This window comes from Oncorhynchus kisutch, linkage group LG30, assembly GCF_002021735.2.
Source record: "Oncorhynchus kisutch isolate 150728-3 linkage group LG30, Okis_V2, whole genome shotgun sequence".
Lineage (NCBI taxonomy): Eukaryota > Metazoa > Chordata > Actinopteri > Salmoniformes > Salmonidae > Oncorhynchus > Oncorhynchus kisutch.
Window position 1 is genome coordinate 28,019,791 of NC_034203.2, and position 144,179 is coordinate 28,163,969.

General features: G+C 42.4%; 4 protein-coding genes across 19 annotated transcripts in view; 1 reads left to right on the forward strand and 3 right to left on the reverse strand.

Annotated features, from left to right (window-relative positions):
* The window catches only part of sntg1 (syntrophin, gamma 1), a 38,506-nt gene extending 33,365 nt beyond the window's left edge, over positions 1-5,141 (forward strand). Inside the window, exons 14-19 of the mRNA XM_031810064.1 lie at positions 119-235; positions 1,128-1,199; positions 2,075-2,227; positions 2,591-2,683; positions 4,142-4,252; positions 4,436-5,141. Of these exons, the coding sequence (XP_031665924.1) occupies positions 119-235; positions 1,128-1,199; positions 2,075-2,227; positions 2,591-2,683; positions 4,142-4,252; positions 4,436-4,621 (732 nt within the window). The 3' untranslated portion in view covers positions 4,622-5,141. The remainder of the gene's footprint in view (positions 1-118; positions 236-1,127; positions 1,200-2,074; positions 2,228-2,590; positions 2,684-4,141; positions 4,253-4,435) is intronic.
* Positions 5,142-12,832: 7,691 nt separating this feature from the next.
* On the reverse strand, positions 12,833-32,709 carry LOC109875072 (protein-L-isoaspartate O-methyltransferase domain-containing protein 1-like). 9 transcript variants are annotated; one of them, XM_031810246.1, is made up of 11 exons: positions 32,310-32,709; positions 29,599-29,696; positions 28,977-29,061; positions 28,031-28,346; positions 27,596-27,762; positions 27,242-27,344; positions 25,327-25,419; positions 24,395-25,034; positions 18,810-18,981; positions 14,110-14,233; positions 12,833-13,631 (listed from the first exon to the last, which is right to left on the reverse strand). In XM_031810246.1, exons 9-11 carry the CDS (start codon positions 18,861-18,863, stop codon positions 13,222-13,224), a joined length of 588 nt encoding a protein of 195 aa, XP_031666106.1. In that variant the 5' UTR covers positions 18,864-18,981; positions 24,395-25,034; positions 25,327-25,419; positions 27,242-27,344; positions 27,596-27,762; positions 28,031-28,346; positions 28,977-29,061; positions 29,599-29,696; positions 32,310-32,709; the 3' UTR covers positions 12,833-13,221. The 9 variants fall into 9 exon arrangements, with proteins under 9 accessions (XP_031666106.1, XP_031666107.1, XP_020322815.1 ...); XM_031810247.1 differs by lacking the exons at positions 24,395-25,034; positions 25,327-25,419 and adding an exon at positions 29,210-29,248 and having other exon boundaries at positions 27,242-27,355; XM_020467226.2 differs by lacking the exons at positions 24,395-25,034; positions 25,327-25,419 and having other exon boundaries at positions 32,310-32,407; positions 32,527-32,697.
* Positions 32,710-49,800: 17,091 nt separating this feature from the next.
* Positions 49,801-111,339, reverse strand: LOC109874720 (suppression of tumorigenicity 18 protein). Of its 7 annotated transcripts, none has more exons than XM_031809986.1 (22): positions 111,190-111,339; positions 76,764-76,882; positions 74,063-74,114; positions 73,096-73,126; positions 72,476-72,669; positions 66,646-67,497; positions 65,511-65,645; positions 63,474-63,564; positions 63,290-63,382; positions 62,217-62,503; positions 61,591-61,796; positions 59,573-59,821; positions 58,698-58,810; positions 57,968-58,030; positions 57,734-57,802; positions 57,336-57,398; positions 56,983-57,063; positions 54,377-54,601; positions 54,176-54,264; positions 53,874-53,977; positions 53,647-53,793; positions 49,801-52,110 (listed from the first exon to the last, which is right to left on the reverse strand). In XM_031809986.1, the coding sequence occupies exons 1-22, from the start codon at positions 111,263-111,265 to the stop codon at positions 51,970-51,972; spliced, it is 3,480 nt and encodes a 1,159-aa protein (XP_031665846.1). In that variant the 5' UTR covers positions 111,266-111,339; the 3' UTR covers positions 49,801-51,969. The 7 variants fall into 7 exon arrangements, with proteins under 7 accessions (XP_031665846.1, XP_031665844.1, XP_031665843.1 ...); XM_031809984.1 differs by lacking the exon at positions 111,190-111,339 and adding an exon at positions 92,702-92,894 and having other exon boundaries at positions 62,217-62,443; XM_031809983.1 differs by lacking the exon at positions 111,190-111,339 and adding an exon at positions 92,702-92,894 and having other exon boundaries at positions 58,698-58,807.
* An 8,225-nt stretch (positions 111,340-119,564) lies between these two features.
* LOC109874527 (RB1-inducible coiled-coil protein 1) overlaps positions 119,565-144,179 on the reverse strand; it is a 31,148-nt gene continuing 6,533 nt past the window's right edge. Inside the window, exons 6-23 of one of the 2 annotated variants that reach the window (XM_031809988.1) lie at positions 132,833-133,259; positions 132,451-132,621; positions 132,063-132,247; positions 131,676-131,862; positions 131,406-131,487; positions 131,222-131,286; positions 131,008-131,111; positions 130,502-130,634; positions 128,461-130,388; positions 127,436-127,628; positions 126,059-126,167; positions 125,526-125,841; positions 124,899-124,953; positions 123,210-123,257; positions 121,427-121,485; positions 121,066-121,193; positions 120,651-120,739; positions 119,565-120,454 (exon numbers count right to left, since the gene is read on the reverse strand). In XM_031809988.1, the coding sequence (XP_031665848.1) occupies positions 120,377-120,454; positions 120,651-120,739; positions 121,066-121,193; positions 121,427-121,485; positions 123,210-123,257; positions 124,899-124,953; positions 125,526-125,841; positions 126,059-126,167; positions 127,436-127,628; positions 128,461-130,388; positions 130,502-130,634; positions 131,008-131,111; positions 131,222-131,286; positions 131,406-131,487; positions 131,676-131,862; positions 132,063-132,247; positions 132,451-132,621; positions 132,833-133,259 (4,357 nt within the window). In that variant the 3' untranslated portion in view covers positions 119,565-120,376. The remainder of the gene's footprint in view (positions 120,455-120,650; positions 120,740-121,065; positions 121,194-121,426; positions 121,486-123,209; positions 123,258-124,898; positions 124,954-125,525; positions 125,842-126,058; positions 126,168-127,435; positions 127,629-128,460; positions 130,389-130,501; positions 130,635-131,007; positions 131,112-131,221; positions 131,287-131,405; positions 131,488-131,675; positions 131,863-132,062; positions 132,248-132,450; positions 132,622-132,832; positions 133,260-144,179) is intronic. The other variant, XM_031809989.1, reaches the window with a different exon arrangement.

Genomic DNA, 144,179 nt, shown 5'->3' on the forward strand with positions numbered 1-144,179 from the left:
CTTGATGCCTGCTGCCTTCCCCTTTCTGCCTCTCTCCCTTTCCATTTGATCCACTCCTTCTTCTCTCTCTTTCTCTACCTCTCTTCCCTTTCCTTTTTCTCTCTCCTCTCCCTGACAGATTATCTACATGGGCTGGGTAGATGAGAAGGAGCAGGACTCCGGTCAGGACCGAATGTATTCACCAAAATTCCTCGCCTTAAAGGGTTCCTCACTCTTCAAGTTCTCAGCACCTCCTGTACGCTTTATACACCCTCTTTCCTTAAGTAGCAATGGTAACACTATTTTATAGCCTGGTTTAAGCTGGTATTTAACTAAGAAACTACGTGGCAACAATAGATACATTCTGGCACTTACCTGCTAAATACCAGGCTGTAAAATAAACGGTTACCATATCAACTGATACAACTAGTTTCTGAAAATATGTGTCCAAAAATTATCAATGTTTCCAGGCAATAATGGAGTCCAACACACGTTCGCCACATTTTTTATGATCTATTAAACTATAAATGGACAGCGATTATAATTCCACACCTGATTGATGACCGTCTGGGTCCCATTGCTTGTCATTTGATTTATTATTATTAAGATAATTATGTTATGCCAACCATATCAGTAATTGTGGATATAGGCACAACTCAGAATAGGAGTTATTAGGACAACTGTGTTGCTGGTATTAAACTGAAATGTAGAACAAGGGCCAATTTTTTAGTTTGAATGACTTCCTCAACTGCATGTGTCTGTGGCTAAAATCCGAATGAAATGGTTGTGTTGGAGACTTTGCACTGCACATTTGGTTTACGCTTGTTACTAGCTTTAAACATATCCTTTGGATGTTGGGATAGATGTAGCGTTATAGTTTGAACACGTGAACACAGTGTGTGCAGGAATTGGAATATAAAAGATTCAAGTTAAAGCAACTGAAACAGACCACTGTAATTACACTTCAAAAGATTTCAAAGGGATCCATCTGAATAAAATAAAAAACTCATGATGCATAGTGGAGAATGTTCCGGTTTTTTGGACTCTAGAGTGGAAGCAGGGTTTCATTTCCCTGTGTGTGTAGTTTATTAATAAAATATGACGTGCAAGGTGTATTTATAAGGTGTATTTCATGTGGAATTTTGCAGGTGACTACATGGGACTGGACCAGGGCAGAGAAAAGCTACACCGTGTACGAGATCATGTGTAAAGTTTTGAAGGTAAGGCAACAACTTTTACGACAGAGATATGAGTCAAATGTTTAGGAAGTGCTGAGTAACAAATCTCCGGGTCTGTGTTTGAAAGACGACACATTAAAAAGAGAATAGATCTGTGCTATGTGTCTTTGCAAGGCTGGAGTTATTTTCTTGCAAAACTCACAACACTACTATTGGAAGCGGTTAGACTTTCTGAAACTCTGGCTGGTATTTAATCAAACAAAGCTCATTGAACTTTTCTGCAATGCACTTTCACAAGTGTGTTTGCTATGCACAGCAGTGTGTCTCAGGTGGGTGGAAGGAGTTGACATTTGGTTTAGAAATCCTCACAGCAGCGACTGCAGCTCCACCTCTTAATTTCTCACTCAGCCAGGTTCATTGTCACATACTGACTGATCTGGTCAATCGACCTACATCATGCACAGAACTGGTGATTCCTATAGTAAGTGTCAACTATTCCCTTCCTATCATAACACACTGCATTACACATCCAAAACAGCATTTCTGAACATGTGAAACAGCTTTTCTGAAGAAGCACAATGCATGTTGATAAAATTCCAGCCAATGTCTGTCACATCCCCACCGTGTATATCCAAGTTTCCTATCTGCTTACAGTACAGTATGAGTCTCTCATTGTCCCTTGTGCGCATTATCAGCATGACAGCTAGACCTGGGTTCAAATAATATGTGAAACATTTCAAAAACGTATGCTATGCTTGCCAGGGCCAATGAAACCAATTTGAATAGTACAAAAGTGCAAACCCTGCCCATCTGGCATACCAGGCAGGTTCAATAAATCCGTTCAAAGCATTTGAAAGAAAACAAATACAATTTGAATCCAGGTGCGATGGCAGGTATGACTAACGTGGTTCTCTCAGGACAGTGACCTCTTGGACAAGCGGAAGCACTGCTTCAGCATCCAGACGGAGTGTGGAGAGGACATGTTCTACAGCGTAGAGCTGGAGTGTGAGCTGCTCATCTGGGAGAAGGCCTTTCAGATGGCTACTTTCCTGGAGGTGGAGAGAATACAGGTACACAGTATATAAGAGGCAGCACTTTTTCCTAAACCAATTTCGTGACGGGGTACAATGGCCTCAGTCCAACATCCAGGCTCTCTGTCATCAAAATTGTCACTTGAAACAAATCAAACTATTTTAGGTGGGTTGGAAGTGGGGCAGAGCTAGGCGGGAGGGAACATCCTGCCTATAAAATGGTAGGCGAAACACTGAAAAGTAGTTAAGAGAAGCCGTGACATACTGTACCATACAGGCCAAGCCTAGTCATCCTCTCACAACGGATTTATGTTCAGTTGACATGTTTCACCTGTGGAAGGTTATGCTGTCTATTAAATATGCATCTTGTAACTAACATCATGCACCGTTGCCTCTCCGCAGTGTAAAACATACGCTTGCATCATGGAGAGCCACCTGATGGGGCTGACCGTAGACTTCAGCATGGGCTTTGTCTGCTTCGATGCTGCTTCAAAAGTAAGTTACATTACCGGTACATCAACATTCATTTGTCCAGAAGTCATACATGTAGATAAAGGATACATAGACATGAACACTGAGTTTCTCTAGCGTTACTTTAAAAGTAGAAGTAACCATGACACCATTACCTCCTGAGTGGCACAGCGGTCTAAGGCACTGCATCTCTGTGCCAGAGGTGTCACTATAGACCCTGGTTCGATCCCGGGATGTATCACAACCGGCTGTGATTGGGAGTCCCATAGGGCGGTGCACAATTGGTCCAGCATTGTCCGGGTTAGGGGAGGGTTTGCCCGGGGGGTAGGCCGTCATTGTAAATAAGAATTTGTTCTTAACTCACTTGCCTAGTAAAATAAAGGGAAAAAATATATATATATGTTTTTAAAAATATAAACAATTATTTCACCTTTATTTAACCAGGTAGGCCAGTTGAGAACAAGTTCTCATTTACAACTGTGACCTGGCCAAGATAAAGCAAAGCAGTGTGACAAAAACAACAACACAGAGTTACACATAAACAAACGTACAGTCAATAACACAATAGAAAAAAATCTATGTACAGTGTGTGCAGATGTAGAAATGTTTTACCATTCAGATCTACTCTGGTGTTCCTAACTTATTCTGCACCGTGTGCATTTTGAAAGACTGAGCACATTTGCTTTGATGGCTGGTCCCCTCCAGCCCAAATCCCTTACATTCTGCCTGCAGTTGACTTTGGCCTTTTGCCAAGTCTGAGTGCCACAATAACTATTCCACTAGAACACATAATGTGGATGAACAGGACGCATCGACATCTATATTGTTCCCTGTGTTTCTTGGCCTAATTCCTACACAGCAAAGCAAGTGGTTTTTCTCTCCCCAGAAAGTCTCACAGCAGCCTAGCCAACTGCTGACAGGCAGGGTATTGTTTACCAAAACAAGCATGAAAGTACAATTCATATTTAAACTGCAATTGTAAAACAATACACATGGTGGAGAATGTTTAATAATTCAATCAGATAGAAAACCGGCCTTGTCTTATGCACTCAGTGTTCAGATCTGTGTGAAGCCCCTAGGGGAAAAAGTGTTGCTTACGATTGTAGGTTGTGTACATGGATGTCTTGTTTTGTATGGAATGTGTACTATGTACATTCATTTTATATTGCCAAAGCTTTTACATGTGCAGATTAGAGGGCAAATAAAGTTACATTCTATTTATGACCAAGAACAGACTCGTAGATTCAAATCAGCATTAAAAACAGGACATTGACGCTCATCATCCAAGGTTATGAACTTGCACCGTCTGGTACATTTGCAAATAATTAGGAAAAAAACCATGATGGGAATAATTTTGTTGTGGAAGATCAGAATAAGATTAGACCACAGATAATAATAATTAGAATGAAAGATAAGATAACAACGAGAAAGAGAAGGTAATGTTCTTTATAAACCACCTTCAACTGTATTTACTCTATACAGGCGGTGCTGTGGAGATACAAATTTTCCCAACTGAAAGGATCGTCTGATGATGGGAAGAGCAAGATCAAATTTCTGTTCCAAAATCAGGACAATAAAGCAATTGAAGCCAAGGTAACAAACATATGCTCTATCTCTGATTTAAATTAAATTAGCCAATAGTTACATATTTTCTCATGCTTTCTTTGGCCATTATCAACTGATACCAATTAAAACAGATATATCATACATAAGAAATGTTTAATTCATTATTATCCCAAAACATGAATAAGTTAGTGTCTATCTTTTGTTCCACAGGAGCTGGAATTTTCTAACCTCTTTGCCGTGCTGCACTGTATCCATGCATTCTTTGCTGCCAAAGTTGCTTGCCTGGATCCGATGTTTGTGGAGAGTCAAGGTGCTGCGACGACCGCTGGGGGGGTTTCCACGCTCACCAGTGTCTCCTGTAATACACAGACATCCAGAATCAAATACTCCATCTGACAGAGCCTGCTCAGCCCCTCTCCTTATCCCTCTCTCCCAAGTCCCCCCTCTCCCCTAAGACACTGCACTTTTACTACATCATGGCCTAGAGAGGCAGAGGAGAGACCACAAACGAGTGTGTTATACTGTATCCAAAGCCGTCTAATGAACAAGGACATGTGAATCCAACATTTGAAGTATTATTGACAGAACTCTTTTTTTTCCTTCCGAAAGACACATTTGATATTTCATCAGAGAAAAGGAAGCTAGCTGTGTGAACTTTTTGACCAGTACATTGTACTGTACTTCGAAGAACATTGTAACACGAAGGAGTGAGTGCAGAACCAATGGACGTAGAATGGATGGATGGATGATTATAAACATTCTGAATTCAGTTATTTGTCTTTGGTCAGATCCCCAGGCACCTTTCACAATGATTCACACGTGTTGTTGACACTGTTGTTAAACATAACATGATCGTGTTGCCAAGGCGACAAAGCAGACAAACTGTTTTCTACAATATTCAATCCGCTTCTTGAAGGTTTAAGTAGATTTTTGAAAAGGTAGACATACAGTATAAGGATGGTGACTATAAACAAATTGTTTTCTTCTTTTCGACCAAAGAAGATTTAAAAAAGACTTAATTTAATTTCTGATGATTATAGCAATTATAAGGATGGTCAGTTGGTATTGCCATAATTTATCATTGGAAATGTAAATTAGCCACACGAAAAAACATGTCCCCCTCTCTCTTTTCATGGATATTGAGTAATGATTAGATTAATAAATATGGATTAGATGGCATCATGGCAGTGTAAACTGCAATGTTACATAGTTAAGTAGTTTTCACCTTTGTGTGGTTGTATAATGAAGTTGAAAGCACTTCATATTCTCTAACCTATGTGTTTTGATTTATCTGAAAACATCTTTTAATTCAACGAAGAAACACTGAAATATATGTGTATTATGGATTATACACAAATATGAAATTAATCAACCTCATGGCACCTTTGAATTGTTTTGTTGTTGCCCATGACGTGGTTATAGTCCAGCTATAAATATAAATCACATCATGTCAAATTGTATACGATTTCCTTTCAACACGACAGGGTCATATAGAGAGGGAATGACTCAGGTTATAGATGTACGTGAGCATAGCTTTTTTTATTGATGTTGAGGAGAGGACAGGGATGAGTGCTGCTATGATGAGTCTGTCAGAGAGGCAATCGAGAGGTGTTTTTAATCAAGGCATTCAGCAAACAGTAATCCTTCACACACCCAACCTGGACTGGACCCGGATTATGAAGAACGAATTTCACAAAGTGAATCATTGAGAATTATTTTGACGAAGTGCTACAGCCAACATAGTCAGTCAGATTCAGAACATGTGGTTGTGTGAAAATGTCTACACCTGGTCCTGCACTCACTGGAAGATATTGCTCTAAATACAATTCACTGAAATGAATGAAACCCTTTCTGTAATTACATTTTTTCCTGCTAATCTTGATGATGTAAATAAAGGTTGACATCCAAATGAACAAAAGGGGAATAATGAATATGGGCGATTACTTGAGGGATTACTTAAAAGAATTAGGACATCCATTAATTTGATGCGTTCCACAGAGAATACATAGTTGATAACCTCATGCTCTCTTTACCAAGTTCAATGACGATGAACAATATTGACCCATGATTAAAAAGATGCTGTCTCTGTTATGTCAGTGTAAAAATGGTGACCATAAGTACCACATTGCAAGCAGATTCTAATATGTCCCAAAGCACTTAGAAAAGCCTCTTTAAACTGTGTCCATCCACTCTAAAGTCAAAATCGATTTGAAAATATTGTAGTCTGTCAACTAATCCAAAAATATATTTTGAAAGGCTTCGACTCAGAGTGCTGTATGAAGTCATGTGCTTGACCACCATTCCCTTCAGTTTCACTAAGTATAAGGATTCAGAGGACAACATGAAATGGGGGTGAGGACGAGCATAACAAGTTGGTTATCTGACATAAGTGTAGAAAGGGAAAGTGGTGCTGTAGATTCTATGCAAAGAAAGTTGAAGAGGCACTGTGTTGTGCTTTACATATAGCCTAGATCTCTTTCACACACTCTTGGCTTGGAACACTTCAAAACAAGAGATTGATGTGGTGGCTTTTATTTTTGGGCAAATGATAGCTGTTTTGTTAACACATATATAGTGTACTACTTAATAAATAAAATGTTTTATAACATGGGGCTGATTTGAGATAATAGATACATTGTTTGACAGTAAAGTCAGAGATGGTGGCAAATCCTATTTTTTTTCAAACTTGTCAATCAATAATGTATTTTATATCACCACTGAATGAGCCAATGTTACTTTATAAAACAACAACATTATTGACTATTTTTTGGTTACAGTCAGGGCTGGGCTAGTGCTGGGTTAAGGTTGTTCCTATGCTTATTTTCTACAGAAAGAAATGAGATGAGAAAGGTTAAACCACGACTCACTGAGTCTTGGCCAAGTGGAATAATGAAAAAGACTTAGGTGAGAAAAGCTGTGGGACTCTGCGGTAGTGGGAAGGCATTAATGATTCAAACAGAGGCAACGTGAAGACTGTGACCTTTACTTTGTGTGTGCTGAAACATGTACATAGTGAACAACAGACACAATTTCAAAAATGTACTACCAGCGTACTTTCAAATATCAACATGAGCCCGATAAGAAAAAAAAACTGAACAATAGTTTCACCTCTGTACAAATTAATTCAAGGCAAGACCATAAAATTGGCTTGGAATTGTGTCTTTACTGTGGGGACCATTTGGGGAAGCAAACAGAATTGTGTCTTTACTGTGGGGACCATTTGGGGAACCAAACAATCCTATCAAGTGTTAACGTACATATGATAATAGATCACATCTGGTGCATGGGGTGACCCAAAATCTCAAGGACTAGGTCTCATAAATTATGTTCAACACATTAACTTTGCAGTTTTACCCATAGTAAATGTATTTTCAACACAGTTTCATGTGTGTACATAATTGAGCATTTGCATTTTTCAGAGATAAGATGACTATCAAAATTACAGTTGCTTTTGAGCCATAAGGCCCTGCTACGTACTAGCATGTGCTAGTTAGTCAATTCTGTGTTAATGCTTACAATTCAAAAAGCTACACAGTATCACGTCTTCATAAAAATACAATAACCAATATAGAAATCAACCAACTCCATTTCAAACCCAAATATTAAACACCACACCAGAATGAGATGGAAGGCATGTTGAGCCATAGAACTAACACCATTGGAGTTTGGACCTAGCCTACATACAAGCACATTCCACAGTGCCTTGTGACAGCAAGAGGGCACTACAACAACAAACAAATCAAACCCAATCCAAATGATTTTACATACAGTATCAACATAACCATCTACTTTACTGTTGTCATGTTAATACAAAATAGAACCTCAATAATATATCAACAACTATAATTTCAATGCTTTCAAAGCAAGATCAATCATCAGTTTCCAAGTATGTGATAAAACTGAAAAATATCAACACAAATGTAACATCTACCAATGAACATGGGCATGCTATTCTTTTTCAAGCATTAATGGAATGTACTGTAAAAGCACTGCATCATTCTTAGAAGTCACTATGGTCAGAATCAGGGCCGGTTAGAGCCCCCGGAAGCTAGGGGTCTCAACTTACTATTGAGAATAAGAACAGTAGAATACACCAAGTGCAATTTAGAAATGTGAAAATGTGCATTTTAAAATATGCATCAGCAGTTTCTCTTATGTCAGTCACTCAATTAGCCATGTCAGCTAACAATTTTTGATTGGTAATTAGTCTAGCCAGCTATCTAAACTTGTAGTAATCATGGCCAAATAATTGTTCCCCCCCCCCCCCCCCCAAAAACTTGCTTTAAAACTGAAACATTTCCTCTATACCCCATGGAAGAATTTGTAGAATTGCAAGAAATTAACTTTAAAACTACTAATTTTCTCTCCACCATCAAGAGGGGGGTCACTAAAATGGTTTGCCACGAGCTGGGGGGCCCTCCAACCAAATCTCGCTTAGGGCCCGCAAAAGGCTAGTCAGAATGTCCCCATTTACATTGCCATAAAACCAGAGTCACTTGACAGGGAGCAGGTAATGTGATGGGGTGAATTGGCACTTTAAAAGCTATCACTTAAAAAGGGAGTTTCACAAGAAAATTCTAACTGATACATGTACAGCTACATGACTCGTATATAATGTGTCTCGAACATTGTTCTAGTCCAAAATAAAAAAATACATACAGAAAAAGTCTAAAGTTTGGACACACCTACTCTTCAAGGGTTTTTCTACATTTTTCTACATTGTAGAATAATAGTGAATACATTGAAACTAAGAAATAACACATGGAATCATGTAGTAACTAAAAAAGTGTTAAGCAAATCAAAAGATATTTGAGATTCTTCAAAGTAGCCACCCTTTGCCTTGATGACAGCTTTGCACACTCTTGGCATTCTCTTAACCAGCTTCACGAGGAATGCTTTTCCAACAGTCTTGAAGGAGTTCCAACATATGCTGACCACTTGTAGGCTGCTTTTACTTCACTCTGCGGTCCAACTCATCCCAAACCATCTCAATTGGGTTGAGGTTGGGTGATTGTGGAGGCCAGGTCATCTGACTCAGCACTCTTCTTCTTGGTCAAATAGCCCTTACACAGCCTGGAGGTGTGTTTTAGGTCATTGTCCTGTTGAAAAACAAATGATAGTCCCACTAAGCACAAACCATGCTGGCCATGCTGGTTAAGTCTGCCTTACGTTCTAAATAAATTAGTGTCACCAGCAAAGCAACCCCAAAACCATCCCACCTCCTCCCTGCTTCACGGTGGAAACCACACATGCGGAGATCATCCGTTCACCTACTCTGTGTTTCACAAAGACAGCATTTGGAACCAAAAATCTCAAATTTGGACTCATCAGACCAAAGGACAGATTTCCACCGGTCTAATGTCCATTGCTTGTGTTTCTTGGTCCAAGCAAGTCTCTTCTTATTGGTGTCCTTTAGTAGTGGTTTCTTTGCAGCAATTTGACCATGAAGGCCTGATTCACACAGTCTCCTCTGAACAGTTGATGTTGAGATGTGTCTGTTACTTGAACTCTGAGAAGCATTTATTTGGGCTGCAATTTCTGAGGCTGGTAGCTCTAATGAACCTATCCTCTGCAGCTAGAGGTAACTCTGGGTTTTCCTTTCCTGTGGCGGTCCTCATGAGAGCCAGTTTCATCATACCGTTTGATGGATTTTGCGACTGCACTTGAAGAAACTTTCAAAGTTGTTGAAATGTTCCAGATTAAGACATGAAGGTCACTCAAAGTAATGATGGACTGTCGTTTCTCTTTGCTTATTTAAGTGGTTCTTGCCATAATATGGACTTGGTCTTTTACCAAATAGGGCTATATTCTGTATACTACCCCTACCTTGTCACAGGACAACTGTTTGGCTCAAACTCATTAAGAAGGAACGAAATTCCACAAATGAACTTTTAACAAGGAACACCTGTTAAATGAAATGCATTCCAGGTGACTACCTCATGAAGCTGGTTGAGAAAATGCCAAGAGTGTGCAAAGCTGTTATCAAGGCAAAGGGTGGCTACTTTGAAGAATCTAAAATATTAAATATATTTAGATTTGTTTAACACTTTCTTGGTTACTACATGATTCCATATGGATTAGTTCATAGTTTTGATGTCTTCACTATTATTCTACAATGTAGAAGATAGTACAAATAAAAACCCTGGATTGAGTAGGTGTGTCCAAACTTTAACTGGTACTGTACATCAAACCCAGGATGGCAGGTCAATTTTCATGATTTAGGATTTAACAGAATAAGGTGCTTGTTATTGTGGATACTGCCACAGTCCAGAAATAGAAGGATCCCAAAATCTCCCATTATAGTGACTTTGCTGCTACAAATAGAAAATGCGATACTATGCAATGTATTGTGAGTTTTGTGTCATGACCCGCCTCGGGCCATTTGTTGTGGTTTAAAAACACAGTACATATTTTCATACCAGAAAGTAATAGTACATTTATGTTGTGTTTTCCAAAGCTGACAAACATTATCTTTCAGAGAAGCCATAACTCTTACTAATCACTGCACATCAGTGGAGGCCAGTGAAGGGAGGACAGTTCATGGTAATGACTGGAATTAAATTATATCAAATACATGGAGACCATGTAATACATGTGTTATTGTTCTTACCATCAAGGACCACTTTGTTAACAAGCATTTTAATTAATACTTTCAAGTGATATCCTCTGGGTCCACATTGTGCATTTTGTAGTATATGTCTGTTACCCAAAATAAATTAAATTCAGTGTGTTAGATACCGCTCCATTCCAAACATTACTATGAGCCTGTCCTCCTGTTAGATACCGCTCCATTCCAAACATTACTATGAGCCTGTCCTCCTGTTAGATACTGCTCCATTCCAAACATTACTATGAGCCTGTCCTCCTGTTAGATACCACTCCATTCCAAACATTACTATGAGCCTGTCCTCCTGTTAGATACCGCTCCATTCCAAACATTACTATGAGCCTGTCCTCCTGTTAGATACTGCTCCATTCCAAACATTACTATGAGCCTGTCCTCCTGTTAGATACCGCTCCATTCCAAACATTACTATGAGCCTGTCCTCCTGTTAGATACCGCTCCATTCCAAACATTACTATGAGCCTGTCCTCCTGTTAGATACCGCTCCATTCCAAACATTACTATGAGCCTGTCCTCCTGTTAGATACCGCTCCATTCCAAACATTACTATGAGCCTGTCCTCCTGTTAGATACTGCTCCATTCCAAACATTACTATGAGCCTGTCCTCCTGTTAGATACTGCTCCATTCCAAACATTACTATGAGCCTGTCCTCCTGTTAGATACCGCTCCATTCCAAACATTACTATGAGCCTGTCCTCCTGTTAGATACCGCTCCATTCCAAACATTACTATGAGCCTGTCCTCCTGTTAGATACCGCTCCATTCCAAACATTACTATGAGCCTGTCCTCCTGTTAGATACCGCTCCATTCCAAACATTACTATGAGCCTGTCCTCCTGTTAGATACCGCTCCATTCCAAACATTACTATGAGCCTGTCCTCCTGTTAGATACTGCTCCATTCCAAACATTACTATGAGCCTGTCCTCCTGTTAGATACTGCTCCATTCCAAACATTACTATGAGCCTGTCCTCCTGTTAGATACCGCTCCATTCCAAACATTACTATGAGCCTGTCCTCCTGTTAGATACCGCTCCATTCCAAACATTACTATGAGCCTGTCCTCCTGTTAGATACCGCTCCATTCCAAACATTACTATGAGCCTGTCTTCCTGTTAGATACTGCTCCATTCCAAACATTACTATGAGCCTGTCCTCCTGTTAGATACCGCTCCATTCCAAACATTACTATGAGCCTGTCCTCCTGTTAGATACCGCTCCATTCCAAACATTACTATGAGCCTGTCCTCCTGTTAGATACCGCTCCATTCCACACATTACTATGAGCCTGTTCTCCTGTTAGATACCGCTCCATTCCAAACATTACTATGAGCCTGTCCTCCTGTTAGATACCGCTCCATTCCACACATTACTATGAGCCTGTCCTCCTGTTAGATACCGCTCCATTCCACACATTACTATAAGCCTGTTCTCCTGTTAGATACCGCTCCATTCCAAACATTACTATGAGCCTGTCCTCCTGTTAGATACTGCTGGTATGATAATTGCAAACCCTTTGCACGTCAACAAAGAAAAGAGGGAAAAATAAGTCTGGCGGACGAAACATTCAAGGCAATAAAAATGTATCACCAAGTTAAAATGCCTATTACGTACAAAGTGAGAGAAAGCAAGAGGATAGAACCATTCTAAAGAAATACTTGAGATTTAAAAATGCGGTATAAAATAAATGCCAAACCAATCTCCCATTGAGCTCTCATCGTCACACAGCATTACAATCCCTCTACTCAAACATAACAGTGTGAGGAAAGAACAATGAAAGAATTGCCCCTTCAATGATTCATGAGGAAATGTTTCATAAAATGTTCCATAATAGTCTTTGATTCAAATAGGAAGTGTACATGCATTTTTTTTGGTCTCTGGTTATTCTATTCAGCAATTGTAAATCTTAATTCAGTAATATCAAGTTCCATAATGCTTCTAGAAAAAGGTGCAGTAAAAATCTGGATTTTTACATTATCATATTGTTAACAAATATAGGTAGCATTTTATTTTATACAATTTCATTTCGTGACAATTTGCTGGAATATTAACATGTGATACAATCTACATCCTCAAAATACCATATTTGAAAAGGATTTTCCATTCAGTAGGCTTTTAAATAAATCTTTGATATACAAATTCAAAAGACAATCGATAACATAAAAACAAACATAACCATATCATAGTAACTATAGAAAATGATCCATGACGACCCAGGAAGTCTCAGTGTCCATTCCATGTTCATATTGAAGAAGAAAAAGAATACTAAATCATTCAGTACTGAAAAAAGAGAAAACAGGAGAATGAAGAAAAGCATCTCAGCAGGCATGGCATACATGAGAACAGATGCCAGCAGGTTGAGCAGTCAGTCATTTTTCTCTGTAGTATAACAGATAGGTCTTCAGCGATTCAGGCAGAGGTAAAGTCATGATTTTGTCTCTCAGCACATTCACTGCCTTTAGTATCTCAACGCTGCCAATGTCTCTCTCCTCCTCCTCCTGCTGCTCCTTCTCCTGCGCCTCTTGCTGCTCCTGGTCCTCCTTGTGCTGCTCCTGGTCAATCTGTTCGTCCTCCTCGCTCTCCATGGCTTGGGGGATCAGCTGGTTACCCACAAAGATGTACGTGTTAATGCGTCGCAGCCGGCAACGCCTGCGCTTGCGTTTCTGGGGCGCCCTCTGCACCAGACCTTTGTCAGGACATTCTTCATTGGTCAGATCTCGCAGGGTGCGGCGGATGTAGACGCGAGACAGGTCCTGAAGGCTCCTGACTGTCACTGGGGCTGAGGAGGAGGAGAGGACACAGACATGGATGGCAGGTCAAATTAGCCCAATAACATTTCAGTACGCAAGAGCTCGATTATAGGTTGGTCATTTGGATAAAATACTTCAAATACATTTATAGAAAAATAAGTAATGGAAAAATGTCATTACGGTTAATGAAATACTTAGAATGATGCACCAACCCACTGGGTAACTAAGCCTCTAGAGTCAAAGCAAAGTTTTTGTTAGAAATTGGCTGGTCTTAACTTTAAATAAATCCTTTGACTTGAAAAGTGTGGCTTACTTTAAACCTCAAAAGAGAGATAGAAAACAAAACAAAGGGGTAATTGTTCTGATATGTCTATTTACAGAGAACAGAAAAAAGTTATATAATCATTAGTGCACACTGTAGCAAAACTCTTATATTTTTCTAGTTTGTTGCCTAGTGAATAAGACCCAATATTTAAAGTAGAACAGGGGATAGAGTAGAGAACTCACGGAGCTCTACAGCATCAGGCTTGCTTCCCTCAGCTCTGTTCTTCTGGACCAGAGGTGCGAATGACACGGCCAGGATATTCTTACTCTCCCAGGAACACTGACCAGTCCTGGTGATCTGTATCAGCTGCAATCAGAAAATAAAGAGTGACAGTTACTGTATAGCAACCACAATAACATCAGTCCATTGAGACAATGGAGGACATACCATGTTAACACCAATCCACTAGACAAATAAAATAACATTATATTGGTCGCGTACCCAGTTTAGCAGGTTTTGTGTCGGGTGCAGCAAATGCTTTTGTTTCTAGTTGTAATCAATCAATGCAGTAAAAATCAACACGTACACAATAATCCAAAATGTAAAAAAATTATCCAGAATTTGGTTCATCAGTAGACACAGAGTATACCAAACACTAGGAACACCTTCCTAATATTAAGATGCACCCCCCACACACACTTTTGCCCTCAGAACAGCCTCAATTCATTGGGGCATGGACTCTACAAAGTGTCAAAAGCATCCCACTGATCCTGGCCCACGTTGAGTCCAATGCTTCCCACAGTTGTGTCAATTTTTGTGGATGTCCTCTGGGTGGTGGACCATTCTTGATACACACGGGAAACTCTTGAGCGTGAAAAACTCAGCACTGTTGCAGTTCTTGACAAAAAACAGTGCACATGGCACCTACTACCCTGTTTAAAAGGCACTTAAATATTTTGTCTTGCCCATTCACCCTCTGAATGGCACACATACACAATCCATTTCTCAATTGTCGCAAGGCTTAAAAATGATTCTTTAACCTGTTTCCTTCACCAATGACTGAAGTGGATTTAACAAGTGACATCAATAAGGGATCATAGCTTTCACCTGGATTCACCTGGTCAGTCTATGTTATGAAAAGAGCAGGTGTTAATGTTTTGTATACTCAGTGTATATAAATAGTATGTAAACATTATTTAAGTGACCTGTGTTCCATGACTATGTACATAGGACAGCAGTCCCCAAGGTGCAGGGTAGAGTAGCCGGCAGATGACAGTGACTGAAGGTCAGAGTAGGGTACTGGGCAGAGAGGGCAGGGTACTGGGCAGAGAGGGCAGGGTACTGGGCGGAGGGCAGGGTACTGGGCGGAGGGAAGGGTACTGGGCAGAGGGCAGGGTACTGGGCGGAGGGCAGGGTACTGGGCAGAGGGCAGGGTACTGGGCGGAGGTTGTATAGTGGTGGCTGTTTAACAGTCTGATGGCCTGGAGATAAACAGCATCTATCAGTCCCTCGGTCCCAGCTTTGATGCACCTGTACTGTCTACGTCTTGTAGATGGTAGTGGAATGAACAGGCCGTGGCTTGGGTGACTAAGGTCCTTGATCTTCTTGGCCTTGCTGCGACACTGGGTGCTATAGAGCTCCTGGAGGGCAGGCAGTGTTCCCCCGATGATGCATTGGGCTGACCGTACCACCCTCTGGAGAGCCCTGAGGTTGCGGATGGTGCAATTGCTGTAGCAGGTGGTGATACAGTTGATAGGATGCTCTCAATTGTGCATCTGTAGAAGTTTGTGACAGACTTAGGGGCTAAGCCATATTTCAACAGTCTTGTGATGTTGAGGGTGTGAAGGGACCATTTCAGCTCCTTCATTTTGTTGACATTGATGGGGAAGTTATTTTTCTTGCACCACTCCACCCTGTAGGCTGTCTCGTCATTGTTGGTAATCAGGCCTACTACTGTTGTGTTGTCAGCAAACTTGATGATTGAGTTGGAGACGTGCGTGGCCACGCAGTCATGGGTGAGCAGGGAGTACAAGAGGGGGCTGACCACAAACCATGTGGGGCCCGTGTTGAGGATCAGCGTGCCGGAGGTTTTGTGGCCTTCCTTCACTACCTGGGATCGGCCCGTCAGGAAGTCCAGAACCCAGTTGCACAGGGAGGGGTTCAGACCCAGAGCTCTGAGCTTAGAGGCCACTAAGGTGTTGAAGGCTGAGTTATAGTTGGTGAACAGCATTCTGATGCAGTATTCCTCTTGTCCAGGTGGGATAGGGCAATACAGTGAATTTGGAACGTATTCAAACCCCTCGACTTTTTCCACATTTTGTTATGTTACAGCCTCATTCTAAAATGTATTAAATTGCCCCCCCCCCCCCCCCCAAATCTACACACAATACCTGATAATGACAAAGCAAAAACAGGTTTTTAGAAATGTTTGCAAATGTATAAAAAATAGCTTTTTAAAAATTTAATATGACAATTACAGAAGTATTCAGACCCTTTACTCAGTACTTTATTGAACCATGTTTGGCAGCGATTACAGCCTTGAGTATTCTTGGGTATGAAGCTACAAGCTTATTTGGAGGGTTTCTCCCATTCTTCTCTGCAGATCCTCTCAAGATCTGTCAGGTTGGATGAGGAGCGTTGCTACACAGCTATTTTCAGGTCTCTCCAGAGAAGTAAGATCAGGTTTAAGTCCGGGCTCTGGCTGGCACACTCAATGACCGATCCTGTAGAGGTTTAAACATCAATCTACTAGACACATACCAACCATGTTAACACCAACCCACTAGACGCATACCAACCATGTTAACACCATCCCACTAGACACATACCAACCATGTTAACACCAACCCACTAGACGCATACCAACCATGTTAACACCATCCCACTAGACGCATACCAACCATGTTAACACCAACCCACTAGACGCGTACCAACCATGTTAACACCAACCCACTAGACGCATACCAACCATGTTAACACCAACCCACTAGACGCATACCAACCATGTTAACACCAACCCACTAGAGGCATACCAATCATGTTAACACCATCATTCCACTAGACCAGAGGGTTATCCTACGAATCAGGTTTGAGGAGATAGCGAGGTAACTTTGGTCAACTCCGAGTTCAACTGCGGACTCCAATACAAAAGTGGTTGACCTTTCAGCCAGGTAAATTTTTATGGCAATGAATCCTTCAATAATAACCTTCTCTGGGCAGGCTAACTCACGGCTGACTCCACTTATCCTGAATGAAATGATTGAGCTGCGAGTTGATGACAAATGAAATCAGATTCCATCCCTCTTGCATAGAATTTGAGTCATCATCACCTTCATTTGAGGAAGACTGATTAAATATTTTATTCATCAAATGTTTGTTTGCTGTAAAAAAAAAATGTGTTGGAATATATCACATTACACATTTAGTAAAGATAGAATGCATTTAAAACTTCACGCAATGTAACACCTTTGTATGACTTTATAATAAAAAAAATGTTGATATGTGTTGGAAAAAAGAACCAAAGAAGGCATTACAAGTAAGTCATAAAATAAAGACGGCGCTTCTGAAAGCCTATTTCACACCATAGCCTGCTGAATTTGCAAGATACATTTCCTTTCATTTTGATTTTGGCACAAATGAACATTTCTCACTCACCCGCCCATGGATTTCTGTTTCAGCATTGTCTGAACGAAGAGTTCGGCATTTGACTAGCCATGTGTGACATGCACGAGCAGTCACAAGCCTGCTAGAGTTAGCGGCAGGTGGACAATCAATATCAACCGTCGTAATACGGAGGAAGCCTGAGCTGGAATGTGAATCTAACTTGAAGCTGGTTAGCTTTAGAAAACCCAGAGTAGATCTAGCTTGCAGTGTCGGATATCCCTCAGGGGTCCCCAATTACATTCAGCTGCAGACCAATTTTTTCTTGAGCGGATGGTCAGGGGGCCAGAACACAATTATAAACTATTTGTATACTTCAAAATGAATGCAAGAAGCCCAAACAGATCTATGTATGCGTGGGAATATTTAAAATCACTGAGCTGATTTCTTGGTGATTTGACAGTCTTAATCTTCAACAACAATTTAGGATGTTTTTTATTTTATTAGAAAGCTTGGGGGGGCCAAATAAAAATAATGTCGAATTTGGAGTACCCAGCACTAGACAATGGAAAAGTTACACCAATCATAATAACACCACCACCAATACACCAAGACAAGAGTGACAAAAATCACATGTATTATATGCATCTTCAGTTCCACACCAGAAAGAGACATGGGTGCCTTCAAATATCTACTTGACAAAAAGCTGGTTTTGGCCATCGCATGGAGGTGTTGATCCAGAGAAACTGTGGTGGACCTGAGCTTCTAAGCTACCTCAGCCCTTGGCCTCAATTCTCCACATCAAAACCTCCCCCCTCTTTATTGCACCACCACTCAAACCTGGCAATGCAGGAGTTCCAACTGTTTCCTGAAAAACAACATAAGCAGCTAGACTTTCCATTTCACAAGATGACAGACTGTGGGCTTGTGCAAGCCCTTCAAAAATGTTATTTCTCTGCTTGAGTGCCACACAACGTCATCCTTTTTCTAAAGTGTTTTTGCTATTTTCCAATTTGTTAGAGGACAAAATAGACCAGACTGATGGCGTAAGTACCAGTTCAGGGCCTTCTGAGGAACAATCAATAACGATGGCTGGGTATCGTAACATCATTGGTCATGCAGGCCAGGGCTGTATCACTAACAGCATCCCAAATGGCACCCTATTACATATATAGTGCACTTCTTTAGATCAGGACCCATAGTGCTCTGATCAAAAGTATTGCACTATATAGTGAATAAGTTGCGACTTCAGACGCAGCTTCTGATTACCAACGCAGAAGGCACCATCATGAATAATGATGTTTATAATATCTGCATTATTCAGAGACATTCTACCGCTTACCTGATCCTCTATAGGCATCACTAGAATACCCCCAACTTTGAGCAGGATTTTCATGTAATTTTCATGATCCTTCTGCACCCCCGCACCACAGTAGATACGGTCGTATTGGTGACTGTCTGACGAGATCTCCAGACAGTTGCCCACCACAAAGATGGGTTCACAGAACTCAAACCTGACAAAAACAAAATAAAGTAAAAAGGTAATAAAAGCAAGCCAAAAGGCATCCACGAAAAATGTGTTTTTCAATCAGTCAGAAATAATGTAAAAAAGATTTCAAAGCCTTAAAATGTATTCAAATGGCAAGACACGTCTTAAAAGATGCTGTCCAGGATCTTTAGCACCTACAAATTCGTAACATATTGTATGAATTAGTATCTGTAACATACATTAGGAATTGAAAATAAAGTAAAAAGTTTGGACACACCTACTCATTCAAGGGTTTTTCTTTATTTTTACTATGTTTTACATTGTAGAATAATAACTATGAAATAACACAAATGGAATCAAGTAAATAAAAATGTGTTAAACAACTCAAAATATATTTTAGATTTGAGATTCTTCAATGTAGCCACCCTTTGCCTTGATGACAGCGTCGCACACTCTTGGCATTCCCTCAACCAGCTTCGAGGTAGTCACCTGGATTGCATTTCAATGGACAGGTGTGCCTTGTTAAAAAAGTGAATTTGTGGAATTTCTTTCCTTCTTAATGCATTTGAGCTAATCAGATGTGTTGTGACAGTAAGGGTGGTATACGGCGGCAGGGTAGCCTAGTGGTTAGAGCGTTGGACTAGTAACCGGAAGGTTGCAAGTTCAAAACCCCGAGCTGACAAGGTACAAATCTGTCGTTCTGCCCCTGAACAGGCAGTTAACCCACTGTTCCTAGGCCGTCATTGAAAATAAGAATTTGTTCTTAACTGACTTGCCTAGTTAAATAAAGGAAAAATAAAACAGAAGATAGCCCTATTTGGTAAAAGACCAAGTCCATATTATGGCAAGAACAGCTCAAATAATCAAAGAGAAACAACAGTCCATCATCACTTTAAGACATGAAAGTCAGGAAATCCTGAACATTTCAAGAAATTCTGAAGTTTCTTCAAGCGCAGTCGTAAAAACCATCAAGCGCTATGATGAAACTGGCTCTCATGAGGACCGCCACCGATTTATTTAGAATTCAAGGCACACTTAACGAAAACGGCTACCACAGTATTCTGCAGCAATATGCCATCCCATCTGGTTTGCACTTAGTGGGACTATCATTTGTTTTTCAACAGGACAATGACCCAACACACCTCCAGACTGTTTAAGGGCTACTTGACCAAAAAGGAGAATGATGGAGTGCTGCATCAGATGACCACACCGACCTCAACCCAAATGAGATGGTCTGGGATGAGTTGGACCGCAGAGTGAAGGAAAAGCATCCAACAAGTGCTCAGCATATGTGGGAACTCCTTCAAGACGGTTGGAAAGCATTCCTCATGAAGCTGGTTGAGAGAATGCCAAGAGTGTGCAAAGCTGTCATCAAGTCAAAGGGTGGCTACTTTGAAGAATCTCAAATATATCTAAATTAGCTTAACACTTTTTTGGTTACTACATGATTCCGTATGTGTTATTTCCTAGTATTTATGTCTTCACTATTATTTTACAATGTAGAAAATAGTAAAAAATAAAGAAAAACGCTGGAATGAGTAGGTGTGTCCAAACTTTTGACTGGTACTAAACTCAGCAAAAAAAGAAAAGTCCTCGCACTGTCAACTGTGTTTATTTTCAGCTAATTTAACATGTGCAAATATTTGTACGAACATAACAAGATTCAACAACTGAGACATAAACAAGTTCCACAGACATGTGACGAACAGAAATGGAATAATGTGTCCCTGAACAAAGGGGGGGTCAAAATCAAAGTAACAGTCAATGCAGCTGGTGGCCACACCAGATACTAAGTACTGCAGTGCATCTCCTCACAGTTCTTGCTGTGAGATGTTACCCCGCTCTTCCACCAAGGCACCTGCAAGTTCCCAGACATTTCTGGGGGGAATGGCCAAAGCCCTCACCCTTTGACCCAACAGGTCCCAGACGTGCTCAATGGGATTGAGATCCGGGCTCTTGGCTGGCCATGGCAGAACACTGACATTCATGTCTTGCAGGAAATCACGCACCCAACGAGCAGTACAGCTGGTAGCATTGTCATGCTGGAGGGTCATTTAAGGATGAGCCTGCAGGAAGGGTACCACATGAGGGAGGAGGATGTCTTCCCTGTAACGCACAGCGTTGAGATTGCCTGCAGTGACAACAAGCTCAGTCCGATGATGCTGTGACACACCGCCCCAGACCATGACGGACCCTCCACCTCCAAATCGATCCCACTCCAGAACACAGTCCTCGGTGTCAACGCTCATTCCTTCGGCGAGAAACGCGAATCCGACCATCACCCCTGGTGAGACAAAACCGCGACTCGTCAGAGAAGAGCACTTTTTGCCAGTCCTGCCTGGTACAGCGAAGGTGGGTTTGTGCCCACCAACGTTGTTGCCAGTGATGTCTGGTGAGGACCTGCTTTACAAAAGGCCTACAAGCCCTCAGTCCAGCCTCTCTCAGCCTATTGCGGACAGTCTGAGCACTGATGGAGGGAATGTGCGTTCCTGGTGTAACTCGGGCAGTTGTTGCCATCCTGTACCTGTCCCACAGATGTGAGGTTCGGATGTACCGATCCTGCGCAGGTGTTGTTACACGTGCTCTGCCACTGCGAGGACAATCAGCTGTCTTCCTGTAGTGCTGTCTTAGGTGTCTCACAGTACGGACATTGCAATTTATGACCTTAATTGCCTACCGTCTGTAAGCTGTTTGTGCCTTAACGACCATTCCACAGGTGCATGTTCATTAATTGTTTATGGGTTCATTGAGCAAGCATGGGAAACAGTGTTTAAACCCTTTACAATGAAGATCTGTGAAGTTATTTGGATTTGTATGAATTATCTTTGAAAGACAGGATCCTGGAAAATGTCCGTTTCTTTTTTTGCTGAGTTATATATATATATATATATACACACATATACAGTGGGGCAAAAAAGTATTTAGTCAGCCACCAATTGTGCAAGTTCTCCCACTTAAAAAGAATTGAGAGGCCTGTAGTTATCATAGGTACACTTCAACTATGACAGACGAAATGAGAAAAAGAAAACCAGAAAATCACATTGTAGGATTTTTAATGAATTTATTTGAAAATTATGGTGGAAAATAAGTATTTGGTCACCTACAAACAAACAAGATTTCTGGCTCTCACAGACCTGTAACTTCTTTAAGAGGCTCCTCTGTCCTCCACTCGTTACCTGTATTAATGGCACCTGTTTGAACTTGTTATCAGTATAAAAGACACCTGTCCACAACCTCAAACAGTCACACTCCAAACTCCACTATGGCCAAGACCAAAGAGCTGTCAAAGGACACCAGAAACAAAATTGTAGACCTGCACCAGGCTGGGAAGACTGAATCTTGAAGAAATCAACTGTGGGAGCAATTATTAGGAAATGGAAGACATACAAGAACACTGATAATGTCCCTCGATCTGGGGCTCCACGCAAGATCTCACCCCGTGGGATCAAAATGATCCCAGAACCACACGGGGGGGCCTAGTGAATGACCTGCAGAGAGCTGGGACCAAAGTAACAAAGCCTACCATCAGTAACACACTATGCCGCCTGGGACTCAAATCCTACAGTGCCAGACGTGTCCCCCTGCTTAAGCCAGTACATGTCCAGGCCCATCTGAAGTATGCTAGAGAGCATTTGGATTGGGAGAATGTCATATGGTCAGATGAAACCAAAATAGAACTTTTTGGTAAAAACTCAACTCGTCGTGTTTAGAGGACAAAGAATGCTGAGTTGCATCCAAAGAACACCATACCTACTGTGAAGCATGGGGGTGGAAACATGCTTTGGGGCTGTTTTTCTGCAAAGGGACCAGGACGACTGATCCGTGTAAAGGAAAGAATGAATGGGGCCATGTATCGTGGAAGTGTACCTATGATGAAAACTACAGGCCTCTCTCATCTTTTTAAGTGGGAGAACTTGCACAATTGGTGGCTGACTAAATACTTTTTTGCCCCACTGTACATACACACACAGTTGAAGTCGGAAATACATTTGCCAAATACTTTTTTGCCCCACTGTACATACACACACAGTTGAAGTCGGAAATACATTAGCCAAATACATTTCATCTCAGTTTTTCACAATTCCTGACATTTAATCCAAGTAAAAATTCCCTGTCTTAGGTCAGTTAGGATCACCACTTTAATTAAAGAATGTGAAATTTCAGAATAATAGTAGAGAGAATGATTTATTTCAGCTTTTATTGCTTTCATCACATTCCAAGTGGGTCAGAAGTGTACATACACTCAATTAGTATTTGGTAGCATTTCCTTTAAATTGTTGAACTTGGGTCAAACGTTTCAGGTAGCCTTCCACAACCTTCCCACAATAAGTTGGAGGAATTTTGGCCCATTCCTCATGGCAGAGCTGGTGTAACTGAGTCAGGTTTGTAGGCCTCCTTGCTCGCACATGCTTTTTCAGTTCTGCCCACAAATGTTCTATAGGATTGAGGTCAGGGCTTTATGATGGCCACTCCGCTACCTTGCCTTTGTTGTCCTTAAGCCAGAACGTGTCTCCTTATTGAGCGTTATGACGGCTGAGTGGTACCATGGTGTTTATACTTGTACTATTGTTTGTACAGATGAATGTGGTACCTTCAGGTGTTTGGAAATTAGTCCCAAGGATGAACCAGACTTGTGTAGGTCTACAAGTTTTTTCTGAGGTCTTGGCTGATTTCTTATGATTTTCCCATGATGTCAAGCAAAGAGGCACTGAATTTGAAGCTAGGCCTTGAAATACATCCACAGGTACACCTCCAATTGACTCAAATTATGCCAATTAGCCTATCAGAAGCTTCTAAAGCCATGACATCATTTTCTGGAATTTTCCAAGCTGTATAAAAAGGCACAGTCAACTTAGTGTATGTAAACTTCTGATGCATTAGAATTGTGATACAGTGAATTATAAGTGAAATAATCTGTCTGTAAACAATTGTTGGAAAAATGACTTGTGTCATGCACAATTTAGAGGTACAATATCCATTTCAATTAATATTTTTGGTTTATATAAAATGTACCTGTGGGATGCCACACAAAAGAAAAACAAAAGTAAGAAATACATAGAGTTTAAGTAACAATAAATTCAGTATTAACCCACCCCCTCCAAAAAATATACAAGTGGGCCTCCACCCCCAACCTCCCCTCCTATTCACCGAACCAACATGTCTCCATCCAACCACAGTATATTTGTCCAGGCCTCAATTGTTCTTTGACTAGCACCATTAGTTATTGCTGTCGATAATTCTAATGTTTTAATATCTAATAGTAACTGTACCCACTGGCAAATTGGGAAAGAGTGAGGTGAATGCCATCGAAGAGCCAACATCAGTAATTTTCTTTGATTGATTGAGAGATTCAAGGAGCTATCATCATTAAGTTACATGGTAGATGAAACGCATTTAACTGCAGGGCACTCCCACATGATATGAAGGAATGTGCCTACTTGATTTAGGGGACACAGTGAACAGTTGTCATCGTAGAATGTTTCCTCTGTCTTAAATACAGTCTGTGAACAAACGTAAAATGTTTAAGTTTATGGTTTAGATTACAGGATGCCAAGGTCATATATTTACATATTCTGTTCCAGTTAAAAGGGTTGTTCAGATTCAATTAGATCTGGGGCCCATACTTTCTTTATGGATAACTCCCAAAAGTTGTTTATATATTATAGAGATCAGTCATTTTGGGAGCCCAGATAATGTATTTTTAAATCCCATAATTGGATGGGTTTCCCAAGGGCCTCCATAGGCTAGCATAGCTGACTTAAATTGTAAATATATACTTAACCAAAATATAAACGCAACATGCAACAAACATTTTGTTTTGAGTTACAGTTCATTTAAGGAAATAAGTCAGTTGAAATAAATTCATGAAACGTGGGACCAACACTTTACATGTTGTGTTCATATTTTTGTTCATTGTAGTAAAATATAATCTGTGTATAATGAAATGAGTGATCAGTAGATTTGAAAGAAATGTGTGTTCTTTCCTTCGATTGATGAATTGCCTTGGGCAGGGGTTCCATGGATAATAAAAATAGCAAAGTAGAAATTGGATCGCCTTGTCTGCTGCTTCTATTGATTCTGAAAGGAGAGGAGCAGATATTGCCTGTTATAACTATGGCTGAGGAATTGGCATATAGCATTTTAGTCATATTAATGAAATTGGAGACAATTCCCATAGGTTCTAAGACAGACCAGAGATGACCATTCTAGTCTATTAAAAGCTTTTTCTGCATCGAGCGATTAAGCAGCCCAAGGAGCTGTATGTGTTTAAGATCTGTAATAATCGATGGAGGTTATCCAAGGAAAAACTTTTTTTAACAAACCCATCCTAATTGATTACAAAATTTGAAATAGAGCTCAGAAGAAATACCATCCCATCCAGGTAATTTGCCTTTATTCGTGCTATCCAATGCCCTTTTGAGTTCATTGAGAGAGATTTGGGCTCCCAGCGAGGTGGCTTCCTCTGTTGAGAGAAGAGGAGTTCTTATTATTTTAGAAAGGATAGTCTGGCTTGGTGTGGATTTAAAATAGAAGTGGGAGAATCTTTGATTCATTTGGGTTCTGATAGTAATTCCCCTATTTCAGATTCAATAGTTGCTATATCAGCTAATTGATCATTATTGCATAGCTTTTTGGCCAGTAAACGACTGGGACGATTACCATGGAATTAATGGTTGAGTCTGACTCGATGAATGGAAAATTCTGCTCTCTGTATTATTAATAAATTAAGCTCGGTCTTGACATAGAAAAGAGTGTTTGTTGAGAACACTAACGCAAATAACAACATTTCCAATTCTGCTATCTTTTTAAATGGTGATTTATTCAACACAGATGCAAATGCAGTTCCATTATTTTTTATAAAATCTATGATGGCATCCCGTAGAATCCGGGGTTCATCGACTGAATCTTTATTGATCATTATGAATGAATTTAGTTCAATTTCAAATTGATCACAGAATGTAGGAGTTTGTAGTAATAAAACATTGAAACGCCATCTTGTTGCGTAGGAGATTCTGACATTTTAAGTTAGCAGTAGTAAGCATGGTGGTCAGTAGTTGTAGACTGTAGTTGGTCTTATCAGATTTGTCCTGCATGTCCAAAATGGCATTCATGTCTGTCCCGATAACCAGATGGAATTCAGTTAATTTTGACAATATGCTGTTCAGAGAATCAAAAAATGTAGGATCATGAGTTTGGAGTGTGCACATTAATAAAAGGCCATTTTCTTTCCATTATGGATACATTTAAGGAAAGTGATTCCGCCTTCTTGGCCTTCGTCTTTACCCAAGATGGTGATTTTCAGTTTCTTATGTATCATTATGATTACACCTTTAGTTCTGTTTGGGGCTGATGAAAAAGAAGCCCGTTTGTACAAATGATTCTCTATTCTATGTGCACCCTTTTAGAGTAGGTGTGTTTCTTGGAGCATTGCAATATCAATATGGTTTCTTGCTAGGACATCAAGACAGCTGGAACATTTGATAGGACTATTAAGGTCTTTCAAATTCCAAGAGAGAATAGCTAGCGTTGCCATTGTTTTTCAAAAAACAATTCATTATTAATGATGAATCTTTAGTGTTAATAAGCCTATGGATGTGAAACAAAAATCAGGACCCACAGGGGAACCAACCCATTCGTCGTTTCCCATCCAGAACCCCCCCATGAACCACTCCCCCTGCCCCACAGCCCTCCTGCCCCGGTTCTCCCCTACCTGCACTGTCATTACAGGGTTGCAGCATAACAGTGAGTGGCAGCTTTACATATGAAATCTCTAAAGCAGAATATTTTGGGGGATGTTGAGAAAGAAAGAAAAACTAAAACATAAAATAAGTAACCATTTAACCTTTCAGACCTTTAAAATTAAGTTTGCAGACTTGTTGAGTTAGGGTGGGTAATGAAGAAAAATAAAGGAAAAAAGTATTTCTATTAAGCATTTATGTACTCTATACTATTTCCAAAAAAAGAAAGACGGTATCTACAAGAAATGCAGTCTATAATCTAGATCTTCACAATAGTTAATCATGGCCTGTAGGCCAAGTCCTCCCTGGGTGATAAATTTAGTAGCGGAAACAGAGGGGGAAAGTCAACAACAAAAAAATAATAATAAAAGGCTGAAATTATACAAAAGCTCTGGAGCATCACTGTAAGGCAATTTCCATGTCTGAAAATTGGCAGGCAGAAAAATACTAACTGAACTGCATCTAGTTATTTAACCAGAGTTTCACTGCATGCACCATTACACCCTATATAACATGTGTAACGTTTTGATTAAGCTTCCAACTCACTTATCAAAGCTGTCACTATTCTTGATGAAGTCATCTAGTTTCTCCTTGGCGTATTCCACCACATCCGTATGGAGCTCCACTCCATGGTTCACACCAAATGGACCTGCAAAAAAACTATTAAAAGTTCATTTGCAGTGATTACACATCACTTACGACCGGTTAGGTGGGTCTGCGTTTGACTTCGTATACTATCCATGTGTGTTGCCTTGTGTTGTTTAAGCATAGGTTAACTCATTAGGGCTAGAGCATTGATGTATACCATCACCATATAATCGTTAATCAAGATTTAAATGAATATCTCAACACATCATAGAGAGGGAAAATATTTAATTAAACAAACAGAGGCATCGTTACCTATTATGAGTCCCACCATGGTGCTGAGGTATCCAGTCCCACTGCCCAGATTGAGGAAGGACAGTCCCTGCTGGAGCTTCAGAGCCTCCATCACCTCAGAGTAGATACAGGGGGCAGAAAGGTGGATGTTGCCATGCTTCCACGCCAGGTCCTTATAGGCATTGTCCCTGTAGTGTAGGTAAGGAGATGGGACACCCTTATGTTAGCTCCAGGAAAATGTTTACTAAGATAAAACAATTTTGTACAGATCATTATAGGTACCAAGGTTGGGGCAATACCTTTTCAATTCAGTTGATTCAGGAAATAAACTGAAATTCACATATGAGAAAAATTAGGAAATGGAATTTCTGTTTACTTCCTGAATTGAAATGGACCCCAAACCTGATGTTGATAAAACTGGATAGGTTGTATAGAGCATTAAGGGTAGTGTAGTACCTGTAGCCATCCAGGTAGTAGTCCCCGCGGTCTATGGCCCTGAAGGCCTGCTCCACGCGACCTGTACGGATGTACTGCGCATCCTTCAGGTTGTCAATCAGATCATTGTTGTCCTCCCCGGCACTCACTGCACCCCCCATGGCAAGAAAGAAACGGTAGAGCAAAAAGAGGGTGCAAAACTCTTCTTTCCACAAGTGGAACACTGTGTTGTCTTCTTAGCGGGGCATGGAGCGATGAAGAGGACAGTGGGACACCTGAGGGACTTGTGTTCTTCTTTCCTGAGGGCCACTTCACACCATTGTCATATCAAGATAGGCTAACTCCAGGGAATTGAGAGAGAGGGAGACAATGATAAAAGAGAGATAAGATGATATGTGTAGTAGGGGGTGTCAGTCTATGGAGAAACCATAACTACGCAGCCTAGAGGTCAATACCCATGTTTCTACAGTGCAAAGCAAGCAACTATGGAGAAAAATATATGTTTTGATTTTCTGTGTAAGCACATGAAGCTAGTGGTAACCACAATTGTTAGGAGTTCATTGGTGTTAACTACAATGAGATCTTCATTAATAATTCTGTAAAACTGATGAAGTATAGTGTCCTGTTTTTTATGAAGCGTGAAAAACACTGCGGGACGGGTAGCTACTTATCATTTCAGTTACTAAAAAACATAAGTGAAAAACCTAGCATGACTCGAATGAGTATGGTCTGTGAGGAGATCATAAAGCCCATCTACAGTGTATGAAAGACGGGGCAGGGGAAGACACGTTTTGAATTCTCTATCAGCCTTCTCAGCATCTCCACCTAACACATCTGAGTCAGCTAATAAAGATTGCATTCAGAGGTGACATTGTAGTACAGTAGCTAGTAGGGCTTGTGGAGAGGTAATTTTCCATTGGCTCTTCTTTCACACACTGGCAAAAATAAATAATTGATTCATTCTCACCCTTGTATGATAGTACTGTGTTACAGGAGCAGATTTTTGTTCTGGTTTTATTCATCCATCCCTGAAATGCAGTCCTTTGAGTTTTCTGCAACCAAAAAAAAGGGCTGTCAAAATGGGTCAAGCAGTAAAGGACTGAGTAGAGTACTGCACTGCACTCATGCATGCTGCTGCTGACAAGCCTATGACTTGTCTTAAACATACAGACAGAGAAGGGTGGGAGCTAATTTAGTTACCTAAAATAGGTACATGTGGTTTGAACTTGACCTGAAATCCTGCAATAGATTCAGATAACCTAGTTAGCTAAATATATACACAGAGAGAAATTATATTCGCCTATGCATTAAACACCTATGTTCAGGGCTGCATTCAGTTGGGCACAAAGTTGTGGACCGTTCAAATAAGCCAGAAAAATCCCATGTAGAACAAACACACCTCTAACAAGTAGAAGATGGCGCCGGGGAAGATGGCAGATGTTTTACGTGCCCCCAGCCGATTGTGGTTTTTTGTTTGCTTATTTGTGTTGTTTGTAATTTATTTTTTTACTTATTTTGTACATAATGTTGCCGCTACCGTCTCTTATGACCGAAAATAACTTATAGACACCAGGACTGTGATTACTCACCACGGACAAGTAGAATCCTCTTTTTCCTTTCACGACTCTGACGAGCCCGACGCGAAGGATACACTGCTTCCTCGGAAACAGGCCCTGATCTCCGTGATCTGCGTGAAGAGGAGGTGGAGAAAGAGGGGCCGAATGTCGGGCTACCTTCTGAGAATTCGTAGGCGATCGAATAAACCCCCACTTCCCTCCATTCTGCTAGCAAACGTGCACTCTTTGGACAATAAAATCGAAGAGTTACATGGAAGATGGAACTACCAACGGAACATTAAAAACGAACATCTTATACTTCACAAAGTCGTGGCTGAACGACAACAACATCAACATACAGCTGGCTGGTTATACGATGTACTGGTAGGATAGAACAGCGGCGTCTGGTAAGACAAGGGGCGGCAGTCTATGTATATTTGTAAACAACAGCTGGTGCACAATATCTAAGGAAGTCTCAAGCTATTGCTCGCCTGAGGTAGAGTATCTCATGATAAGCTGTAGACCACACAACCTACCGAGAGAGTTTTCATCTGTATTCTTTGTAGCTGTTTACATACCATCACAGTCAGAGGCTGGCACTAAGACAGCCAATACTTAGTCCAATACTCCACTCAGCAAACTGGATGCAGTCTATCACAGTGCCATCCATTTTGTTACCAAATCACCTTATACCACCTGTATGCTCTAGTCGGCTGGCCTTCGCTACATATTCGTCGCCAGACCCACTGGCTCCAGGTCATCTATAAGTCTATGCTAGGTAAAGCTCCACCTTATCTCAGTTCACTGGTCACGATAACAACACCCACCTGTAACACACGTTCCAGCAGGTATATCTCACGGATCATTCCCAAAGCCAACACCTAATTTGGTCACATTTCCTTCCAGTTCTCTGTTGCCAGTGACTGGAATGAATTGCAAAAATCGCTGAAGCTGGAGACTTTTATTTCCCTCACCAACTTTAAACATCAGCTATCTGAGCAGCTAACCGATCGCTGCAGCTGTACATAGTCCATCTGTAAATAGCCCACCCAATCTACCTACCTCATCCGGTTTTATTTACTTTCCTGCTCTTTTGCACATCATCATCTGCTCATTTATCACTCCAGTGTTAATCTGCTAAATTGTAATTCTTCACTTCTATGGCTTATTTATTGCCTATCTCCTCATGCCTTTTGCACACACTGTATATAGACATCATTTTTTTATACTGTGTCATTGACTTGTTTATTGTGTTATTGGCTTGTTTATTGTTTATTCCATGTGTAACTATGTGTTGTTGTCTGTGTCACACTGCTTTGCTTTATCTTGGCCAGGTCGCAGTTGTTCTCAACTAGCCTACCTGGTTAAATAAAGGTGAAATAAAAATAATTAAATAGAAACTGCCTTGTCCAGGGGCAGAACGACATATGTTTACCTTGTCAGATCGGGGATTCGATCCAGCAACCTTTCGGTTACTGGACCAATGCTCCAACCACTAGGCTACCTGCCTATTTTGGGTCAGTAGAAAGAAAAATCTACTTTTAATTCTCCTGCACTATTTACAGAGAGAATTGTCATAGAACAGTAGACAGGCTGCCAGTAGCCTAATGTTCGAATTTTCTAACTAGTTTTCATTGGGAAGGTAGATAAGGCGTTTATTTTTATTTTAAAGCAATCACTTTTGCATGTGAAAACACATAATCCTACTGATTACTCCACGTGCTCAATCTAGTTTAGGCTATATCACTCCTGGTTAGAGCCGATTTCGCCATGGGCTTCGAACAGGCCACCAGGCTCACGCCCAGGGGGCAGCCCGGGTCCAAATCGAATGCAATCACCTTTCAGCCGGTCAAAACACGCACACACGGATGACATTAATCGAAACCCACTCATTGACTAGTTCTCATCCACGATTGGCAGAATTATTTGAAGCCAATCAACTGCTTTCTAGAACAGTTACCACAGATTGGACGTTTTCCATCAAATCATCTTGCCCTGATATCTCAGCACTGCGTTTTGTGGAAAACAAAATATAAACAGGAAATGGGCTAGCCTCTTTTCTGGTTAATTACCTTTCAAATTGATAACAATAACTGTTTAAAATATTACATTGAATTGAGCTTCATGATGTAACTCGTTGCCTAGCTAAGAAACATCAACTAGCTAAATTACATACATTGGCTGAAACGGTGTTATGTTGCGTTATTTTAATCATACAACACGACATTGCAGACAATTTAATGTTACCTAGCTAACGTAACTAGCTAGGCGTTTAGCCACAACGAATTTCAGGTTAGTAGCTAAAAAATGGTGTTATGTAAGCAAGGCGTGACAAAACCAATTTCCCAATGTTTGCGCCATAGCTAATATCCATCAGCATTGCAGCAGGTTCGATAGTTAATGTGGACCAAATAGCACGATACATATTGAACGTTGCCAGCTAACGCCAGGCTCCATTTAGCAGTCGATGATGGCCATAATCAACTAACGTAGGCTAAACTAGCTAAGTATTAACGAAAGAATTAGCAAAAATACATTGCGATTCGTGGTGAAAGGAAGTGGAGTTGACAGATGGACATTGGCGTAAACAGATGTCAATCGTCTCTAGAATGGAAGTTTTGAACACATGCAGGCCCAAACAGTCTGTGTGTCACCAATTCAGACAAAGCCATGGTAGTTAGCGAGTAGCCACTTTATAAAAGACAAAATGTCGACATTGCACTTTTAGATTGGAAAATACTCACAGCGCAATGGTTCAACGCAGTCCCAATAGCTATGGAGTTTGGGATTAGCAGCAATGCAGTCGTTTACACCACCTTCTCCGTTGTTATTGACTGGAATCCTTGCAAGGAAAGGAAACAAAGACTGAACTTGTACTACTTAGCCAGAGGGATAAATGACAAGCCAGAGCCTAGGGAAATAGCAGTTTTTAGACGAGCTGGAGAGATCACATATGCCGACCTGGAAAACAAGAAACTGGTCGAGGTGATGAAGGCATTGGACAACTACTGTGCACCACGCAGGAATACTGTGTTCGAGAGAAATTAATTTTGGGCACACAACTTCAATGAACAGGCAGGTATTGACAAGTGTATAACCTTACTGAGAACACGCGGTTGTGAGTTCAAAGACACCGAGGATTTAACCCTAGCTAAGGCAATACATGTTTGCTGTACAAAATACATTACATCAACTCAGGCTACAGTACCAGTCAAAAGTTTGGACGCATCTACTCTTTATTTTTTACAATTTTCTACATTGTAGAATAGCAGCCAAAAAGTACTCAGCATATGTGGGAACTCCTTCAAGACTGTTGGAAAATCATTCCAGGTGAAGCTGGTTAAGACAATGCCAAGAGTGTGCAAAGCTGTCAAGGCAACGGGTGGCTACTTTGAATAATCTAAAATATATTTTGAAATATATTTATATTTGTTTAACACTTTTTTGGGGTTACTACATGATTCCATGTGTTATTTCATAGTTTTGACATCTTCACTATTATTCTGCAATGTAGAAAATAGTGAAAATAAAGAAAAACGCTTGAATGAGTAGGTGTGTCAAGTTTTGACTGATACTGTATGTTAGCTAGCAATATCACAGAACAGTTTGTGCATGCTATGGAAGAAAAGGGCCGCCATTATACAATCACGAGCACAGTCAGAATAAAGGCCGCCCCCATGCTCAACCAACGAGCAGCAGGCAAAGACTTGTGGAAAAACAAACAAACCAAAGAGGTGTCCTGCATTCAATGTTGAATGTAAAAAATGTGGCAAGATAAATCACTTTGCAGCTGTGTGGAGGTCAAGGACAGATGTTGCTCCTTTTGAAACGGAGGTCAAGGAAGTGGACATGTTGTTCATAGGTGCAGTGATACAAGCGCTCAAAAAAGATGCTGGCTGGCACACAAACTTGCGTATAGGGGGACCGACAGTCAACTTTTAAGTTAGACACAGTAGCTGAAGCTTATGTGCTCCCACAAGCAATAGCTGACAAATTGCCCAAGCAATTCAACGTGAAAGAGACTAAGACTGTACTCATAGCCTATGGAGGCACCCGCATTAAACCAAAGGGCATCATGATATTGCAAGTTGCCACGCGGCACAAACAAGCCCATCTACAGTTCTATGTTACAGATGCATCTGATACCACTGCTAGGCAGAGAGGCCTGTGTGCAGCTTGACCTCATCAGAAAAATGTCAACAGTTGCATGCCATGCTCTGCCATGCTCCAAGAAGAGCTACTCAAGCCTCTTAAGGATCTGCCCCTTAAAAAAAAAAATAACCTAAAATGACATACCCAAACCTAACTGCCTGTAGCTCAGGCCCTGAAGCAAGGATATGAATATTATTGGTACCATTTGAAAGGAAATGTGAAAGGAATGTAGGAGAATATAACACAGTAGATCTGGTAAAAGATAATACAAAGAAAAAACTAACTGTTCTTTTGTATTTTTTTTGTACCATCTTTGAAATGCAAGAAAAAGGCCATAATGTATTATTCCAGCCCTGGTGCAATTTAGAATTTGGCCACTAGATGGCAGCAGTGTATGTGCAAAGTTTTCGACTGATCCAATGAACCATTGCATTTCTGTAAAAAAAAAAAAAAAAACATTGTATCAAGACTGCCCAAATGTGCCTAATTAGTTTATGAATAACTTTTCATGTTGGGCACTCTTCTCAAACAGTAACATGCTATTATTTCACTGTAATAACTACTGTAAATTGGACAGTGCAGTTAGATTAACAAGAATTTAAGCTTTCTGCCAATATCAGATATGTCTATGTCCTGGGAAATGTTCTTGTTACTTACAACCTCATGCTAATCGCATTAGGCTACGTTAGCTCAGCTGTCCTGTGGATGGGACACCAATCCCAAAGAAGATTTATTAAAGGACTCTGAGTTTCCAGGCCTTCACCACATCTACATTGATCCAAAAGTCCCTCCCTCCTGTTGTTCATGGATGGAGGAAAATCCCATATGATGTGCTTGACCAGCTGAAAGAGACATTGGACAGTCAAGAGCAGAGGGGTGTGGTCAGCACAGTAACAAAACCATCAGCGTGATTGAAGCACCTTTGGCAGCAACTACAGCCTCGAGTCTTGGGTATGACGCTACAAGCTTGGAACCTGTATTTGGGGAGTTTCTCCCATTCTTCTCTGCAGATCGTCTCAAGCTCTGTCAGGTTGAATGGGGAGCATCTCTGCACAGCTATTTTCAGGTCTTTCCAAAGATGTTCTATCGTTCAAGTCCGGGCTCTGGCTGAAGCCACTTCTGCGTTGTCTTCGCTGTGTGCTTAGGGTCATTGTCCTGTTGGGAAGTTAACCTTCGCCCTGTCTGAGGTCCTGAGTGCTCTGGAGCAGGTTTTCATCAAGGATCTCTCTGTACTTTGCTCTGTTCACCTTTCCCTTGGTCTTGACTAGTCTCCCAGTCTCTGTCGCTGAAAAACCTCCCCACAGAAGGATTCTACCACCACCATGCTTCACCGTAGGGATGGTGCCAGGTTTCCTCCAGACGTGATGCTTTGCATTCAGGCCAAAGAGTTCAATCTTGGTTTCATCAGACCAGAGAATCTTGTTTTTCATGGTCTGAGAGTCCTTTAGGTGCCTTTTGGTAAAATCCAAGCAGGCTGTCATGTGCCTTTTACTGAGGAGTGGCTTCCGTCTTGCCACTCTACTATAAAGGCCTGATTGGTGGAGTGCTAAAGAGATGGTTGTCCTTCTGGAAGGTTCTCCATTCTCCACAGAGGAACTTTGGAGCTCTGTCAGAGTGACCATCGGTTTCTTGGCTGCCTCCTTGACCAAGGCCCTTCTTCCCCGATTGCCTAGTTTGGCCGGGCGGCCAGCTCTAGGAAGAGTCTTACGTGGTTCCAAACTTCTTCCATTTAAGAATGATTGAGTATTCTTGGGGACCTTCAATGCTGCAGAAATGTTTTGGTACCCTTCCCCAGATCTGTGCCTCGACACAATCCTGTCTCGGAGCTCTACCGACAATTCCTTCGATCTCATGGCTTGGTTTTTTCTCTGACGTGCATTGTCAACTGTGAGACCTTATATTGACAGGTGTGTGTGCCTTTCCAAATCATGTCCAATCAACTGCATTTACAACAGGTTGACTCCAATTAAGTTGTAGAAACATTTCAAGGATGAATACTTATGTAAATAAGGTATGTATGTGTTTATGTTTAATCAATTTGCAAAAATGTCTAAAAACCTGTTTTCTCTTTGTCATTATGGGATATTGTCTGTAAATTGATGAGGATTTTATTTATTTAATACATTTTATAATAAGGCTGTAACGTAACAAAATGTGGAAAAAGTCAAGGGGTCTGAATACTTTCCGAATGTACTGTATGGCATCTATGGTCTTTCAACGCAATATTTTCAAGTATGTAAAATAACTGACCAGTAAACTTTAATGTGGGCGTGGGCTGGCACATAAATGTATATACACCAGTACACTTGTTACAAACCCTGACAAGACTCAACATATGCAAGCATGTTCAGATTGACCACAAGGGAGCGCTACAACAAGCACATATCTCTTGATCTGTTTGACTCAGTGTTGAAATTGGAAACATGAGGTCTGGATTGTGATTCCTAGGATTTCAGTGACTACTTATTTTGAACATTTTTAGTTTTATTCAAAAGGAGAAACACTTTTACATCCAAGGCTACAGATTACAGATTGAGAGACAGAGAAGTTTGTCATAAAGTGGCTGCAGCTTGCACCAGACAGAGACAGAGGCAGAAAGGAGAGGACTGAACACAGCAAGGAAAGGGCAGCTAGAACCAGAGACACACAGAGACACACATAAACTCAGCAAAAAAATAAATGTCCTCTCACTGTCAACTGCGTTTATTTTCAGCCAATTTAACATGTGGTAATATTTGTATGAACATAAGATTCAACATGTGAGACAAACTGAACAAGTTCCACAGACATGTGACTAAAAGAAGTGGAATAATGTATCCCTGAACAAAGGGGGAACAAAATCAAAAGTAACAGTCAGTCCCTGCAGCTGAAAAACATCCCCACAGCATGATGTTGCCACCATCATGCATCACCGTAGGGATTAGAGGTCGACTGATTATGATTTTTCAACGCCGATACCGATTATTGGGGGACCAAAAAAGCCGATGCCGATTTTTAAAAATGTATTTGTAATAATGACAATTACAACAATACTGACAATACTGAATTAACACTTATGTTAACTTAATAATACATCAATAAAATCAATTTAGCCTCAAATAAATAATGAAACATGTTCAATTTGGTTTAAATAATGCAAAAACAAAGTGTTGGAGAAGAAAGTAAAAGTGCAATATGTGCCATGTAAGAAAGCTAATGTTTAAGTTCCTTGCTCAGAACATGAGAACATTTGAAAGCTGGTGGTTCCTTTTAACATGAGCCTTCAATATTCCCAGGTAAGAAGTTTTATGTTGTAGTTATTATAGGAATTATAGGACTATTTCTCTCTATACCATTTGTATTTCATATACCTTTGACTATTGGATGTTCTTATAGGCACTTTAGTATTGCCAGTGTAACAGTATAGCTTCCGTATCTCTCCTCGCTCCTACCTGGGCTCAAACCAGGAACACAACGACAACAGCCACCCTCGAAGCAGCGTTACCCATGTAGAGCAAGGGGAACAACTACTCCAAGTCTCAGAGCGAGTGACGTTTGAAACGTTATTAGCGCTCACCCCGCTAACTAGCTAGCCATTTCACATCAGTTACACAAGCCTAATCTCGGGAGTTGATAGGCTTGAAGTCATAAACAGTGCAATGCTTGAAGCACCATCAAGAGCTGCTGGCAAAACGCGCGAAAGTGCTGTTTGAATGAATGCTTACGAGCCTGCTGCTGCCTACCATCGCTCAGTCAGACTGCTCTATCAAATCATAGACTTAATTATAACATAATAACACACAGAATTGCGAGCCTTAGGTCATTAATATGGTCGAATCCGGAAACTATCATCTTGAAAACAAGATGTTTATTCTTTCAGTGAAATACGGAACCGTTCCTTATTTTATCGGGTGGTATCCATCAGGCTAAATATTCCTGTTACATTGCACAACCTTCAATGTTATGTCATAATTACGTAAAATTCTGGAAAATTAGTTCGTAATGAGCCAGGCGCCCCAAACTGTTGCATATAGCCTGACTCTGCTTGCAATGAACGCAAGAGAAGTGACACAATTTCACCTGGTTGCCTGCTAACCTGGATTTCTTTTAGCTAAATATGCAGGTTTAAAAATATATACTTTTGTGTATTGATTTTAAGAAAGGCAGTGGTGTTTATGGGTAGGTATACGTTGGAGCAACGACAGTCCTTTTTCGCGAATGCGCACTGCATCGATTATATGCAACGCAGGACACGCTAGATAAATTAGTAATATCATCAACCATGTGTAGTTATAACTAGTGATTATGATTGATTAAGTTTAATGCTAGCTAACAACTTACCATGGCTTCTTACTGCATTCGCGTAACAGGCGGGCTCCTTGTGAGGCAGGTGGTTAGAGCGTTGGACTAGTTAACCGTAAGGTTGCAAGATTGAATCCCTGAGCTGACAAGGTAAAAATCTGTCGTTCTGCCCCTGAACAAGGAAGTTAACCCACCGTTCCTAGGCCGTCATTGAAAGTAAGAATGTGTTCTTAACTGACTTGCCTAGTTAAATAAAGATTAAATAAAATCGGCGTCCAAAAATCCGGCTCCAGAGTACAGGCCTTGGTGGAACGCTCATTCCTTCGACGATAAACGCGAATTCTACCATCACCCCTGTTGAGACAACACTTTTTGCCAGTCCTGTCTGGTCCAGCGACGGTGGGTTTGTGCCCAAAGGCGACGTTGTTGCCGGTGATGTCTGGTGAGGACCTGCCTTACAACAGGCCTACAAGCCCTCAGTCCAGCCTCTCTCAGCCTATTGTGGACAGTCTGAGCACTGATGGAGGGATTGTGCGTTCCTGGTGTATCTCGGACAGTTGTTGCTGCCATCATGTACCTGTCCCGCAGGTGTGATGTTCGGATGTACCGATCCTGTGCAGGTGTTGTTACACGTGCTCTGCCACTGCGAGGACGATCAGCTGTCCGTCCCGTCTCCCTGTAGCGCTGTCTTAGGCATCTCACAGTACGGACATTGCAATTTATTGCCCTGGCCACATCTGCAGTCCTCATGCTTCCTTCCAGCACACCTAAGGCACGTTCACGCAGATGAGCAGGGACCCTGGGCATCTTTGTTTTGGTGTTTTTCAGAGTCAGTAGAAAGGCCTCTTTAGTGTCCTAAGCTTTCATAACTGTGACCTTAATTGACTACCATCTGTAAGCTGTTAGTGTCTTAACGACCGTTCCGCAGGTGCATGTTCATTAATTGTTTATGGTTCATTGAAAAAGCATGGGAAACAGTGTTTAAACCTTTTACAATGAAGATCTGTGGAGTTATTTGGATTTTTATGAATTATCTTTGAAAGACAGGGTCCTGAAAAAGTGACGTTTCTTTTATTGCTGAGTTTACATACACACAAACATGTAAGGGATAATAATGGACGACTTGATAATAACGAATTTATTAATTCCAGATAATGTACAGAGCAGAGGCGTTTATCCCACTTAAACCGCTGTTGCCATAGAAAACAAGCACACATTTACTGGTAAAAATGACATGTTTTCATTGAGATTTTAATTTTGATAATAAGTAAATTCATACTATTTCAGCCTTCCACTAAACCAGGTTGTTAGTTCTATCGGTTAAGTTGCTAGAGAAGAGGACTTGTTGTTCATTCTATTTGTTTGATTGCTATGCAGGCTTGCAATGTTCTTATCCCTTGCTTGCTAGGTAGCCAACTATGGCTAACACAGTTGTGTCAACTTTGCAGATAGAATAACATCAAAGTAGCTGCATTTGCATTTGTTTAAGCTGTTTTCTAGTGACATTTATTTGGATACATCCATGCTACTGTACATAAATAGTGCCTGTTAAGGGATGAAACCCACACAGTCAATTTCATCTATTTAGATAAAATCGAGTGAATTCGGGGCATTGCTGGGCCTAAAATGGCAGCTTTGGCTCAGTTCTGGCTGCCAGATCGGGCCCAAATGACTCGGGCCTATTCTGTACCGTCATTCATTTCAGACTCGGACCGTATCCGGCTGCCAGTTTTAGATCTGGCATGCAGGAATCAGGCCAGATGTCTGTGCCACCTGGGATGCAGCTAGTTTGTGAAGTGGTTGACTAGCCTACCAGCAGTTTCTCCAAGCCAAAGAAACACAGCTGAGAGGATGTTAACACGTCACATGGTGGTTAGCAGATGTAGACAGATAGATGTGTTTTGCCCTACTGTAGAAATAGCCTGGTAAAGATGGATTCAAAGGAAATGTTTACCCGGGGACTCAGAGGTGAAAACATCAGAGATCAAATTAATGTGAATCTCTCGCTCTCTCTCTACTATGATAGACCCTATTATATATGCTATTAAACTCCTTTTAACATAAACTTTAAAGTTTGCAATAGTATAAATTGCAAGAGGATGTGATCTGTTGGTCAGTGTTATCATACCATCGGCTTGTTTATAATGAGAGCTACTCAGACCTGTGTTTCCTGAGTAAGTGTGAGGTCATAAAATGTAGTTTCCACACTGCCTTCCTGTGTCTGAAGGTACTCATCAAGCTGTGAAAAAGACACACATCAAGCTGTGAAAAAGAAAGATTGACATACAGTATATATTCAAAAGTATGTGGGCACCCCTTCAAATTAGTGGATTTGGCTATTTTAGCCACACCTGCTGCTGACAGGTGTATAAAATCGAGCACACAGCCATTCCATCTCCATAGACAAACATAGGCAGTAGAATGGCCTTACTGAAGAACCCAATGACTTTCAACATGGCACCGTCATAGGATGGTCATAGTCCGTTCGTTAAATTTCTGCTTTACTGGAGTTTCCCTGATCAACTGGCAGTGCTGTTATTGTGAAGTGGAAACGTCTAGGAACAACAAGAGCTCAGCTGTGAAGTGGTAGGTAGGCCACACAATTTCTTACGGGACCACAGAGTGCTGTAAGAAATGAAATGCAAAGCGGGTAAAAATCGTCTGTCCTTGTTTGCAACACTCACTACCAAGTTCCAAACTATATCTGGAAGCAACGTCAGCACAAGAACTGTTGTCGGGAGTATCATGAAATGGGTTTCCGTGGCCGAGCAGCCGCACACAAGCCTAAGATACTATGCGTTGGCTTGAGTGGTGTAAGGCTCGCTGCCATTGGACTCTGGAGCAGTGGAAAGTGTTCTCTGTAGTGATGAATTACGCTTCACCATCTGGCAGTCCGACGGACAAATATGGGTTTGGCGGATGCCAGGAGAACGCTACCTGCCTAAATGTATAGTGCCAACTGTAAAATTTGGTGGAGGAGGAATAATGGTTGGGGGCTGTTTTTCACTACAGCATACATTCTTACAATGACATTCTAGACGATTCTGTGCATCCAAATTTGTGGCAACAGTTTGGGGAAGGCCCTTTCCTGTTTCAGCATGACAATGCCCCCGTGCACAAAGTGAGGTCCATACAATCGAAATCGGTGTGAAAGAACTTGACTGGTCCGATCCTTAAGAGTAACTCCTGTCAGCAACAGGTGTGGCTGAAATAGTCAAATCCATTCATTTGAAGGGGTGGCCACATACTTTTGAATATATAGTGTATATCAGCATGGTAGAATTCAATGGCTATAGTTCATTCTTACATGTTCTATGTTTGATCTGCTCTAATTTAAAGCATTGTTGTCATTGGGAATTCGATTTTCATAATAGCAAGCTAAGACTCATGGTTGTTTAGCTAAATTAGCAAGTCTGTTTGTTTGGTGACCAAGGCAACTACTGTAGCTATCTAGTAAACTAACTTGCTAGCTACTTTAGTTGATGTTGAACACATTTCTAGTGGCTTATGTGTTAAATTAAAGCCATGGGATAAAAGGGATAATCAACACGGGGCTCTATGCGTTCTCTGGGAAATGAACAAGTAGAAATAGCCTGGTAAAGATGGATTCAGGGGAAATGTTTACCTGGGGAGTCGAAGGTGAAAACATCAAAGAGAGAGAACAAATGAATGTGAAGCTCTCTCTCTCTACTGTCATAGACCCTACTGTATAGGAAAATATACTCCTTTAAACTTCCACTTTAAACTTTGCAAGTTTGCAATAGAATGAATTGCAAGAGGATGTGATCTGTTGGTCAGTGTTATCAAACCATCTGCTGGTTTATCATGAGAGCTTCTCAGAACTCAGACCTGCGTTTCCTGAGTAACTGTTTGGTCATCCGATAGGTAGTTTCCACACTGCCTTTCTTTGTCTGAAGGGACTCAGTCCACACAGTCCACAAGCTGTGAAAAGGACAGACTGACATATATCACAAACGGGACTGATTGACATTATGTGCTTGATCTTAAGGATAGCTTTTCTCTTGGTCCAAGTAAGAGGTAAGTCTAGGCATAGCCAGGCATAGGCTTTTAGTGGAAAGGAGTATGTTGTTCTCTCTGTCATATTTCAAATGGATGAATAGGATGGATAAATAGGAAATAGAGCCTGGACCATCTTTGCTTATATCCTAACAAGTAGTTATAACAAGCTTGTAAGTGGTTATAACACACTTAACACAAGTGTTTTATCTTATAAAAAGTATGTTTCTGGATTAATAGGTCACTGTTACACCTCCATCAACTCAGCCCATGTGGACCAAATGATCCGGCCGGGCCACAGCTTCAGCCTGGCCTGTGAGTTTGTCTGCCTGCAGCCCAGCCATGTGATGCAGTGGTGGAAGGATGGCCAGGTCCTACTTAACGCTAGCGCCATCCTGCCCAACATTACTCTGTCTATGCATGTGAGTGGAGCTGGGGAGAAGGACAGTGGAAACTATAGCTGTAGGACAGAACCACCTGATGCCCTGGGCACCACAGCTGTTATTACAGTGGGAGGTAAGATCAAATCAAAATCTAATCCAATTTTATTTGTCACGTACACAGTTTACAGCAGGTGTAAAAGGGGCAGTGAAATGCTTGGGTGCTATCTCCCTCAACACTGCAGTACAATAATCAATATCAATAATAAGAGTCAAATAAAAACATACCACATTTAGGCATGTGTGATGTGTACAATTGTCATAGACACCCTGAGCTAATACTTCGGCTTCAGCTGAGTATGTTAATGCAGCCTTGTAGCACACAGATTACCCAGGTTACACCCCGTTCGTTACACATCTGTATGTATCTATATAAACTCAGCAAAAAAATAAACGTCACTTTTTCAGGACCATGTCTTTCCAAGATAATTCATACAAATCCAAATAACTCCACAGATCTTCATTGTAAAGGGTTTAAACACTGTTTTCCATGCTTGTTCAATGAACCATAAACAATTAATGAACATGCACCTGTGGAATGGTCGTTAAGACACGGACAGCTTACAGACGGTAGGCAATTAAGGTCACAGTTATGAAAGCTTAGGACACTAAAGAGGCATTTCTACTGACTCTGAAAAACACCAAAAGAAAGATACCCAGGGTCCCTGCTCATCTGCGTGAACGTGCTTTAGGCATGCTGAGAGGAGGCATGAGGACTGCAGATGTTGCCAGGGCAATAAATTGCAATGTCTGTACTGTGAGACGCCTAAGACAGCGCTACAGGGAGACAGGACGGACAGCCGATCGTCCTCGCAGTGGCAGACCACATTTAACAACACCTGCACAGGATCGGGACATCCGAACATCACACGGACAGGTACAGGATGGCAACAACAACTGCCCGAGTTACACCAGGAACACACAATCCCTCTATCAGTGCACAGACTGTCCACAATAGGCTGAGAGAGGCTGGACTGAGGGCTTGTAGGCCTGTTGTAAAGCAGGTCCTTACCAGACATCACCGGCAACAACATCGCCTATGGGCACAAACCCACCGTCGCTGGACCAGATAGGACTGGCAAAAAGTGCTCCTCACTGACAAGCTGTGGTTTTGTCTCACCAGGGCTGATGGTCGGATTCGCGTTTCTCGTCAAAGGAATGAGCGTTACACCAAGGCCTGTACTCTGGAGTGGGATCGATTTGGAGGTGGAGGGTCCGTCATGGTCTGGGGCGGTGTGTCACAGCATCATCGGACTGAGCTTGTTGTCACTGCAGGCAATCTCAACGCTGTGCGTTACAGGGAAGACATCCTCTCTCATGTGGTACCCTTCCTGCAGGCTCATCCTGAAATGACCCTCCAGCATGACAATGCCACCAGCCGTACTGCTCGTTCTGTGCGTGATTTCCTGCAAGACATGAATGTCAGTGTTCTGCCATGGCCAGCGAAGAGCCCGGATCTTGATCCCATTGAGCACGTCTGGGACCTGTTGGATCGGAGGGTGAGGACTAGGGCCATTTTCCCCCATAAATGTCTAGGAACTTGCAGGTGCCTTGGTGGAAGAGTGGGGTAATATCCCACAGAACTGGCAAATCTGGTGTAGTCCATGAGGAGGAGATGCTCTGCAGTACTTAATGCTATGCTATGATATTGACTGTTATTTACTGATTTTGACCCCCCTTTGTTCAGGGACACATTATTCAATTTCTGTTAGTCACACGTCTGTGGAACTTGTTCAGTTTATGTCTCACTTGTTGAATCTTGTTATGTTCATACAAGTATTTACATGTTAAGTTTGCTGAAAAGAAATGCAGTTGACAGTGAGAGGACGTTTCTTTTGTTGCTGAGTTTAAAATGTTTTGGTCTGATTTTTTCTTCTCCCCCAGACCTCCCTACCTCTGGGCCCTCTGTCAATACCCTTGAGCCCACAATAGAGCCAAAGCAGGCTATGTGTAAGGTGCGGGTTCGGGTTTCCACACAAGGTGAGATGTTCTTTCCCATCCACATGGTTTAGCAGCCCTAGAGTTCACCACCAAGCATCTGTAGTTCACCACCCAGCATCAATGATATTGAGAACAATGTCCTCGTCTTTTCAATGATTTTAATTTCTCTCTTTCTCTCTCTTTCCTGTCTGTCTCTCCTTTCGACATTTCTTTATTTTCTTTCTTTCTCTTTTCTACATGATCTCTTTCTCTCTCTCTCTCTTTCGCTCTTGTTCTCCCTCTATCTCTCTCTCAGGTGTTCTAGATGTTGTGATGGTGTGGTACCTACTGTTGAAGGCTATATTTCTCATCCTCATGGTGACCACTATAGCTCTGGTTCTAGCCTGCAGGCTCCGCTGAATACAGTATGGCTCTCAAGCTTATAACATGCTGCCATGTGGCTTTGCTTACAGCTATTGTTGAATTTTAACAGCACATGCTGTGGAACATTGTAAATCAACTTCAAGAGCTAGTGATCTTAGTTTAAAATGTTGATGGAACAGTTGGTTTTGATCTGTGTATTGTGTTTGTTCAATTATAACTTCTGTTATAAATCCTGTTAGCCTACATTATTAACTATTTGGTATAATTATTTCTTCAAACCTGTACTGCTCCTGCAATAAACTCTCTTTTTTTCAATTTTATTTTGTCACATCAGTTTGTCAGAATAACCTAACACTGTGGGCAGACGACCAATAAGGTGCTTGGTGATGTTGTATCTGCTTTGTGGAATCCTCACCCCAAACGATAATTGAATTATTTTAACTTTATTTTCCGTGAGGGAACTTCTTGTCTGATGTTGTTAAAAAATAAATTAACAAAATGCCTATGGTTTTTACTCTTCGGGTATAATACACAATTAATTAGAGTAGAACATTGTGAATTGCAGTAGAATAGGCCTTAGTCTATGACCAGCATTGGATCAGTGTATTTGGGCCATAGACAAGATTCTAGATTTTTGGGGGCTAGGTCGAAACCACAGGTGGGTCTAAACTTAGGTTTTGGGTTACCAGAACTGTTTCCTTTCATTGCATATTACGCACAACACCCAATTATAGCGCCGTAATAGCTTGGCTCGCACCCGCCATTCATGTGTTCAACCATACCCCACCATGGTCCAGATTCACTACATCCATCAGACAGCGCCGTAACAGTAACTTTGCTTATCACTTCAACCCAAAGTCCCTCTTGGTAAAGAACACACAACCACCAGAACAGCACTGGATCGAAGCTAAATCTATCTTTGGTGCTTCTCCTCGCCATCCTCATCTTCTGGGCCATCCATCTGCAGAAAGACGATGTAAGTAGCCTACAGTGCGACGACGACTACTTTTATGTACCGGGATTCGAAGTGGGCCAACCAGCCAGACAGGCAGAATTTAGTCTTTAAATTTGTATTTCATCATCCTTACAGACAATTGTGCATTTTTTCCTACAGGATAAGGTGTACAATGAGATTGGCTTGTAAGTTTCCTCTGTCATAATTCATTGTGAATTCAAAGTGATGTTTCACGTGCATAAAAAAACAACATTGATAACCATTGAATAATTCAGAATTTAAACCCAAATAGCACCCTATTCCACCCACAGTGCACCAATTCTGATGAGGGTGCCATTTGGGACAGATCGCCAGTCTTATCTTCTTAGGCTACTCAATTGTAATTGGTTTTATTGGTTAAGCACGTTGAACAGCATTTGTTGTAAGAAATTGTATCTTGCAGAGACCTGGTAAACAAGTTCACAGAGGGTGTCAGCCTCAACTACAAATACCTCCAGTGCTGGAGAGGCGGTTGGGCATGAAGAAGCTACAGTTAGACATCCTGACCACTGAGGGGAACCTCGCCTGCAGCTCTGGTTCTACTGACTCAGACTCCTGCTCTGGGAGGTCCTCCTGTAGCTACATCTCTGACTTTCCCCGGGAACATCTAGAACTAAAACACCTTCTAGGACACATTCTAGAACTTCTAGACATTATACACTGCTCAAAAAAATAAAGGGAACACTAAAATAACACATCCTAGATCTGAATGAATGAAATATTCTTATTAAATACTTTTTTCTTTACATAGTTGAATGTGCTGACAACAAAATCACACAAAAATGATCAATGGAAATCAAATTTATCAACCCATGGAGGTCTGGATTTGGAGTCACACTCAAAATTAAAGTGGAAAACCACACTACAGGCTGATCCAACTTTGATGTAATGTCCTTAAAACAAGTCAAAATGAGGCTCAGTAGTGTGTGTGGCCTCCACATGCCTGTATGACCTCTCTATATCACCTGGGCATGCTCCTGATGAGGTGGCGGATGGTCTCCTGAGGGATCTCCTCCCAGACCTGGACTAAAGCATCTGCCAACTCCTGGACAGTCTGTGGTGCAACGTGGCATTGGTGGATGGAGCGAGACATGATGTCCCAGATGTGCTCAATTGGATTCAGGTCTGGGGAACGGGCGGGCCAGTCCATAGCATCAATGCCTTCCTCTTGCAGGAACTGCTGACACACTCAAGCCACATGATGTCTAGCATTGTCTTGCATTAGGAGGAACCCAGGGCCAACCGCACCAGCATATGGTCTCACAAGGGGTCTGAGGATCTCATCTCGGTACCTAATGGCAGTCAGGGTACCTCTGGCGAGCACATGGAGGGCTGTGCGGCCCCCCCAAAGAAATGCCACCCAGCACCATGACTGACCCACCGCCAAACCGGTCATGCTGGAGGATGTTGCAGGCAGCAGAACGTTCTCCACGGTGTCTCCAGACTTTGTCACGTCTGTCACCTGCTTTCATCTGTGAAGAGCACAGGGCGCCAGTGGCGAATTTGCCATTCTTGGTGTTCTCTGGCAAATGCCAAACGTCCTGCGCGGTGTTGGGCTGTAAGCACAACCCCCACCTGTGGATGCCGGGCCCTCATACCACCCTCCAGCTACCAGGAGGTGATAAGGGTGACGGCAGACACCATAGCTCCACGCACGTCTCCTGCTACTCCTCCCCAAACGCCTCCCCCATCTCATTGAGGTTCAAGACTCGTTCTGCCTCTGGAATACTAGCACTGCCCTCGTCTGCCTGCTATTGGTCATTACAAAACAGGCAAGATGGAGGACAAAGTGGAGTCTGTGGCTGTTTCCATGGCTGCTTCGACTGTCACATCTTCACCTGACTGCAAACACGGCATCAACAGCTCCAACAACACTGTCCACTCCAAGACTCCAATTTCAGACCGCGTAGACCATTCTAACACTGATGACAGTGAGAAAGATTACTATGGTGAGAGAGCTGTTTGAGGTCGTGCCGGGGAAAGGTGACCCTCCCGTCCTGCACCGCTGGCAGCAACAACACCTGGAGGGCAATGTGTAACAGAAGGTCTGTACAAATTACCAGGCCCATAAAGAATGGCTATGGTCAAAAGTAGTGCAATATATAGGGAATTAGTGTGCCATTTTGGACGTACGCCGTGTCATGATTTGTGGGGTTTGGTGGTAATCTAATATAAAGTAATGTATTCTAAACTACGGTCCCCCTTAAACGCTGGAGGATTGCCGTGTTGATGATCTCCATCATCAGGATGCTGCTGCCAGCGAGATTGAAGGGCAGAGGCACCCCCGCCTCCGGCTACGGCAAGATGGGGAAAATCACAGGCAAGAACATGAGCGACTATGTTGGATGAGGACAGCAAAACACAGAGTTGTGTTTCAGGCTGAGTGACAAGACAAGACAAGACCAGGGGAGGAGAGAGAGAAGACTCAGGCCATGAGCCTTGCAGACACAGACCCAGCCAAACCCAAGGACAGCTCCCCTGACAATAGGCCTGTGGAGAAGACTCCCACCAGCAGCAACACTAGCACTATTCCCCAGCCAGCCGAGTCCCACAGTACCAAACACACCCAGACCAGCTCCTCTCTGGACCAGTCCCCCCTCCACATGCCCCCGACCCCGGTGACCCCGACCTGGAAGAGACACCAGCAGCAGATGCGTGTAAGGAGGACGTTTCTGGAGGTCCAATCATACCACGCCGCCCTCGCCTCAGCAACCAGCCAGCCAACCTGGAAGCCCATCCAGGAGGCAGCCCCGCCCCTCTGAAACACCCCTCTGATCTCCTCAGCCCACCCTCACAGCCCAGCTCTGATCAGCCAGCCTCTGATCTCCTCAGCCCACCCTCACAGCCCAGCTCTGATCAGCCATCCTCTGATCTCCTCAGCCCACCCTCACAGCCCAGCTCTGGTCAGCCAGCCTCTGATCTCCTCAGCCCACACTCACAGCCCAGCTCTGATCAGCCAGCCTCTGATTCTCTCGGCCTACCCTCACAGCCAGCCTCTGGTCTCCTTGACCGACACAGTCTTAGGAATCCACACTGCTTCCACCACCAAACGGCTAGTGCAGTGATGGAGGTGTGTCACTCGAAGGCTATTTGTATAGATCAACATGGAGTATTTGTTTTGGTGCCAAAGTATTCAGAACTAATACATATTCTATGGGGGCATAGTCATGGTAGTAAAAATAATGGCCTGCCCAGCATTTTTATACATGACCCTAAGCATGATGGGATGTTAACTGCTTAATTAACTCAGGAACCACACCTGTGTGAAAGCACCTGCCTTCAATATACTTCGTATCCCTCATTTACTCGTGTTTCCATTATTTTAGCAGTTACCTATAGCTGGCCTATACTTGGTTATGAGGTGTGCTGAAATGTATACCGCTAAGTTGCTAACTGTATCTGAATGTCATGTAAGCTTAGCTAGCAAGAAATCTCAACATAAGGTGACAAGTTCAAATGGGTTGATTCTTACTGCTCTCTGCTTTTGTACTCTCTTTGAGAACTATCACTGTTGTAGTCTTGCTGCTTGGCAAGGCCTGCTGCTCACTCTAATCTAACTTCATTGTGAATAAACATAACACACTGTATTATACACAAACAATTCTATGAGGATTGTCAATTGATTGAATTTCAATGAGTATACTCCTTTGTCCGCAACAAAATGGTCAACAATGCACAAAGAATAGGCCTATTTAACTGTATTACACAGATGATCTACTTTCTCATCTGAGATGCATTTGTCTTATTGATATCCGCCACCAGGTGGCAGACTTGTTATACTCGTATCAATCTCATGAAGCAACAATGAGAGTATGGGGATGAAAAGGAGGCACCAAATGGAAATTCTGGGTTAACCAATATTGAGCCATCCAATATTTTCTTTTCCATTTCCAGTAGATAATTACTGCCCAAGGAGCAGTTGTTAAATCTCATTCAAATATATTTTGAGAGATTATATAATACAGTGTGAAGTAGACTTCAATCAAAGAAGATGATTTGTGCTGTAAAGCATTGCCAACATACTACTTTACATCTGAGAATCACACAACCATTTAAAAAGTTTTATTTCTACCATACACAAACTGTACAGCACAGCGCATATCTGCTTATGAAATAGTCAAAGTAATAGGAACTTTCGATTTACAAACTACTTGAACTGAAAAAACAACATTTGAAAGAAAATGTCCAATACAGTTTCATCATACTAATATAATTCCACAAAAATCCAGTTCACATTACAAAACATCAAATACTAAACAGAGAAAAATAAGTATTCTTCACAAAACTTCCTGAGCAAACAATGTGTGGTATGTTAATTAAATATTACGAATGATAAATTAACACAATTATTAAGTTAAACAAACTGTCAATGATTACATTTTTAAAGATTACAATTCTTTAGAATGAGTTGAGTATTTGGATAAAATAAAATATTTTCCTCAACAAGTGTCCTAAATTTGGCTTTGTTTTGCAGATATGCACTTCCAATTCCTCCTCAGGAAATGTGTAGCAGGCCAAGTCAAACTCAATTTATTGTAACTTGATAAGACTATCAACCCATGCAAATGTCAAAATAATAACATTTTCCTGTGACATCAAGAGCAATGCTTACAAACAAAGAAAGCTTCATCTGTTTCTGGAACCCCAGGGCAATAGAACTCATCTCAAATACAAGATAAAAAAGTGCAACTGATTCACAACTCAATTTAAAAATAAATAATAAACAATTGAAAATAAACAGTTAAGAACTAACAATATCATTGTTTGTTTGTCTCTTTTTGCTCCATAATAGTGATGAACTGAACATTTATATTGACAGTTGTCCATTATTGACAATATGGCCTTGATTTACCAAGGTGCAAACGCTTATTGAATCTGGCCCTAAACAACCTGCAGTGATATTTACACCACCAAGTGCTTTGGGGGGATATTTTAAAATTGATGTGACATACAGAAACTGAAATGCCACTGACCACCATTAAGTATATATTAGCTAACATTTGATGTATGTAAGGATGTCAGAATAGCTTAAACCAGAGTACATGTTTGTATGGTGGTGTTACATTCCTTCGAGCAACTTCTGCTTTCCCACGCTGAAGAGATGTAAAAAGTAGAAAAGCACTAACACTTCCTACCCTGTGAAACTTCAAGACCTGACTTTGAGATTACAGCTACAGTACCGAGACGATGCTTAAAGATTTGAAATGGCATATAAACATTATGAACATTTTCTCCTTTGAAAAGTGTACTGTACAATAAATTAGACACCAGCCACATAACTGTCCTACCACAAAACAGAGTACCGTATATTTTATGTATTCATTTACATGTAGGCACATATATGCACACACAGCATGTGCACAGAAGGCAGTTTAATATCTATATCATTTAAGAAAAAAGTCGGTGGATTTTTCCATTTTCTTAGTGCTGTCAGTTGCTCTATTCGAGCAACACACTCAAGTTGAATCTGACATTCAGTTCATTGAATGAAATAAAATAATGTTGCATTTTGCGAACAGCTGAAAGCAATTCCCCTAATTGCAGTCAACTTAACATATTGTTGAATTAAGAGATGTACACTAACATTGCATTTTTAGATCTTACCATACATTCAGTGTTGAATATTAAATAGAAAGCAAAAGCAACAATTAAAAAACATGTTGATTCTGGATTATTCTGGTAGAGTTCTCCACCTTCATGGGAGATACAAATGATTGTATTATGACTTGATCTGATGTATAAATAAACCACCACTAGATGACGAAAGAGAGCTATGGTTGAAACTGGAACGTGCTTCAATGTCATTTACAATGTGCAGAATTAGTCAAAAGATTAAATATTTAGCATTTTACAATGATAGAAATAAATACAAATGTGTGGAAATAAATACATTGATGAATAAGGATTATAAATAATAATAATATAAAAAAGACAAAAAATAAATAGATTTAAATCAAGCAAACCATTCAAAAGAATTAAGTGCAAGGGGGGTAGAAATCTCACCAGAAGAAACATGGTCAAGTGAATACAGAAGCGTTAAAAAACAATACAAATTATTTTTGGCTGGTAATTGTCTCAGTACAATGTATTCAACGGTGAAATGTCGACACACTTCCCAAAGCCTTGTCTTATACATGCAACTAAGCCAGCACTGCACACAGCCATCCAGTGCCATTATCCCAACTCAAAGATACCTCCTCTTGATGGCTCGACAGCTTAAACGTGGATTCCCTTCATAGCCTGTTTGATATTATCCAAGAGAGCCTTACACTCGGGAGAGTAGTCATGCTCAGAGCTGTTGTACATATCTGTTAACGTGTTTACATAGGCTTCGAAATTATGCTCGCTGATGGGCCCCTGAAACACAAACATTTTCAAATATTAGTTCACAAACTGAAGCTTATAGTGACAATAATAATTTAATGTCACTATAGATATAGACAGTCCGATCTAGAATTATTGGCATCCTTGATAAAGATGAGCAAAAAATACTGTGTAAAATAATACAATATTGAGCTATATTCTCAAAAAAATTCAAAAATGATATTATTTTAGGCTTACATAATTGCTCAGATAAAGAGATGTTGTTTAAAATGTCATTTGTTTTTCTCAAAAAGATAGGGGTCAACATGACTGGCACCCCTGTTATCAATACCTCACCTTGCGGGCAGAATGGCACTGAGCCTTTTCCTAAAATGTTTTAAGAAATTGAAGGACACATTTGGAAGGATCTTAGACCATTCCTCCAAACTCCAGGCATTTAAATTGTAGGATGACATGAAAATAGAGCTCTTTGGCCCAGCACACCAGTGGTGGGTTTGGCGTCGAAATAGATATACATTAGCAGAAAATACCCCCAAACATACTGTAAAATATGGTGGTGAATCTTTGATGTTATGGGGCTTTCCACTGGTCCTGGGGCCCTTGTTAAGGTCAATGGCATAATCAACTTTACCCAGTTCCAGGGCTGTGTCCGAATACCTATACTTACGTCCTAAATAGTAGCCATTTTGGGTATGCGAAAATAGGTATGTGACATTTTGATGTTGTATGCTTTAAATGCCAGGATGTCATACTCATTTGGGGTTCTCATCTAGAATTCACTGCACACTATTGTGGAAGACAATCATCTTTTCACAGCTGAAAACAGCTGATAATCAGAATAGGGGACACACTTTACAAAAATGATGGAATGGTAGGGAACAAGGGCGAATGGGCATTAGATGACGCCTTATCAATATGAATGAGTATTATGTTGATATTTTTTGTTTACAGCATACCTTTTTACTAGGCAGTACGTTCTAAATAGTATGTAGTACGATTAGTACACAGTATGTCGTTTATGTAACTAGTAGGCAAGCCAGATTTCAGACACAGCCCAGGAAATTTTAGCCAAAAACCAGGTTGCCTCTGCCAGGAGGCTGAATCTTGGCTGCAAGTGGATCTTCCAGCAAGACAATAACTACAAGCACACATCAAAATCCACAAAGAAATTGTTACTTGACCACAAAATCAACATTTTAAAATGGCCATCTCAGTGTCCGGACTTGAACCCCATTAAAAACCTGTGGTTTGAATTTGAGGGCAGTCTATAAGAGCAGGCAAATTATATCAAGGATCTGGAAAGATGTGGATGAATGGTCTCTCCAAATCTGTTCTCCAATCTCAAAACATTTTAGAAAAAGGCTCAGTGCCATTATCCTCGCACGGTGAGGCATTAAAAGGTATTGAAAACAGGAGTGCCAATAGTTTTGACCCCTATCTTTCTGAGAAAATAGATTATTACATGTTAAATAAAATAATTTTATTAGCATACAATATAGCTCAGTATTTGTATTTATTTTATAAAAGCTGCATGTGCAAGTGAGGAGGTTCTTATGAGGCCCACTGTACCATTTGAGGCAGTTGGATATCTGTGAGACTGTTGATGAGAGCTTGGCTGAGGTGACCTAACTCCTTCAGAAGGCTGTCGTTGTGCTGTTCAATCATCTTGTTCTCCTCCTCAATTGTCTTCAGGTTACATTCCATCGATGAAATCTGCTTTCAGGGGAGAGGGAAACTTGTCAACCTGAACCGGGCATGAATCCTTTAAAAAACATATCACAGTTGTGGATAGTTACTTGGGTCTGCAGTTGCATCATGTCAGCTTCTATTTTCAGGTTGGATTCATTCAGTTCTTTGATTTCATGATCCAAGTGTTGCACGTCATTGTTGTTGTCGACTCCTGTTTGAAAATAGGAAATACTCGCATGAAAATCAAGCTAAACTTGCTGCTTCAGTGAATCAACTAGCAGGGGGACTAAACATACTTTGATGGTACTGAGATGAAATTTCCATAACATACATTATCCTGCCAAAGCATACATGTACAGTCCACCAGCACAAATAGAACATGTTTGTAAACCATATATTAATGCCTTACCACTGCTGGCTTGAAGTTTAATAGTCATCATCTCCTCTCCTGTCATCTTCTTCTTAATACTCTGAGCATTAAGAGGGCATCCAGACAAACTATTTACAAATAAAATGAAAAATAATGAGAAACTTCACTTACAAACTTTAAAATAAACTTGTTTCATTAGTATTGTATGGGACACAATGAATGGAGTGAATGCAGGCTAACCTTCTATGGGTGACAAACACGTTATTGGCGTGTCCAAGGCCATTGCAACCGGGCAGGGGACAGTGGGGCAGTTCCTGTTTGCAGGCCTTATTCCAGGGGAAGGGGAGGCCATTGATGGATGACTCTTTATGCCTCTTGGCAGCAAGGGGGCAGCTCCCTGCACTGCGGTGAGATGTGTACTTCCCTGATGTGTGGCCCTGGCCATCACAACCCATCACTGGACACCTAGCAGGGAGACAAACAAGGGGTTCGTTAAGGAGGGTGATACATTTCTATCTGAACGTTTTGTAATGTATCATATAGAACAGATATGCTTATATCAGGTGTATTCATTCTATTTCAGCAACATTCAGAACGTTTAACATTACTGAATACACCCCAGGAGTCAGGTTTATTACTACCTGGTGTCCTCCCCTTGTACTGCTACTGTAGTGGAGGGAGTCATGTTGTAACACAGACTGTTGACAATGTTCTGAGTGCCCCTGTGAGAGATGCCTATTCTCATTCAGATGAGGCAGAGGAGAAAGATTGTCACCAGTAAGCTGTTTTTTCCTCAGAATAGTTTTGCAGTTGAAACCATTTGATATGACAGAGGTAGTAAATACCGTATGATCTGAGATATGTCATCATATCGCTGTTCACAGTTTCGGTACAATGGAAATGTAAGTAGATCAAAATGCTGTCGAACTGAGTTGAGACGACTTTACTTAACCTCTTAAACCACACATAATAAATGCATATATACTCAAACAAATAATTTTCACAGTTCATAAACATCCCTCACTAACTAGACCGGAAGATTTGTCAAACCATTATGTTGATTAATCCAGTAAAATGCTGATTAAAAATGTAGTCAACAAAACTGACAACAGGCTCAAATAATCGTAGCAACCAAGTTGTTAATCCACAAAAACTTTGGAATAATTTACACATTCAGATTGATATAACCTACATAAACAAAACATCTTGTTGAATATTATTAAGAGTTATAAGGGTAATTACATTTCCCAGGTCAGTAATGGAGTGACATGAATTACACATAATTGTCATGTAGGGTTCCCGACCTCTTCCCTTATTGGTAAAGGTGAAAGGCAGGCTGAGATGGTACATAGAACTAGTGTACAAACAGAACAGAGTGCTACTGTAACAAAGATTGTTGCACTCTGTTGTTCAGTAGAGCACCAGTAGCACTTAGAGGACAAAACAACCCCAACCACATTACTTACATTCATCCATACACTACAGGTATATGTAGACTCCTAGGGAAAAATGCTATCTAGAACCTAAAAGGGTTCTTTGGCTGTCCCCATAGGAGGACCCTTTGAAGAACCCTTTTTCGTTCCAGGAAGAGCCCCTTTGGATCCAAGAAGAACCCTTTTGAGTTTCATGTAGAACCCATTCCACAGATGGTTCAACATGGAACCCAAAATTACACCTGGAACCACAAAGGTTTATCCTTTGGGGACAGCTGAAGAACCCTTTTGGAAGCCTTTTTTCTAAGAGTATAAGGCATCGGGACAATGGAATAATGCCATATGGCCTACAATTTCCAATAATCTAATAGCCTTACAGATGCACTTCATGTAGGTTCTCTCACCCACCTTCTTGTGCATGAGATATATTCCAGTCTAACTCCTAATGTTTTGGCCCTGCATTAGTATCTCAAAAGAAGGGTAAATCTGTCCAGATGTAGAAGTAAACAAGGTCTCATACATCTGAGCTTGGATTTAAGCGGTGGTTACCAGTGGTGGAAAAAGTACCAAATGTCATACTTGAGTAAAAGTAAAGATACCTTAATAGAAAGTTACTCAAGTAAAAGTGAAAGTCAGACATTAAAATACTACTTGAGTAAAAGTCTAAAAGTATTTGGTTTTAAATATACTTAAGTCTCAAAAGTACATGTAATTGCTAAAATATACTTAAGTATAAAAAGTAAAAGTATAAATAATTTAATATCCTTATATTAAGCAAAGCAGACAGCACCATTTTCTTGTTTTTAAGATGTATGGATAGCCAGGGGTACACTCCAACATCATTTACAAAAGATGCATGTGTTTATTGAGTCCGCCAGTCCAGAGGCAGTAGGGAAAACCACATGTTCTCTTGACAAGTGCTTGAATTTCACAGTTTTCCTGTCTTGCTAAACATTCAAAATGTAACGGGTACTTTTGGTTGTCGGAGAAAATGTATTTCATCAGGTAAAAGTTAAAGTAGTCAAAAATATAAATAGTAAAGTACAGATACCCCAAAAAACTACTTAGGTAGTATTTTAATATTTTTACTTAAGTACTTTACATACTGCTTTTTACAGAGACAACTGCATCTTGAATAATTAAGCTTTGATCACATCCCATAGTATGGTGGACCTTAAATAAACAATACAAGAACACAATGCACACAAGAGCATGATAAGCCAGATGTTCTATTAAGACAACAAAAAATATTACAACATTTGAAACATGTTAATGTTGTTAATCCTTGAAAGATAGCATTAGTAAATTATGAACAGGAAAACTATTTCCTTTTTGTCTTTCTGGTATAATGACCTCTTTACAACACGATACAAAAACTAAAACAACAAATATGAAACAGAAATCATATCTTACTTTATTTCTTGGTCGTCTTTTTCATCTCTGTTTGGTGTAAGCTTCAAGCCTCCCTTTCTGGCACGTGGACATCCTGACAAACTACAAATGTTTAGAGACAATATGGTTTAACAATAATGAACACTACTTTAGGGCTAAAATAAAGCAAACTCTTTCATCAGTGATAAGATGATGTTCTCACATAGCCTGTCATTGGAAACAACATTAAGCAACAACAAGAATCAATCAGATAAATCGCAGTTTATTAATTGTCTAAAATGTATAAACTAATCAAAAATAAATACCTAGACAATGAGATTCAAACACATCCCTATTCATCTACTCAGTAATTTGTGTGATCCAGTCTAGACTACCTTCTGTGTGAAGAATAATTCCCTGTCACATGTCCAGATCCATCACAACTAGGTGTTGGGCACCTGCAGGCGGAGAGACCGACAGAACAGGCAAAGCTCAGTGCCACATTGTCTGGGACAATGATATCATATTTAAATGCATGAATTTAAAAAAATAAACGTATGAGGTCAGTAGATAACCAGTACATCTCATAATGTATATGTATGTAGCCTGATCACATGAATTGGAGAAAAGTCCATATTCAATATAGTCAATGTATGACTAAAACGACATGAGACCAGGTGGAATGTATAATGCAAAAAAATGAAACAGCACAAAGTTGAATCAGTGAACCCACACAGGTGAATGACATGTCTATAAACAGTGGTAAGATGATGACTGACAGGACAACACGTACTTTAGTTCCTGAGAGTTGGCTGCCATCAGTGATTTGAGAGTCTTGTCAGCCAGGGGACACCCAGATACACTACAGACAGAGGATCCACACCAGAGTTATCAAAATGCTATTTGAAAAAAATAAAATAATAATCCCTTTCATTTTCAGCAGCATATAATACCGATCAATATGAAACAGTCAACATAGTTCCTCTGAACCAGGCCGTACAGTATTTACTAGCTGGTGTCTAATTACCTTCGATGTGATGCATAATTTCCTGTAACATGGCCACTACCGTCACAGCCAGGGGTAGGACAGCTGCAGAGAACACAACACTTAGTTAGACTCTACAATACATGGACTTCTGATACAGTGTAATAACCTTTTGAACATGACGTTGAATTGCATTAGTGGAAGCGGAAGTTAGTACAGCAGGAAATTTAGTCATTTCGATGTTTATTTTCAATGTTTCTTTGGTGTGGCAAAAGTTGTGCGTAAATCCCTTGGCAGATCTAATGGTTTTCTGTAAACTACTCAATCATACCTTACCATAGAGTGGATACTAATTCCATAGAACATGCAGTCTAACTACAAAGTCAAGAGTGGTAAGCTCATTTTGAGGACATACGGACATGTAAAAACTCACTTTTAACAAGATACATTCTTCACATGAACCTGCAGACATACCAGTCACAACAACATGTAATATATAATAGGTAACAATATAAGAGCTAATAACAGGAAAGATTGTGTCCAGCGCATTTCACTGGGCGTGTATTCATTCACCACAATTATAATGCCCTATTTAAACAGGACTGGTTTGGGAATTACACTTCTGTTATTAATACTGACCATCTGTCAGCTGACCTTTTTAGAGGGAAATGCACATGATACACAGAAGACTGAGCAAAGAAGCAGCAAGATGTCAATTTCTCCCTTCCCTGGACCTCCAGAATGAGTAGACCCAACATTAAACATGATATACCTCATCAGCTCTTTCTTAGAGTCTCTTAAGAGCATATCGGTCTTGGGGCTGAACATGCTTGCATCTCCAGAGTAGCCCTGGTCCTCCAGAGAAGCGTCATCAAAATCTTCCTGCTGAGACATAGGTACGTTTGAAATGGACCCTTCTCACTATATAGTGAACTACTTTTTAACAGAACCCTATGGGCCCTGGTTAAAAGTAGTGCATTACATAGGGAATAGGGTGCCATTACTGATGCAGTCTTAATAATAGTATCCTTAAAAATAATAATAGTGTCCTTAAAAATCTCCTTAACCCCATTAGTTCTTGTGTCAGTCTTAAGTCATGAACATGATCTAAAAGTGAATTATCAATGAAAACACCCCACTTAAAAAAACTCTTAAAACACAAGCCTAGGAGTTGGGGGGTAAGTCTGAGTGATTACGCTTAAGAATACTTACAGTAAACCATACATCCATTTAAAGTCGGATAATCCACACGGACGGTATTTATATGGATATGTAATGTAAAACATTTTGATTTACTTTCTCAAAGATTCTGTGTTCAGCACCAGATGTTGTCGTCAGTGAATTATTTACAGGACAAATGTCAACCAGGGATACCAGCTATGAAGTACATGCTCTTTAACATGAGATTTATTAGGAACATACACTGTGTTCACAATTATCTATCATTATATATTATATTGTATGCCCATATCACCCTTATAGATCAGGGACCTGTTGGTATGTTAATGTTCATGTTTATCAATTAGCTATATTTTCTCTTCTTCAACAAATTTAACAAAACAAGCTTTCTTCTTCTGTTTCATAGGTACCTTATACAGTATTTCCTGTGTATTTAAAAGGAGGAACAGCAAAGTTGTTATTTTTTACCTCTCTGTTGTGCATTATTTGTTGCTGTGCTTTGCTGAAGTTGAGAGGGGTGTCCCAGGTGTCTCTCTCGCACAGGGCCTGGTAGAAGGCAGGGCTGATGTGCACACTTCTGGCCTGCTTGGACAGAGTGTACTCAGGAGGGGACTGGGTAGCGTCTCCCAAAGGCACCTGGGGTGGGGCTTTCACCTCCCGACCCTTCTTCATACTCAGGTCCAGAGTGCCGTTCTCATCCACTTCTATGGGCATGTCCTAAAGGAGAATAAATTCACAAGGTAAACTCAGTTATAGTCATAAGGTTACAATGAAGTCACTTTTATTAAATAGTCAACAGTTCACAAAAAAGGAGAGACTGATGTCAGTCTGTATTGGAATGAGAAATGAGAGTTACTGTACTGAAATGAATACACCACTATGATAAGCCCTTTTAACCTAACGCAATACTTTAACGGTATACCTTTCTAAAAATAACAACGTGTATAATTCCTGTGAGAAATAACTTCAATTGCCTCTCAAATATACATTTACATGAAAATAAGACATGTCGTGATTATCTAACACCAGGGTAAAGTATGGTGTTAAGCCAGCATTAATTCTGTTGAACAAAATAATAAATCGCTCCTTGGTGTATAGTTTGTCAGTGACAGCTGTGTCATCGGTCTGTTTTCTAGGACACAATACCAAGATGGCAGCTGTGGGTGCTGGTTTTAGGTCATCACCATTAAAACAAAAATGAAAAGCTTAATGTAGCATAAGTTCTCTCATTGACAGATGTGTTACTCATTCTGTGCTAAGTCAAACGCTATGTGCACTTGTGGCTTATTAGGTTTTATAGTATTAGAAGTTTTACCTCATTAAATGCTGAAATGTGGCCTACATCTGGCATATGTCCCATTATACCTATGTTCAATTATTTTTTTAAATTTAAATTTTCTACATAAGACAGCCTTTCAAATGAATGAATGGGTTTAATTTTCATGGTCATTGCATGTGTGGCTATCCATTTTAATTATGCGTGTGATGGTGACGTGTATAGACGTGTGCGGTAACATCTCAATCGCAGGAGAGATAGATGAGCATTCGACATTGAGTTGTGATGCTTTTCTTGCCTTTGCATTACTGGTAGCCTACAGAGGTACAGACACATCGGAGTTGCATGGCCCCATACGGAGTATGCTACATAAGTCTTCTGCAAAAGAGGACAGATGATTAACTTGTTAACACTGTTTTATTCATTCAGTGGGTTGGTACCTGGTACAAGGCCACATTATCAGCTCACCAAGCTGGGTCCTGTACTGTGTAGGTGTTGGAAACCTTGAATCATCTATCTATCATTATTCTGACATTAATTACATACTGTAGAGGCCTTGTTTGGGTTTTGAGACATTCATTGTCATGCAGTTAAACTTAATGCATAGGAAGGCCATATTTCAGTTCAGTTGAGAGGATCACAGTTTTCTGCCTATTGGACAGGGCAGTGGGGGTTTTCCCACTAGAGATTATATAGGATGTGCACAAAGGGGTCAAATTGTAAACTAAACTGGTGCACATTTAATAAAATCGGGGAGATTTTGATTTTGTGAGAATAAAATATTTCAGCTAATGAGTTCTTCAGCTGTTGTATAGGCCATCTGATAGAGGCAGAGCTTATCCTGGATAATATATTACTAAGCTAAATATCTTACGCCATCTGCAGCATGCAAGACACACTTTCATACAGTTATTCTTTTTTCCCCCTCTCTCTCTTTGTCTATTACCATGAAAGTAGAAAGTAAATGCATGACCACATGTTTTACAGGAACTACAGACTCTTACTGTAATTGTCATTTCTTCTTATGATGTGATTACACAAATGTTATTTTGTGTACATTAATGCTTTACGGAGGGGGACCTCTTGTTTCACCGCCACCAGAGACAACGTTTCCTTTGCCAAAAACTGTCCTTTTGATGTTTCACCCTTTTTATAAACAAATCAGTTGCTTTAAAATGACCACATTAAATAATTGGTCTAATTTGACTACCTTTGTGGAGGACGCCAGGGGCCGACCCGAGATGGACTCCATGTTGCTTCGGTAGCGGGTGGAGAGGTTGAGGATGGCAGTGGTGGCAGTGGTGGCTTGGAGCCCCTCACCTCCAGGTTTGTAATGGCTGGGTGGGCTGTGGCCTTCAGGGCCTGGCGTGGGCAGGCGGTTGCCGGGGGCGCCCAGAAAGCCAGGGTACTTTAGAGCTGTTGGATAACAGAACTCAGATACAGAAACTTTCACAAAGATGTGGGAACACGTGATTATACCCCCTACATTATAACATACAGTATGGTACATGTCATCAGCACGTTCATTTTTACACTGTGGTTGCAGTGGGATCAGTCTGTGCTTGAATAGAAAAGGTCTGTGTTGATAAAAAAAATATATATATTAAACAAGCATGAATATCTTGTTTACAGGAACCTTGTAAGTGTGTTGCATACTCTTAGTTGGGTTGTTGTCTGATCATGTATTTACATAGTGTCCTACTGAGCTGCACATTTGTGGCAGAAGATGAGCAACGCTTGCACATTAAATCCCTTTAATGTGGCTTGACACGCTGTTATGGTACAGCCAATCTCCCTCCGCCCCCCTTTGAATCAAATCAAATGTGCGAAACTCACAGTCAGGGAAGTGTGAAGAAGAGATTTCTTGGTCCTGGTTGGGTGCCATCAGAGGTTGCTTGCCGAAGACCTGTGCATCAAAGCTGGCGTAATCAAAGCGGATCTTGCTGTACTTGTCCATGTCCTTGGTGAGGTTGGCTTGCAAGGCGGCGGTGACAGGATGGTGATGGGCGAACCTGTAGTTGTACTGATTCAACTCCAACTTCTTCATGAGGGGGCCGAGAGGCCTGGTTGGAGAAGAATCCAAGAAGACGAGGTGTTGTTGGATTTGATGAGGAAAGTGGCTACTGTATGTGTCAAATAAAACGCATGTAAGGATCCAGGAAATTGACACATGCACACAAGTGGGCAGGAAAGTGGCTACAGTGTCAAATAAAATGCATAGGATATGATATTGACACATGAATGCACATTATGCATGGGCTGTGGAAGAGGTGGTGATGATTTTGGAAGTAATCTACATTATAGTGTGAATAATATCCATATGAGGTGGCTGTGAAGTACTGGACACAGTGTTGTTTGAATAATATCAATGTCCTCCTCCTGGATGTGGGATCTGATCTGTATTGTAGACACACACACAGGCATGTTACCCAACTAATTCATTTTGTATGGGTTGGCAGTCTGCCTGTGATTTTTCTACAGGGAACAAAGAGTTGTGATGCTCTGTGTCCCTAATAGGGAGAATCTCATGGGACCTTAAACCATTGCTTAAGAACAAGTGATAGTGAGAAACCGTGTCTGTGAAGTTTTGATAGGCTATATATTGTAATTCCTTTTACAATACACTGCATAAATAAACTGGATACGATACTGTAAATGTTAACCAACATACCTCCTGATTTTATATGATATTGCAATTGACACACTTTGTTTTGTATCAAAGGGACTATGCTCTCTCCGAACTTCAATCAATTAGTTTCAAAGTATAGCTTTCGATATCTCAATGGTTTACTGTCATCATAATGTATGCGCACATACACGTCGATAATTGTCAACAGTCAAAATGACAATATTGCAAAATTATAATTATAATACATATTATAACATACATTCTCCCCTCGTGATTTTACCTGGACAATCGTTCAGGTGCTTGTCTGCATTTGGGGCTCTCCTCTTGAGGTTTGGAGACTTTCACTGCAGCAGCAATGGGGCAGCCTGAGAGACTGGGGGGGGAGGAGTAGGAGGAGATCAAACCCATTGAACCTGTCTATGTACAGTATGTCATGTTTAATGGGTTAGTCCTGCAGGATGTACCTCCGGTGGGTGCTACGGTTGCTGTTTACATGGCCCCTTCCTGTGCACCCGGGAGTAGGACACTTGAGGACGTTTTCATGCATGGCCAGGACTGGAGACAGACAGGAGAGGGACAGTAGGTGAAACAGTAGGCTCAGTAGAAGGAGAGATTTACTATACAATCAGTGGTGACGAATATTCTGCATCAGTGGTGACGAATATTCTGCATCAGTGGTGACGAATATACTGCGTCAGTGGTGACGAATATACTGCGTCAGTGGTGACGAATATACTGCGTCAGTGGTGACGAATATACTGCGTCAGTGGTGACTAATATACTGCGTCAGTGGTGACTAATATACTGTGTCAGTGGTGACGAATATACTGTGTCAGTGGTGACTAATATACTGCGTCAGTGGTGACGAATATACTGCGTCAGTGGTGACTAATATACTGCGTCAGTGGTGACTAATATACTGCGTCAGTGGTGACTAATATACTGCGTCAGTGGTGACGAATATACTGCGTCAGTGGTGACTAATATACTGCGTCAGTGGTGACGAATATACTGCGTCAGTGGTGACGAATATACTGCGTCAGTGGTGACTAATAAACTGCGTCAGTAGTGAGGAATATACTGCGTCAGTGGTGACTAATATACTGGGTCAGTGGTGACGAATATACTGCATCAGTAGTGAGGAATATACTGCGTCAGTGGTGACTAATATACTGGATCAGTGGTGACGAATATACTGGATCAGTGGTGACGAATATACTGCATCAGTAGTGAGGAATATACTATATCAGCGGTGACGAATATACTGTATCAGTGGTGACCGAGTTCATGGGGGGGATCAAGAGTTAACACAATAACAGAGCACAAAATGATAATACTGGAAAATAATAATGTCTCCAGAGTGATCAAGGTAAACTAAAGGCATACAGTCTGCGTGTTCATTTATAGATACATCAATTCTATTCACACGTTCTTTGTACTGACATCAGAGAAAAACCAAGAGCACAGATCCTTAGAAAAGTCATACAATTATGGACACAAGCATATCTAACTAACACTGTTCCCATTGTCAGTGCACTGTGTGTTGGTCGCATAATATAAATACCTTAGTAGCAATAACAATAGAACAAAAAGCACTACGTCATCACGCACAGCCTTTTATCCACCAGTTGATGGAAACTCTGGTGGGGAAAAGCTCATATGATTTCATGCAGATGTTTAAATATTCACATGAAAATCTGTGGCCAATTGGATGGAAACCTAGCTAGAGTTGGAGTTCTACTCTGTGTCCTTGGGAACTTTTCTCTTCTGTACATATTATCCAATTAGTTTGCAGGAGTTGTCTATTTATTTTTGAATACGGCATTAGCAACCACTTTGATTTGCAAACATTGCTTCTGGTGTAAGAGCACATGCTTTCATATTGAAAAAAGTTAATTACTTTTTCTGTTCCTTTTGTAACATTACTGTTTAATGTTGGATGCTTGTTATGTTACATTGAAATGACTAAACCACAGCCAATAAAAAACCTTTACAATATTCAGAAATTACAAGAAAACTGTAGGTGACAACAAGTCTCACTTCATTATTCTATAAATGTAGAATGAATGCCCCTCAATCAGTTTCTGGAACCACTTGATAACTTTGAAGGTTTTATTTAAACATCAGTAAAAAAGCATCACTTGCTATTCTATACATATGTAGGATCTTAATTTCACCTATATTGTCAGAGAAAAACAATCCTGCAGCAACATGATGTGAACATTTAGTCCATAATGTTGCTTGATCGGTGGTTAGGGCATTAGCTGGCCTAAAGTAGGCTACAGGGAAAGTACAATTCTGTTCATCTATAATGTATGTACATCACGAAGCTCATCTCCATTTACAGCTGTGCAGGAAAGCTCTCAGCAATAAAATAGTGATCAAATTAAGATCCTACACCTGTATGTACATGTAGATGTAAGTGAAGATACATTGGTGTTGTCCTGACTTTCAAGAATACATGATGTACATACATGTATGTGTATGTCTGAGTGACTTACTCTCTGGGGGGACTCTGACTTTGTGGGGACAGCCAGACAGACTCCTGTGGTGGGGGTACAGACCCGTGACATGGCCAGTGCCGTCACAACCAGGGGTAGGACACCTTATATCCTTCTTATCTGGTCGTGGAGAGTCTGGGAGGAGGAAAATAACAGGAGCGCTTAGATTAATACATAGACAATCACATATACATTCCATAACAATCTTATGACACCTTCAAGAGTGTTGCAGTATCATTCTTAACATGCTTTGTAACCTTCATTACCCACACAAGCAAAGAGTGCAACAAAGGTAATAGCTTTTGGTAAAATTCTAATGAACTTGAGTTTGATTTTTCATTAAACTTGTAAAGAGTTTCTTGCATGAATGTTCCTCTAAACTATTTTAAGTGAGATTCTGAGAAATGCTAGAATGAATCTGTATGTACATAGAAACAAATAGATTAAAGTACAGTATCATGCAAAGAGCCAGACACTTTTCGCAAAAAGCTTCTATATTAATCTGTCCTTTTAGTTAAGGCTTCCAGTTCAACACAGGGCATTGACTTCTTAATGCCCATCCATCGAAAGATTACATTTGGGATTACACATTAGGCTGCAGTCATTTGAAGAATCAGTGGAAAACATGAGGGGTACTTTGGGCGGATTTAAGACTTATGGTCATGGTTAAATATCCAGTTGATTCCTATCAAAATCCAATATTCTGGGAAGTAGCAATTCCATCAGAAGATTTTTTATTTATTTTTATTTTAGTCTGGTTATTTATTACTTCAATTGTTGCCAAAATGTTTCGTACTTAAGAGGATTTCCCCCGCTGAATATGATTCTTTATTATTTTGACGTTTCGAAAGCATCTCATCATTGAAATCACAAGTGGTCTAATTCATACTAGATAAACATGCATAATCATGTCTGCTGCATACTTATTTTATGCCCACTACTCTTCATTAGAATAAGTGCAATATTCACTGTATGTAGTTCTATTGTTCTCAAGTGGCCTTAATAGTACACATACAAAAACAAAGGATGGACTTAAAAGGGTCCTCACTGTCATTACGTTGATAAAAAGCTGTTATAAAATAAAACATCTAGAATTGACAAAGAAATAAGATATTTTCAAATGAAGTATTTGTACCTTTGCATCCATGATAGCCCACCCTGGTGTCCACATCCAGTAGCCGTTGGTGCCTCCTCTCATTGGTCATCTGCTCCAGTAGGAACCTATCCATCTCCCTGTAGGCATTGTGGAGGACCTGCCTCTGCTCTGACTGCAATGCCATGGCCTGTTCCAGGAGACTCAGGTTCACCCTCCCTCTGTCCCAGTCTCTGTCTCCTCTGTCTCTGTCTCCCCTGTCTCTGTCTCCCCTGTCTCTGTCTCCTCTGTCTCTGTCCCCTCTGTCCATCTCCAGGCTCAGGGGTCTCTCCATCTCCTGCAGGCCCAGGGCCCAGGCCTCCAGCCGAGGAGGCCTCTCCACCTCTGGCTCCCCCTCACTGTCCTCCTCACTGGGGGTTGATCGGTAGAGCCGCAGGGTCCCTGTCTGGAAGGGACCTGCTCTGCCCATGTTGTACCCACGAAGGACCGAGTCAGGATCATGGTCTCTCATGTGTAGGTAGTCATTTCTCTCCAATAGGTATCTTTCTCCGGTGGTGGCTTTGGAGGGGCTGCTGATAGAGCCATTGGAGCCATTCACCCTTGCAGAATGAGACAGGGACAGAGGCTCCCACTCGGCTTCCCAGCTGTCTCTGTATGGGCTTTTACGTGGCGACGATCTGCAAGTCATACTCATCCTGTCCTGACTTTGGTCTTCTTCCTCTTCTTCTTGGTTTCGTTCCGCCACTTCTTCGTCCTCCAGAGTTTCCGAGGCTTCAGCCTCCTGATGGGGAAAGTCAGTCACCACTTCAGACCATCCAAAGGAATCATGGGGTTTTGTTATTGCGTCCTGGCAGCCATTTCTCTTGGGCTCGTTAAGTGTTTCTGAGTATCCATCTTAGAAACAAAGTAAAAGCAAATGAGAACAAAATCTATGTTGTGATGTTTTTTTCAAGCTTGAGTCAATTGTTCATATTAAGGCCATGCTTTTCAGAGAACATTTGGTTAGGCAGAGAGAGTAACAATCTTGTATGTCCTCACTTCAGCTTAGTCATAATGTTTTGTAGAGACACTTTTTCCTATCTAGAAAACGCATGTCTTGTTGTTTGAAATGACTGTTAAGAGGATTGGCAAATACAATATGTAATGAAAATAGTAATAGTATGGACAGGACAGCAACTGCAAGATTTCCTGGCAATTCCTCAAGTACATCAGAGATAATACACGAGACACTTGTTTTGGCTAGTTGAACATGAAACCTAAAGATGAGGAACAAGATTGTCTTCCTCTTCTTTGAAATCTCTAATCAGAATACAACCACTTGATGTGGATTTAGACGGACCAGATAATGACAGAGATTTACATGGGTTGTGGCACTGAACATCAGTTTTAGGTAGTTGAGGTGTACGTCAAGCAGGGCTTTGTGATTTTAAAGATATTAACTTGTCAATCACACACAACTCATTTAAGAACCCATATTCATATGTAAGCACAAGAACCAAGAAAGAGGAAAACATTTCAGTATTACATTTTTTACAAAAATCCTGATTTCCCTTGATTCTTTCTTTCTTTTTATTAATCTTTTTTCAATAGGTCATTATACTGAGTGCACCTGAGAATTGATTTTTACATTGATTCTTTACTAAAAGCTTTTAAAATAAAGCTTTTCCGCTTTTTATCAGTGGACATTTTTATGGACATATCAAAATGTTAACTATATCCCATGACTGCGTGTAATGGTCAAATATATTTGACATGACATTTGAATTTCTGGTTTCAAGAATTGTTCAGTTTAAGTGAAACAAACAGAAAAACAAACAGAAAAGCTAGGCTCTTAGATCTCCAAAATGTATGTTAAATGACTATTAATATAGTGACACCCCTGATTATATTAATATTAAGTCATGGTCAATGATTAACAATGGAGCGCTATCATCTGGATTGATTCACTAAAATATCTTTTGATCCCCCAAATCATTGAAACTTATTTTCAGTGCTAAAGCTCTTTAGTGAGGCCATAAGAGTTGTTACTCTGTAAATCATAAGTAGGCTGTACAGTACGTCACAGAGCAAATTAAAAGTAAGAGGAGGGGGGGGGTCCAATAGGTTGATAGATCTGGAGATAATTTAGGATGCAATTATGTAGGCTATATAATCTAGTAAGTGGATTCCACTGAGGATGATAAAGGCATTACCAAACCGATACTACTAGTCATTATTAGGCCATAGTATACAACTTAATCCCCCAAAATAAAAGCTGCTAAATGCAGGAAGTGTATCGCTCTGACTTATCTGGCGAACCTGTTTTGAAGCATATGATTTTGGATTGTGTAAATGTAGGGATGTGATGTATATTCCCTACCACAATACAAGGCAGGTGAAGACAGACCAGCAACAGAGGAAGTAGGTGAATGAAATAGACATGGTTAAACTCCTTTTTTGATGCTAAATATGAAGCTGGATTCTTTTGAGACATGTAATGACGTGGCTGATAATATTTTTGTATCTAGAGACATTTCATTCTAAACAAAGGAATATGAATATCAGCCTGTTCAACAAAGATTAAAAGTCAGTTATGTTTAGTTACAATTAGCAGAGCAGACGGAAAATAACTTATTTTTGTACAGATGGATGACACACACATACAGTTGAAGTCAGAAGTTTGCATTCCCCCATGCCAAATACATTTAAACACAATTTTTCATAATTCCTAACATTTAATCCTAGTAGATATTCCCTGTCTTAGTTCAGTTAGGATCACCACTTTATTTTAAGAATGTGAAATGTCAGAATAATAGTAGATAAATCTTTCTATTTCAGCTTTTATTTCTTTCATCACATTCCCAGTGGGTCAGAAGTTTACATACACTCAATTAGTATTTGGTAGCATTGCCTTTAAATTGTTGAACTTGGTTCAAACGTATCAGGTAGCCTTCCCCAAGGTTCCCACAATAAGTTAGGTAGGTGAATTTTGGCCCATTCCTCCTGACAGAGCTGGTGTAACTGAGTCAGGTTTGTAGGCCTCCTTGCTGGCACACGCTTTTTCAGTTCTGCCCACAAATGTTCAATAGGATTGAGGTCAGGGCTTTGTGATGGCAACTCCAATACCTTGACTTTGTTGTCCTTATCCATAACTCTGGAAGTATTCTTGGGGCCATTGTCCATTTGGAAGACCCATTTGCGACCAAGCTTTAACTTCCTGACTGATGTCTTGAGATGTTGCTTCAATATATCCACATCATTTTCCTACCTCATGATGCCATCTATTTTGTAAAGTGCACCAGTCCCTCCTGCAGCAAAGCACCCCCACAACATGATGCTGCCACCCCCATGCTTCACGGTTGGGATGGTGTTCTTCCGTTTGCAAGCCTCCTTCTTTTTCCTCCAAACATAACAATGGTTATGGCCAAACAGTTCTATTTTTCTTTCATCAGACCAGAGGACATTTCTCCAGAAAGTATGATCTTTGTCCCCATGTGCAGTTGCAAACCATAGTCTGGCTTTTTTATGGTGGTTTTGGAGCAGTGGCTTCTTCCTTGCTGAGCAGCCTTTCAGGTTATGTCGATATAAGACTTGTTTTACTGTTGATATAGATACTTTTGTACTTTTGTCCTTTGAAGGATTTGCACTTTTCGCACCAAAGCACGTTCATCTCTAGGAGACAGAACGCATCTCTTTCCTGAGCAGAATGACGGCTGTGTGGTCCATTGGTGTTTATACTTGTGTACTATTGTTTGTACAGATGAACGTGGTACCTTCAGGCGTTTGGAAATTGCTCCCAAGGATGAACCAGACTTGTGGAGGTCTACAATTTGTTTTCTGAGGTCTTGGCTGATTTCTATTGATTTTCCCATGATGTCAAGTAAAGAGGCACTGAGTTTGAAGGTAGGCCTTGAAATACATCCACAGGTACACCTCCAATTGACTCAAATTATGTAAATTAGCCTATCAGAAGCCATGACATCATTTTCTGATATCATGTCTTTTTAAAGATTGTTTAAAGGCACAGTCAACTTAGTGTATGTAAACTTCTGACCCACTGGAATTGTGATACAGTGAATTATAAGTGAAATAATCTGTATGTAAACAATTGTTGGAAAAATTACTTGTGTCATGCACAAAGTAGATGTCCTAACCGACCTGCAAAATCCATAGTTTGTTAAAAATACATTTGTGGAGTGGTTGAAAAACTAGTTTTAATGACTCCAACCTAAGTGTATGTAAACTTCCGACTTCAACTGTACACACACAGTGAGAAGTGCAGTGGAAAAGAGACCGCATGGGAGAGAAAAACATGGATCCCTCCTGTGGTTTGTGTATTGGAACAGGTGAACAGTTTGTACTCCAGAATAGCCATTACAGGCGCTCTGCAGTGTGGTTGGAGCTTGGCTGGAGTTGAACGCAGTGCGGCTCGACCAAATTAGCAGCTTATTTTTCCCTCTTGTTTTAAAATGCAGATATGAACAGTATCCCGCTGTTACATTCTTATTGCTTTTTCTATCCACTTTAACTGTCATAGACATTTCACATAAAATATCCCCAGACCTGATTGTGACAAAAATATATTTACAAATGTATGTAGGCTTATGTTAATCACACAATGTTCAGTCATTGCTTTGTGTTGCCTGCCTTTTGATACATGTTCACTGTATTGTATAGGGCTTGCTGTTTGCAGGTGCCTTCTTTTGATAAAAAAGAGAAACTTTTCTGGATTAAAAGGTTATAATACAGAACAAGTAGGTAGTGGTGACTGAATACAGACACATAAAAGCTCTGCTTGAAACACAAACAGACCATGAGAGGGAGGTATATGAACAAAGGAAGATATCAAAGGGGGAAAAACAGATAGCGAAGCTAGTGCAGAAAGGGTTATGATAATTGTAATGTTATATGAACCCCAGAAACAAATACATTCCATTTCCAATTAATCTGCACAATTCATTGAGCTACTCTCTTGGTCCATTTAACTACCCACATGTGTACTATAATGAGCTGTAGACATTATGCCTAATTATGTATATTTGGACTGTGTTAAGAGGGCCTAACAAAAGCTTTCGAAGGGGACAATTACGTTTGTTGCTTAGTTACATCGTTAAAACTATACCAAATAAGTGCAGATTATAGTGGGTGAGAATGCACATGTAAACCATGGGTATTGTTGCCAAAATGCTCAAAATTCTATTCATTTGGAAATAGAAATGTTTTGCTTGGGGGGGGGGGGGGGGGGCTCAATGAAATAAACAAACATTTCCTTATGTCATTGTTGAGTACACACCTTGGTCTTAGTATCTTTCAACAAATAATCACAAATTTATTCCATTGTATCAGTGACATTGGTTTTATAAGAAGATGGTCAAGCAATAGCATACTTCAGAAGGGAACCTGGTTCTGTTTAAGATGCAACATTGTGTTAATAATCAATAAATCGTGTGCATATTCTAAACTCAACTCGCTTTACTAAACAAACATCAACAGAGGACATTCTAACCAGAATGGCCTCAGGCAAACATGATCATTATTCAATTCTCTGTGTTTTCAACCCATTTTTGAATGGCTTTTCAGAAAAACCAAACACAGACAAAAAGAAAAGGAGGAGTCTGAAATCTGGCCTCATCAAAAATAGGGGAAAAAGCCATGCCAAAAATATCATGGCAGATAAGCTGTCAAAAGTAGGACTGGGGACGTGAGACAGACACAACTAATGTGAACCCAGCAGTCTCGTCTTTCACTTCCAATACACAATGACTATGGGGTCTGGCTGATGGCGAGCAGACATGCAATAGAGAGGGAGGGAAATATGAATGCAACAGATGGGATTTTAAAATTCAGCGTCAATTGTTCATCAAAACAGACAAACAACAGGACATCTGTCTACCTGCTGGAGTGTCAATGTTCCTCAGCTCTTCTTTGTCCTGTGGCGGTGCCAGGTCCTCGTTCTCCTCCTCACAGCACGCCTCACTGGGGCTGTAGTGGCGGGGCCTCATCAGGAGAGACTTTCTCTTGTTGACGGGGGCGCCCTGCACCCCTTCCTGGGCGAGCCTCTTCCTAGCAGCCATAGACCCATATGTGCTGTTTTGGGGGGGGGGTGAATGAATAAAAAGAGCAACGGGGTCAACAAAAGGCCATAGCCGTTACTTTGAACTGAACGTGAACGTAAAATGTAACATTGTCAGTTTATTCCCCAACTGTATTTCAGGATTCAGAAAGTAAAATCAAGTGTTTTTTTGTAACTTGATTGAAAAGGTAAACATAAGGTTGAAGAAACTGTATATGGTCGAGATGATTAATACAAATGAAGTACCTAGAAGCGCAGTGAAGAGCTACAGGGCCAAATTCTATTATAACCGGTATTATCAAGATAAGAGAATGGCCAGCATACCACATCTACTAACAAAGGATGCCTATTTCATTCTGTATGCAAGGGCATAGAAACCTGGGGTGAATTAGAGGATACCTGTAAGTGTTTATTTTCACAAAGAGGTCGTGAACCCTTACCTTGGAGCCTGGGTGATGCAGTCAGCTGGAACTGTAAACAGAAACAGAAGTACGTCAGGTAAATAGTAATGTTTACATTTCCACTGTGGAGTGACTACGCATCTGGCTACTGGGGAAACAAGTCCCGATCAAAGCTACCGATCTACTGTACTAGCTCCATGTTTTTGATAAGCAGTTGTGAATGAATACACTGTGGGCCGACTACACTCATGGTAGTGGGGTGTTCCCCTAGTATGATTTTGGATTGTACTCTATCAAATGTTCTATGAAAAAATGACTTTTACAGCTACTTATCAAAATAGATTTTTTGCAACCTTTTATAATGAAATATTTTACTTCAACAAAAGCCTTCTGATATGATTAAAATCATCGTCAAGGTACCCTTTATATAGATTTTTTTATTTTTTATATCCACAACCCCAATCTGCTCTCCTCTTTCTGAGATCTGCTGTAGCTCATCCTCCTGACAGCTTTGACAACATCATCTGAAAAGGCAAATCGATTTTCCCTGAGGGCCATGCACCACAGATGCAAATCTCATTCTCATTCAAGTCCACCGTATTCCCATGAAGCACAACCCCATAATAAAGCTTCCATGAATTTCCCAGACATAGTAATGGCTCTGGTGCCACCAGCCAGACCTTAGAGGCTTGGAACACTAGCATAATGGCATCCCCCTGTCTAGGGGTTTTCAATCACACTATATATATTCACTCCTTAACGAATTTGAGCCACAGTTCCAATTTGATGAAGTAATTCCCCATCTGAATAAAATAATGGCAATGCAGTGCTCTTCAAATTGGTAAGATAATTTGTAAAACTGACAGTTGTAAAGTTGGATTGTTGAACTGATTCCTCCCTAGACCCCATAGATGTATAAGTGGAATGTGCGTGAATTGCTGAAGTGCTTAGTTACTGCTATTGATGTGCTTGCTTGAACATGGTAAGAGTTGTCAACGCTGCTGACCTTTACCACCGTTGCATGTTTGGAGTGTGTTTTCCTCTCCTTCTGAATCCATCTGTTGATAAAGAACACACAATGTATTCTTTAGCATGTAACACTCATTTCTAACAAAATACAGATTCTGTTGACAACTGAGACTGGAATAATGATGTTAACATTTGCTCAGCAGATGCTGTATCCATCCAATTTGAGGGTTCTTGACGTTAGTGGTTGAAGTTTATTTGAAGTAACTTTGAACCTTCCTATCAACATTACCCTATATTTCCCGGAACATTTATGTATTTACGTGTTGATTATCTGCGGCATTTAATGGGTGTAGTCATGAAAACACATGTAAAAGCAAAACACCGACCGAAGGTGAAGTTAATAAAACAAAATAAACTTTGAGGTGGAAAAAAACATCATAATGCAAAATAATGACATTAAAGTGCAGGTGGTGGTACAGACAGACAACAGTGTGTTTAGACCAAAATAGTTGTTCAAATCCATCCACTCTCCCTCGTCACCATCTCATGTGGATCCCAAATAAAACCTATTAAAGGTAATTATTCTGGGCTGATGGCAGTGTATAGTGGTCACAGGCCAGTGAAATTTGTGAGTCACAGGATAGATACGCTGTTACTTTTCCTGGTAATGGGAAACATGACTTCTCTCTCTGGTTTGCTGTTGTGATTGAAGGCACTGACCTGTCATACATTTATAATAGGGGAGCAGGTGTGGCAGTGATGGACCTTCATTTACTTTAATAAACCTTTTATGTGCCACACTCTTCAATGCCACGCCGGGCCCTCGGAGGACCTGCTCATAATAGGTTCATTACTTTTGATTACTAGGGCCCTATTGAGACAAACAACTACCCAAACACTATAGATTACATTCTGTAAAAACTAATTTACCTCATTAGTTCATTACAATTTTTCCATCATCGTATGAACAGACAAACAAACAGACAAGAGATACTCACTCATTTTGTATACATTTTTTTATTAAACAAGATTTGTATAGATAGTGTATGTGTTACATTGTCTACAATAATACACATTAATTTCAATTTCAAATTCAGATAGTGTAATTTCACAGATTGACTAATATTTTCACATTAGGCACTTCTGTGTTACTGAGAGGCAACACTCACATTATGCAAATCTACTTGTTTTAAACACTTTTTAAATATTTCATAACATAACCTCTGATTTAATGCCTTATTAATGCTCTGTACATGAACCATTTAAATGCCTCTATCTTACAAATAAAGCCAGAATATCATGTATTTTGAAAATACTTATTTGAATATATTGAAAATACTATATTGAATATAATAATGCTTCTATCTTCGTAAGATACCTGATGAACTTGGTTTTGACTCTGAGGAGTATACACTTGACTGATATTTTGTCAGTTCATGATTTTTCAACTGCGCTCAATATGTTAGTTAGAACGTTCAATTACATACTGTATTCCTTCAAAGGCCTGTATCTAGTCTTTCTAGGGAGTTGTTCCTAGCCACCGTGCTTCTACATCTGCATTGCTTGCTGTTTGGGTTTTAGGCTGGGTTTCTGTACAGCACTTTGTGACATCAGCTGATGTAAGAAGGGCTTTATAAATACATGTGATTGATTGTCTTCTGAGGGGAGATGGAGAAACAGCTCAAACTTTTTGTGTTCAGGTATTATATGTTCTGCTTTGTGAGCAGCACAGAGGTTCTGAGAGGGTATAGAGCATGTGCTTTTGACACCCATTCGACAAAAGCTATTGTTGGTCCTTCACAAACTCAAAGCTGTACCTAATTCTGCAGAGGATGAATCAGAAGTAATGAAGCAACGTGGAAATCTCCTATGGACGTTTCCGAGTAAGAGAAGTAGACATGGAGAGAACACATGATGTTCAATGAATATATTTACACAGGCAGAACAAATACTGTAGATACAGTACATGCTATTCAAATAAGGCTTTGTTTGTATTAAATATTTACTACACTCTCAGGTGGGGATTTGTTTGTGTTATATATTCCTGACAATGCACAAAACTATAACACACACATGATAGATCTTTGGTGGTCATTGGTACAAAATGTTTTCCCATTTCTTTATGGTTGACATTATGGTCATACTATTTTATCCAAGGCTGTCTGGACATTCGCATGGTTTCAGCCAGCCATTTCGGACTTAGGAACGGCTTTCAAAAGTAGAACACTGGGGCTACGATTACACAGGGAGCCCAATTCTGATATTTTTTTCCACTAATTGGTCATTTGACCAATCACATCAAGTCTTTTTCATAGCTGATTTGATTGGTTAAAAGACCAATTAGTGAAAAAAAGATCAGAATTGGGCTGCTTGTCTAAATGCAGCCTGGGAGGCACGGTCACATTCAACGTAGAGTAGGCTACAATACAAGTGCTGTGGTATAAAAATAAAGCAGCAGACTCAACATACTGCATATGTAAAACAATATCTGTGTCACATATTTTGCGGGGGTCAAAAGAGCATTGACACGACACTGCTAAACATGCTGCTTATCCAGAACATCATGGCTACCACTTCCATTAGCCATACAAATACATGAAAGTGAATTGGTAAAATATACTCCCCCCCCCCCCCCCCTTATTGTAGAGGGCATCAACTAGCTCCATGCTCTTTCATCCTAATGTATAGTATGCAAACCCATCACTGGAAAATATATCATCAAATTATATTAGGCCTACCTTTATTTGCAGTTTTTGGGGAAATATATACGACGTGCTGCAAGGTCCACGCAGTCCACCTTGGTCGATTTGTGCACAATTCTTGACTTTTTTCAGGATGTGAGCATGAAATTCATTCTCTGTAACAAAAAAACAACAACAAAAAATATACCTTTAATAAAAATAGATATAGGCTTACAAATCAAATGTGGAGTGGAAAGAAACTAACTTTTTACTGATTCTCAAGTTCCAAGTTTTAATTGTAGTAAACTGTAGGTTAGTTAACTAATGAATCATATTGATAATATTGTTCTGAATGCTAAAGGTGCTGATAGACACTGTTGGTGAACGTGCAGTCAGTCAGAGATAGTGACGGGCAGGAAACAAGATAATACCTCACATGGTTGAATAAGGACCAAGATGCAAATTGATTGCTTGACAGAGATCAAATTGCTCACAGTCTCATTAACACAAAACATCCAAGAGGGAAAACAAGGACAAACACAATGAGTACATTAAGCCTCTTCACTTCACAGATCTTATTACAGGAATTATTTATTTCTGTTAGCTTTGGAAAAAAAAGGAAAAAGAAAAAAACATCTTAATTACAGCACTCAGAGCATTTCCCCTCTGCAAACCAAAAGGGGGGGACTCGGGAATCATTAGCATAAGAAAAAGAAAAAAAGAGACTCACTACTATTTAAGGAAGGCCGGTGGGTTTGTCATCTGCTGAATCATTTTCCTGCCCCCCAACACAACTAGACAAATAACGTCTTGCTCTCTGAGGACTATTTGCCCATGTATGGGGCAGATTTCTCTGGGGATACTGAGCAGAGTTGCCTAATGCCTGATGCGCAGGGTTTCTATGTGATTCTCTATGTGCTAATCTGGCTGCTTTGCATGCTGTCCTTGGGACCAGCCCATTCCCCACCCTATTCCATCTGCTACCTTTCCCACCACAGAGGATAGGAGAGAATGGGCTGTGACGGACTGAGACTGGGAGAGGAGAGGGCTTCCCAGTCCAACAGTCATGAATAACCATGGCCTCACACACCGTTTGGAGAGGGGTTGAATGGGGACTGCTTATACGTTGGATCTGTTACTTTGGATCCAACTGTGGTTTTCCCTGCTCTAATACATAATATAAATGCAATCAAGCATATTATTGTTCATAATTATTGTTCCTCATAGCCGTACAAACTACAAGTGGCTAAATATACAAGTATGAGGTTATTTGTGTTATTGGAAATCAACTTCAAAAAGGTTAGCCATTGACAAGGTCATGCATTTTTGTATATTGCTGATACTGAAGCTACATTCTACTGTTTAAAACAACTACTACTACAGGTGTAGGAGTGTAGTGTATTCACGATTTAAAAAGGTTTCTAAAGACTTGATTTGCCCTAACAAAAAATGGACCAACCCCTACAAAAATGTCCATTAATTATAATCCACACAAAAATTCACATTTCCTGTTGCTGCAGGATTATTTTCCTGCTGTGAGAAACTGGTCAAATTAAGATCCTACATCTGTGCAACTATGACAACTAATACTGTGGCTGATTCCTAAGCCAAACGGTACTTGTATGTCACCATCAATACAAGTGGTGCTGTTACAATTTTTACCCACCCAACAACTACTGTAAAGCTACTGCTCCAACTAATAGTGATATTCATTAGTATAATAATAATCATCATTAACCTTGTCATTCAAATGTCCCCTTGTTCCCAGCTTATCCCTGCACTTGGGACACCCTTGTGTAATTAACAGACACTATAGTGATAAAGTAAAACCGAGTCAATGGTACTAGTGGTACTTAATTTAGAAAACAATAAAACCTTACAGTTGGGTAAGTAAAAGTGCGAAGACCATAAACATGAATTACTTTGCTTACATTTCCTTTAGATTGGAGCAGATGCAAGATGATAGCTAGGCAAATGAGAATAACACCAAATAAGGTTTTAAAATGTCATCTCCCGCATACTCCCCTAACCAACTGCTATGATTAGATTACACTTTTAACATAATTACTGTCTAAAGCTGTGTGGAAACAATGCATGTAGACAGAAGGGCTCTATCTGAACTGATACTATCCATTCTCTACTCATTGAGCCTTTTCTCTTAACCTTTCTTCAGCAGTATCATTTTGAATTATGGGGATGGGTAGATGCTCTATGCAAGGTCACTGTCTGTTCGGTACCCGCTCCCTCCCCTCCCCTCCTCCCTTGTTTTTGTTTCCTCTTCCAGAGGCAGACTATACGAATGAAGGGTTAAAACTGGAATGAATTTAATTATGGAATGAATGGAATTATAATGCGCCCGCAGCAAGTTTTCCTCCTTATTTATTAAAGCAGCTGATGGGCCAGGTTTGATGAGCCACTTCTGGCATAATTGAGTCATCACACAAAGAGGGTTCCTCGCATTCAGAGAGGTTTTATCAGCAGCAAACAGACCTGATTACTGGCAATTACACTCTGATCTAGAGGAAGGAGAAAAAAGGAGGGTAAATGTGCGGGGTAACTTCTGTGTTTATAGTTTACCCCGGGAATAATTTCCAGATTAATTTGACATGCTAAGTGTTTTCTGTTTCTGCATAATAAAGTGCAAACAGCAAACGATAGATAGTACAATTTACTTTCATATTTCCTTGTAATGAATGTCTAAGTCTATACGGTAAACTGATCATATTTTTATATGTCCACCGTGCTTAGAATCAGCAATATGTAGTGTTTAAAAAAAAGAAAAGTGTGCTTTACAATACGCTGGTTGCTTGTGTGCAGACAGCGATTCCTTGTCACTGGAGAGCCACACTGAGATGGTATATGATGATAAGGAACACAACTGGTTTCACCACCTTTCATTGAAATGCTAATTCATTCATAGTGTAAGAGACTATTTTGATAAACAAGTTTTTGAAATAATTATTTTCATTTGCGGTGCTGCGACCAAGCAGCCATCAGATGCCCTCTGTTTAAAAAGCTAGCAGCTGGACATTAGAATAATAGCTAAGAAACGTTTCAGGAGAGGGAGGGTGAAAGCGAGGAAGGGGGGGGGGGCTCTGATTTTCCTATTCATATCAAAGCCGGCGCTTAAAATGATGGTGATTCTTTTTTTATACAAGTGCATTTTATAAACTCTTGAAAATAATAATAGGGTAATGTTCCTATAAAAGTAATATATTTAATATTCCTTAAATATAAACAAATGTGTCCAAAGATTTTCAGTTATTGGTGTCTCTCTTATGATGCAGAACTAATAAAGATATGATTGAACTAATAGTTTGACCTCTCAAGCAACACCTCTGTGTGCTCCAATTGTACTGAACATAGTCTTAAGGGTTATACAAGTTTAAAGTGTCATACAGAGTAGTTTGCTCTTTGTAACACTCCAAACTCATCCCATCAAAAATCTCACAGTATACCTCTTCCAATGAAAGATTGAATATTCAGTACCATGAGAAGATGATGGAATGGTGCTAAATACAGTAGAACCAACTGTGGACAGTGACAGCAAATAGGCTAAAGAGACTAACACAAGCTAAACCAGGTAAGGTATGGAGGTAACCATACCGGACTTGCCCAATTCCACGCTATTTCTGTACTGATAATATAAGTTCAAAGACAGAGTGAGAAGGAGAGAAAACGTATGAACAATCGCCAAAGTGTAGAACACCAATCCATTCACATAAATACAGTAAAAGGGAAACAGAATATCTTCTGATCAGTGGGCACTTTTTACACACCAAAATCCTCATAGAGATGCGCTTCCGGACTTCCAGAAACAACTGTGATTTCAGACATAACCATCTCCAATGCAGCCATCCTGGCCGCCAAGCAAAGTGTTTGTCTCATGCCAAATGAGTACTTTTATACGGGGCTCTACAAACTGGCTTCTGTCTTATCACTTCCCCAAGACTGAGAAGCTTCAATAAAGAGAACGAGGCTCCACAGAATTCTTAACAGACAATTAGGAGCCTGGCTGGCCAGCCACTATCGCTTCAATGATTTGTTATGATGGCATAACTACAGGGGAAACTTGTTATTGGAGCCAGTTAGCAAAGCACCCCATAAAAGAGTCAGACGGTGACACCTGCGCTGAGGTGATTTAAAAATCTTGTAATCGCTTTCCAAAGTCATCCCAAAGCCTTCCCTTCTAAATTGAGTTAATCTGGACCAGGTCCACACAGTCACAGTGGCACAAAGTCCAGATTGGTTCTTCTTGTTCAGCCATCAGAGACATTTTTTTTTTCACTAAATTTGGGGCACTTTTATAGTTATATTATTCTATGAAAGATGGCTTTTTAGATGAATTGCAATTAATTATCAAATATCAATCTCAATCAGAACAGAAATGTTGAATATTCAAAAACAGCATATTGCTTTGTTTTATGGAATGTTTTCCTACCATGCTATCTATAACTACCAAGACTAATAATAACCCAAAGGAAATTAAACCTGTATCACAGGATTGCAGCTTCTACACAATCAATTAACACCTACAGTGCCTTCAGAAAGTATTCATACCCCTTAACCTATTACACATTTTGTTGCGTTACCGCCTGAATTCAAAATTGATTACATTTGTTTCTCTCTCATCCAGATTCAAACAATACCCCATAATGAAAAAGTGAAAACATGTTAATTGAAATGTTTGCTAATTTATTGAAAATTAAACACAGAAATATTGCATTTACATAAGTATTCAAACCCCTGAGTCAAAACATGTTAGAATCACCTTTGACGGCGATTACAGATGTGAGTCTTTCTGGTTAAGTCTGTAAGAGTCTTTGCACACCTGGATTGTACAATATTTGCATTTTTATTTTATTTTAAATTCTTCAAGCTCTGTCAGAGTTTCAAGCTGATTTAAGTCAAAACTGTAACGAGGCAACTCATGAGCATTCAATGTCGTCTTGGTAAGAAATTTGGCCTTATGTTTTAGGTTATAGTTTTGCTGAAAGGTAAATTTGTCTCCCAAGACTGAACCAGGTTTTCCTCTAGGATTTTGCCTGTGCTTAGCTCTATTCCGTTTCTTTTTTATAAAATAAAAAATTCTAGTCCTTGCCGATGACAGGCATACCCATAACATGATGCAGCCACCACAATGCTTGAAAATGTGTTGCCCCAAACATAAGGCTTTGTACTCAGGACATAAAGTACATTTATTTGCCACATTTTTTTGCAGTTTTACTTTAGTGCCTTATTGTAAACAGGATGCATGCTTTGGAATTGATTTATTTTTAAATTTAACCTTTATTTAACTAGGCAAGTCAGTTAAGAACAAATTATTATTTACAATGGGGCGGCAGGATAGCCTTGTGGTTAAAGCGTTGGACTAGTAACCTAAAGGCTGCAAGTACAAATCCCCGAGCTGACAAGGTACAATTTGTCAAGGTTAACCCACTGTTCCTAGGCCAAAACTAAGAATTTGTTCTTAGCGGACTTGCCTTGTTAAGGTAAAAGGTAAAAAATAAATAAAAAATGACGGTCTACTGTCAACAGGGGCAGAACGACAGATTTTTACCTTGTCAGCTCGGCGATTCAATCCAGCAACCTTTTGGTTACTGGCCCAATGCTCTAACCACTAGGCTACCTGCCGTCCCAGAATATTTTTTATTCTGAACAGGCTTCCTTCTTTTCACTCTGTAATTTAGGTTAGTATTGTGGAGTAACTACAAAGTTGGTCAATCCTCAGTTTTCTCCTATCACAGCCCTTAAACTCTGTAACTGTTTTAAAGTCACCATTGGCCTCATGGTGAAATCCCTGAACTGTTTCCTTCCTCTCCAGCAACTGAGTTAGGAAGGACGCCTGTAGGTTTGTAATAACTGGGTGTATTGATACACCATCTAAGGTGTAATTAATAACCTCACCATGCTCAAAGGGTTCACTTTGAAATTATGGGAAAAAGTCTAGGGGTGTGAATACTGTATGCTACGTTAGTTTGCATCTTTCAAATCGTTATTGAACATACGTTTTTCAAAACACTAACAAGGACTAATTCATTGACAGGTGTTTGGGAGAAAATAAGTTCCAGCCCGGGTGTCTGTCATCACTACAGAGTAATCCTGGCCATTGTTTCTTTCCAAGGAGACCCTTTTCATGCAGGAGGAGGGTTGCCTGAATGCTACCAGGTGGTCGGCAATTTGGAGAAACGTAGTAACCGTTCGAGCTAAATCCCGTGCCACAAAAGGCAGGTCTCCCATGCCCAGAGGCCTCCGGGTGGGAAAAGTTTACCTAGAAAAAACACACACAGTACACACACACAGTGTGTCTGAAAGGAGCCAGGCAGCGCTGAAGCATTGATTCCTAATCAGATTGCACTGAAGTGAACAGCTCGCATGGCAGCTGTAGTTTTCCCAGGGTTAATTACCTTTCACTGCTCTCTAAACAAGTCAGCTGTTCCTGTCATTAAACAACTCCACTCCATCTCTGCTCCTCTGTCCTGTCCTCCAAACACACACACTTTAAGTGTGCACGTGCACGTGCACGCACATACAAACACACAAACTATTCCCGTCTTCTCATCCTCCACAGCCACACACATCCATATATTTACAGTACATGGAGCTCATAGAGAGCAAACTGGGAAAAAGGGAAATGTATCCAATAACCACTTGGTCACTTTACTAATTAAGAGGTGGAGTCAACGGCTGTTAAAATAGAGGCCATTATCCTTTACTTTCAGCTACAAACATTTATTTCTGCTTATGCAGATGGGACGCTGAATTCCCAATACTATCCACTCGCCCTGTCAAAGGAGGATAATACCAATCTGTCAAGGTCTCATGTCGTTATCTGGCTCCCAATCATACTAATTGAGTATATAAAAGGAAGTAAATTATCCAAATAAACACACACACACACACACACACACACACACACACACACACACACACACACAGGTGGACAGGCGCTTGCACACGAGCGTGCACACCCACACAGAAAGAGTTCAGCTGTGCTGTCATAAATTCTGAAAAATCTCCCAGCTCTCTGAGCTCCATGGCTCAGGACGTTGGGGGAGTTTTAAGTGATTTCACTGTGTGGCAAAATCCCCTGGCCACCTGGATTACAAACTCTAGTCCTTTAACTCATGCCAGTATAAATCCGTGTTAACTGGGATTTACCTCTGGCATATGAATTCTCAGTCTGCGTAAGCTTTGTTTGGAATGAGTTGTACATAAGTATTTTATGCCTTATAGAGATGCCTGATGGTGAATTTCTTATTTTGTTGAAAAAAGGCAAGAAAATTGTTATAAAAGTGTTGTAATTTACTTATTCTAAATGGGGAAAGTAAATAAAATAGTTTTCATTGACCATGTTATGAACATTATTCCAAACCAGGAAAAAGAGTGAAATAATACAAACCTCTGTGCAGTTAAATGCCTGAAACCATGGCAATGTAGGTTGTAGTCCTACATGTGTCAAAAAGTTAGTAATGTGTACTCTTAGCCAGGCTGTTGCTAACATTGATCATGCTTAATATCATGGTGGTTATCGAAGTGACCGTGATATATTTAACACACATGGCAGGAGCAGCCCTAGAGGATCTGAATTAAGTATTATGCAAAATCTATACAATCTCCTCTAACACACACACTCTTCTGGGATAGCCGAGTTAAACCCTGACTATAGTATTTTGTACTTAAAGGTTAGCAGGACTGTTTTGTGAGTTTGAACCGAGCTTGCCAGATCAGCAGATGGTCTGTGATTATGATTATATGCATCAATAAAATGTAAATTCGAATTAACTCTAGGGTTTAATAAAAAATGTGGACTTTAACCCACGCTGCAGTCTGCCGGTCGTGCATGATATTTTGATACAATATAAATGATGTAGGATACATAATATACTTATATGTAAAACAACCAGCTGAGAGTACCTGCAAGCATAGGACAAGTACAAGGCAGTGACAGGTCTAAATGTCAAATTCAGGAGTATGGTTATACATACAAAGAAACGTCTACGTATTGAATTGTCACGCGCAATAACAAAATGTCTAAGCCAGAAATTAATTTAAGTCACGAATTGAATGCACGAATATGAAACTACCATCCTGTGATGGAAAATAGAAGCTAAGGCACAACTTGTAGTAAAAAGTCACTTAAAAAACATGCATTGATAATATTTTCTGAGTAGAGCTGTAAGTAGAGCTGGAAAAAGACAAAACTACAGTACTTCCATAAAGAAGACATCAGACGTAAGTTCAGGGGGAAAAGAATAGAGAGGGTTGCTAGCGAGTAAAGTTACAGTTAGGAAGCAAGCAAGAGGAAACAGCTGGGTCTTGTCCTCTGTCACATTAGCCAACATGTCTGGAAGTGACAGTCTCCTTAGGCACTGCGCTAACCTTTCATGAATCTATTTATCTGTCGAGAGCACTATTTACTCTGAGACTGAAAGCTCTGCATTCACTAAACAGGCACAGATACACTCACTCACTCACTCACTCGCACTCTCATACGTAGACACGGAGACACAGAGACATTAACATTTCCGACAGGGCAGAATTGTTAGCCTGACTTACCATGCCCCTGTTAGCCTTTGTTTTGCCTTTCATAGAGGTGATGGTGTAGAAGGAAATCGAGGTGGGGTGGGTGGGTAGCCAGGCTAGTCCAGTGTGTCACTGCCGCGAGGTTTGTGTTTGTGTGTGTGTGTGTGTGTGTGTGTGTGTTTGTGTGTGTGTGTGTGCGAGGACACTGTAATATTCAACGGAGCCACTAAGCTCTTTTTGTAGCCTTTGTGTCATTCACTTAACGACCAATCTCATTAGCTAGCGGGCTACAATGGGCTGAATTATTTTCGGTGTAAATACACCACATGGTGACCCTCAAGGTAAGAACTCTGAAGGTCATTTTAAATCACATAAAAGATGGAATCCCCCTCAAAAATCTATACCAAAATAATGAACAGATTGCCCCTAAAAAGGCTTGGAAAATGGTAGATATTCAGTATGATGTTTGATATTGACAGTTCATGATGGCTTTATATATTTAGAACACGTGATTATATTTATACATTTATAAGTTAGTGTATGTATGTATGTATGTATGTATGTATTTATGTATGTAACGATAGATCTGTGTATGTATCTACGTAATAATAATTTTGGAGATGCTTATATTGCAAGAGCGCATTATACACGTGTGAAATTTAAATGCGTTTTTTGCAACTCCCTCTGAGACACCCTCGGAGATTGGGGTCATGGCCAGGGTCAGCCATTAACAATACCGACCCTGGAGCAAATACGGTTAAGTGCCTTGCTCAAGGGCACATCGGCTGATTTTTTCCACCCTGTTAGCTCTGGGATTCGGACTAGAGACATTTTGGTACTGGCCCAACGCTCGAACCGCTACGCTACCTGCCACATACATAGCTATGTATTTACAGTATGTATGTATGTATTTACAGTATGTATGTATTTACAGTATGTATGTATGTATTTACAGTATGTATGTATTTACAGTATGTACAGTGGGGCAAAAAAGTATTTAGTCAGCCACCAATTGTGAAAGTTCTCCCACTTAAAAAGATGAGAGGGGCCTGTAATTTTCATCAGGTACACTTCAACTATGACAGACAAAATGAGAAAAAAAAATCCAGAAAAGCACATTGTAGGATTTTTTATGAATTTATTAGAAAATGATGGTGGAAAACAAGTATTTGGTCAATAACAAAAGTTTATCTCAATACTTTGTTATATGCCCTTTGTTGGCAATGACAGAGGTCAAACGTTTTTTGTAAGTCTTCACAAGGTTTTCACACACTGTTGCTGGTATTTTGGACCATTACTCCAGGCAGATCTCCTCTAGAGCAGTGATGTTTTGGGGCTGTTGCTGGGCAACACGGACTTTCAACTCCCTCCAAAGATTTTCTATGGGGTTGAGATCTGGAGACTGGCTAGGCCACTCCAGGACCTTGAAATGCTTCTTACGAAGCCACTCCTTCGTTGTCCGGGCGGTGTGTTTGGGATCATTGTCATGCTGAAAGACCCAGCCACATTTCATCTTCAATGCCCTTGCTGATGGAAGGAGGTTTTCACTCAAAATCTCACGATACATGGCCCCATTCATTCTTTCCTTTACACGGATCAGTCGTCCTGGTCCCTTTGCAGAAAAACAGCCCCAAAGCATGATGTTTCCACCCCCATGCTTCACAGTAGGTATGGTGTTCTTTGGATGCAACTCAGCATTCTTTGTCCTCCAAACACGACGAGTTGAGTTTTTACCAAAAAGTTATATTTTGGTTTCATCTGACCATATGACATTATCCCAATCTTCTTCTGGATCATCCAAATGCTCTCTAGCAAACTTCAGATGGGTCTGGACATGTACTGGCTTAAGCAGGGGGGGGACACGTCTGGCACTGCAGGATTTGAGTCCCTGGCGGCGTAGTGTGTTACTGATGGTAGGCTTTGTTACTTTGGTCCCAGCTCTCTGCAGGTCATTCACTAGGTCCCCCCGTGTGGTTTTGGGATTTTTGCTCACTGTTTTTTTTATCATTTTAACCCCACGGGGTGAGATCTTGCGTGGAGCCCCAGATCGAGGGAGATTATCAGTGGTCTTGTATGTCTTCCATTTCCTAATAATTGCTCCCACAGTTGATTTCTTCAAACCAAGCTGCTTACCTATTGCAAATTCAGTCTTCCCAGCCTGGTGCAGGTCTACAATTTTGTTTCTGGTGTCCTTTGACAGCTCTTTGGTCTTGGCCATAGTGGAGTTTGGAGTGTGACTGTTTGAGGTTGTGGACAGGTGTCTTTTATACTGATAACAAGTTCAAACAGGTGCCATTAATACAGGTAACGAGTGGAGGACAGAGGAGCCTCTTAAAGAAGAAGTTACAGGTCTGTGAGAGCCAGAAATCTTGCTTGTTTGTAGGTGACCAAATACTTATTTTCCATCATAATTTGCAAATAAATTCATTACAAATCCTACAATGTGATTTTCTGGATTTGTTTTCTTCTCATTTTGTCTGTCATAGTTGAAGTGTACCTATGATGAAAATTACAGGCCTCTCTCATTTTTAAGTGGGAGAACTTGCACAATTGGTGGCTGACTAAATACTTTTTTGCCCCACTGTATGTATTTACAGTATGCATGTATGCATGTATGTATGTATGTATGTATGTATGTATGTATGTATGTATGTATGTATGTATGTATGTATGTATGTATGCATGCATGTATGTATGTATGTATGTACATGCAGTATCTATGTATGTATCTCAGGTACCAGTCAAAAGTTTGGACACCTACTCATGCAAGGGTTTTTCTTTATTAGTACTATTTTCTACATTCTACTATGAAATAACATGTGTGGAATCAAAAGTGTTAAATCCAAATATATCTGAGATTCTTCAAAGTAGCCACCTTTGTCTTGATGACAGCTTTGCACACTCTTGGCATTCTCTCAACCAGCTTCATAAGGTAGTCAACTGGAATGCATTTCAATTAACAGGTGTGCCTTGTTAAAAGTTAGTTTGTGGAATTTATTTAATTCTTAATGTGTTTGAGCCATTCAGTTGTGTTGTGACCAGATAGGGGTAATATACAGAAGATAGCCCTATTTGGTAAAATACCAAGTCTATATTATGGCAAAAACAGCTCAAATAAGCAAAGACAGTCCATCATTACTTTAAGACATGAAGGTCAGTCAATACCCAAAAATGTCAATACCCAAAGTCCTATCGCTAAAACCATGAAGCGCTATGATGAAACTGGCTCATGAGGACAGCCACAGGAAAAGAAGACCCACAGTTAGCTCTGCTGCAGAGGTTAAGTTCATTACAGTTAACTGTGCCTCAGATTGCAGCACAAATAAATGCTTCACAGAGTTCAAGTAACAGACACATTTCAACATCAACGGTTCAGAGGAGACTGTGTAAATCAGGCCTTCATGGCCGAATTTCTGCAAAGAAATCAATACTAAAAGGACACCAATAAGAAGAAGAGATTTGCTTGGGCCAAGAAACAAGCAATGGACATTAGACCAGTGGAAATCTATCCTTTGGACTGATGAGATTTTTGGTTACAACCGCAGTGTCTTTGTGAGATGTAGGGAAGACGAATGGATAATCTCTGTACGTGTGGTTCCCACCGTGAAGCATGTAGAAAACAGTAAAAATGAAGAAAAACCCTGGAATGAGTAGGTGTGTCCAAACTTTTGACTGGTACTGTAAGTAAGCATGTGCATTAGTTTGTAGTATTAGTATTAACTCGTACAACATTTAATTTAAATTCATTCCAAAACTTTCATACACAAGTAGATAAAAAAAAAACATTTAAAGAAATTGTGAAGAAACATGAAGTGAAACCATTCGACAATAAAATGTCAAACAGACAAAGGCTGGACATTTTCAGAGAATGTTCTAGACATTTTACTTATCTTTTCACTATTTCCCTGATGCTGTGTTTCTGGTGCAGCAGAACTATAATTCCATGTAACATTAGTTATTGTAAGTACTTGCAGTCATGACAGCTGTCTATAAGCATCAGGGACATGTCTATTGGCCAACTTGACCCTTGTTAGAAAACAAAACACAAAAAGAGAATAGTGCAGCCTGGGACTGTTGTGCAGGGTCACTGGAGATTTTCCAGACAAACGCAGCAGAGGGGGGGGAGAATAAAAAGGACAGGCTCAGAATCTCATTTTAACAGACCGCACACAATCTGGGCTCCCACAGAACTATCTCTGCCTGACCGCTTTCTATTTATCCCTTATCAGTGTTTACCAACCGCTAGTTTTCTTTCATTCACACTGTGAGGCAGTTCTCTTACTATCAGTCAACAGCTGACACCGTGGAACAGCCTCAAAGGCAAGAGGAAGGGATCAAAACTAAACCAAAGCTGTTTAAACAATACAACAGAGGAAATAAATTCATAAATCCTAATTCTTCTCAACCCACAAGGGTACAAGCAGATCCTTTATAGTTAGGCCAACAAACAAAACCACAGCCAATGAGGTAACATTACAATCAAGGTAAATTCTAAAATATATTTTGAATAAAAAAAGAGCTGAAAAAAATCCCATGTAATTTTAATAAGGGACATTGCTTATAGCGCCACCATGTCAAGCATATAAAACCCCTCACTAAAAAAACATTACATTTGACATGTATTCTCTTTAAAAAGAATACTACCTGTAATGTATTTATAGATCAATTATATTCAGATGATCTTGGTTAGGTTACTATATATGTTTTAAATAATATTTCAATATTTCCTATTTATCACTAAATACTTCATAGTCTGTGCATCAGGAAACCTCTAATTGCAACATGGCAACCAGGAAAGTATAGTCTATCCCAGTCAGACTCATTTTAAAACAGATATAACCTTAAGTAAACTTATCTTCAGAGGAGTACTGCTTTATCATTATATAGAATCCATTGCATATATTTATGTGGGTTTCAAATTAAGTTGATATAGCCAAAGGACAAACATGGGTTACTAAACAGATAGTATTTTTATGCCTCCTTTCTGAAATCCTCTGCATTATAGATCTATTAGAGGGCCTGTTTTAGACATTAAAAACACTTGTTTTCTGTCAATTCAAGTGATATTAATTTGGCCCAAACAAATCACACGCAGCAAAAGGGATCATTCAGCATTGTCATAACAAATACATATTTATGTTGTACATTTAGGATTGCAAATGTATTCCCAATCATACAAACATCACACTTTCTCTGGAATACTGTTCAAAAGTGAAGTAATTAATTACATTTATCCTTTCCCCAGCTGCTCAAGAGCAGATGGAACATTTCTGAAACCTTGCTGAATTAAATCCACATAATTCATTTTCCTAGATTAACTAAGTGAAGTTTGAGTGGGGAAAAACAGGTAACACAGTACATGTTGGATGGATATTTACCACCATGTTTGCTACTGTAACTCTTTGCTGCTTGCAGTGTTTCACAATGCATGACAGCTACTTTCTCTATATTTGACTCAATCTGGAAATTGAAAAGTAAAGAGTGCTCTTTTCTTGAATAACTCTGTTTGAATCTATTTGTTGAGTTATGGAAATATTTGTGAAGTGAAAAGTGACAAAGTTAACAAGTCACAGCAGGGCACTTGATATCCTATAGAACAATAATTTTATCATCATATAACTAAATATTCAAGTTTTACACAAATAAACTGAAGTTTGTAATTTCACCTCCCCCTCTGGACGACACAGTCTTTATACTCTAGGTACCATGGACAGCTCCTGTTGTCGTACTGGAGTGCAGGCAAAGATATCTAACATTACTCTGTTGTGTAGCAACTGTATTAGTATCCTGCTTGGAGCAGGAAGGGGGCTGTATACAGTACAGCAAGGGGATAGATGACTTCACTTCAATACCATATCATTTGTCATCTTTGTGTTGTTGTAACTGTGGCTCATGATTTCAGTGGTTTGTCTCAGTATTATCACATTTCCAACTCTTTGTATTGGGCATACCTAACTTTGAAAAGATTTCACCTTGCAGCAATAATTATTATACAAGGCATATTATATATTATACATGGAAGATGAAATATATTATATTTGGCATATTATATATTACACATGGCATATTGGTCTGTATATCACATTGCCTTGTTGAAATATCACAGCTCAAATGGGAGTCAGCGATTTGGGAGTTGATTAAAAAGTCATTTTTTTGGTTTGTTTCAGTATGGTTTTTCATAAACATGACACAAAATGTAATATTTGAGAAATTTCTGAAAATCTCTAACATCTATTCAAATGTATGTTCTAAACCGTTCCAACAGGAACAGACTATTTAAATTACAAGTTGGGATGTTCATTTTGCTCTGCACACTTACTCAAGCTTAAAATAACATAGTAGGTTGCAAAGAGAGAACTACACAAACAACCATTTTTTTAAATGACATCTTGAAAATAAGTTTCCGCTGGAGGGAACTGACTAGAATTAAAGTATTCTTACGCCTGAAAATATATTCATTTAATCATGTGGCCTATGCAAAGGCCTCAAAAAACAAGTTGTTTTTCTCAATACACAACTCACTTATCAACCCACCAGTTGTCTTGACAAAATCCCTAGCTGCAGTATGTTATGAAAAAATGTATACATTTTCTTCCAAATTAGCCCTTAACATATTCTTCTATCTTTGCCCTTCCAAGGCATAGGCCTAAGTCTATTGACGGTCCTGATGATAAACCTTTGAAACATCCATCCTTCCCACTAAATCAACAGTTTCCCTGGAGACCTTGTACTGTGTCTCTTCAGAGTTTGTTCAAGTGTAAGATCTGGACCATGTCTGCCACAGAAGTCTCAATGATCACTCATTATCGACCATAATACAGCATTTAGAATACAACAGGATTTCAACAAGCATTAATGCAACCTTCACCCAGCACAACCTGACAAAGCATTGCCTTCAACACAATACTAACGTGTTCTTCTAAGACCTTAGCTTATACTCTACCTGAATTAAACATACAGCATTTGTGTCGACAGCATTTAACGCTATCTGGATGATCCAAATATAGGTTGTGCTTCTTAAAATCCCATTTGAGCAATATAATGTCCTCTCTAGCGGTCTGAGACCCTTGTAGAAGCTGCACTTTTACTAAGAGCACTGATCCACATCATGGCAACAATCCTGTATTTAGCAGACAGATACTTTCTTGAAGTATGACATTTATAAATATAACAATTTATATTATTTCTGTATTCATATTGTACAATTATAGCAAACGTTTTAACACATTAGTAGTTACTGTCCTATAGCAATAAACATGTGCATTAACTTTTAAATATATATATATATATATATATGACCTTTTTATGAAGTCATATGGCAGCATCAAACATCAAGAGGATAAAATGCTTGTCTTTCACATGCACTCACACTCTTGATGTCAATGACAAAAAAACGAAAAACACCATAACCACTATAGATTATTATTATTATTATTATTATTATAAAATTACTTTTGACACAAACCTACTTCTATGATCCAGAAAGTTTGATTTCCCCCCAGTCGCTTGATGGCCGAGCTGGTGCTGTGTCTTTGAAAGGTAGTCCCCAGGAATATGACATACTATGCCTTTGACAGCCTGGAGATAAGCACCTGCGTTCGGGTCCCTTTTTACGTCACACCTCCCCATTCACAGTCCTTCAATATGATGCACATTTGCACATCAACAGCAGACAACCCCCTCCTCATTCTACTCCCACATCCGCAAAACACACAAACAGGGAGGCAGATGCATGCGTTAGCCCTCTACACACACACATGCTTGATATAAGTATATATATAAGTATATATATATATATATATATATATATATATATATATATATATATATATATATATATATATATATATATATATATATATATATATATATATATATATATATTGTTTTTCTTACCCCTTACATTCTGCTTCAAAAACTTTCACTTGCTTTGTCATAGGACTGACTGGGGCATACGCCCTCCCAAGCTTCCCATATCACTCATCATGCAAATGAGCAGGAATGTCAGTCCTCGGCAGCAGATGGCCAGGGATGATAACAATGGCTCAACAGACGAGTTTCAATGTCTGCGACTTTATCGCTACGGCAACAACAACCAAAGTATATGTCATGAAAGCCTTGTCGGTTAATTGGAATTTTTTTCCCCTTCTGTATCTTAGTACCTGTCTGTCTTATTTTATTACCCTCTCTCCTATTTGAATGAATGAAAACCCATTTTGTCCTAGATCTTTTCTGTTACCAGAGAGGACTAGCTATCATTAAAAGCCAGGGACCTGGAAATGATTTTTGGTGACTAAGGAAGGAAGGCTAGCTGCTGCACAGCAGTTATTTAAGTAATTAGGTGTAATTCCTCCCTGTAGGCCATGTTAGCCTCCTGAGTTAGCTCAGGCATTAGACAAGCCTGGATAGAGAAAATGGGGAATAAAGGGAGAGAAGACAGGGGCCTCGAAACATCACAAACGCAGCTCCTACAAAAGCCCCCCAGCCCCAGCGCTAGTGATGTCATGCGCATCCTGCTGACTCCTGTTAATACAAGCCCCCGTAGCAGAGAGTAAACATTGGAAGCGTTTAGCAAACAGGGCCAGATTACAATGACAAAGGCAAGCCACACTTCTGGGTGGAGCCTGGGGCGGGAGGAGAGGTGAGGGGCGGGGGAGTGGAGAGTGGGTGTATGGGGGTAGGGGGCCGCGGTTTAGAATTTAAAATAAGTGATACCCATAAGGGGGCCTCTTAGAGATGCAAGCATCTCCTTCCCCAGCTGATGACAGAGGCCACCCAAAACACGCTTATCTCTAGGTTGTGTCATCCCAGTCTCTGGGGTGAGACATGTGAACACAGTGTGTAATAATAATAATAATAATAATGTCATTTCTGTGCTTTTTGATATCTGCGCAATTTGGATAAGCAAGGCTGGGGACTTGAGGATGGCTGAGGCATATCATTACTTAAGGTTTGGCAGTTGATCATCACCTTGTTTAATGCCTAATTTAACGTTTCATTTTGAAACTGTCTTTCAAGAGCCATTTCATGGTACATACTGAAAAGCGGAACGTCAAGAGTACATTCTTGTTCTGCTTGATCTTTCTTATGCACCATTCGTGTGTGTTGGTGGTTTAGAAAATATGAAAGCATAGAGCCATCACTTTCAACATCATATAATAATAAAAACATGTTTTCTTTCTTAGCTGATGCAGACAATCATAGTGAAAGAACATCTTAAGCGCTTGTCCAAGAAAGTACTGATTACGTCATGTCCTGAACTATTGTAAGACAGCAATCCTAACTAAATGAAAAACATTACAGAGGACAGTGTAGTAAGCCCAGCAGCTCAGTTATTCACAAATTCAGTGAAAGTAAAACGCAAAAATATGCGTTGTCCCTGATTAATCTACAAAAAGGTTTATTCCAAAGCCTACAACATGACCCATGAACCAGCATATAGTGTTTTTCAAAACTATTTCATCAACAGGAAAACTGAGGGGAGATAGCGGAGGAATGAAAAGAGGAGTGGGTTGGATGAAATTACATGTCAGACAAGGGTTCACATTTAAAAAGTCCTGCTCATGTTTGTAGAAAGTGTTTGATTGCATTTAGAAAAGTATTACAACGGGTCACATCTGTGTCTAAAAGCTTTTTGCATTCTGCTGCAAATTATGTAAGCAAAGAAGTGAAATGTCAAAGCACCCCATTGTTTTTGAGCACGATACGGGCTGTGTGTAAAGCCTACACAAATATTATGTTTTCCGGAATTCTTCTAATGTACTGTAAGAACAATAAATTATCTTTATGAAGTCAACCAACGATGCTTTAAAACAATCTCAATTCAAATCTAGGCAACCGGCAACCCAAAGCTGGTTCTAGTTCTAGGTTTCCATGTAATACAACAGAGTAGGTATGAATATTCATTCAGTCATTAATCTAAAATGTTGAAATCATTATATACTAAAATAAAGTGAGCTTAATTTAAGATAAAATGCTTCAGAATTGTGCTCAAATAATAGGAATAGCCCATCACCACCTCCTGGTTTATAGTGTGAAACCCCATTTACTCATCTGTCTGCCATTGTGCAACCACTTGATGCCTTGTTCATCTCAGAAATAGTCACATAAAATTATTGGAATTAAAAAATGGTTTATCAATTTGCATATGCAAATAAAGAGCAACAGAGCATACAGTGCCTTCTGAAAGTATTCACACCCCTTGACTTTTTCCATATTTTGTGTTACAGCCTGAATTTAAAATGGGTTCAATTTAGATGTTGTGTCACTGGCCTACATACAATACCCCATAATGTCAAAGTGGAATTGTATTTTTTGAAATGTGTACAACTTAATAAAAAATGAAAGCTGAAATGTATTCAGTCAATAAGTTTTCACCCACTTTGTTATGGCAAGCCTAAACAAGTTCAGGAGTGAAAATAATCTGAACAAGTCATAAATTGCATGGACTAATGAATGACTACCTCATCTCAGTACCCCACACATACAGATAATTATATAAAGGTCCCTCAGTCAAGCAGTGAATTTCAAACTTGCTTAGTTAAATAAAAGGTTAAAAATATATTTTTAAAAACACAGATTCAACCACAAAGACAAGGAGGTTTTCCAAAGCCTCACAAAGAAAGGCACCTGTTGGTAGATGAAAACATTAAAAAAATAAAGCAGGCATTGAATATTCTTTTGAGCATGGTGAAGTTATTAATTACACTTTGGATGGTGTATCAATACACCCAGTCACTACAAAGACACAGGCGTCCTTCCTAACTTAGTTGCCGGAGAAGAAGGAAACCGCTCAGGGATTTCACCATGAGGCCAATGGTGACTTTAAAACAGTTACAGAGTTTAATGGCTGTGATAGGAGAAAATTGAGGATGGATCAACAACATTGTTGTTATTCCACAACACTAACCTAAATGACAGATTGAAAAGAAGGAAGCCTGTACAGAATAAAAATATTCCAAAACATCCATCCTGTTTGCAATAAGGCACTAAAGTAAAACTGGAAAACAATGTGGCAAAGAAAGGAAGTTTACGTCCTGAACACAAAGCATTATGTTTGTGGCAAATCCAACAACACATCACTGAGTATCACTCCTCATATTTCAAGCATGGTGGTGGCTGCATCATTTTATGGAAATGTTTGTCATCGGCAAAGACTAGGGAGTTTTTTAGGCTAAAAGAAATGGAATAGAGCTAAGCAAAATCCTAGAGGAAAACTTGGTTCTGTCCTCTTTCCTAGATGGCTTAGTTACAATTTGGACTTAAATCGTCTTGAAAATCTATGGCAAGACTTGAAAATGGCTATCTAGCATTGATAAACAACCAACTTGACAGAGCTTAAAGAATACTTTTTTGTACAATCCAGATGTGCAAAGCTCCTAGAAGACTTACCCAGAAAGACTCACAGCAGTAATTGCTGCCAAAGGTGATGCTAACATGTATCGACTCAAAGGTGTGAATTCTTATGAAAATGAGATATTTCTGCATTTAATTTTCAATAAATTTGCTAAAAACATGTTTTCACTTTGTCATTATGGGTTATTGTTTGTCAATGGGAGAGAAAGGAAATCAACAAAACGTGGAATAAATCAAGGGGTATGAATACTTCTGAAGGCACTGTGTGCATGTTGATGATATAGCTCCAGGATATGTAACTATCCTTATGCTGATGATATAGCTCCAGGATATGTAACTATCCTTATGCTGATGATATAGCTCCAGGATATGTAACTATCCTTATGTTGATGATATAGCTCCAGGATATGTACAGTGGGTAGAACAAGTATTTGATACTCCGCCGATTTTGCAGGTTTTCCTACTTACAAAGCATGTAGAGGCCTGTAATTTTTTATCATAGGTACACTTCAACTGTGAGAGATGGAATCTAAAACAAAAATCCAGAAAATCACATGTATGATTTTTAAGTAATTAATTTGCATGTTATTGCTTGACATAAGTATTTGATACATCAGAAAAGCAGAACTTAATATTTGGTACAGAAACCTTTGTTTGCAATTACAGAGATCATACGTTTCCTGTAGTTTTTGACCAGTTTTGCACACACTGCTGCAGGGATTTTGGCCCACTCCTCCATACAGACCTTCTCCAGATCCTCCAGGTTTCGGGGCTGTCGCTGGGCAATACGGACTTTCAGCTCCCTCCAAAGATTTTCTATTGGGTTCAGGTCTGGAGACTGGCTAGGCCACTCCAGGACCTTGAGATGCTTCTTACAGAGCCACTCCTTAGTTGCCCTGGCTGTGTGTTTCGGGTTGTTGTCATGCTGGAAGACCCAGCCACGACCCATCTTCAATGCTCTTACTGTGGGAAGGAGGTTGTTGGCCAAGATCTCACGATACATGGCCCTATCCATCCTCCCCTCAATACGGTGCAGTCGTCCTGTCCCCTTTGCAGAAAAGCATCCCCAAAGTATGATGTTTCCACCTCCATGCTTCATGGTTGGGATGGTGTTCTTGGGGTTGTACTCATCCTTCTTCTTCCTCCAAACACGGCGAGTGGAGTTTAGACCAAAAAGCTCTATTTTTGTCTCATCAGACCACAGGACCTTCTCCCATTCCTCCTCTGGATCATCCAGATGGTCATTGGCAAACTTCAGACGGGCCTGGACATGCGCTGGCTTGAGCGGGGGGACCTTGCGTGCGCTGCAGGATTTTAATCCATGACGGCGTAGTGTGTTACTAATGGTTTTCTTTGAGACTGTGGTCCCAACTATCTTCAGGTCATTGACCAGGTCCTGTCGTGTAGTTCTGGCCTGATCCCTCACCTTCCTCATGATCATTGATGCCCCACGAGGTGAGATCTTGCATGGAGCCCCAGACCGAGGGTGATTGACCATCATCTTGAACTTCTTCCAATTTCTAATTATTGCGCCAACAGTTGTTGCCTTCTCACCAAGCTGCTTGCCTATTATCCTGTAGCCCATCCCAGCCTTGTGCAGGTCTACAATTTTATCCCTGATTTCCTTACACAGCTCACTGGTCTTGGCCATTGTGGAGAGGTTGGAGTCTGTTTGATTGAGTGTGTGGACAGGTGTCTTTTATACAGGTAACGAGTTCAAACAGGTGCAGTTAATACAGGTAATGAGTGGAGAACAGGAGGGCGGAGGGCTTCTTAAAGAAAAACTAACAGGCCTGTGAGAGCCGGAATTCTTACTGGTTGGTAGGTGATCAAATACTTATGTCATGCAATAAAATGCAAATGAATTACTTAAAAATCATACAATGTGATTTTCTGGATTTTTGTTTTAGATTCCATCTCTCACAGTTGAAGTGTACCTATGATAAAAAATTACAGACCTCTACATGCTTTGTAAGTAGGAAAACCTGCAAAATCGGCAGTGTATGAAATACTTCTCCCCACTGTAGCTATCCTTATGTTGATGTTATAGCTCCAGGATATGTAACTATCCTTATGTTGATGATATAGCTCCAGGATGTGTAACTATCCTTATGTTGATGATATAGCTCCAGGATGTATAACTATCCTTATGTTGATGATATAGCTCCAGGATGTATAACTATCCTTATGTTGATGATATAGCTCCAGGATGTGTAACTATCCTTATGTTGATGATACAGCTCCAGGATGTGTAACTATCCTTATGTTGATGATATAGCTCCAGGATGTGTAACTATCCTTATGTTGAGGTCAACAGGCAGGGAAAGTGTCTTTGAAAAGACAGCACATTTTCCATGGGGATCATTATCTTCACCGCATGTAACTAAATCACAGTTAAAGAAACAATTAGTACTACCCTACATTCCCCTTGGGGATAACTAGGGTATAACGGTGGGCGACCTTTAAAGACACACCCCCAATGCTTAATAACAACCTCGCGACTCTAGGACTTGAGGTACTGCAGTGATTAAAAATCTACATAACACCATTGGGTGATCTGCTGCTGTAGTAGTGAAGAAGTCAGATTGCAGACAAAAGTTTCTGACTGTTCTTTCGTGCTTTACCATGGCATACACAATCTCTGGGAAAAGTTGTATGCTCAACAGTTCTGAATATCGTAGTATGCTAGGTGATATTAAAAGGGACTAGTTGTTCATCTTTTAGTGAAATGTAGCAAAGATGGAGACTTGATCTCATGGTCTAGGTCAACACCACTTAAGACTGCATGGACCAGGGTTTCAGTGCCCAAGGTGTATGGATCGGTGTCTTTGGATCCAATACTTCTGGTCTGGGCTAATGTTTGGACAACATAGTCTTCGTAGTCACTCAACTTGTGGTCAAGACATAACGCTAAATACCTCCTCTTGCCAGAGTTATGTGGCCAGGAAGGAATGATTTAATGCACAAGTGCCAGGGTGCCTTGTTTCCCTTATTTGTGAGCTGGTAGGCAATGCAATGGCTTATGTTTAGGAAAAAGATGCCTGACTTCTTACAATTGTCTTGGCCTGGATCTCATTTTCAACATTTAAACATTTAAACTGTCTTGATCTTGTCACAGTTTTGAAACACTAGGTCTAGTTCTGGGTCTAAGTATTGGGTCTTGGGGACTGGTTTTCAACTGGGTCTACTCTAGCTGTAACGGTTTTCTTTAGGTGAAGTAGAGGCGGACCAAAATGCAGTGTGGTTGTTATTCATTGTACTTTAATAAAGAAACTGTACACGGATAAACTAACAAAACAACAAATGTGCGAAAACCTAAAACAGTCCTATCTGGTGGAAAACACAGAGACAGGAACAATCACCCACAAACACACAGTGAAACCCAGGCTACCTAAGTATGATTCTCAATCAGAGACAACTAATGACACCTGCCTCTGATTGAGAACCATACTAGGCCGAAACATAGAAATACCCCAAAACATAGAAAAACAAACATAGACTGCCCACCCAACTCACGCCCTGACCATACTAAATAAATACAAAACAAAGGAAATAAAGGTCAGAATGTGACAGTACCCCCCCCACTTCCACTTCCAGGGGGGTCTGGGTGGGCGTCTGTCCTCGGTGGCGGCTCTGGTGCTGGACGTGGCCCCCACTTCACCATAGTCTTAGTCTGACTTATTGTCCGCTTCCGTGGCCTCCTAACCACGGCGACCCTTCTCAATGGACAGAGGGGCAGCTCGGGACAGAGGGGCGGCAGCTCGGGACAGAGGGGCGGCAGCTCGGGACAGAGGGGCGGCAGCTCGGGACAGAGGGGCGGCAGCTCGGGACAGAGGGGGGGGCTGCTTGGGACAGAGGGGGGGCTGCTCGGGACAGAGGGGTGGAAGCTCTGGGCTGGGGGGCTCTGGCGGCTCTGGGCTGAGGGGCTCTGGGCTGAGGGGCTCTGGCGGCCCCTGGCTGACTGACGGCACTGGCGGCCCCTGGCTGCACTGGCGGCCCCTGGCTGACTGGCGGCACTGGCGGCCCCTTGCAGACTGGCGGCTCTGGCGGCTCTGGGCTGAGGGGCTCTGGCGGCCCCGGGCTGATTGGCGGCTCTGGCGGCCCCTGGCTGACTGGCGACACTGGCGGCCCCTGGCTGACTGGCGGCCCCTGGCTGACTGACGGCACTGTCGGCCCCTGGCTGACTGGCTGACTGGCGGCACTGGCGGCCCCTTGCAGACTGGCGGCACTGGCGGCGCTGGGCAGACGGGCGGCTCAGGCGGCGCTGGGCAGACGGGTGGCTCAGGCGGCGCTGGGCAGACGGGTGGCTCAGGCGGCGCTGGGCAGATGGGTGGCTCAGATGGCGCTGGGCAGACGGGAAGCTCAGATGGCGCTGGGCAGACGGGAAGCTCAGATGGCGCTGGGCAGACGGGAAGATCCGGCAACGCTGGGCAGACGGGAAGCTCCGGCAACGCTGGACAGACGGGAAGCTCCGGCAACGCTGGAGAGGAAGGCTCTGGCAGTGCTGGACTGAGTAGCTCTGGCACCTCTGGACTGAGGAGCAGGAGCTCTGGTAACGCCGAACAGGCGGGAGACTCCGGCTGCGCTGGAGAGGAGGAAGGCTCTGGCAGCGCTGGAGAGGCGGGAGACTCCGACAGCGCTGGAGAGGAGGAAGGCTCCGGCAGTGCTGGACAGCCGGGAGCCCCTGTAAGGATGAGCCGGAGAAACAGCCTGGTGCGGGGGGCTGGCACCGGAGGGCTCGTGCGTGGAGGTGGTGACGGATAGTCCGGACCGTGCAGGCGCACTGGAGCTCTTGAGCACCGAGCCTGCCCAACCTTACCCGGTTGAATGGTCCCGGTCGCCCTGCCAGTGCGGCGAGGTGGAATAGCTCGCACTGGGCTATGCAGGCGAACCGGGGACACCGTGCGCAAGGCTGATGCCATGTAAGCCGGCCCAAGGAGACGCACTGGAGACCAGCTGTGTAGAGCCGGCTTCATGGCACTTGGCTCAATGCTCACTCTAGCACGGCCGATACGCGGAGCTGGAATGTACCGCACCGGGCTATGCACCCGCACTGGGGACACCGTGCGCTTCACAGCATAACACGGTGCCTGTCCGGTCTCTCTAGCCCCCCGGTAAGCACAGGAAGTTGGCGCAGGTCTCCTACCTGGCTTCGCCACACTTCCTGTGTGCCTCCCCCAAGACATTTTTGGGGCTGACTCTCGGGCTTCCATCCACGTCGCCATGCTGCCTCCTCATACCAGCGCCTCTCCGCTTTTGTCGCCTCCAGTTCTTCTTTGGGGCGGCGATATTCTCCAGGCTGAGCCCAGGGTCCTTCTCCGTCCAATACGTCCTCCCATGCCCATTCCTCTCGCTGCTCCTGCTGCCGTTTCTCCTGCTGCACCTTGGGGCGGCGACACTCCCCTGGCTTTGCCCAGGGTCCTCTCCCGTCGAGGATTTCTTCCCAAGTCCAGAAGTCCTTATTACGCTGCTCCTGCTGCTACCCATTACCACGCCGCTTGGTCCTGTTGTGGTGGGTGATTCTGTAACGGTTTTCTTTAGGTGAAGTAGAGGCGGACCAAAATGCAGCGTGGTTGTTATTCATTGTACTTTAATAAAGAAACTGTACACGGATAAACTAACAAAACAACAAACATGCGAAAACCTAAAACAGTCCTATCTGGTGCAAAACACAGAGACAGGAACAATCACCCACAAACACACAGTGAAACCCAGGCTGCCTAAGTATGATTCTCAATCAGAGACAACTAATGACACCTGCCACCTGATTGAGAACCATACTAGGCCGAAACATAGAAATACCCCAAAACATAGAAAAACAAACATAGACTGCCCACCCAACTCACGCCCTGACCATACTAAATAAATACAAAACAAAGGAAATAAAAGGTCAGAACGTGACACTAGCAGTCTCAGATATTGACTCGTGGCAACAGACCGACATAACCCCCGACCCATCCACAAAGTGGCTCCCCTGGGATGGCCAGGCAAAATAATGACCACAAACAATGGCAACAGGTGAGTCTGTGGCTTCTGTAATGATCATGCTGATGAGCAGTAGATTGTCTTGATAATAATAATAATGAATAATAAGTAGCATTCAGCAACGCATTCTGTAGCTCACAGATTTGTCTCGATTTTATAACCAATGATCTTTAGCAGAAACTCTGCAGAGTTGGATTGCTTGTACTTGTGCTTAAAGGTCAGTATTATCAATGCCAGAATCATAAGTCTTAAATCACTAGACATAAGAGTCTGGCACAATGTTCCACCTCGATACCATTTGTTGTTGACAAATCAACACATGACCCTTATCAGTAGCGCAGTGGTCCATGTTAAAAACAGCTTTTTACAGCAGTTTGTAAGACAGCCACCGTTTTTCATGATGACTATTCAGAGACACTTGAAAATACAAAAATACTTTCATTAATGTGGTTTACAATATTTTGATTGCGCCCAATACAATAAGCTTGCTGACATGAATCAGAATGCAAATGCCCTTTTGAGCAAAACAAAGAAATTGATTATGAAGTAAGTTTCTTCAGCACAAGTAGCTTGGTTTGAGTGATTAATGGGCTTGGCCATTGATTTCCTTTTGTTTAGATCTTTGTTAACTTTCTGGAGACAGAATTATAATTTGTTTCCAAACAATGAACCCAATCTAGCTGGAGCAAATTAAATCTCCCAACAGGCTCTTCCCAGTTATTTTACATATTTTCAACTGGATAGATATTACAAGGCACTTCCATATAAATGTGTTGCTGTTTTATGTTTTTATTAATTTCATTCTTGATTAAATCTTGATTTCTACAAAATATTAGAAGGACTTGTGAGATTGGGAAGGGTTTTTGTTTATAGAAGTCTGGAAGATTGTCAATGACATGTAAGGTTCACCCATTGTGCCAATAGTTAAATCTTCATATGCTCAGTACAAAAGCTGTAAATCACATGGGAGAACATTTTTGATAAGTTATCTACCTAGCACATATTTGAGACTTCTGTATAGCCATTGTCTAGTTTTCTGAATAACATCACAGAAGGTATTTGATACATTCTGTGATCTCTCGATACAATGTACTATCGATATTTGCAAGTCAAATGTTACTGTTCATCATAAATGTTCTTTTGCACTTAGAAAACTTCTACAGATCCAGACATTTATAGTTCCTGATTTCTCGCATCATCTCTCCAAGATAGTGATAATACGATTTCTGTGTTTTTCGCTGTTGAGAAACAAACTGGATTATGAACAGATCACTACATAAACAGCTTTCTAAAAGGAGGCAGCTATTTTAAAAGAGGCTGAAGAAATGCAAAGAGGGATTTAAATTTTAATTTGAATTTATTCCAGCAAGTGAAAGGTTCTTTTGAGAGGGGATTTCAGCAAAGATGATGGCATTTAAAAGAAACAAGCACCTAAACCTCCAGTGGAAAAGTATTTTTGCTTCGTTCTAGTGCAAGGCCTTGCTATAGTCACATCCCAAAAATAAGTAATAGTAGTAATTCAAATGTAAATAAGTGGGATGCATGGAGATATTTCAACTGATTTGTACTGTAAATTGAGTGATTAAAGAAAGATCTCGCCACACCTTGGTATTCTAGTCTCTGTAAAATACTAGGTGTACAGTACACGTGGGCCATGTACTGTATGCATTGTACAGTATACTATACAGTATATTGTTTTTATGCATGATTGCAAAAAACAATGTGTCCATAGGAAGGGCTTAAAGGAGAACACCATATCAGCAAGACATGTGTTTGCAAAAGAGGGCAACAGTATTAATAACTTGTCTCATACTAGTTCCTTTAATGTAAAGTACTGTATGTGTTACTATAAGAGATTGCTTCCATGGATGGTTGCCCAAGGGCAAGGGTATCTCACTCAGCAGGTCTCTAGTTTAACATGGTGCATTTTGGGGACAGACGTTTACAGTCAATTCATGTCCAATGATAAACCACAGAAGAGACAATCAGTCATGTATATTATATAGTGATACTTGTCTTATGGCTGAACTGCATGTTGGTTCTGTAACATCCCTGGCAACATACATTTTGAGCTGACCACTAAACTCATACAGAGGAAACCTATGCCACACAAGCAGACAAAGACTTACATCACTTTGTTTTACAGTTAATACGATCAGGGGGCAGTGTTTGTGCATTTGCTATCTTCGGAAAATGCCAGCAAAGGCGCTAAGTAAACCCATTTTACAAGACTCCCTCACAAGGACACAGTGCCAGTATCGGGATACAATTTCACACAGCAACCATGGCTCAGTCACATAACCTAAGCCAACAAGCTCTCACAGTCTCACTGCAGAATTAGATGTTCATCCACATTTCTCCAAAGACCACATTTCAAAGTTGCTCCAAATAGAACATTTGGAAGTGTTTTGGACACCCTACACTGTATTGTTCCATTTTGCCAAACGTCAAATTTTGAAGCTGCTGCTCAGTATTGTTCAATTTCTCCAAAAGTTTTGAATTTAAAAACACCCACACGAATAGAAATGCACATTTTTGAGCTGAAAGACGATGGCCAGAGCTTACCCATAGTACCATTTGATATCCAAAGTGCTGGAGCCAAAACAGCAAGACATGTGTCACTGTCCCAATACTTTTGAAGCTCACTGTATTTGAAGTGCCAAATTCGAATGTGTGACTTCAAATGTTTTCGTGACTCTTACATGCTGACCACAACGCCCGCGTTGCGTGCGCAAGCTTTGCAAAATAAATGTACACACACATGTTATTCAATCATTGCACCCACACATCTGCGCAGCCAGGCAATAAAATAGAACTTGGTTCTAAACTCAGCAAAAAAAGAAACATCCCTTTTTCAGGACCCTGTCTTTCAAAGATAATTTGTAAAAATCCAAATAACTTCACAAATCGTCATTGTAAAGGGTTTAAACACTGTTTCCCATGCTTGTTCAATGAACCATAAACAATTAATGAACATGCACCTGTGGAACGGTCGTTATGAAACTAACAGCTTACAGACAGTAGGCAATTAAGGTCACAGTTATGAAAACTTAGGACACTAAAGAGACCTTTCTACTGACTCTGAAAAACACCAAAAGAAATATGCCCAGGGTCCCTGCTCATCTGCGTGAACGTGCCTTAGGCATGCTGCAAGGAGGCATGAGGATTGCAGAGGTGGCCAAGGCAATAAATTGCAATGTCCGTACCGTGAGACGCCTAAGACAGCGCTACAAGGAGACAGGACGGACAGCTGATCGTCCTCGCAGTGGCAGAGCACGTGTAACAACACCTGCACAGGATCGGTACATCTGAACATCACACCTGCGGGACAGGTACAGGATGGCAACAACAACTGCCCGAGTTACACCAGGAACGCACAATCCCTCCATCAGTGCTCAGACTGTCCGCAATAGGCTGAGAGAGGCTGGACTGAGGGCTTGTAGGCCTGTTGTAAGGCAGGTCCTCACCAGACATCACCGGCAACAAATTTGCCTATGGGCACAAACCCACCGTTGCTGGACCAGACAGGACTGGCAAAAAGTGCTCATCACTGACGAGTCGCGGTTTTGTCTCACCAGGGGTGATGGTCAGATTCGGGTTTCTCGTCGAAGGAATGAGCGTTACACCGAGGCCTGTAATCTGGAGCGGGATCAATTTGGAGGTGGAGGGTCCGTCATGGTCTGGGGCGGTGTGTCACATTATCATTGGACTGAGCTTGTTGTCATCCTCCCTCAAGTGGTACCCTTCCTGCAGGCTCATCCTGTCATGACCCTCCAGCATGACAATGCCACCAGCCATACTGCTCGTTCTGTGAGTGATTTCCTGCAAGACAAGAATGTCAGTGTTCTGCCATGGCCAGCCAAGAACCCGGATCTCAATCCCATTGAGCACGTCTGGGACCTGTTGGATCGGAGGGCGAGGGCTATGACCATTCCTCCCAGAAATGTCTGGGAACTTGCAGGCACCTTGGATGAAGAGCGGTGTAACATCTCACAGCAAGAACTGGCAAATCTGGTGCAGTCCATGATGAGATGCACTGCAGTACTTAAAGCAGCTGGTGGCCAGATACCGACCGTTACTTTTGATTTTGACCCCCCCCTGTTCAGGGACACATTATTACATTTTTGTGAGAGTCATGTCTGTGGAACTTGTAAAATTTGTCTCTCTCGTTGAATCTTATGTTCATACAAATATTTACACGTCAAGTTTGCTGAAAAGAAACGCAGTTGACAGTGAGAGGACGTTACTTTTTTTGCTGAGTTTATTTTTGAAGCTTGACGTGCTGCAAGTCCCGCCTCTCCCATCTCCTCATTGGTTTGTAGGAGCATATACCCACATGGTTGATTGAAAGATGAACTGAGGTCGACACTCCAGTCCAGTTGGTGGTGGTAATGCACCTTAAAAAGTTGGTTGCAAACCGCCATATAAAGTCCAAAGAAGAAGTGGCCTGAAGGAGGAGAGATTCCGAGAAACCTGCATGTCCTGATCGCATCTGGTGTGGGTTGACAAAATCAACATGCGCGAGTGGTGTTGTCAGCATGTTACGTGTATTTTCCTATGAGATGTGCACTTTCTTTTCAGCCTACATTTCATTTCAGGGCTGGATTTATTTAAAATGTTACAACCACCAGCATGGCATGTTAATTAAATCAGAAACACCTGCTGCAAAGTTCTTCCTAATCATGAGTCGTCTGAGAGCCAAATAGCTTTTCTCTGTAGCTTTTCTCTGTCTCTACACTTGGGTTTCCATTCAACAAAACAGTCAAAGTCGAAATTGGCTGTAGCGTACAAATTTATGAGTACTAAAATGAGCTTTTACTTCTTAATTTAATATTAGGCTAAGGTTAGCAGTGTGGTTAAAGTTAGGGTAAATGTGAGAGATTTAAATTGCAATTTTAAGAAGAGAAAAAGTATAAATAGATGGGGTTTGTGACTTTGTGGCTGTGTTAACTAGTGACGACCCTACACAGTGACGACCTAACCCTGCCTTTCCATTAAGATAGAGGGGGCAAACTAATGTTCTTGCAGCTCCCCTTTTTTTAACCAGCAAATAATCATAATACTTTAGATAATTTGTTAAGATTTTCAAATTGTATAGCTAGTCTGCATAAAATAAAATAAATAGATGACCATTTTATATTTATAAATGTTTGCTAAATCTAGCTTGTTATCTTGTAGTGTCTGCATTGTCATTGTTTGGCTGGAAGCAGGTTGAGCATGTAGTGGGCATTTTAGTATAGCTGTAGCAGTCAACAGGCAATAACAAGCTATAGGAGATTCATTCATTCATGTTTTAACCTATTTTTCTGGAATTTGTCTTTCAGTATAAACCACCAATACAAGGAGATGATCGTGGGTGAACAAGCAACACTTTAGGTATTTTGTCTTCAACCCACTGGGATTGAACACGCAGCATTCTGACCCAGAGTCATGGGATTACACCCATCCTCCAGCCATCTACACCACCCAAGCCTACTTGACCGTAATAGCTCTCACCGTTTCCTCTACTCACAGTTTTGAAGGCATTTCCCGACATCATAAGGAAATGGATAGACGTCCAATTTCGAAATTAATCTTGAATTATCTCCCTGACCTAAACAGGTTTAGGAAGAATGGAGCACCAAAGTATTGCGCTTTCTCCATTTCCCTCATGTTTTATTTGTATCAGCAGACAAATGGCTGATTTCAGGTTTCAACAAGAAAGAGAGAGAAATCTAAACTAATTACTGCTGACCTTAGAGATTAGGGTACATATTGTAGGCTACATAGTTACGGCTCTGTGAGTTGGTGGGAATGGGAGACACCGCCAGTGTGTACCTGGCATTCTGCATTATAGCCTGACAACAATCCTCCTTTATAATTACACTGAGCACACAGTAATTCAGGGTTGAAGCTGGGTTAGGAACACAGCATGTCATTTGTGGTGGTTGGTTATACAGAAAATATGCTAGAGGTGCAGATGTTAATGCTGCCTTTGATGCTATTAATAGAGTTCACACTAGAAGGTATGGAAATGTTTCTAGTACAGAGAAACCATATATCCCTTTCCAGAAACTGAATTTGAAAGTGACATATGCACAGATAGATAAATATTTTTACTATGATGAAATCTTATGATATCTTTTAAAGTTAGCTATTTACTGTAAGGTTGAAATTATGTGAGAGTAACAAGGTGGAGTATTGGTAAAGTGGACAGAATTGTGGGTCCATCGACCTAGATGGAATGAATGATCTTATTTGTATAATCCACATACTTCTCTGTTCATACTGTCCACATAGTGGTGCGAGTGAACAGAATGTGGAGCCTATCTCCCTCAACGTGATCAAGACAAAGGAGATGATTGTGAACTACAGGAAAAAAAGGACCGAGCACGCCCCCCATTCTCATCGACAGGGCTGCGGTGGAGCAGATTGAGAGCTTCAATTTCCTTGGTGTCTACATCACCAACAAACTAACATGGTCCAAGCACACCAAGACAGTCATGAAGAGGGCACAACACAACCTATTCCCTCTCAGGAGACTGAAAAGATTTGGCATGGGTCCTCAGATCCTCAAAAGGTTCTACAGATGCACCATCGAGGGGATTGACTGGTTGCATCACTGCCTGGTATGGCAACTGCTTGGCCTCCGACCGCAGGGCACTACAGAGGGTAGTGTGAACGGCCCAGCACATCACTGGGGCAATGCTTCCTGCCATCCAGGACCTCTATACCAGGCAGTGTCAGAGGAAGGCCCTAAAAATTGTCAGACTCCATCCACCCTAGTCATAGACTGTTCTCTCTGCTTCTGCATGGCAAGCAGTTGCGGAGCGCCAAATGTAGGTCTAAAAGGCTTCTAAACAACTTCTACCCGCATCGCTGTTGTTATCATCTATGCATAGTCACTTTAACTCTATCTCCACGTACATACTACCTCAACTAACCGGTGCCCCAGTACATTGACTCTGTACCGGCACCCCCCTGTATATATTGTTATTTTATTTCTTACTGCTGCTCTTTAATTACTTGTTACTTTTATCTCTTATCCATATTTTTTTGAAACTGCACTGTTGGTTAGGGGCTCGTAAGTAAGCATTTCACTGTAAGGTCTACACCTGTGCATGTGACTAATACAATTTGATTTGATCTGCCCTTTGCAAATATTTGGTGCCAACAGTGTATGCTGATAAGCCAAATACATGTTACTGTAATCGTGGACAAAATAGAGTTACATCAATTAAGGATGGAAAGTCAGACCCTACAGTACCAATAAAAAGGCCTGTTAATCTTCATGTATCACTGGATTACCATCCTGCACACTAATTCAATTTCAATGCATATCATCAATTATTACATTGAATGTAAATGAGTTATCAAAATGCTTCTGTATGTTTTACGTTTTTCAAGTTTCAAGATGCATTCTTTATTAGTCGTATGTGCAGGATAGACATGGTATACACTATCCAACAAAAAGCTTACTTGCAGTAAGTTATAATAAAATATCAAAATACGAACATAAAGTAAATGGCTAAGAAGAATAGAATATGCATTCTTGCGTAAGTATAATACAGGAAGGCACAATTTATATAATAAACAAAAATAGAAATGCAACATGTAAAGTGTTGGTCCCATGTTTCATGAGCTGAACTAAAAGATCCCAGAAATGTTCCATATGCACAAAAAATGTATTTCTTTCAAATGTTTGTTTACATTCCTGTTAGTGACCATTTCTCCTATGCCAACATAATCCATCCACCTGACAGGTGGAGCATATAGAAGCTGATTAAACAGCACGATCATTACACAGGTGCACCTTGTGCTGGTGGCAATAAAAGGCTCCTCTAAAATGTGTAGTTTTGTCATACAACACAATGCCACAGATGTCTCAGGTTTTGAGGGAGCAAGCAATTGCCATGCTGACTGCAGGAATGTCCACCACAGCTGTTGCCAGAGACTTGAATGTTTATTTCTCTACCATAAGCCGCTTATAACATTGTTTTAGAGAATTTAGCGGTACGTCCAACGGGCCTCAAAACTGCAGACGCACGTGTAACCACGCCAGCCCAAGTCCAAGAAATCATTGCATGTTGAGTTTATATTTGTAAGTGTAGTACAATATTTAGTGGGGATAAACGTAAACTAAAAGTAAAGTTTTTGCCACATAGAGAAGTCAGATTGGAGGTACATTAGCATGTGAAAAGAATAAACAGGAGCATTCACAGTTACACACTCCACCTGGCTGCTCACCAATGTCCTTGTCAGAAGTCCACCCACTGCACTGGCTTACACTGAAAGACCTCCTGGGGACTGCGGTGACCATTCACTGGGTTCTCTCTCAGTCCCATGCACCTGTGACTGTTTTTGTGTTAGCTATTTTTTGCTTTGTCTTTTTCCTGGCAGCGTGGTATCATTGGAGACACACTTTCCCTCAAAAGGAATTCTCCTGCCCAACAATGTGGTTTGTTTGTTTGTTTGTTCACTGGCTAGAAAGAGCAGGCTAGCTGGAGAGTCAAATGAAAAACAATGTTGCTAGTAATAATTAAAATGGCCACAAGAAAAATAAGCCGAGAGACATAGGCCTATGACTATTTGAAATAAGGTAGAGGCACTTTTCCTCCATCAGTTGTTGGTTCCTTACCTTTTCGCAGGGACTCACAGGTGCAGCTGGAAAGGTTCTCCTTGCTCTCCTCGGACGACTCATCCGGCTTCTCCATGGTCCTGGACCTTTGAGAGCTGCTTTTCCATATTCCAAAGGACTTTGCCACAATCGCTTTGTCTGCTCCTTTCATTGTTTCCTGTAAAACACATTTACAGCATGACTTCCCAGGTTTATCCCTCTTGTGAGTTATGTGCCCCCTTTTCTGGCTCTCAATAAACCTGTGCTCATCTTTCCCCATGCCCAAAGTAAGAGAGAATTGGGGCATTGTGTGCATATGCATTCTCTTAAGCTTTCCAGAAAATGGCCTGATTTCCCTGGCATATTTTTTTTTTTTTGAGCACTTGAACATTGTTTCTTTGCTTGACATTTTGCATCTATGTGTGCAGAGCATCATTGCCTGAATAAAACTGCTATAAAACAATACTTCAAAAAGTAAACAGTAGATATGCAAAAACTGCACATGATTTCAAATTTAATCCAACTTAGAGGAAATTTAAAAAAGCACATTATGCCCTAATTGAGTGCTGTACAGTCCACAAATACTATTACAAGGCCGATCAGGATTAGTGGTGGAACGTACCTAGTTATCTATCCCTGGGTGCCAAGACAGCTAGCAGTGGGCAACTCAATTTCAAAAGCTGGCAAATCCAGTTGTCTCTTAAATACAGAAAGTACTTAAATCCAGAGCGAACACAAGAAAAAGACAGATAAAGGGTGCTCTGCATATCACGGCAAAAGCTTGTGCACTTTTCAGAATCACTGGCTAGGTTAAACAAATATGCTAAGTAGAGATCAAACCAATCCTTTGATCTGCAGCCTAGTTTCCAGAGGAATGGTTTGGCTGTTGTTGTAAATAACTTGTAAAAATCTGTACAATTTGCCTTCAGGTAATATCAAAAGTGCCAGGGATTCATAGGCAAATACCTTGTTAGAAAATAGATCAGATAAAAAATTTTTTTAAAGCATATAAATATTTTAACTACATAGCTTATACTCACTGTACCATCATTTGTATGCATTATATTCTGAGGGTTATATGATGATTGTAGGCTACTGTACACTACTGTAGTAGATATATTTGAGAAGTGGCTGACTACGGAATTAGAATCTAGTTCTATCTAGGAGGTAAACAAATCTCTCCTACCTCCAGCATCCCAGTCCAGTCAAACACAGTGTCAAACATTGTTTCCAAACTTGATACAAGAGAGGCTGGAAGAATTAGAATGCAGATAGCTATGCAACTTGCTGACTAACTTTGCCCCTCTGTTTTGATCGAGCACACAAAGAAAAACGCTGTCCATTCAAAGCAGACAGCATAACTATTTTCAGAGAAGGGGGACCGTGAACAAACAAGGCCATGTCCTGAGCTGTGGCCAGCCATTAGCCACTCTCCCTCCCTTCAGCAGAGCATAGCCCAGTGAGGGCCACTGGGTCTGGGACCGGCTGACACCACACTCAACAGGCCAACAGTGCAACTTCTGTTGCAAAAAAACTTCCCTCCCTCCCAATTTGAACAGACAGTGAGCTTTTCAGTTTAGCAGCTGGCTTTAACACTTTACCTCTGCTCCTCATTCTTCTTTTTGGGGACACAGCCATGTTTGTCCTGTAGTCTCTCTATGAGTTATGGTGGTCACTTGGAAAATAGCTGTAACAAATAAAGAAACGGGATGGATAAATTGTATCAACAGTTTGATTTCAGTAGCTACCTCTGGTGGTGTTCAGAAGTAGTATAGTTAGCTTTGTGAAGTTGTAGCTCATGTCACAAAAAAAACATTGAAGACTACAAATTAACAAGTTATATTTTCACTTCTTCACAAATTGTGGACTTCAACCACACACGTTTGTCATTTTTAACGTATTTCCTTAACGTTATATAGCTATTAACTCGCTTGCAAACTGGTGTGAAGTGCCCTTTTCATAGCATATTTTCTAAGCTAGCACACCAACCAACATGCTTATTGTAAGTTGTTCATGAAATCTTTAACTTCTGATCAATACATTACCTTTGATGTCACTCCCCTATGTGTTGCATAGGTATGCTGTGTCAAAGATGGTGGATCTCTAATTCAGTGGTTACCAACCTGTGGTCCTTGTGGGTACTGCAGCAGGTCCGCAAAAAAGTGTTGATAAAACATTATTATAATTTTTTTAATAATGACAGCTGCGACTATTAATCGTAGTATAAGCTATTTTAAAATAGTTTTCACAATGCAAATTGTTTAGAATAATAACAATAATAATAGGTCTTTAATAAGATACGTTCACTGCTGAAATTGACGTCCACAATATTTTATGTAAAAAAATATATATCCAGGACTCCGCAAATAGTGGTTCTTTTGGTAGAGATTTGGTGGTCCCTGGAACGGTTGGGAAAGGTTGTAAACCAGTTAAACTTTGGGACGGCAGGTAGCTTAGTGGTTAGAGCGTTGGGCCAGCAGGTTGCCAGATCGAATCCCCGAGCTGACAAGATAGAAAAAAAAATGTTTTAACTGTCATTCTGTCCCGGCTCCTGTACAAGGCACGTAACCCACTGTTCCCCGGTAGGACATCATTGTAAATAAGAATTTGTTCTTAGTTCTTAACTGACTTGCCTAGTTACATTTTTTCTTTACAAATCCCTAGTTGATTTCTGATGGTCTACGCCTACTGTGACTGTTTGGAGGGAACTTCCTCTGACCTGTGCCACCTCCTAAAACACCCCACAATGCTTATAGCTCATACTGTTAAAGTATGAAGTTAAGGAATTTAAGAGGCATAACTGTATGTGGATGTAGAGGTCTTCAGCCACTGGAAAGACACGTGTTACTTGATAGTCAGTGTTAAAACTGAACTAAAAAGCCTAGAACTTCTGTTGACATCATTTTTAGAGTCTACAATACATCTTCTATTGACATCATATTTAGTCTACAATACATATTTTATTGACATCATATTTAGTCTACAATACATATTTTATTGACATCATATTTAGTCTACAATACATATTTTATTGACATCATATTTAGAGTCTACAATACATCTTCTGTAGACATATTTAGAGTCTACAATACATCTTCTGTAGACATATTTAGAGTCTACAATACATCTTCTATTGACATCATATTTAGAGTCTACAATACATCTTCTGTAGACATATTTAGATTCTACAATACATCTTCTGTAGACATATTTAGATTCTACAATACATCTTCTGTAGACATCTCACAGTGGACGACTGGTGGGCTACATCTTGATTCTGAACCCTAGAAAAACCTGGAACTGAATCACATCCCTCTGTATCAACTTGTGAGATGGCAGTGGCTGTTGTGACGTGAGTGTGGTGTGAGGCACATATGCATTATAGAAGGAAATGGTGAAGTGACAGCTAGATTCTGGGTGTGATACAGTACATGTTGGAATGACTAACTAATAAGGGATGCATCAGGCTGTTAGCCTTTAAAAAAAAACATCTATGTGTTATACTTTATCTTGTCAATCAGATGCCTGGAGGGAGAGGTGACTGATAACTTGAATTAATCATTAAACATTATTGCACATGTTAATTAATTAATGGTAATTAATGCCTCTTAATAACATATCATGACGAGGGCAATATTCAAATGATCAAACTGATGTTTTGTCTGTCTGGCTTGCTTGCTACATGTCTGATTAATTACCCTCATAATGAGCTATAATGGGTAATGTGTTTTATGGGCATGGGAAAGCTAATCACTAATGTCATTGTGGGAATCAATGGGATACTTCTATAGCTGTAGATGTGACGTGACATAGTGCCCTTGATTAACCTACTTACTTAATCTAGAACGTAGAGTGCATATCTTCCATCATTTCATACAAAAGCATTCTAAACCGTTTGACAAATCCCAAATCTCCCCCTAGATGAAAACGCAAATGAGGAGAGAGGAGGGAAAGAAACATCTCTCCATCTCTCTGACGACGAGAACAGAAACAGCAAGAAGTTCTAACAAGGAAAAGCCTGCCAGGTGGCGAACTGGCTGCACCAACAGAACGCACAATCTGTCTGGCTTCTCCTTCCAAACCATTGACAGCTGCCATCACCAGCCTCACACACTCGCACTCAGTGGCTCCTCAGCCTCTCTGCCCATCCCTCTTTAGTGGTAATCCTGCTAACCCCAGAGACAGGGTCACCTGGGCCCCATAGATGGCCGTCTGGGGCCCTGCTGGCCCCCTGGATACCTGCCTGTGGATGGGTGTGGGGCCCAATGCTGGGGCCATGGCTCAAGGAGGACCACGTTATTATATATACAAAGCAAAAAGATGCCTCTGACCTGCAAACATAGCTTCTTCTCTAAAATGAAACATCTACAGACCCAATGAGATGCATGATTTAGAAATTATTTTCGGTTGAATCCTTGATTTAATTTAATTTCACCTCGAAAACTGAATCCACAAGTAACATAAATGTAAATGTTGTTATTTCATTGTCCATTTTGCACAAATTATATAACCCCCCCCCCCCCCCAAACCTAGCCTTACAGAGCACACAGGCAGTTTTCTTTTTTTACAGTTTTCCAGAACGCTAGCATTGCAACTGGGGCTAAAAATAAAACCTTGGCAAAGTTATTATGATTCCTTATTGGTCCCATAGTTTGATTTCACATTTAGCATTTAGCATTCCCCTCCGCGTAAACAGTTCATTCTTCTCCTCCTGCGGTACAATGAAACTTGAGTGACTTTGGCAGCCGATTTTGGATCGGTGCTCCTGAATCCACCAGTGTATGTTATCAGCAGGTAAACAAGCTTTCGAACAATGCCATGATGGGACTGCAAGCAACATGAAGAGACTCATCTCAAAAGCTATACAACCCATCAAAGCTGGTGTCATTTCCTCAACACTGCCACTGCAGCTGGAAAATGCATGGCTGTTAGTTACAGTTTAAATCACTGTCTATTTTCAGACACTCCAAAACTATTTGTATTGATTTAATTTACTTGTCAGTTACTAAGCAGCCAGATTACCCCAATAACACAACAGATTTGTAATGTTTACTGGCTTCTTTGCAGTTTTGTTTCGGAGGAGGAAATGGAAAAAAAAGTGTCATGCACACTAATCAATAGGATTTACAGTGTTGTGGTATTCAAATAATTATTCTCATTTGCAAATGGAATAGTTCACTCTATATTTGAGAGGATTACATACAATTCTGAACTGAATGTGAAAATTACTTCAAATGCATTTAGTTATAATTTTGTATACTTTCTGTTGCACTTAAGATAAGAAAAAAATCTTGTTAACCACACGTTAGAATGTTACTTACCAAACTTTGCCTCATATGTGCCTTTAGGGCACAGCATAGCTACTCAACTACAAACCTACGCACTCTCTCTTGCTAGTGAGTGCAGGAGCCCCAAAGCCTCAGGCTTTCTATGGTGAATTATCTCTACGGTAGTAATTACCTACAAAGCTATGTCATCAGATGTAGATTTACACTAACAACACAGAAGATGTTTGAATAAAAAAATATCCATATTTATGTGAATGTGTTACTAATAGTGACATTGTGTGTGTGTGTGTGTGTGTGTGTGTGTATGGGTGGGGGGGGGGGGGGGGTTCATGTGGTGGGTAGAACATTTCAGATCCAGATATTGCTGCTTACTCCCTCATATTTCTCACTCGTTTCATCAGGAATTAAATCTGGGTTTGTGCCTGTAGTCGAATGAAAGAAGGGAAGGGACAATAAAGGAGAAGATAGGAGGCATGTCTGTTTGATCATCATTCTGTTTTGGTGAAGTTCTCTGCTTGGTCTCTACAGTCTCTGACAGCAGATGTATAACCTAATCTCTTTCCCTAACCCCATTCTTATGGCATGAATAGGGGGAAATTTGATGGCATTAAGTCAATTTACTCCTTGGTTTGATATTTCAGCATTCTTGATGCCACTGGGTGTTCTTCAACAGACTCTTTTCATTTTGATTTCCCAAAAATAAGATTGTTATAATGCATTCCCATTCATTTATCCACCATTTTAAGTGCATATTTACTCCGTGAACAATACTTGTTTATTTGCTGCCCCGCTATCTAATGTATAGTGTCAAAGATGCGGAAAAATCGAATGCAACGTATGTATGATCTTGAATGAGATGAGTAACAAAGGGTAGAATCTAACACTAAATATGACATTCTTTGTGTGTCCTGTCTTCACTTAATATTTTTGATATGTCACTAGAACTCTCTACAACATTAAGTGTTTCTATAGTATGATGACAGGTGAATAAATGCCTGGAGGAAAGAATCCTTTGACTATGCCATTTCAAGGCAGGGGTGGTTGGTTATCCCTTGCCTCTTACAGTTTGGAGTATCTTTGATGATTATTGTTGTTTCATACATGAGCTGAGAGTCAAGATCGTTCTTGTTGCACTGATGGTATTCATGAGATTCAATATGACAAGCTACTACTATTTTTTGCATAGCTAACATTCTGGTTATTATGCATGTAGCTTTCCAATCTCTAATATCACGTTTTAAAATGTTTTCTTGGATGTTTCTGGAAAAACAGGTTGCACATTACTGCAGATGTATGGTTTTACAAATAACACAACACTTCTTGTATAGTTCCTTGTATGGTTCTATAAATAACTTAGCATTGCAGTCATTTTCTTTTCCTTTCCTTTCCATTCCTACTCCTGCGGCCGACAAATACTGAATTGGACAGCCACTGTCTTCAGATGCTCCTCCACATACAGAGAACAACCTGTCTATTTAGACAGACAACACTTTCTTCCCCGCTAGCCATTTTTAGCTCCTTATTCACCTTGCACAACTACTTGAGATGTTCAATATTTTGTATGGTATAGCTCTAATCTGATGCATTTGGAGCAGCACAAGGCCTATATGGTTTTCCAGGAATAAAAAAAAAACGCCTCTTCATGAGTTTGATGATATAATCAAGCCCATTCAAAGGGTTAGGGGACAGGACCCATAAGCATGACATCGTCACTTGCCCATCGAATTGACTTGAATAATAGACAGGTCTATGTGGTGTGATAGTAAATTTAGCTAGTGTTGAGAGATGCTTGAGGGAGCTAGCAGTCTTAAACTAATACTGGTGGAATCAATGGAACTAGTTTGAGTACAATCCTAAGCCATTGACTGTTAACATGGCAATGCTAAAATCCCATTTAGCCTGATAAGTGACTCCAAGCAGCTCCAAGCTCAGAGGGGGGTCGTAAACATTTACACTAAGAGCCTGTCCAGTGCACATGGTTGGTGAGTGCCAGGCCACCTCGGTATCATCGAATACTGTGTTGTGTCGCATATTTTCTCATTCAGGCCCGTCCCGAAAAAAATTGTAGGAATCACACCATTCATTTATGAAGAAGCTGTCCAAATGTGACAACAGGCTTATGCTAAATGGAGAAAATAGAGCTAAACATTGTTAAAACACCCCTAGACCCACACGGTTATTGAGCGCTTGCTCTGCAGAGAGCTGCGATGCTCCCTGCTGTGATCTGGGAAAGTGATGTTGGTGCGCTTCCTCCTCCATGAGGGCCGCACCGTTCTTGGGTCCTGATTTGAAGCCTTTTTGAAGTCTGTTTCCTGCCATAGCATGCCAACACTACTGCCACGTTAGCTAATGCCTTCCACAAAAGCAGAAATTCTAAATCAAATAAGAATGTATTTTCTTTATAGCTTGTGGGAACTTACACGGATTTCCAAACCAATGATTTCTGAAACAACTGCTATTATCAAAACGTTACACATTTTCTTTGTCTATTTGTCATTTTTCAATTGGTCATACTGGTGGGGAAAACACCATGCCATTCAAATAAATCCATAGCAATAAAGAGCTTTTTTCTTTGGTCTCTTATCAATGATTTTGTTGTTGTACAATGAAAATATCCTAATTAAATGTCCTTAGATAGTGAGCATTAATATTGGCCTACTATATTTCCTGAAGAGCCAACAAACCAGGTTTTAAAACAGGCAGGTTGTCACTGAGTGTAATGAATGCGTTGCTCATCCTTTCACTAAAGAAGTTGCATTTTCCTTCCTATGTCCTATGCATTCCAAAGGCAGGATCAGCTCAGTGACATGATTTCTATAAATGAGCTTCCACTGCAATCCTCATGTGCAGGTCATTAGACGTATATTCAATATATGATATTCTCTCTAATGTTGCACTTTGAGATGTTGCTCATCATGGAAATGTTATGTATTGCATCTTTTTAAAACATTGTCTATCTGTCATGTCTTTATGTCTATATTTTGTGTGTAAATATTTTGTAAACCACCAATGCTCTTACGGGTGAGTATTTCAGTTATGTATAGAAAAAAACAGTGAAGTAAAGCTTTTAGGGGTCAATCTTTTATTGTTTCAAAACTCAAAACTCTTTTACAATACAGTCATTTATTGTTACTTGTGTCATTTGAATGATGGGTAATGTACAATGTCATCCAGTAATGAAACACGGTCACAAGCAAAGTATTCCATTCTACATATCAATATTCTATGATAGCGGGAAGTTGAGCTGTTGTACTTCATTTTTTATGTATTTATTTTATTTGACAGCACAATTCCTTCCCTTTTGAATCAACAAAAAGCGTTGTTTTTTTGAAAGTGCGTTTTCAAGGATTGTAATGACGACAGCTTTCACCAGTCGGCTAAAATGTACATGTCAGTATTAACACAGGGCCATACTGCGCTGTGAGTAACAAACAGCATTGACTACACTTCCAACTACCACATTTAACTGGATAAGTGAAATCAAAGAAAATATATCAATATGCATGCCATGAACATTCATCCATAAACATTTATAATAAATGTATTATTTTCATTTGTTGTTGGTAATGATACAGTATTTTCCACAAAGAGGACAAATGCTGATAATGAATGATAACTAAATATATAAACATCCGAATACTTTTTGTTCAATTTACACACAGGTATTAAAGGCTTTCTGCCAGTGTTTAGGGCCATGCCCTAATAAAGAAATAGTGTTTGGTCCACAATTACAAATCTTCTGGATTAAAAAGAGAGAGGGTTGATGGGATGTTGAACTAAAAGCCCAAATAATAGCATGATTATCTTTTTTTCCATGTTCAAGTTGATAAGAGATGTATTTATGAATTATGTATGATGTGAGAGTCTATTTAAAACGTTATTCAATATAAACATACATTTTAGCTCATAACTTGGCTATATTATACTTTCTTGTTCCATGAAACAGCTTTCACCCTGTAGAACTTGGTGCCCAAAGGAACTTTGAACCGGTTTTGAGCCTAAAGGAAACAGTCACCACATAGATGTTCTTAAAACGGCACCATTTGATTGTTGATTATTTTAGTCGGTTATTAATTTACTATTATAATTATCATTTGACCTTCTTTAATGACAATGTATAGTAAGAAAAGCTACTGTGCTATACTACTGGACTATTAAATGACTATTACAATTCATTACCTATATACTAATTACCTTTTTGGCCTGGCAATATTCCTTCTCCATCACTTTTCCAAGAACCCACGGCCGTCTTGAGGCTCCTGATGCTGAAGTAAACATAGGATCTGTCAGTGATTGACAGAATAAAACCAATACAATCAATACACAAACATTTTGACATAGGTTACTCCAATTCAGTTGTCCAAGTTAATCAATTCACCAATAGTTAGAGTTTGTAAAGAGGAGATAAATGCTTGTTTTTGCACAACTTGTTCTACAAAACATATCTTCTTTTATACAATAACTTTGTATAATTGTATACAACTTTGTCTCTATGCAACAAAAGTTACAATTTTATATAACTTTGTATATTATAACTTAGTAAGTAAATATTCTATAATAACTTAGCTACATATTGTTTTTTAAGTATAGGCTATGATGATTGTCTGACCTGGTTTGAGGTCCAGGGCCGTGAGGGACTCGGAGTGGAGGAAGTACAGGGTGGGACCCACGGTGAACAGTACATAGTTGTCATGCCTTTCATCTAGAATGATCAGAACCAAGTCACCAACCTGGAAACTGAAAAGGACAGAGGTCAACCTTGACACAAAATGGTGCTAGATACTAGATACAACAAAAGGATGAACCAGATATTAAGAGACAAAAATGAAATAAAAAACACAAATAAAAAAGCTTTGACTGCTGAAAAACAGAGATTTGCTGGATACATTTTTTACAAAGGAGAAAATGTACAAGCACTGTATCTACACACTCTACACATCAGCACTTATGTGGCAATCTTATAAGCTTACTCTCTGATGGCGATTTTCTCTGAATGCCGTGACGACACCGAGGACATGCTTTGAGACATCTACAAAGAGAGAAAGGTAATGGTTGTTATGAGTGAGTATGATCTTCTTGACACTGCTGGTCATGGATGTTTTCCTAGTCTGACTGATCTTTGCATGGCAGCTGTCAATACCACCAACGTATGGTGTGAAATGTATTTGCTGGAACATATACGTTTTGGCACTTATTTTTATGCTATTTTTTTTTAGGTATGTGTGCAATAGAGGTGCGATATGTTTAACTGCCTGAAGGACTGTATTGATTTTCCTTTTGATGAAGGAAGTTACTGTTCGGGCTCAGAAATCCACTAGGTCTGCTGGACAGGGACATAAGCTTTGATGCTACTGCCATCTAGTGGTGATGGGGTAAAATAGACTGGGGTACACTGACAATACCTGCGTCTAAGCTAAATTAATTAAAATGGGATATACACTAATACAGTTTATTAGGTACTCCACCCCATTCATAAAAATGGTTAGCTCCAACAGACAGTGAGTCACCTGGCCGTGGCTTGCTATATAACACAGGCAGACAGGCGGAGAGGCATTCAGTTACTGCTCGAGTGAACGTGAGAATGGGCAAAACGAGTGACCTTAGCGACTTTTGAGCATGGTATGATTGCCAGTGGCAGGTGCTCTGGTTCCAGTATCTCAGAAATTGCCGGCCTACTGGGTGTTTCACGCACAACAGTGTCTAGGGTTTACAGAGAATGGTGCGACTACCAAAAAACATCCACTCAGCAGCAGTCCTGTGGGAGAAAACAGTTCGTTGACGAGAGGTCGAAGGAGATTGGCAAAAATCGTGTAAGCTAATAGGCGGGTCACAAATGGGCAAATAACGGCACAGTACAACAGTGGTGTGCAGAACAGCATCTTGGAACGCACAACTCCTCCGTCCTTTTTAAGGACGGGCAATTCCAGCAGACGACCATACCGGGTTCCACTCCTATCAGCTAAAAACAAAAAGAAGCAGCTCCAGTGGCACACTAACACCAACACTGGACAATTGAAGAAAAGAAAAACTGAAGTTCCTGTTGCGTGATGCTGATGGCAGAGTCAGGATTTGGCCTAAGCAGCATGAGTCCATGCCCCCATCCATCCTGGTGTCAATGATACCGGCTGGTGGCAGTAGTGTAATGATGTGGGGAATGCTTTCCTGGCACACGTTAGGTCCCTTGATATCAATTGAGCAATGTTTCCATGCCCTGAAGAATTCAGGCTGTTCTGGAGGCAAAGGGGGGTCCGACCCAGTACAATATGGGTGTACCCAACAAACTGGTCAATGAGTGTATATCCATAAGTAACAAGGCGATAGTAAACATGCTATCCCCCACAAATGATGCAGTGCCAATTAGTGACAATTCAAGCTCAAACGGTACAGGAGATACGGATGCTGAATGTTTAGAATTTCAGTTGATTCCTATAGGACCCCCATTGGGTCTATCAGTGTAACTTTGTAAATTCCGTACGTCTACGGCAAACCGCATCATTCACCCAAGTTTAATCAAAATCGGGCCGGTGTTGTCTGACATATCGCGTGTGACTAACGTACAGAGACAGATGCACAGTCCCCTCCCCGATTTCATCGTGGGGGACAACTACACATGGAAACCATGTGAAAAATATATGTATCAAGAAATGGCAATATCTGGTTGTTTTTTTGCCCTAGAACAGTTAAACAATCACATTATATTAAAAGCAACATTTCCACATTTTCTAATCGGTCATCAAATTGAATCAAACCTACCAGTCTTTGACTGAGGCGCTTGTTTTCTTCTTCCTTCATATGTAAAGTCTGAAATATGACAGCACACATTAGGACAAACTCCAGACAAATTCTAGAACAACCCATATAAACTCAGCAAAAAAGGAAACGCCCCTTTTTCAGGACCCTGTCTTTCAAAGATAATTTGTAAAAATCCGAATAACTTCACAGATCGTCATTGTAAAGGGTTTAAACACTGTTTCCCATGCTTGTTCAATGAACTATAAACAATTAATGAACATGCACCTGTGGAACGTTCGTTAAGACACTAACAGCTTACAGACGGTAGGCAATTAAGGTCACAGTTATGAAAACTTCGGACACTAAAAAGGCCTTTCTACTGACTCTGAAAAACACCAAAAGAAAGATACCCAGGATCCCTGTTCATCTGCGTGAACGTGCCCGAGGAATACAGCAAGGAGGCATGCAGATGTGGCCAGGCCAATAAATTGCAATGTCTGTGCTGTGAGACGCCAAAGACAGTGCTACAGGGAGACAGGACGGACAGCTGATCGTCCTCGCAGTGGCAGAGCACGTGTAAAAACACCTGCACAGGATCGGTACATCCGAACATCACACCTGCGGGACAGGTACAGGATGGCAACAACAACTTCCCGAGTTACACCAGGAACACACAATCCCTCCATCAGTGCTCAGACTGTCCACAATAGGCTGAGAGAGGCTGGACTGAACGCTTGTAGGCCTGTTGTAAGGCAGGTCCTCACCAGACATCACCGGCAACAACGTCACCTATGGGCACAAACACACCATCGCTGGACAAGACAGGACTGGCAAAAAGTGTTCTTCACTGACGAGTCGCGGTTTAGTCTCACCAGGGGTGATGATCGGATTTGCGTTTATCGTCACAGGAATGAGAGGTACACCAAGGCCTGTACTCTGGAGTGGGATCGATTTGGAGGTGGAGGGTCCGTCATGGTCTGGAGCGGTGTGTCACAGCATCATTGGACTGAGCTTGTTGTCATTGCAGGCAATCTCAATGCTGTGTGTTACAGGGAAGACATCCTCCTCCCTCATGTGGTACCCTTCCTGCAGGCTCATCCTGACATGACCCTCCAGCATGACAATGCCACCAGCCATACTGCTCGTTCTGTGCGTGATTTCCTGCAAGACAGGAATGTCAGTGATCTGCCATGGCCAGCGAAGATCCCAGATATCAAACCCATTAAGCATGTCTGGGAACTGTTGGATCGGAGGATGAGGGCTGGGGCCTTTCGCCCCAGAAATGTCCGGGAACTTGCAGGTGCCTTGGTGGAAGAGTGGGGTAACATCTCACAGCAAGAACTGGCAAATCTGGTGCAGTCCATGAGGAGGAGATGCACTGCAGTACTTAATGCATCTGGTGGCCAAACTAGATACAGATTGTTACTTTTGATTTTGACCCCCCCCCCCCTGTTCAGGGATACATTATTCAATTTCTGTTAGTCACATGTCTGTGGAACTTGTTCAGTTTATGTCTCACTTGTTGAATCTTATGTTCATACAAATATTTACACACGTTAAGTTTGCTGAAAATAAACGCAGTTGACAGTGAGATAACATTTATTTTTGTTGCGGAGTTTAGATCCTGTTAGTATTGTAATTCCTCATTCAATGAGCCCAACTTCCTCCGGTTCCATTTAGAAGATTTATGTCATAGAGGTATCTACTCACCCTCTCAAGTAACAGTATCCGCTGTTTCTCCTCGGACATCATCAGGATGTTATCGCTGATAAGGAAACAACGGACGAATAATCAGATCACTGTGGTGACAGCTTTTAACACATTTGAGAATCATTCAAACAAATTCTTACTCTGAAATATGAAGATTCAACAAGCATAAATATGAATTTAGAGGGACCTTCTCTGGGGTAATAATGATTACTAGCCTGCTTGATTGTAGTTAAAAATTTAAAATTAAAATAAATAACTTACATTTTCCAATCCTAGCCTCCCTTGTTCTGTCTTATTTGTCCTCACATTGTCCATCCTTGGCTGGCCATCTCAAACAAGTACTTTCAACATCCTTCTTAATCTTTTACACATTAAAACTGACATGCTACTACTATCTTCAACATTATTATTTGACAGCCTACAACTTCTATTCATAAATGGGTCTAATGCCTTTCAAAGGCCGCCACTGTCCTCAGTTCAACCAAATACCTACCATTAGACAAATATTTTGACAAGTAGATCTGTCAAAGCTTAACTTATTTCTATAAAATGACAGATTCATTGCGATGTTAGGGGGTTATTATGAGTCACTGTTTATTGGACTATTTATGTTTGGGAGATGCTTACTGTACGGTCACCATACTGGCCTCCACAGCTGAGTCCACCTTGTCGTCCTCTCTGATGGCGGCCACAGAGGCTGGTCTGTCTGTGTCAAGGAAGGGCTCCGAGTAGCAGGCTCCAGCCCCAAACTCAACTTCAGTCCCAGGACCAGGACAATGCCCAGGTCCAGGCCCGGCTCCAGTGGGCTCCAGAGCTAAGAGGTTAGGGCTGTAGTAGGCCGAGGACACCAGGGCGGTGCTGCGCAGCCGGTTCAGGTCCTCCTCCAACTGCTTCTTCTCCTGCATGACGATGGCCCGGTCTTCAGACAGTGTCTCTATTAAACCTGGATACACACAGTGAACATATCAGGATGAATGGACTGCAGCCAGACTGACTTTCAATACAATCAACCAACATATTCAAGGATTGAACGAACCACAAACCAATAACAGCATAGAAAATGCAATCTAGTTTCAGTATAGCCAGCACATTAAGTTTTCAGAAGGCAGAAATCATTCTGTTCTCTCATAGTGTCATAGCTGTGCGTGTCTGTGCTGTACCTTTGTCCTTCTCCTGTTGCTGGGTAACCTTCCGCAGCTTCTCTGTCAGATCATTGATGATCTGTTCCTTTTTCAGCTTCTCTCTCGTCAGCACAGTGTTGAAGTTAGTCTGGGGAGGGAGGAGGGGGAAATTAAGGCTTTCAGATACTGCTACTGCATTGTCTGGGAGGTAAGTTAACACACAGTGAGGCAGTCACAGAGGACAAAGAACTACCAGACAGGTGACAGGCTCAGTGAGTCAACTGAGGGTTGAGTCATGGCTCAGAACAATAGAGCACAATCAAGCCTGCTCACTTTAGCATAGGACCTTAGGCTAGCTAGGAGGACCTTAGGCTAGCTAGGAGGACCTTAGGCTAGCTAGGAGGACCTTAGGCTAGCTAGGAGGACCTTAGGCTAGCTAGGAGGAACTTAGGCTAGCTAGGGGGAACTTAGGCTAGCTAGGGGGAACTTAGGCTAGCTAGGGGGAACTTAGGCTAGCTAGGGGGAACTTAGGCTAGCTAGGGGGAACTTAGGCTAGCTAGGGGGAACTTAGGCTAGCTAGGGGGAACTTAGGCTAGCTAGGGGGAACTTAGGCTAGCTAGGGGGAACTTAGGCTAGCTAGGGGGAACTTAGGCTAGCTAGGGGGAACTTAGGCTAGCTAGGGGGAACTTAGGCTAGCTAGGGGGAACTTAGGCTAGCTAGGGGGAACTTAGGCTAGCTAGGGGGAACTTAGGCTAGCTAGGGGGAACTTAGGCTAGCTAGGGGGAACTTAGGCTAGCTAGGGGGAACTTAGGCTAGCTAGGGGGACCTTAAATATAATTATAATAATAATTTATAGAAATAATACAAAAATATATATTTGTGGGGCAGAATGTGTTCTCACTAATGTTTCTAACGGCTTTTTACTCCCAACAATATGGTTAAGGCCTAACCACGTTACACCAAGAGGGTCACACACAGTGGCCAGTATCATATTCCCATTTGGACTGCTCCCCATCCAGCAAGCAAGAAGACATGAGAACACTGTGCTCTAATTATAATACACACATACTGCCCCACAGACCTGCTTCATTAAGCGGTGACTAAGACTTAGTAGTAGTGATGTAATGGAGTATTTGAAGAATTTTAGATATTGGTCACTAGTGGTCAGTTTGTTTGCAGTTGCCAGTGGATCACAATTAGAACTACTTAGAGGAAAGCTAATTGGAGACCAACGCTAAAAAACGGAAACATTTGGCTAACAATTAGATAAAAGCTAAACATTTTAGGCAGACAAACGACAGAGTATATGATTTAAATTGTAGTGTATCTAGATAGGTGCTGCTCCTAGATTTGGTGCTGGTCAATATTGACAGAGGAAGCTTCTGAAGATCTGGGGAGGACTAGCCTAACACTGACCTGTTGTTCTGCAATGAGGGAGGTCTTGAGGTTCTGCATCTCCTCGTTCTTCCTCCTCTCCAGGAGCTCCAGCTGGGTGTGCAGCGAGGCTGTCTCCTGCTGCAGATGCTCCTGCAATGCAGAGTCCAGGGAGAGAGGAGCCCCTGCATCAGACCCCCGACCCTCTGTCTGTACCTCCGACAACCCTGCCTCTCTGAGGGACACACACAGACAGACACAGACACAAGTAGCAGGCAGACAGACAAGTAGCAGGCAGACAGACAGACACAAGTAGCAGTCGGATAGACACAAGAAGCAGGCAGACAGACAAGAAGCAGGCGGGCAGACAGAGACACGGGCAGGCGGGCAGACAGAGAGACACGGGCAGACAGAGAGACACGGGCAGACAAAGACGGGCAGGCAGACAAAGACGGGCAGACAGAGACACAGGCAGGCAGGCAGACAGAGACACAAGCAGGCAGGCAGACAGAGACACAAGCAGGCAGGCAGACAGAGACACAAGCAGGCAGGCAGACAGAGACACAAGCAGGCAGGCAGGCAGAGACACAGGCAGGCAGAGACACACACACACACCAGGTCAAAATAAATACTAACTCCTCACAACTTAAACTCACGTTAATCCCTTTGGCAACAGGTATGTCAAAAACATCCAACCACATGCACGCTTGACACAGTATACTGTACAAGCACTGGTTTCCCCTAGCATTTAACACAGGCCCTTTTTTCATGATGAAAACATTGCACTTAGCAGTACCCCAACCCAAAATGCAGCTATGCCACATTACAAAAGTGCTATTTTCAGCGTATACTACAGCTCACTGAAGTCAACACAGACTGAAGTCTGGGTGGGATTTACTCAAATGTTTGCTATATTAGATACAGTGTATCACATGGAGAAGCTAATGTCACAGCTAATAATGATCTGTATAAATAGTTACCTTGTTCATTACAAGGCGAATGACATGTTTATAGCAAATCACTGTTTAATGCAAGTAGAGAGCAGTGGGGCATTCATCAGTTCTTACCTTTCAGAGGATTGTCTTTCCTGAAGGTCACATTCAAGTTGTCTAATTTTGTCTGACAGTCTTTTCTCCATCTCCTCCTTCTGTTGCTTTAAGTCTTTAAAGTCATCTGGTACAGCAGCCTTCAAGGCCTTCTCTTTCTCCAAACGTTCCTGGGCTGTTTGTGTGTCCTGCTCTATTCTTTTGGCGAGCAGGTCGTTCTCCACCTGCAAATCGCAGATAACAGTCCTTAAGTGTTGTTCCTGCTCCTCAGAACTCCCCCGCTGCTTCTCCTTATCTTCGCACAGTGCCACTGTCTGCAAGTCGAGGTCTCGCTGGAGGTTCTGCAGCTGCTCAACACGGCTCCTCTCTGTGTCCAGGGTATGCTGCTGCAGGGCGGTCAGCTCTCTGTGGAGTTGGTTCCTCTCCTCTTCGTGCCTGTCCACCAACTCAGATATACACTGGTCCTTCTCCATCAGCCTCCTCAGCTCAGCCAGGTCAGTCTCGTACTCCTCGTTCCTGGCCTGCAGCTGCCTGTTAACCTGGGCTAGCTGTTCACTGAGGGACTGGGTCTCAGCCTCCACGGTGGCCTTCCCCACATTGGCCTCCTGCTGCCCCTGCTTGGCCTCCTTGTACAGCAGCCTCACCTCCTCTGTCTCAGACTCCTTCAGGGCCAGCTCCACCTCCAGCTTGCAGCGCAGGTCAGCCAGCTCGATGACCCGGGCCTCCAGGTCCCTCAGCTGGCAGTCCCTCTCTGTCAGGGTGGCGGTGTGCATGTCAGTGACCTCGCTCAGCTTGGCCCTGTTCTCTGTGGCCAGATGCTCCAGGGCCTCCTGGTTCTCCCGGGCCAGGGTATCTAGCTGGGCCTGGTGCTGATGCCTCATCCTCTCCTCCAGCTCCTGCAGGTGGGACTGCTGGGCCCCCTCCAGCTCCTGGCGGATCTTCTGCTGGCCGCGCTCGATCTCAATGTGCAGCGTCTCCAGCTGGCTGGCCAGGGAGTCTTTGGAGGCAGCCAGGGTCTGCACCTCTTGGGCCTGATCGCTGATCTTCTGCTCCAGGACCCTGGCCGTTTGAGTGTGTCCGTTCTCTGCTTCGGCCCAGTCCTCTCTCTCGACCTCCAGCTGGGTGAGCTCCTTCTTCTTGTGCTCCAGCAGCCCCTCCAGTTCCAGCATGGCCCGCTGCACGTCTTTCACAATGTTCTTGTTGACCTGGTTCTCTTCCATCAGGGCCTGAAGCTGATTCTCGTGGTCCTGCTGCAGGGAGAGGAGCTCGGCCTGGTGCTCCTCCTCCTCTCTCTTACGGATGGTATCCACCATGTTGCGCACCTCAATGGTCATGGTCTTCAGGGCGAAGCCAAAGTCTCGCTGCTCCTTCAGCAGCAGGTCTCTGTGGCAGTACAGGTCATCCTTGACGCTCCGCAGGTTGGTCTGGGACTCCTCGGCAGCAGTGCGGTATTTCTCCATGCTCAGCTTTAGAGCGGCCATCTTGGAGTTCTCCCTCTCTAAAGTGGTGGTGTCATGCATGCGCTTGCTGTCGATGGCGTTGATGACCGAAGAGTACAGCGACTCCACCATCATCCCTGGGCTGGTGGGGTCGCTGATGGGGGTGGGCGAGTTTTCAATCACAAACTCGTTGACCGCCGACATGAAGTCTGACTCGGGGCTCTCAGCCAGGGAGTCCAGGTCCAGGGAACCGTCCTGCTGCAGGACAGGGTCCATGTTGGGGTGGCCAATGGTCTCAAAGTCGAAGGTTTGGGCGTCGATGCTATCTGGGGACAGGTCCTCCAGCGTGGTGGGGCCGTGGCCAGGGAGGGGCTGGCAGAGTGGGCCCGGGAGACTGAGAGAGGATGGGGTCATGGAGGAGGTAAAGGTGGTCCCCGGGGTGCTGTTGCACCGCGTGGTTAACGGGGTCACCGTTGCCGTGGATCTCTGAGCACTCTGGCTGCACGACACCTGGAGGAACAGAAATGAGAAGGGGAGTGAGTGAAGAATATGCAATTAAGGGACAGTGATCTCTGTGCTTTGGGATTATTTCCAGTGCATATTCCATTGTAGATTGTGATTACCCTTTGTTCGCTCAGTAAGTCAGTGATAGTTCGAGACATCTCGTCCACACTGGCAGCTTGAGTAGCTAGCACCAACTGTTGAAGCATCTCCACGTGCTGTTGCAAAGGCTCAAAGTCACACAGTGTTGGAAGCCTGGGGAAAAGTACCAGGCTTATTGCACTGCATATTGGGTTATTGCACTGCATATTTTGGGTTATTGCACTGCATATTTTGGGTTATTGCACTGCATATTTTGGGTTATTGCACTGCATATTTTGGGTTATTGCACTGCATATTTTGGGTTATTGCCCTGCATATTTTGGGTTATTGCCCTGCATATTTTGGGTTATTGCCCTGCATATTTTGGGTTATTGCCCTGCATATTTTGGGTTATTGCACTGCATATTAGGTTATTGCACTGCATATTGCAACAGATAATACAGCCAAGTGTTCACAAGTTAACTAAAACGTAAGGCAGGCATGCCTGGTTATTGCTTCACGATGCACGAGAGAAACCACGGCCTACCTGAGGAAAGGCTGCACCTCTGTAGGACAACAGGTCTTTAAGTACTGCAGGTCACCAAGGGAAATATCTGGAAGCTCAAAGTCAAACTTTCTGGGCTTTCGCGTCTACACGATAAAAGAGGGATAAACAACAAAAACAAGAGAAATGTATTAGATTACAATATTTGGGGAATTAAATAGATGTTTTTAAAAAACGCAATTGACTGACTACTTACGCAAAATGAAGTGGGGGGCCATGAGTCAAGTCCTCTAAACAAGCGATTTCTGAGAAAAGATTTCCCTGCAAAGAGGATCACAGAGATGTCAGCTCAGCTGTTGGTAGGGTGGAACGTATGTTCATTTCAGAGGGACACTCGTTAAATATCAAATGGGATTTTTAATTTTTATAAAGGAACTTACTGAACAACTTGCCAAACGTTTCCCTTTTATACTTCTCAGTCTCATAGAGACGTTTTCCATCCTTCACGAGAGCACAGGCCCACTGAGGAGAGAGAGAAGAACAGAAGAGCACAATTTACAACATTTTCCCTCCAATTTGAGTTTCACCGCATATCTGTAGGCCCAGCTGGAGGTTGAGGGTTGTTTCAGGTCTGCAAGTTGGAACTGAGGGGAGATGTGGGTTGGGATTGGGTTTTGAGAAGTGGTCACATGATGGTCCTGTGCTCTGACCTCTCTGTAGTGGCCTATGAAGATCTTCCTGCGGACCACCTCCACCACGGCCAGGCAGTACATCTGAGGCACGGTGCTGAGGGCGTCCACCACCCGGACCCTCTCCATCAGCTCTGTCAGCAGCCTCAGCAAGGCCTGCAGCTTCTCTCCGTCCTGATCCGCGTGCAGCATCACATAGCAGCACCATCTACATTCACAGTGGTCAGGATGCTTTAGCTTGGCTGAGTTAGCATTATTTCTACAGTGTTAGCTTAGTTCGTTTCGTGCTTTAAGTGACTGTATTTGACCAGTTACACCTCTGGATTCAGTAGAGCAATTTGGTTCATTTCAAGAAGATGCACGGAGAACATCCAAATAAAACATGACACAGATGAACAGATGTCTTACTTGAGTCGAACTTGTAGGTTGTTCGCCAGTTCCTGTTTGGCAGTGGTGCACTTCTGTTTGATATCCAGCAGCTTCCGGTGGTTGGTCAGCATGATCATCAGCTGGTTGGCGTGACTAAGACACAGGTCAGGCAGCACGGACGTATCCTTCAGGTTCTCGGCACGCTTCTGATTCGCCAGAAATCCCTAACAGCCAATAGATTGATTAATAGGGGAGTTGAGTTAGTTTAGTTAGATTTCATGTACACAGTTTCAACTAAAAGCTTGATTGCAATAAATCATTTTATCAAATGGTCATTTGAATGATTAGGCACATTTCTATACAGTGTTTTATTCACTATTGGCATTTGGTGCAATAACATAATTTAGATAAGATTTATTTTGCTTACCTGAGCAAGTTCCTTTTGTTCATTGACCAACTTGTTACAGCTTGCTATCATTTGGTCTAGAGCGTATAACCTGTCTTCAAGCCCTTTGATGGCTTTCATGTTCTGATTATCCAGTTTGGCTATCGTGTCTCGACATTCCGACAAGAATGGTTGAATGATCCGTGGGTCGAGCTGAAATAGAAAGGATGATGTGGCTCTGTTTCTGAATAAACTGAACTGTTTCTGAATAAACTCTCATAACAGACTGTGGACTCATGTTGATACAGAATTACACTGTGGAGTCATGGCAAGGCCACCAAGAGGCCTATTCAGTCACACATACACAAATACAGACAGGCAAAGTAAAGACAACATACAGACACAAACAACAACAGTGACTCACCCTATTGATGGAGTCAAAGCATTTCCTCACAACTGATTCCACGTCATTGGGCCGGTCTTGAACGTTGATCCAGTCCAGCAGTGTGACGTTGAAGGACGGGGGGTTGGCCCTCTCTGGAGAGTCTGCCTCCTGAAGAGCTGCCCTCAGCCCACTACTGTCAGTCATCTCACTGCCTTCCTGGGCTTGGGCGGTGTCGGGTGAGCCCCCCGCCCCCGGAGCACAGACTGACGTAGGTAACTTGGTGGAGCTCCTTTGTGTTTCGGTGGGGGTGGGGCAGAGCACAGAGTCAGTAGACTTCTCCTCCTCGGTCTCATCGGAGTCCTTGGCAGGAGTGGAGCAGGACTTCTCTAGACATTCTCTGTAGCTGTGGCGGGTCAGACACTCCAGTAGGGGGATCTTGGCCATGACTGAGACTGCTGTCCCCAGTCTAGAAAAGGACATGCCAAATCTCAGTTCACAACCATAGAATTTAGATTTACATCTTTGGATACAGATTAATTAATGCAAGTGTGGCAGGGGGAGGACACACACACACACACCGAGAGAGAGAGACATACAGACAGACCGAGAGAGAGACAGACAGACCAAGAGAGAGACAGACCGAGAGAGAGACCGAGAGACAGGCCGAGAGAGAGACCGAGAGAGAGACAGACAGGCCGAGAGAGAGAGACAGACAGGCCGAGAGAGAGAGAGACCGGGAGAGAGACAGACAGACAGACGCGATGAGAGAGGACAGACAGAACAGACAGACAAGACCGAGAGAAGAGACAGACAGACAAGACAGACCAGTACCTGATGAGAGAAGAGAGACAGACGACAGACAGACCTGAGAGAGAAGAGAGACAGACACAGAACAGACAGACAGACCGAGACGAGAGAGAGACAGACAGACAGACAGACAGACAGACAAGACGCCGAGAGAGAGACAAGACAGACAGACCTGAGAGAGAGACATGACAGACAGACCGAGAGCGAGACAGACAGACAGACAGAGCGGAGAGAGAGCAGACAGACAGACAGAACCGAGAGAGAGACCAGACAGACGACAGACCGAGAGAGAAAGACAGATCAGACAGACCGAGAGAGAGAGACAGACAGACAGACCGAGAGAGAGAGAGACAGACAGACAGACCGAGAGAGAGAGAGACAGACAGACCGAGAGAGAGAGAGACAGACAGACAGACAGACCGAGAGAGAGAGAGACAGACAGACAGACAGACCGAGAGAGAGAGAGACAGACAGACAGACCGAGAGAGAGACAGACAGACAGACCGAGAGAGAGAGAGACAGACAGACAGACCGAGAGAGAGACAGACAGACAGACAGACCGAGAGAGAGACAGACAGACAGACCGAGAGAGAGACAGACAGACAGACAGACCGAGAGAGAGACAGACAGACAGACCGAGAGAGAGAGACAGACAGACAGACCGAGAGAGAGAGAGACAGACAGACAGACCGAGAGAGAGAGAGACAGACAGACCGAGAGAGAGAGAGACAGACAGACAGACAGACCGAGAGAGAGAGACAGACAGACAGACCGAGAGAGAGACAGACAGACAGACCGAGAGAGAGACAGACAGACAGACCGAGAGAGAGACAGACAGACAGACCGAGAGAGAGACAGACAGACAGACCGAGAGAGAGACAGACAGACAGACCGAGAGAGAGACAGACAGACAGACCGAGAGAGAGACAGACAGACAGACCGAGAGAGAGACAGACAGACAGACCGAGAGAGAGACAGACAGACAGACCGAGAGAGAGACAGACAGACAGACCGAGAGAGAGACAGACAGACCGAGACACCGAGAGAGAGACAGACAGACAGACCGAGAGAGGAGACAGACAGACAGACCGAGAGGAGAGACAGACAGACCAGACCGAGAGAGAGACAGACAGACCAGACCGAGAGAGAGACAGACAGACAGACCGAGAGGAGAGACAGACAGGGACAGAGCAGGCCGAGAGAGAGACAGACAGACAGACAGGCCGAGAGAGACCAGACAGACAGGCCGAGAGAGAGACAGACCAGGCCGAGAGAGAGACAGGCCGGATGAGAGAGACAGGCCGAGAGAGAGACAGGCCGAGAGAGAGATAGAGCCGAGAGAGAGACAGGACGAGAGAGAGAGAACAGGGCCGAGAGAGAGAGAGATGAGAGACGAGAGAGAGACGGCGAGAGATAGAGAGAGAGAGAGAGTAGAGAGAGAGACAGGCCGAGATCGAGAGAATAGAGAGCCGAGAGAGGACATGGCCGAGAGAGAGAGAGGAGCGAGAGAGAGACAAGACCGAGAGAGCGAGAGAGAGAGACAGACCGAGAGGAGAGATAGAGAGAGAGAGACAGGGGCCGAGAGAGAGATAGAGAGAGAGAGACAGGCCGAGAGAGAGATAGAGAGAGAGACAGGCCGAAGAGAGATAGAGAGAGAGAGACAGGCCGAGAGAGAGATAGAGAGAGAGACCAGAGAGAGGAGAGAGACCGAGAGCGAGAGAGAGAGGCAACCGAGAGAGCGAGACAGACCGAGAGAGCGATAGAGAGAGAGAGAGACAGACAGACCGAGAAGAGCGAGAGAGAGAGAGAGAGACCGAGAGAGAGAGAGAGAGAGAGAGAGACAGACCGAGAGAGCGAGAGAGAGACAGACGAGAGAGCGAGAGAGAGACAGAGCGAGAGAGAGACAGACCGAGAGAGCGAGAGAGAGACAGACCGAGAGAGCGAGAGAGAGACAGAGCGAGGAGAGCGAGAGAGAGACAGACCGAAAGAGAGAGAGAGAGACAGACCGAAAGAGAGAGAGAGACAGAGCGAGAGACCGAGAGAGCGAGAGAGAGACAGACCGAGGAGCACCGAAGAGCGAGAGAACCGAGAGAGAGACAGACCGAGAGACCGAGAGAGCGCGAGCGAGAGAGAGACAGACCGAGAGGAGCGAGCGAGAGACAGACAGACCGAGAGAGCGGCGAGAGACAGACAGACCGAGAGAGCGAGCGAGAGACAGACAGACCGAGAAGAGCGAGCGAGAGAGAGACCAGACCGAGAGAGCGAGCGAGAGAGAGACAGACCGAGAGAGCGAGCGAGAGAGAGACAGACCGAGAGAGCGAGCGAGAGAGAGACAGACCGAGAGAGAGAGCGAGCGAGACAGACCGAGAGAGAGAGCGAGCGAGACAGACCGAGAGAGAGAGCGAGCGAGACAGACCGAGAGGAGAGAGCGAGCGAGACAGACCGAGAGAGAGAGCGAGCGAGACAGACCGAGAGAGAGAGAGCGAGCGAGACAGACCGAGAGAGAAAGCGAGCGAGACAGACAGACCGAGAGAGAGAGCGAGCGAGACAGACAGACCGAGAGAGAGAGCGAGCGAGACAGACCGAGAGAGCAAGCGAGACAGACCAGAGAGCGAGCGAGAGAGAGAGAGACAGACCGAGAGAGCGAGCGAGAGAGAGAGACCGAAGAGAGAGGAGAGAGAGACAGACCGAGAGACCGAGAGAGCGAGAGAGAGACAGACCGAGAGACCGAGAGAGCGAGAGACCGAGGAGAGAGGACAGACCGAGAGACCGAGAGAGCGAGAGAGAGACGACCGAGAGAACCGAGAGAGCGAGCGGAGAAGAGAACAGGACCGAGAGAGCGAGCGAGAGAGAGACAGACCGAGAGAGCGAGCGAGAGAGAGACAAGACCGAGAGAGCGAGCGAGAGAGAGAGCAGACCGAGAGAGCGAGGAGCAGAGGACAGACACCGCGAGAGCGAGCGAGCGGAGAGAGAACAGAACAGAACCGAGAGAGCGAGCGAGGCGAGAGACAGACCGAGAGAGCGAGCGATGAAGAGAAGAACAGACCGAGAGAGCGAGCCGAGAGAGGAACAGACCGAGAGAGCGAGCGAGAGAGAGACAGACCGAGAGCGAGAGAGCGAGCGAGAGAGAGACAGACCGAGAGAGCGAGAGAGAGAGAAGAGAGACAGACCGAGAGAGCGAGCGAGCGAGAGACAGACCGAGAGAGCGAGAGAGAGAGTAGAGAGACAGACCCGAGAGAGCGAGCGAGAGAGAGAGAGACAGACCGAGCGAGAGAGAGACAGACCGAGAGAGCGAGAGAGAGAGAGAGAGACAGACCGAGAGAGCGAGCGAGAGAGACAGACCGAGAGAGCGAGCGAGAGAGAGAGAAGACAGACCGAGAGAGCGAGCGAGAGAGAGAGAGACAGACCGAGAGAGCGAGCGAGAGAGAGAGAGACAGACCGAGAGAGCGTAGCGAGAGAGAGAGAGACCAGACCGCGAGAGAGACAGACAGACAGACCGAGAGAGAGACAGACAGACAACCGAGAGAGAGACAGACAGACAGACCGAGAAGAGACAGACAGACAGACGAGAGAGAGACAGACAGACAGACAGGCCGAGAGAGACAGACAGACAGGCCGAGAGAGAGACAGACAGGCCGAGAGAGAGACAGGCCGAGAGAGAGACAGGCGAGAGAGAGACAGCCGAGAGAGAGATAGAGGCGAGAGAGAGAGACAGGCCGAGAGAGGAGACAGGCAGCGAGAGAGAGAGAGAGAGAGAGACAGGCCGAGAAGAAGAGAGAGAGAGAGAGAGAGGAGACAGTCCGAGAGAGAGAGAGAGAGAAGAGAGAGAGACAGGCCGAGAGAGAGATAGAGAGCGGAGAGACTATGCCCGAGAGAGAGAGAGAGCGAGAGAGAGACAGAACCGAGAGAGCGAGAGAGAGAGAGACAGACCGAGAGAGAGATAGGAGAGAGAGACAGCCGAGAGAGAGATAGAGAGAGAGAGACAGGCCGAGAGAGAGATATAGAGGAGAGACAGCCGAGAGAGATTGAGAGAGAGAGACGGCCGAGAGAGAGATAGAGAGAGAGACAGAGAGAGAGAGAGACCGAAGCGAAGAGAAGAGGCAGACCGAGAGAGCGAGACAGACCGAGAGAGCGATAGAGAGAGAGAGAGACAGACAGACCGAGAGAGCGAGAGAGAGAGAGAGAGACCGAGAGAGAGAGAGAGAGAGAGACAGACCGAGAGAGCGAGAGAGACAGACCGAGAGAGCGAGAGAGAGACAGAGCGAGAGAGAGACAGACCGAGAGAGCGAGAGAGAGACAGACCGAGAGAGCGAGAGAGAGACAGAGCGAGAGAGCGAGAGAGAGACAGACCGAAAGAGAGAGAGAGACAGACCGAAAGAGAGAGAGAGACAGAGCGAGAGACCGAGAGAGCGAGAGAGAGACAGACCGAGAGACCGAGAGAGCGAGAGACCGAGAGAGAGACAGACCGAGAGACCGAGAGAGCGAGCGAGAGAGACAGACCGAGAGAGCGAGCGAGAGACAGACAGACCGAGAGAGCGAGCGAGAGACAGACAGACCGAGAGAGCGAGCGAGAGACAGACAGACCGAGAGAGCGAGCGAGAGAGACAGACCGAGAGAGCGAGAGAGAGACAGACCGAGAGCGAGCGAGAGAGAGACAGACCGAAGAGCGAGCGAGAGAGAGACAGACCGAGAGAGAGAGCGAGCGAGACAGACCGAGAGAGAGAGCGAGCGAGACAGACCGAGAGAGAGAGCGAGCGAGACAGACCGGAGAGAGAGAGCGAGCGAGACAGACCGAGAGAGAGAGCGAGCGAGACAGACCGAGAGAGAGAGAGCGAGCGAGACAGACCGAGAGAGAAAGCGAGCGAGACAGACAGACCGAGAGAGAGAGCGAGCGAGACAGACAGACCGCGAGAGAGAGCGAGCGAGACAGACCGAGAGAGCGAGCGAGACAGACCGAGAGAGCGAGCGAGAGAGAGAGAGACAGACCGAGAGAGCGAGCGAGAGAGAGAGACCGAAAGAGAGAGAGAGAGAGAGACAGACCGAGAGACCGAGAGAGCGAGAGAGAGACAGACCGAGAGACCGAGAGAGCGAGAGACCGAGAGAGAGACAGACCGAGAGACCGGAGAGCGCAGAGAGAGACAGACCGAGAAGACCGAGCGAGCGAGCGAGAGAGAGACAGACCGAGAGAGCGAGCGAGCGAGAGACAGACCGAGAGAGCGAGCGAGAGAGAGACAGACCGAGAGAGCGAGCGAGAGAGAGACAGACAGACCGAGAGAGCGAGCGAGCGAGAGACAGACCGAGAGAGCGAGCGAGAGAGAGACAGACCGAGAGAGCGAGCGAGAGAGAGACAGACCGAGAGAGCGAGCGAGAGAGAGACAGACCGAGAGAGCGAGAGAGAGAGAGAGACAGACCGAGAGAGCGAGAGAGAGAGAGAGAGACACCGAGAGAGCGAGCGAGCGAGAGACAGACCGAGAGGCGAGAGAGAGAGAGAGAGACAGACCGAGAGAGCGAGCGAGAGAGAGAGAGACAGACCGAGCGAGAGAGAGACGAACCGAGAGAGCGAGAGAGGAGGAGAGAGACAGCCGAGAGAGCGAGCGAGAGAGAGAGAGACAGACCGAGAGAGCGAGCGAGAGAGAGAGAGACAGACCGAGAGAGCGAGCGAGAGAGAGAGGAGACAGACCGAGAAGAGAGACGCGAGAGAGAGAGAGACAGACCGAGAGAGCGAGCGAGAGAGAGAGAGACAGACCGAGAGAGCGAGCGAGAGAGAGAGAGACAGACCGAGAGAGAGACCGAGAGAGACAGACCGAGAGAGAGACCGAGAGAGACAGACCGAGAGAGCGAGCGAGAGACCGAGAGAGACAGACCGAGAGAGCGAGCGAGAGAGAGAGAGACAGACCGAGAGAGCGAGCGAGAGAGGAGAGACAGACCGAGAGAGCGAGAGCGAGAGAGAGAGAGACAGACCGAGAGAGCGAGCGAGAGAGAGAGACAGACCGAGAGAGCGAGCGAGAGAGAGAGAGACAGACCGAGAGAGCGAGCGAGAGAGAGAGAGACAGACCGAGAGAGCGAGCGAGAGAGAGAGAGACAGACCGAGAGAGCGAGCGAGAGAGAGAGACAGACCGAGAGAGCGAGCGAGAGAGAGAGAGACAGACCGAGAGAGAGACAGACAGACGACCGAGAGAGAGACAGACAGAGCAGACCGAGAGAGAGACAGACAGACAGAATACCGAGAAGAGACAGACAGACAGACCGAGAGAGAGACAGACAGACAGACCGAGAGAGAGCACAGACAGACCGAGAGAGAGACAGACAGACGACCGAGAGAGAGACAGACAGACAGACCGAGAGAGAGACAGACAGGCCGAGAGAGAAAGCAGACAGGCCGAGAGAGAGACAGACAGCCGAGAGAGAGACCAGGCGAGAGAGAGACAGGCCGAGAGAGAGACAGGCCGAGAGAGAGATAGAGGCCGAGAGAGAGAGACAGGCCGAGAGAGAGAGACAGGCCGAGAGAGAGAGAGAGAGGAAGAGAGAGAGAGAGAGACAGGCCGAGAGAGAGAGAGAGAGAGAGACCGAGAGCGAGAGAGAGAGGCAGACCGAGAGAGCGAGACAGACCGAGAGAGCGAGAGAGAGACAGACAGACCGAGAGAGCGAGAGAGAGACAGACAGACCGAGAGAGCGAGAGAGAGACAGACAGACCGAGAGAGCGAGAGAGAGAGACAGACAGACCGAGAGAGAGAGAGAGAGACAGACAGACCGAGAGAGAGAGAGAGAGAGAGAGAGAGACCGAGAGAGCGAGAGAGAGAGAGAGAGACAGACCGAGAGAGCGAGAGAGAGACAGACCGAGAGAGAGAGAGAGGAGACAGAGCGAGAGAGAGACAGACCGAGAGAGCGAGAGAGAGACAGACCGAGAGAGCGAGACAGAGACAGACCGAAAGAGAGAGAGAGACAGAGCGAGAGAGCGAGAGAGAGACAGACCGAGAGACCGAGAGAGCGAGCGAGAGAGAGACAGACCGAGAGAGCGAGCGAGAGAGACAGACCGAGAGAGCGAGCGAGAGAGACAGACCGAGAGAGCGAGACAGACAGACCGAGAGAGCGAGACAGACAGACCGAGAGAGAGAGCGAGAGAGAGAGAGAGAGAGAGACCGAGACAGACAGACAGACCGAGAGAGAGACAGACAGACAGACCGAGAGAGAGCAGACAGACAGACCGAGAGAGAGACAGACAGACAGACCGAGAGAGAGACAGACGACAGACCGAGAGAGAGACAGACAGACAGACCGAGGAGAGAGAGAGAGAGACAGACCGAGAGAGAGACAGACAGACAGACCGAGAGAGAGACAGACAGACAGACCGAGAGAGAGACAGACAGACAGACCGAGAGAGAGACAGACAGACAGACCGAGAGAGAGACAGACAGACAGACCGAGAGAGAGACAGACAGACAGACCGAGAGAGAGACAGACAGACAGACCGAGAGAGAGACAGACAGGCCGAGAGAGAGACAGGCCGAGAGAGAGACAGGCCGAGAGAGAGACAGGCCGAGAGAGAGACAGGCCAGAGAGAGAGAGGCCGAGAGAGAGAGACAGCCGAGAGAGAGAGAACGAGAGAGAGAGAAGAGAGGAGAGAGAGAGAGGCCGAGAGAGAGGAGAGAGAGAGACCGAGAGCGAGAGAGAGAGGCAGACCGAGAGAGCGAGACAGACCGAGAGAGCGATAGAGAGAGAGAGAGAGACAGACAGACCGAGAGAGCGAGAGAGAGAAGACAGACCGAGAGAGCGAGAGAGAGAGACAGACCGAGAGAGCGAGAGAGAGACAGACAGACCGAGAGAGAGAGAGAGAGAGACCGAGAGAGAGAGAGAGAGAGAGAGAGACAGACCGAGAGAGCGAGAGAGAGACAGACCGAGAGAGCGAGAGAGAGACAGAGCGAGAGAGAGACAGAGCGAGAGAGCGAGAGAGAGACAGACCGAGAGACCGAGAGAGCGAGCGAGAGAGAGACAGACAGACCGAGAGACCGAGAGAGCGAGCGAGAGAGAAGACAGCCGAGAGAGCGAGCGAGAGACAGACAGACCGAGAGAGCGAGCGAGAGACAGACAGACCGAGAGAGCGAGCGAGAGACAGACAGACCGAGAGAGCGAGCGAGAGACAGACAGACCGAGAGAGCGAGCGAGAGAGAGACAGACCGAGAGAGCGAGCGAGGAGAGACAGACCGAGAGAGCGAGCGAGAGAGAGACAGACCGAGAGAGCGAGCGAGAGAGACAGACCGAGAGAGCGAGAGAGAGACAGACCGAGAGAGCGAGAGAGAGAGAGAGAGACAGACCGAGAGAGCGAGCGACAGACCGAGAGAGAGACCGAGAGAGCGAGCGAGCGAGACAGACCGAGAGAGCGAGCGAGCGAGAGAAGACAGACCGAGAGAGCGAGCGAGCGAGAGAGAGAGAGACCGAGAGAGCGAGCGAGAGAGAGACAGACCGAGAGAGCGAGCGAGAGAGAGAGAGACAGACCGAGAGAGCGAGCGCGAGAGAGGAGACAGACCGAGAGAGCGAGCGAGAGAGAGAGAGACAGACCGAGAGAGCGAGCGAGAGAGAGAGAGACAGACCGAGAGAGCGAGCGAGAGAGAGAGAGACAGACCGAGAGAGCGAGAGAGAGAGAGACAGACCGAGAGAGCGAGCGAGCGAGAGAGAGACAGACCGAGAGAGCGAGCGAGCGAGAGAGAGACAGACCGAGAGAGCGAGCGAGCGAGAGAGAGACAGACCGAGAGAGCGAGCGAGAGAGAGAGACAGACGAGAGAGCGAGCGAGAGAGAGAGAGACACCGAGAGAGCGAGCGAGAGAGAGAGAGACAGACGAGAGAGCGAGCGAGCGAGAGAGAGACAGACCGAGAGAGCGAGCGAGAGAGAGAGACAGACCGAGAGAGCGAGCGAGAGAGAGAGACAGACCGAGAGAGCGAGCGAGAGACAGAGAGAGAGAGACAGACCGAGAGACGAGCGAGAGAGGAGAGACAGACCGAGAGAGCGAGCGAGAGAGAGAGAGACAGACCGAGAGAGCGAGCGAGAGAGAGAGAGACAGACCGAGAGAGCGAGCGAGAGAGAGAGAGACAGACCGAGAGAGCGACGAGCGAGAGAGAGACAGACCGAGAGAGCGCGAGCGAGAGAAGACAGACCGAGAGAGCGAGGCGAGAGAGAGAGACAGACCGAGAGAGCGACGAGAGAGAGAGACAGACCGAGAGAGCGAGCGAGAGAGAGAGAGACAGACCGAGAGAGCGAGCGAGAGAGAGAGAGACAGACCGAGAGAGCGAGCGAGAGAGAGAGAGACAGACCGAGAGAGCGAGCGAGAGAGAGAGAGACAGACCGAGAGAGCGAGCGAAGAGAGAGAGACAGACCAGAGGAGCAGCGAGAGAGAGAGACAGACCGAGAGAGAGCGAGGAGCGAGAGAGAGAGACAGACCGAGAGAGCGAGCGGACGAGAGAGAGAGACAGACCGAGAGAGCGAGCGAGCGAGCGAGAGACAGACCGAGAGAGCGAGCGAGCGAGAGACAGACCGAGAGAGCGAGCGAGCGAGAGAGAGACCGAGAGAGCGAGCGAGAGAGAGACCGAGAGAGCGAGCGAGAGAGAGACCGAGAGAGCGAGCGAGAGAGAGAGAGACAGAAAGAGAGAGCGAGCGAGAGAGACAGACCGAGAGAGAGAGCGAGCGAGCGAGCGAGCGAGACAGACCGAGAGAGAGAGCGAGCGAGACAGACCGAGAGAGAGAGCGAGCGAGACAGACCGAGAGAGCGAGCGAGACAGACCGAGAGAGAGAGAGCGAGCGAGAGAGAGACCGAAGAGAGAGAGCGAGCGAGAGAGAGACAGACCGAGAGAGAAGCGAGCGAGAGAGCCGCCGAGAGAGAGACGAGAGAGAGAGACAGACCGAGAGAGAGAGCGAGCGAGACAGACCGAGAGAGCGAGCGAGACAGACCGAGAGAGCGAGCGAGAGAGAGAGAGACAGACCGAGAGAGCGAGCGAGAGAGAGAGACCGAAAGAGAGAGAGAGAGAGAGACAGACCGAGAGACCGAGAGAGAGACAGACGAGAGACCGAGAGAGCGAGAACCGAGAGAGAGACAAGACCGAGAGACCGAGAGCGAGAGAGAGACAGACCGAGAGACCGAGAGAGCGAGCGAGAGAGAGACAGACCGAGAGAGCGAGCGAGAGAGAGACAGACCGAGAGAGCGAGCGAGAGAGAGACAGACCGAGAGAGCGAGCGAGAGAGAGACAGACCGAGAGAGCGAGCGAGAGAGAGAGCAGACGAGAGAGCGAGCGAGAGAGAGACAGACCGAGAGAGCGAGAGAGAGAGAGAACAGACCGAGAGAGCGAGCGAGAGAGAGACACGACCGAGAGAGCGAGCGAAGAGAGACAGACCGAGAGAAGCGAGCGAGAGAGAGACAGACCGAGAGAGCGAGCGAGCGAGAGACAGAGACCGAGAGAGCGAGCGAGCAGAGACAGACCGGAGGAGCGACGAGAGAGAAGACAGAGAGACAGACCGGAGAGCGAGCGAGCGAGAGACAGACCGAGAGAGCGAGCGAGAGAGAGACAGACCGAGAGAGAGAGCGAGAGAGAG

Bases quoted from the DNA above. Each gene is read 5' to 3' on its own strand.
- LOC109875072 (XM_020467226.2), bottom strand. From the start codon at position 28,170: ATGGGGGGTGCAGTGAGTGCCGGGGAGGACAACAATGATCTGATTGAC. The intron at 27,345-27,595 runs GTAACGATGCCT...GTTTTTTTGCAG, and splicing joins CATGGTGGGACTCATAATAG to GTCCATTTGGTGTGAACCAT. The intron at 18,982-27,241 runs GTGAGTTGGAAG...TGTTTTTGTCAG, and splicing joins AATAGTGACAGCTTTGATAA to GTTTGAGTTCTGTGAACCCA.
- LOC109874720 (XM_031809981.1), bottom strand. From the start codon at position 92,861: ATGGGGAGGTGTGACGTAAAAAGGGACCCGAACGCAGGTGCTTATCTC. The intron at 58,811-59,572 runs GTAAAAAATAAC...CCTATGTCTCAG, and splicing joins AAATAATGCACAACAGAGAG to CAGGAAGATTTTGATGACGC. The intron at 57,399-57,733 runs GTACGTGTTGTC...CTCCGCCTGCAG, and splicing joins GCCAACTCTCAGGAACTAAA to GTGCCCAACACCTAGTTGTG.